Genomic DNA, 144,179 nt, shown 5'->3' on the forward strand with positions numbered 1-144,179 from the left:
CTTTTTGCATTTTGCTTTAATTTTTAGGAATTGAAACTCCTGTTTGTTCAATTTATCATGTTATTAAATGTCTATGTGGAGCAGGATATCCTGAATGTCAGAGTTAGGAGCTCAGCGAATCCTTTCTCCAAATATTGATAATAATAGTTGGACAAAATTTTCAAAATAACCAATTTTAGATTTCTAAAAATCACCAAAGATATGGAACAAAAGCTATTCAAAGAACTACCTGAACCTCAGCAAGAACAATGGGAGGGGCAACTAACATGGGGTTGTTTCCATGCTTTCCTTGACTTCTGGATACAGATATTTGGCAATCTCTTTGACCTCCAAACTCCTCCAAGAACCAAACACAATTTAAGCCCCACCCAAATCACTCATAAGCACCAGATCTCATCTTTATTAAATCTTCTTGTCAGTAGCAAGCACTTAGTTTGCAATTTTAGGAAGCTATAGCTGATATAATCCTACATGTTAACCATATTTTTTGCCTAGTAACCTATTCTTAAAATGCCTCTGTTTTTCTCTCTTGTAATTGACTCAAGGCCATGTTATGGAGTTCTGAGCAATGCAATGCAGTGTGCTGGAGATGTAGCTTCCTCTAGGCCTGACCATGTAGACAATGGCAGCTGATCATCTTGCCATGCAGTGCCATCCTGGAGGTCACCTATTAGGGAATGTTTAACAGGAGGATTCCTATGTGCTGTTTCTCATAAATCATCTGTTCCTTATCAGTGGAACAGCAAGATGCTCCCAGGACTGAGGTCATTATATGAGACAGGCTTGAATCTCCTTCAGTAAACATTCTCTTTATGACAAAACTGCTAAAAAAAAAAAAAAAACTGCTTAGTCTCGATCCTCTTTCTTGAGATATGGATTGTCTCCTGACCTTGTGACCAATATTAATCCCTTGTTCCCTTGGTAACAGTTGCTGTACATTTGGTTTTCTGATCTTTATCATTGTCGAAAGAAATCTCTTGTACAACAGCCTATATATACTCACAGAAAGATCATCAAAGCACCTTTGCTCCATCAGAGCTTGGGTCCCTGTGTCTTTCTTTCTTTTCTCTCTCTCTCTCCGGTTAATTCTCTGGAGCGTAGAAACCCATCATGCTCACTCTCCTGCCCAGCCTTCCAAAACCCCCTCGAGAGGGCACCCTGTGCCTTTGTGAGCTATGCAAGCCCTGTGTCAAGGTCTTTATTGGTTCTCTGCATAAAACAGGGAATATCAGCCTCTTTCTCTCTTTTACTTTCTTATCGTCAACTCTGGACCACCAGATTTCAGTCCATTAAAGGATCCCAAGAGTTACCTGTTACAGATGGCAGATACAGGAAAAAGGGCTGTCTGGCCTACCTGAGATTTGCTTGCATGAGAAATATACTTTGTTGTCTTTAGCCACTAAGATTCTCATATTTATTTATAACTGCAACACAACTAGCTTTACTGGTTAATATTGTTACCCAACCAAACTTGGGTCCACTTGTCCAACTTGCAGTAAAATCAATCTACTGACATTGCGTGACGGTGAAGGAAAATACAGCATTTTTTGCAAGGTGCCCAGCATGGGACCAAGCAAGGAAAATGGGCAACTCATGCTCAAAAGACCTGAACTCCCTGAAGGCTTTCAAGGAAAGATTTTTTAAAGACTGAATGAGGGAGAACGTCTCCAGGTGCATGATCAGCTTGTGCACACCCTTCTGATGGGTTGATGATGAGGTAACTGGGTGGTATTTCAGCAGTTAAAATCATCAACATCTGGTTCCAACTAGTCTGGGATTTATCTGTTGGTGGTCAGCCTGCAGTTAACTTCTTTCACCTGACAAAGGTTTTAGCATCTGCAAAATAGCACACGGATATGGTTTGGAATATTATCTATGTCCCTTGAGGAGGAATTAAAGGCTGTTGACTTTGTTTCGTAACTAAACTATAATATTATCTTGTCATGCTTGACTATTTTCCTTTGTTTCTGCATTTCCTCACTTCTCCAATTAAGTTTGCCCTTGGGAATTCAGAGAAGGTCTAGGAGGGGAAAGCTTTTCAACAGACAAAAAGCAGAGAACACTGGGTTTGTTCCCAGAAAGGCCTTGCAGGGTCCTGCTCAGTTACCATATTATAGATCCCAGTAATTAGTATTCTTTCCCTTCTCCTGAATTCAGAACGAAATGAGATACAGATATAGAGGATAAGATATGTGGATCAAATTGTCAATTTAATTTCTGATAAACTTCCTAGAGAATTTTTCTTAAGTGTGTAATCCAAGTAATCTTGCTGGCACTGAAAATTGAAGTGGCCTTACTCACTCGTATAAACTGTTTTTGTTCAAGCCCCAAAATCCATATGTTGAAGCCCTAACTTCCTGTGCGGCTATATTTTAAAATGAAGCCTCTAAGAAAGTATTGATAATTGAGGTTAAATAATGTCCTGAGTGTGGGAACTTTTAAGAAGAGACACCAGAGAACTCTCACCTTCTGTCTCTCCCTCTCTCTCTTTCCCTTTCTCTCTCTTTCTCCTATCCCCCACCCCCCACTCACCACATGCACTGAGGAAAGGTCACACGAGGACATATCAAAAAGGTGGCTGTCTATAAGCAAGCCAAAAAGAGAACCTTCACCAGACTTCTCAAGAATTGTGAAAAAATATGTCTGTGGTTTTATGTAACCCAGGTTGTGTGTTTTGCTATGCAGCCTAGACAGACTAATATACTCATCTAGTCCAGGCAATTCTGGAAAATCTCCAAGCACCCCCACCTGAGGATCTGTTTCTGATCAAGTCAGGGGATGGGGGAGAGACCAGAGCTGACACTTCTGAGAGCCGCTGGGCTCCAGAGACAAAGAGCAGGAAGAAGCTGTTGAGACATAACACAAACCCAGTTTCTCTCCTGGAGTCACCAGAGAGCTAATTCACTCTATTGTCATGGGAAAGAATAGGAATCAGAAAAAAAAAATATTTAGGGGAAATAAGATGTTATCAGCTCCACCCCCTGATATGACAATGCCCATCCACCCATTCAAACAGAAACCTAGAAACCTGCATTTTTTAAAAAATTATCTCTCCTTTACTCCTCACAGTCAACATGGCATTTGTCTCCATAATCTATAAAATATGCCTCTTCCTCTCTAACCTCACTATCATTTAGTTCTGCTTTCATCACATGTGGCCCAGGTCAAGGCCACAACCCCTTATCTAGACAATGCAATCCAAACCCTCTCTCTGTCTTTTCAACACTCTGGTCATAACTGCTACAAAAGAAAGCAAACTTCATCATGTCAAGTTCGTGCCTTTAATAGCTCATTTACTTTCATGAAAAAATAATCCAAACTCCTATATATGTCAGTTTTATACACAAATGTTCATATATTAATGTATCATTACCCAACAAAAAGCATTGAGGAGGTGAAAGGAGTGAGATGTGCAAGAAGGGAAACTGACAGACTATATCAGGGAACATTTATGAACATGTATCCAAGAGTCTGAAATCTGTATGAAGTGCAACAGGAAAAGAAGGAGGTGGTTATATAAGCTCTCTAGACACACATGATCCCCACAAAATAATCTGATATGGGTGGGACATCCTGATTAAAATCCAACCTGGGACTTCTCTGGTGGTCCAGTGGTTAAGAATCCACCTTGCAATGCAGGAGACATGGGTTCAATCCCTGGTCAGGCAACTAAGATCCCACATCCTGCAGAGCAACTAAGCCCACACACTGCAACTAGAGAGTCCATGCACAGCAACAAAATATCCCACATGATGCAATGAAGACCCACATGCCACAAGGAAGAACTGAGGTAGCCACATAAGTAAATAAATATTAAAAAGAATGCGCCCTGCCTGAGGGTCCTTGCCCATCATGGGGGATCCCAGTGCTCTTCCTCTGTCATCAGCCTTTCCCAGGCTCCCTCTTCTCGCCCCATTGGTGCCTAGCCACTGGTGTCCTTACATTCACCTTTGCCTGGGCTCTTACCTGGCCCTTCACCAAGCTCACATCAGTGGGTTGTTTAATCGCTAGAGATCACCATTCTCAGCACTCCACTGTTGTGTGCCCACCCCACAGTGTCACGCTCTACTCCATCATCCCCTCTCTGCCAGCAGAAACCTCACCCTCTGACCACTTCCCTGCTCAAGAAACCATACTGCCTCCCATAACATATGCCTTTTACTGGTCTTTCATTTCCCCATCAGCACTTCTTCAAGTGATTCTCTCCCCTTCCTGGCTCCCAGCAGCAGTCTCTGCTTCTGTTCTGGGTCCTCCTACCTCTCACATCTACAGCAGTGGGAAGGGTACCACCCTGAGATCCAGGATAAACTTCTACTAGAATACACTGATTATTGCCCAGGGTCTCAATTTCTCCCACTGTAAAATGACTTTTTTACAGTGGGAGAAAAGAATTTGACATTCTCCAATTCTGCTTAAACTCTAACATTTTTTGACTTGGTTTGTATTTACATTTATTTTTATTCACATAGTCTTTTCTTTCTCTACGCCCTGGACCTCTTTTCTATGGTTCTATAATATTCTCTATTTACCTTTAACCTGAGTCCCCTGGGTCTCTTCTCTCTTTTATCACCACTCTTCCTTATCCATTCATTCTAAGTGCTGCCCACCACCTTGGCTAAATTTTGAAACCTAAAGCATTGCCTTATCACTGGACCTTAACTTTTCTTTGTGTAAATATATTAACAACAGGCAAAATGCTTTTTTGTGTAAAATAAAAGCCAAGAAATGAACAAGAAATAACTACCACAAGACAGAGGTATATCAGGTAAGCTATAGCTTTGTAAATTACTAATACATGCATATGCTGACCTCACAAGATGGATAAAATCTTTAAGAAGGAACTCAAATAAGACATTGAAAATAAGAGTGGGAAATGGAAGCCAACACTTAGGCTTCCCAGGGCATTGTCATTAGTTGGTTCCCAAGACTTATGTCTATGGTAGCCACATGGTGAGGAAGTAATGTCTTGAGATCACCCCCCTCCCAAAATGCAAGTTATCCTGGGACTTTTTGGGGCTTCCCAGGTAGGGCTAGTAGTAAAGAACCCATCTGCCAATGTACAAAACATAAAAGATGTGTGTTTGATCCCTGGGTTGGGAAGATCCCCTGGAGGAGGGCATGGCAACCCACTCCAGTATTCTTGCCTAGAGAATCCCACGGACAGAGGAACCTCACAGGCTACCGTCTGTAAGGTCACAAAAAGTTGGACACAACTGAAGTAACTTAGCATGCATGAGTGCATGGGACTTTTTACTACACTCTCAGTGAAACTGGATTAGGAAAAAAGAAAATCCACCCATATGAACAGGGTAATAATAAGAAAACTTATGGTTGCCTTATGCTCTGCCTAGAAAATTTTTATGTTATTCTTATGAAAGTTCTTAATCACAGGTTTGCTAACATGAGTTTGGCATTGAAAATATCTACTTAATTTTTAATGCCCAATCTAAGAATTTAATATCTTCCCCACCCAGAGATCAAACCCATGTCTTTTATGTCTCCTACATTGGCAGGCAGGTTCTTTACCACTAGTGCCACCTGGGAAACCCATATGCCACTATACACTTGCCCAAATCCACAGAATGCCACAGGTGATACTAGACGTAAGGAACCTGCCTGCCAATACAGGAGATGTAGGAGATGTGGGTTCGACCTCTAGGTTGGGAAGATCCCCTGGAGGAGGGCATGGCAACCCACTCCAGTTTTCTTGCCTGGAGAATCTCATGGACAGAGGACCTGGCGGGCTACAGCTCATGGGTATGCAAAGAGTTGGTGACTTGAAGTGACTGAGCATGCACAGAATGCACAAAACCTTTTCTAAACAGCCAGTTTAAAAAGAAAATCAATTCTGATCAACTTATGCTAGACAACAGACTGAATTACCTTGCCATGCTCTCTAAGTAAGATGATAATTTTTTAATTTTCTTATTTATTTGGATGATACATTACTTCTGGTATTTTTTCAGCTTTTTTAAAAAACTGAAGTACAGTTTACATAAAACTGTATATAAATCACAGGCATATGATATAGTGATTCAGAATTTTTAGATGTTATACTCCATTTGTAGCTATTATAAGATATTGGCTATACTCTCTGTGTTGTGCAATATATCCTTGTTTGTCAGCCTTTTAAAATAAAAAGTTATTGTCATTTCTGTTGTGTCTTTTAAATATGGAGTATCTCATAGTTAATTTTTTAAAAGGTTTCAGACTGTTCACTTGGCAAAAGTGAACACAGAACTGAATTCTAGGAAACCATGACCAACATAATCTTCTTTTTTTCTAATATATGCTGTCCTTGCTTTATGCAATTTCAATATATAAAGGTTTTAGTTACCATGGTTTATTTAAATAATGCCAAATTCCCAACATGGCTCAAATTTCAGTTACCACAGTATTTTAAATACTAGTAATTGAATAAAGCACAAACTTTACTAGTAGCCCTTCATTCTATGAAAGACAGCGGAAATAATAAATGTGCAATCAGTAACCAATGACATCAGTGATCAATCACAACAATCACAAGCGCCTTTCAAAATTTGTTCAGTTCAGTTCAGTTCAGTTCAGTTGCTCAGTCATGTCCGACTCTTTGCGACCCCATGAATCGCAGCATGCCAGGCCTCCCTGTCCATCACCAACTCCCGGAGTTCACTCAGACTCAAGTCCATCGAGTCAGTGATGCCATCCAGCCATCTAATCCTCTGTCATCCCCTTCTCCTGCCCCCAATCCCTACTAGCATCAGAGTCTTTTCCAATAAGTCAACTCTTCGCATGAGGTGGCCAATGTTTCAGCCTTAGCATCATTCCTTCCAAAGAAATCCCAGGGCTGATCTCCTTCAGAATGGACTGGTTGGATCTCCTTGCAGTCCAAGGGACTCTCAAAGAGTCTTCTCCAACACCACAGTTCAAAAGCGTCAATTCTTCGGCGCTCAGCCTTCTTCACAGTCCAACTCTCACATCCATACATGACCACAGGAAAAACCATAGCCTTGACTAGATGAACCTTTGTTGGCAAAGTAATGTCTCTGCTTTTGAATATGCTATCTAGGTTGGCCATAACTTTTCTTCCAAGGAGTAAGTGTCTTTTAATTTCATGGCTGCAGTCACCATCTGCAGTGATTTTGGAGCCCCAAAAAATAAAGTCTGACACTGTTTCTACTGTTTCCCCATCTACTTGCCATGAAGCGATGGGACCAGATGCCATGATCTTAGTTTTCTGAATGTTGAGTTTTAAGCCAACTTTTTCACTCTCCTCTTTCACTTTCATCAAGAGGCTTTTGAGTTCCTCTTCACTTTCTGCCATAAGGGTGGCGTCATCTGCATATCTGAGCTTATTGATATTTCTCCCGGCAATCTTGATTCCAGCTTGTGCTTCTTCCAGCCCAGCGTTTCTCATGATGTACTCTGCATAGAAGTTAAATAAACAGGGTGTCAATATACAGCATTGATGTACTCCTTTTCCTATTTGGAACTAGTCTGTTGTTCCATGTCCAGTTCTAACTATTGCTTCCTGACCTGCATACAGGTTTCTCAAGCTTGTTAGTGACTATTAATTCCATGCACAGATAGCAAAGTGTGTACAGTTGGCCCTTGAATAATGTGATTTGAGCTACATGAGTCCACTTATAGGTGACTTTTTTTTTCAGTTAATACAGTCTACAGTATTGCATGATCAGAGGTCAGTTGAATCTGCATGTGTAGAACTGTGGTTTTGGAGGGCCAACTGTGAAGTTATACATGGATTTTCAACTACAGAAAGAGTTGGCCCCCTAACTCCAGATCGTTTCAGAGTCAACTGTACCTACATTATTTCCTTGTATTTCAATAATCAATCCATGTGACATTTACATGGACAAAAATAGAAAAAAAGGAATCAGCCAACATAGATGAAAATGAAAATGCTAGAAGTGAGATTTGAATTGAATCTAAATGAAGCCATAGGAGATATAGCAGATCTGGGGAATATTGATTCCACCACTGGTTGAGAAATTATAGGTATGAACTTAAAGGAACTTAGTGAAGGCAAACTTATGAACATAAATGAGGAAAATAATTGTGACAAAAGGATGAAGGCATCCCAGATTAAGTGACGCCTACAGAAAATTTCACATTTGAGGAACCCTCAATGTATCAAAGAGTCAGTGTTAATTGGAGACTCATCCATTCTTAGAAGGAACTATGAAATTTCACCAAGGCCTAGAAAAGATATTCCATATCTATAAGTGATATAAGGAGAATAAGGTAAGCATGGCTAAAATAGCTCTAGATAAATATTTACAAGAAAATAAAACATTTAAATTCTGGACATTTCTATTGTTTTCAGTGTTGCTGTTGTTGTTCAGTCATTCAGTCATGTCCAACTCTTTGAAACCCATGGACTGCAGCATGCCAGGCTTCCCTGTCCTTCACTATATCCCAGAGTTTGCTCAGACTCATGCTCATTGCGTTGGTGATACCATCCAACCAACTCATCCTCTGCTGCTTTCTTCCCCTTTTACCTTCAATCTTTACCAGCGTCAGGGTCTTTCTCACCTGAGTTGGCTCTTATCAGGTGGCCAAAGTACTGGAGCTTCAGCTTCAGCATCAGTACTTCCAATGAATATTCAAGGTTGATTTCCTTTAGGATTGACTTTTGATCAAATCCTTTAGGATATGACTTTTGACTTCAAATCAAAAAGGATTTCCTTTTGATCTCCTTGTTGTCCACGGGACTCTCAAGAGTCTTCTTCAGCACCATAGTCTCTTTTCAGTGTTTTCACTATTTTTCTCTGTTTCACTGTTTTCAGTGACAGTGTGCTAAAGTAATAGTAGTGTTACTATTTTTTTTTCAACTTCTCTATACAGTTGACCTTTGAACACCATGGTTTTAAACTATGTGAGTCCACTTTTACATGAATTCTTTTCCATAAATATGTACTACAGCACTACACAATCCGCAGACATTGAACCACAGGTATAGAGGGCCAGCCTCTGCACAGTTTTACAAAGATTTCATGACCTCAACCCCTACATTGTTCAAGGATCAACTGTGTATTTAAAACCAACAATAAGAAAATTTTGAATGCTTTGACAAAAAATTTTAAAGGTGATGGAATGATCCTAATTTTCCCATTGATAATTTAAGTCTTTCTGCTTGGTTTCACCTTGCCATGATCATTTTTTAGAGTCCCACACTATCATGCAAAGAAAAAACTGACTTTATATTGTAAGATTTAGACTCAATATTTAAAAATTATAATTTATTAACATTCATAATACCTTTTTTTTAACCACTTACTATATGTCAGGCACTGCACTAAGCATTCTACATTTTTTCCCTTTCCTTTTTTTTTAAATTTTATTTTATTTAACTTTACAATATTGTATTGGTTTTGCCATATATCAAAATGAATCTGCCACAGGTATACATGTGTTCCCCATCCTGAACCCTCCTCCCTCTTCCCTCCCCATACCATCCCTCTGGGTCGTCCCAGGGCACCAGCCCCAAGCATCCAGTATCGTGTATTGAACCTGGACTGGTGACTCATTTCATACATGATATAATACATATTTCAATGCCATTCTCCCAAATTATCCCAACCTCTCATTCTCCCTCAGAGGCCAAAAGACTATTCTATACATCAGTGTCTATTTTGCTGTCTCATATGCAGGGTTATTGTTATCATCTTCCTAAATTCCATATATATGCGTTAGTATTTTTCTTTTTCTTTTTTTTTTTTTTTGCAAATTCACTTCTGATCTATTTATTAAATGATAAATTCACATGGAACTGTTAGGCCGGCATGGGATTTATTTATTTTTTTTTTCTCTCTAATTTTATTTTATTTTTAAACTTTACATAATTGTATTAGTTTTGCCAAATATCAAAATGAATCCGCCACAGGTATACATGTGTTCCCCATCCCGAACCCTCCTCCCTCCTCCCTCCCCATACCATCCCTCTGGGCCGTCCCAGTGCACCAGCCCCAAGCATCCAGCATCATGCATCGAACCTGGACTGGCAACTCGTTTCCTACATGATATTTTACATGTTTCATTGCCATTCTCCCAAATCTCCCCACCCTCTCCCTCTCCCACAGAGTCCATAAGACCGATCTATACATCAGTGTCTCTTTTGCTGTCTCGTACACTGGGTTATTGTTACCATCTTTCTAAATTCCATATATATGCGTTAGTATACTGTATTGGTGTCTTTCTTTCTGGCTTACTTCACTCTGTATAATAGGCTCCAGTTTCATCCACCTCATTAGAACTGATTCAAATGTATTCTTTTTAATGGCTGAGTAATACTCCATTGTGTATATGTACCACAGCTTTCTTATCCATTCATCTGCTGATGGACATCTAGGTTGCTTCCATGTCCTGGCTATGATAAACAGTGCTGTGATGAACATTGGGGTACACGTGTCTCTTTCCCTTCTGGTTTCCTCAGTGTGTATGCCCAGCAGTGGGATTGCTGGATCATAAGGCAGTTCTCTTCCCAGTTTTTTTAAGGAATCTCCACACTGTTCTCCATAGTGGCTGTACTAGTTTGCATTCCCACCAACAGTGTAAGAGGGTTCCCTTTTCTCCACACCCTCTCCAGCATTTATTGCTTGTAGACTTTTGGATTGCAGCCACTCTGACTGGCGTGAAATGGTACCTCATAGTGGTTTTGATTTACATTTCTCTGATAATGAGTGATGTTGAGCATCTTTTCATGTGTTTGTTAGCCATCTGTATGTCTTCTTTGGAGAAATGTCTATTTAGTTCTTTGGCCCATTTTTTGATTGGGTCATTTATTTTTCTGGAATTGAGCTGTAGGAGTTGCTTGTATATTTTTGAGATTAGTTGTTTGTCTGTTGCTTCATTTGCTATTATTTTCTCCCATTCTGAAGGCTGTCTTTTCACCTTGCTTATAGTTTCCTTTGTTGTGCAGAAGCTTTTAAGTTTAATTAGGTCCCATTTGTTTATTTTTGCTTTTATTTCCAATATTCTGGAAGGTGGGTCAGCTGTGATGTATGTCAGAGAGTGTTTTGCCTATGTTCTCCTCTAGGAGTTTTATAGTTTCTGGTCTTACATTTAGATCTTTAATCCATTTTGAGTTTATTTTTGTGTATGGTGTTAGAAAGTGTTCTAGTTTCATTCTTTTACAAGTGGTTGACCCATTTTCCCAGCACCACTTGTTAAAGAGATTGCCTTTAATCCATTGTATATTCTTGCATAATATCTTCTTTTTGACATATCATTTTATTTTTTTTTAAAGAATGCCTTAATCCCCTGAAGTTTGGGAGGAATTAAGTGCATTGGATGAGGATTATAATATCATTCTGTTTATGGTATCAATTTACTGAATATAAAGCCAAACAACTACTAAGTCCATCAATTTAAAGGATATTTTTAGAAGTATACATTTGGCCTGTTTTCTAAAACCCATAATTTTATCAATATCTTCAAAATTTCCAAAAAAGTATTGAGGATTACCACAAATTGAATTCTTAATCCCATGATGACATTAGCACCTCATCTTATATTTAACAATGATTTTAATTTTATATTTATTTATATTTTCAATACATCCAAGTGCCTTTTTGGAAACTGAAAAGTGATAGTCCCATTCTTGTATGATATTTTTTTTAATATAATTTAATTTTATTTTTTAACTTTACAATATTGTATTGGTTTTGCCATATATCAACATGAATCCGCCATGAGTGTACATGTGTTCCCCATCCTGAACCCTCCTCCCTCCCTATATCATCCCTCTGAGTCATCCCAGTGCACCAGCCCCAAGCATCCAGTATTGTTCATCGAACCTGGACTGGCATTTTTACTACATCTTTGCTATCAAAATTTTAAAATTAATGTGCACAGATCAAAATATATAGAATGCCATCAAAATTTTTTTAAGTATTTTAAGATGCTTGTCAATTATATTTTCCACACAGGGTGGCACTATCATATACCTGATGTTTCAAATCATTTTTGTCTGTATTCAGCATTTGTAGCTATGCAGCAAATTTGGAAAACTCAGCAGTGGCCACAGGACTGAAAAAGGTCTGTTTTCATTCCAATCCCAAAGAAAGGCAATGCCAAAGAATGCTCAAGCTACCGCACAATTGCACTTATCTCACATGCTAGTAAAGTAACGCTCAAAATTCTCCAAGCCAGGCTTCAGCAATATGTGAACCGTGAACTTCCTGATGTTCAAGCTGGTTTGAGAAAAGGCAAAGGAACCAGAGATCAAATTGCCAACATCTGCTGGATCATGGAAAAAGCAAGAGAGTTCCAGAAAAACATCTATTTCTGCTTTATTGACAATGCCAGAGCCTTTGACTGTGTGGATCACAAGAAACTGTGGAAAATTCTGAAAGACATTGAAATACCAGACCACCTGATCTGCCTCTTGAGAAATTTGTATGCAGGTCAGGAAGCAATAGTTAGAACTGGACATGGAACAACAGACTGGTTCCAAATAGGAAAAGGAGGACGTCAAGGCTGTATATTGTCACCCTGTTTATTTAACTTCTATGCAGAGTACATCATGAGAAACGCTGGGCTGGAAGAAACACAAGCTGGAATCAAGATTGCTGGGAGAAATATCAATAAGCTCAGATATGCAGATGACACCACCCTTATGGCAGAAAGTGAAGAGGAACTCAAAAGCCTCTTGATGAAAGTGAAAGTGGAGAGTGAAAAAGTTAGCTTAAAACTCAACATTCAGAAAACGAAGATCATGGCATCCAGTCCCATCACTTCATGGGAAATAGATGGGGAAACAGTGTAAACAGTGTCAGACTTTATTTTTCTGGGCTCCAAAATCACTGCAGATAGTGACTGCAGCCATGAAATTAAAAGACGCTTACTCCTTGGAAGGAGAGTTGTGAACAACCTACAAAGCATATTCAAAAGCAGAGACATTACACTGCCAACAAAGGTTCATCTAGTCAAGGCTATGGTTTTTTCTGTGGTCATGTATGGATGTGAGAGTTGGACTGTGAAGAAGGCTGAGTACCAAAGAATTGATGCTTTTGAACTGTGGTGTTGGAGAAGACTCTTGAGAGTCCCTTGGACTGCAAGGAGATCCACCAGTCCATTCTGAAGGAGATCAGCCCTGGGATTTCTTTGGAAGGAATGATGCTAAAGCTGAAACTCGAGCACTTTGGCCACCTCATGCGAAGAGTTGACTCATTGGAAAAGACTCTGATACTGGGAGGGATTGGGGGCAAGAGGAGAAGGGGACGACAGAGGATTAGATGGCTGGATGGCATCACTGATGCGATGGACTTGAGTCTGAGTGAACTCCGGGAGTTGGTGATGGACAGGGAGGCCTGGCATGCTGCTATTCATGGGGTTGCAAAGAGTCGGACACGACTGAGCCACTGATCTGATCTGATCTGATGATTTATAAAATTCCTTTCCAATCATCTCATGTACTAAGCTAGCTATTCAACACACGCACACACACACACACAATGTTTTATGCATTTATAAATACATAAATCTAATAATTATGTTTTACCAGGGTCATATCTGAGATGATATCATCAAATGTTACTGGAAAATATTAGCATTTCTTACCTTATTTAAATGGAGAAGGGAATGGCACCCCACTCCAGTACTCTTGCCTGCAAAATCCCATGGCCGGAGGAGCCTGGTGGGCTGCAGTCCATGAGGTCACTCCAAGTCGGACACGACTGAGCGACTTCACTTTCACTCTTCAGTTTCATTCATTGGAGGAGGAAATGGCAACCCACTCCAGAATTCTTGCCTGGAGAATCCCAGTGACGGGGGAGCCTGGTGGGCTGCCGTCTATGGGGTCGCACAGAGTCGGACATGACTGAAGCAACTTAGCAGCAGCAACAGCAGCACCTTATTTAAAATTGCTTGATTTGGGCTTCCCTGGTGCTCCAGTGGTTAAGACTCTGTGCTCCCAATGCAAGGGGAGTGAGTTCAATCCCTGGTCAGAGAACTAGGTCCCACATGCCATAACTAAGACTTCAGTTCAGTTCAGTTCAGTCGCTCAGTCGTGTCCGAGTCTTTGCGACCCCATGAATCGCAGCACGCCAGGCCTCCCTGTCCATCACCAACCCCCGGAGTTCACCCAGACTCACGTCCATCGAGTCAGTGATGCCATCCAGCCATCTAATCCTCTGTTGTCCCCTTCTCCTCCTGCCCCCAATCCCTCCCAGCATCAGAGTCTTTTCCAATGAGTCAACTCTTCGCATGAGGTGGCCAAAGTACTGGAGTTTCAGCTTTAGCATCATACCTTCCAAAGAAATCCCAGGGCTGATCTCCTTCAGAATGGACTGGTTGGATCTCCTTGCAGTCCAAGGGACTCTCAAGAGTCTTCTTCAACACCACAGTGTGTTAAGCCTACTCATTTTAAAGATGGGCCTGATTACTTCATTATCTAGGATGCTTGTAAGTCTGTACTGTTGTCTGTATTGTTTTCTGTATTGTTCTAAAGAAAAGTTATTCATTTTGCCTTGTCTCTATGTTTCTCGGTATTTGGATTTTGTTTTTGTTTTAAATTTTGTTTTTTAGTGTTGATCACTTACACTTCAAAAATATACAGAAATTTGGGGCTTAGAAAAATGTGACCTTCCCCCAGAATCATTTGTGGGTATTGACAATACAAAATCAGAATTTAATTTCAGAAATTACAATAAGCTGAAACTTGGTTACAGTCTCTGCAAAGTTACACTCCTTCAGATCTCCACCGACTTCAGATGCAGCCTTTAAGATTGTAACCCAAAGTTCAGGCCATGATACGTTTAAAGATTTGCAAGTATGTTGAAAGCTTTGATGAGCTTCTCAGTGTGGTTTTTGTTTGTTTTTCTAAGAAAGAAATGGAAAATTTTATTCAAGCCAAATTTGAGGATTATAACAAGGCACAGTTACAGAAGATTTTGGAGACAAAAGAATGTGAATTAAATGATGTGTTATTGACAGTTTACATGATCCAGATCTAAGTGTCATCCTAGCTTGTGACCCCTTATAAGATCAAGAAGGAATGAACACTTGCTGAGTACTGTGGAGTAAAATGCATATTTTATGGCAAGACTAGAGACATTTAAACATAAAAATTTGTCTCTGCCTTTGGCCTCCTCTCTGCCTCCTACTGTGCATTGTATATCTGCATTATATATTGACCAAATATTGTCCATTGTCAGAAATACTTGCTCAACCATAAAAAGCAACATTCTCGTAACATTAATAAACAAGTCCTTAAAATATAGCTTTTTCAGTGTTTTCAGCACCTCTCATGGAATCAGAAGATGCTTGTAGGGGAAAAGCAGCCCAACTATAAGACTCGTTCTGTGAAGTTCTGTTTTCTCCTAGATATTAAGCCAGTAATTTATTTCTCCTTTGTTAGTTCCTCAATGTCTTGAGGCAGATTTTATTTCATATTTTCTTGTTTTTTCTACTTCTCTTTGACAAAGAGTTGGTTCAAATTGGATAGTCCACCATTTCTAGAAGCAGAAGGCCTCTGAAAAAAGTGAAAGTGTTAGTCACTTAGCCGTGTCTGACTCTTTGTGACCCTATGCACTGTAGCCTGCCAGGCTCCTCTGTTCATTAAATTCTTCAGACAAGAATACTGGATTGAGTAGCCATTCCCATCTCCAGGGGATCTTCCTGACCCAGGGGTCGAGCCCAGGTTTCCTGCACTGAAGGCAGATTCTTTACTGTCTGAGCCACCAGGGAAGCCTTTACATTGTTTATTAATAAAACCTACCATCCTTCCATGTGTAAGCCTCAATTCCTGTCTCAGAAATCCAGGCCACAACAGAGCTGGAACAAACAAGTTGAGACTCTATAATGAGAAGTGACCCCTGAGCCTGTATAAAAAATGTGTGAATTCAAGGTGAATTTCATCACAAGTCTCCTTGACTGTGAAGTCAGTTTAAAATAATATAGTAAAGGAACCAAATTTGGTATATCTTATCTAAGCTCCCCACCTAGCCCAAACTGAAAACAAGGGCAAAAACTGGTACCAATGTTTTAAAATAGCCCATATCTAAGAGTCTCTGGTTCCTTTAACAGATTCTTTGCCACTCATCCAGAGGCAACCTAATCGAAGGCCATTGCTTATAGAATCTCATGCACATTTTTTTAAGATTTGCTTTGTGGCCTGTGTTTTCAACACTGACTTTGTGAGGTCTGTGTGTTTATTCAAGGCTTAGCAAGTAAATCTCTACTTCCATAGAAATGCACCCTTGCTCTAGCAGATGCTGTGGAGCCACCAGTGTACCCCCTTCAAGATGAGCATGCATGTTTCCTCAGTCTCAGGGAGTGTTGGCTGCTGACAGCTCACAGACATGCTCCTCTCCGGGAATTGCCTTCACTGGAAGAGGTGGTTTGTCCAAGGGAACATCTCTTCCCTGCAGAAAGCATATATCAAATATATGAGTAAAAAGTACGTCACATTACCTAGCTTTAGGAAGTCTCTGAAGGGTTCTCCTAGCTCCAGAAGTCTCTGTGAGTTTTATTAAATCCTCTACTGAATCCGCAGCACAGTTCAGCCTCACCTCTCCTCGATCCTGCTGTTGCTGAGAGCACCCCCAGCAAGCCTCCTGCACGCACCTGAGTGTGTTTCCTTAGAAACTGACCTAGGACACTCATCTGTATAAAAAATAGCCACTTGACTTGGACAAAACCATCCTAAGTAGCAGCAACCTAGCACAGTAACCCTCAAGTGAACACTAGAAGCAAATTCCTTCTAAAGCCTGTCCAGGCCACAATAAAAAGGCTACACAGCATACAAAAATCTCTATGTTGGGAATGGATAAAGAAAATGTAGCCCGTATATATAGTGGAATATTGCTCAACCATTAAAAAAAAAAGAGCAAAATAATGTCATTTGTAGCAACAGGGATGGACCCAAGACTGTCATACTGAGTGAAATAGACAGAGAGACAACATATGATGTTGCTTGTATATGAAATTTAAAAAATAGTAAAAATGAACATATTTACCAGATGCAAATAGAGTCACAGATGTAGAAAACAAACTTATTGTCACCAGGGGAAAGAGGAAGGAATAATCTGGGAGACTGGGATTGACATATACATATTGCTATATATAAAATAGATAATTAATTAGAATCTACTAAATAGCACAGGAATATACTCAATACTCTATAATAACCTATATGGGAAAAGAATATGAAAAAGAGTTGACTATATGTATACACAGAACTGACTCACCTTGTGATACACCTGAAACTAACACAATATTATAATCAACTATACTACAATAATCTTTTTAATTAAAAATTTCATAAAACTCCATGTTAAACCACATGAGCCACTGCATACTAGCAAGATCAAAACCTCATGTTGTCATTCCCTAATTTCTAAAGCCAAACATTTCTCATACATTAATTTGTTCTCCATTTCCATAATGATTTTTCCCTCCATGCTTATCTTCTAACAAAGGCCCCAGTAACCTTCATTAATTCTCTTCTGAATTAAACTTTTTATCCTAAACCATGGACATCCATTGATCTTCCATTTTACTTAAAATGAGTGAAACTGTGTGTTTAAACATTATTCCAACTTTGTTTATAAGTTACAGACTTTTCTTGGTTTTAAGTTGCAGCTCTTCTCTGAGTTCAACACAGAGAAATTTCCTTTTTCTATTTTGGATTTATCTCAGTGAGATGAATTATGAAATATTTCTCCCTACCATTTTCCCAGAAGTTCATGCTGATATCTAACATGTTTCTTATCATATAAATTTTGGAATGTCTAGTTGTATTTTCTCCTTTGCCTTAGAAAACATACAGATAAAAATAAAATTAGATACAGGTAACATAGGTGTTATTGTGAAAAATTTAATTTAGCCTTAGCAAAATTTTTTTTAAAAATCAAAGTTATCAACCTTTATTTTTTTTTTAGGCAGACAAAGACTTGTTTTATTGAATGAGTGATCTACGTAATTGCCAGTGCCACTGTGTACAGACAAGAAGGGTAGAACCTATTTCTTGGTCTCTTCTTCCTTGGACAGAGCCTTGATGCTTTCCTCCTTCTTGGCCTGGAGCCCCTCTTCAAAGTCCTTTCTGCTTTTCTAGCCTTAGATCTGAAAGGCCTAAGCCTGGTGGGCCTGAAGCTTCTTACAAGCATTGTCCACCTTCAGCTTATGGATATGTTCTGTGAAAACACATTTGATTTTGAATAAATTACCCTTCACTTTCAAGTAGAGGCTGTGATAAATATGGCAGTCATTATTCTTAGATTTGTGGTATTTTCTGAGTAGTCTGTGCACAACTCTTATCCTCATCCTTTTCATCTAGGTTACCCTTTTCAGCACTGGATACCCTTTCACATATCTATGCCCATATGCCTACCCTTTCGGCAGCCCAAGGTGTTTTTTTCAGCTTCAAGCCCAGAAATGAACAGTGACAGTGACAGGCTTCTGGATAGTCAGCCCATCTAGGATCAGCTTCTGGATCTGCTGATGGGAGTTGGCATTGGATATTTCATTAGTCTCAGTGGGGTCCAGCCAGCTCTTTTTCTTGCATTGGAGGACACTGAAGCCTGAGCATGATCGTGGCTGTGCCACAGTGGCAAAAGGAAAGCCAAAGTTATCAACCTTTCATTGATATTCAGGCAATACCCTGGATTAGTTAGAATCAAGTTCGACTGTAAGTGACAGAAATTTCAGATTAACAAAATCTTTAAAAACATGCAGTTATATGTCTTGTGAAAAGACGAGAAGCAGGTACTTCGGTGTTGTTATGACATTTCATTGTGTGGGGGACTTGGTTCTAGTTTCCTCTTTTGTTTGGGGGGCGTGGGGTTTTGCTTTTTTGTTTTCTTTAGGTCTTTACCATGCTTGGTACTCATTCCAAAGGTCATCCTGTTCTCTGAAATAATTCAAGAGGATCTTTCATCAAATTCTCCTTTTAATCAGCATAAGGAAAAAGGAATTTGTGAAGCATACTCATCCCACATTGCCTCAGTTCCACTTTGCAGTAGCTGTACACTATGTTGAACAGACCACAGGCACATGACCACAGCCATGTGGTTGCCTAAGAGGTGCAGTCTTATTCTGCTGGCTATAATTGGGAGCTGATTTATTCTAGAGGAAGTACAAAGTAGATTCTTGGAGACAATCACTATTCTCTTCCATATAACCCTATTTGGCAGTATCTATCTATTTAGGTACTAAATGTATAGTTAGTAACTTAAATAGGTCATCTGGAAATATCACTGTTCAAAAACTGTGGATGTTTGTCTCAGGACAATTTATGCCCAAATTAGGGCTCATACTCATCTTAAATATTTCTCTTTCTAAAGTCTTTGGCATTCTCTTTGAAGTGTAATTGGTTGCATATTAGAGTTGGACAGAGTTGTAGGAAGGTCAAGAAAACCCTCTGTATTAGAGCAGAATCAAATTATGTTTCGAGAATATTGGTCCTCACTACAGATGGCACCCCACTCCAGTACTCTTGCCTGGAAAATCCCATGGATGGAGGAGCCTGGTGGGCTACAGTCCATGGGGTCGCTAAGAGTCGGACATGACTGAGTGACTTCACTTTCACTTTTCACTTTCATTCATTGAAGAAGGAAATGGCAACCCACTCCGGTGTTCTTGCCTGGAGAATCGCAGGGACGGTGGGCTGCCGTCCATGGGGTCGCAGAGTCAAATACGACTGAAGTGATTTAGCAGTAGCACAGATACTATCAGTCTCCAGAGAGCAAACCAGAGATTCAAACAACTGTCCTGGAGTAAGTATCCAAAAGCCACAAAAATTTCCAATTGCAAATTCCATCTGTATTATTAATAATCTGCCGATTATTAATGTTACTTCTCTGCATTTAACATAGTATAAAACTGTTGTACACAGGTGTACGTTAGAGTACATAACCTAAAAAGTCTGCACTGATAAAAAACATAATTCAAATTATTTCAACATAAACAATATTTATGGGACTTAACAGTCTACTCACTCATGTAAGTTATGCAAAACTTGCCATTGAGTTTTCCAGAACATCAGAGAGCTGCTCCCATGGACCAGATCCTGCATGTTATGTAAAAATACTTTGCCCATTTTTTTTTTCAGGCTGACATGATTACCCTACCTTAAGAAACTTAAACATGCCTGTGAACCTCATGAAATTTACTCAAATAATACTCCTTGAGAACATCTTTTACTATACCAAATAGTTTCTCCTCTATGAGAACTAGTGAGAGAAATTTCCTTGTGGCCTCAGGACCAAAGGTGAGGAGGTTTTGTGCATGTTTTTGTAAGTAATTTTCAATTGTTTTTAGATATAAAAAGTTATTATCCATTTAAGCTTGAGTTTGTAAGCTGTTTGCTGATGTGGGGGCCTTGAAAGTGAAACAAGTGTTAGTCGCTCAGTTGTGTCTGATTCATTGTGACCCTGTGGACTGTAGCCTGCCAGGCTCCTCTGTCCATGGAATTCTCCAGGCAAGAATACTGGATTGAGTTGCCATTCCCTTCTCCAAGGAATTTTCATCATGCAGGGATCAAACCCAGATCCCCTGTATTTCAGGCAGATTCTTTACTCTCTGAGCCTAAAACTTCTAATTTTTGAATAACTAAGATGCTGAAGCTGTTTTAATCTCTATTGCCACCCGGTGGTAAAATATAGAAACTTTTCTCTATCTGTAGCTTTGCTGAGTACAAAAACCTTGACATTTTCAACCAGTGTTTTGATATTGCAGATATTTTGATTCTGTTCTTAGACATACAAGTACTTTATACAATATTATATATTTTTCCCTGAGAAGAAACTACTCATGGTGTAACCCATCATCCTAACTCTTTCATTAAATATTTTCCAATGTTTATTTTTCTGTGCTGTGTTTTGCCTTTGAAATCTTAAGTACAGATTGTTGAGTTAATCATTCTCCTCCATTATGGCCTCATGGACATCATTTGGTCCAGCAGTCTTTCTCTGTGAAATATTTGATTCATCTGTTTATCCCCATAGCCTTCTCTTTCCCACATTCTAATATATAAATATGTTATCCTGTTAGGTATTCTTATAAAATGTACTATATTTGATATGTACAACTTTAATTTCCACAAATGGTATTACACTGTATATACTTCACCTATCAATATTATTTCATTCAGCACTCTTTTAAAGATCTTCCCGTACTACTCTGTGTTGAGTCTGTTGTCTCTACTTGCTACATAGAATCCCATAATAGAGATGAACATCTAATATGCTTCCAACACCTCACTACCATAAAAACTCTGAGATAAACATCTCTACATATGTTTCCTCTTGGAGCTGGGTAAATATTTTCCATTACTCATAATCAGAAGTAGGATTTCAGGGTCAATATGAATGTCATTAGACAAGTTACTACAGCAAACTCTCCAGAATTACCTCATCACCATCAGTTCATTGGAATTTACACTTTCTGGGTTGGCCAAAATGTTCTTTCAGGCTTTCCATGACATTATTATGACCAAAAAAATATTTTGGTCAACTCAATTATTTCAGATCCCTGCAAACACTGGGCTGCTGCAGCTTTTTAATTTTGCACATTAAATTGTATAAAATGAGATCTTATCTTAATTTGCATTTCTGTAGCTATTAAAGTTCAACTCTAATTTCAACAGAAGTATTGTATGTGTTCTTTATTAATGTAATTCATTCAGCACTCTTTTTAAAAGTTTCCCGTATTATTCTCTGTATATATGTACAAAATACTTTTTTTTTTCAAAATTTCAAATACTTCCCTCAAGTTTTTGCCCACTAATTTTGTTAGATATATACGTTATTGAGGAGAAAGTCTTACTTTTAGAAAGCAAAATTCAACAATTTTTACTTTTAAATTAATCCTTTTGGGCAGGGAGGGGGGGAGAAACATCAATATACCTTGTGGCACAGAAGAAACAATATGCAAACAGTGGCACACTTATGTCACCCCCACTCCTCCTGGACATGCCCATTCCTATCCCCCAAGAAGTGGCCAGCCCAGGACCACTGCCCAGCAGGACCTAGGCTAGTTATAGGCTCTGATAGGAACTAAGCCCTTAGGAGTCAAAGCTGGGAAGGTGAGACACCAGCACTTAGGCCCCCTTAAGTGTCCACTAGTTAACTAATCATGTATATGGCAAGGGAAGAACAACCCACCATAGGCCAGTTCTCCCAAGGCACTAGAGTTTCAAGTCTGGAAATCTAATTCAAGAAATAATTCTGCACTAAGTGTATGGCCCTAATATTCTGCCATATTATATACTATTAACTTTCTAGTATTATTGTTTGCATTTAAGACTTTATTCCATCGTGAATAAAACCTCACTCTTCTATTTAAAAAATGATTTAGACCTACATAGTTATTTATTCTTCCACATGATATAAAAAAAAATAAGTTTATTAAGTACCTAGAAAAATTCACCTGGAATTTTAACTAGGAATTTACTGAAGTTATAGAATAATTTAAAGAAAATTATAATTCCTTGTAATAACTTCTTCCATTCAACTTCTATTAATTGGAAATACTCTCGTGGTCTTTATAGTTTTTAGAATTTCTCTGCAGAATACTGTTATATTTTCTATCTGATTTTTAGCTATTTTATAGTTTTTTATGTTATTATAAATGGTAAAGAAAGAAAGTGAAGTCGCTCACCGATTCTTTGTGACCCCCATGGACTGTAGCCTACCAGGCTTCTCTGCCCATGGATGGTATCTTATTATATTTGTTTATTAGTTATATTTTTTAAAAGTTTGTTTATTTTTAATATTTATTTTGTGTCTGCATTCCTTGCTAAATTTTCGTGTTAGCTATAATGATTCACTTTTTATTACATTAGTTGTATAGGTAGAAATTTTATCATCTGAAAGAATACCAATTCTCTAGAAATCCTTTCAGTTTATATTTGGTCATTTTTAGATAATTCCTGAGTTCTTTTTATTCCCAATATTTTACTTATACATAATCATATCTTCAAATGATATTTTTTATTTTAATTTTATTTATATTGAATTATAGTTGATGTACAATGTCATACAAGTAATAGGTATACAATATTCATACTTTTTTTCATTTCCATTCCATTTATTTATTTATTGGCCACACCCGGGGGCATGTGGGATCCTACTTCCCTAACCAGGGGTCAAACCCATCTCCCTAGTAATGGAAACAAACACTTAACCATTGGACTGCCAGGGAAGCCCCCATTTTCATTAAAGGTTAAACTCCATTTATAAAATACACAAAATTTACACAACTGCATTTATAAAATGTATAATCTCAATTTATGAAATAGTGGCTATATTCTTTGTGTTGTACAATACATCTTTGTAGTTTTTTTTTTAATTTATTTATTTTAAATGAAGCAAAGATGAATATTTTTAATGATAAAAGGTACAATTCACAAAGAAGATAAACATCATAAACCATTAGACACCTTAACAACAGAGAAACTGATACATAAACCAAAAATCAGAAGAAACATAAAGAAAAGGAAAAAATATAATCATAGTCAGACATTAACATTTCTCTGAGAATATTTTATCAAGTGAAGAAAAGATAAGAATAAGAGCATCTTGAATGATGTTATCGAGCCAGGGGCGGCTGCTGGGAGGAGGAAACCAAGCCTCTAAACCCGAGGCCAAGGGCGGCGGCGGGAGGAGCAACCGCATGACAGAGGCCAGGGGCGGTGACCAGGAGGACCAACCCCATGTCCAAGGAGCCATGGCTGCGCGGGCGCAGGAGAGCCTAGAGGAGCTATCCCACATTGAAGGTCAGGAAGGGCGACGGTGAGGAGATACCCTTCGTCCAAGGTTAGGAGCAATGGCTGCGCTTTGCTGGAGCAGCCGTGAAGAGATACCCCATGCCCAAGGTAAGAGAAACCCAAATAAGACGGTAGGTGTTGCAAGAGGGCATCTGAGGGCAAACACACTGAAACCATACTCACAGAAAACTAGTCAATTTAATCACACTAGGACCACAGCCTTCTCTATTCAATGAAACTAAGCTATGCCTGTGGGGCAACCCAAGACGGGCGGGTCATGGTGGAGAGATTTGACAGAATGTGGTCCACTCGAGAAGGGAATGGCAAACCACTTCAGTATTCTTGCCTTGAGAACCCCATAAACAGCATGAAAAGGCAAAATGATAGGATACTGAAAGAGAAACTCCTCAGGTCAGTAGGTGCCCAATATGCTACTGGAGATCAGTGGAGAAATAACTCCAGAAAGAACGAAGGGATGAAGCCAAAGCAAAAACAATACCCAGTTGTGGATGTGACTGGAGATAGAAGCAAGGTCTGATTTTGTAAAGAGCAATATTGCATAGGAACCTGGAATGTCAGGTCCATGAATCAAGGCAAATTGGAAGTGGTCAAACAAGAGACGGCAAGAGTGAATGTCAACATTCTAGGAATCAGCGAACTAAAATGGACTGGAATGGGTGAATTTAACTCAAATGACCATTATTTCTACTACTGAGGGCAGGAATCCCTCAGAAGAAATGGAGTGGCCATCATGGTCAACAAGAGAGTCCGAAATGCAGTACTCGGATGCAATCTCAAAACGACAGAATGATCTCTGTTCATTTCCAAGGCAAACCATTCAATATCACAGTAATCCAAGTCTAGGCCTCAACCAGTAACGCTGAAGAAGCTGAAGTTGAATGGTTCTATGAAGACCTACAAGACCTTTTAGAACTAACACCCAAAAAAGATGTCCTTTTCATTATAGGGGACTGGAATGCAAAAGTAGGAAGTCAAGAAACACCTGGAGTAACAGGCATATTTGGCCTTGGAATACGGAATGAAGCGGGGCGAAGACTAATAGAGTTTTGCCAAGAAAATGCACTGGTCATAAAAAACACCCTCTTCCAACAACACAAGAGAAGACTATAGAGTATAGTCATGGTATAGTCAGAGTATAGTCCATGTATAGACATGGACATCACCAGATGGTCAACATCGAAACCAGATGGATTATATTCTTTGCAGCCAAAGATGGAGAAGCTCTATACATTCAGCAAAAATAAGACCAGGAACTGACTGTGGCTCAGACCATGAACTCCTTATTGCCAAATTGAGACTTAAATTGAAGAAAGTAGGGAAAACCACAAAACCATTCAGATATGACCTAAATCAAATCCCTTATGATTATACAGTGAAAGTGAGAAATAGATTTAAGGGCCTAGATCTGATAGATAGAATGCCTGATGAACTATGGAATGAGGTTCATGACATTGTACAAAAGACAGGAATCAAGACCATTCCCATGGAAAAGAAATGCAAGAAAGCAAAATGGCTGTCTGGGGAGGCCTTACAAATAGCTGTGAAAAGAAGAGAAGCAAAAAGCAAAGGAGAAAAGGAAAGATATAAGCATCTGAATGCAGAGTTCCAAAGAATAGCAAGGAGAGATAAGAAAGCCTTCCTCAGCGATCAGTACAAAGAAATAGAGGAAAACAACAGAATGGGAAAGACTAGGGATCTCTTCAAGAAAATCAGAGATACCAAAGGAACATTTCATGCAAAGATGAGCTCAATAAAGGACAGAAATGGTATGGACCTAACAGAAGCAGAAGATATTAAGAAGAGATGGCAAGAATACACAGAACTGTACAAAAAAGATCTTCATGACCCAGATAATCACGATGGTGTGATCACTGACCTAGAGCCAGATATCCTAGAATGTGAAGTCAAGTGGGCCTTAGAAAGCATCACTATGAACAAAGCTAGTGGAGGTGATGGAATTCCAGTTGAACTCTTTCAAATCCTAAAAGATGATGCTGTGAAAGTGCTGCACTCAATATGCCAGCAAATTTGGAAAACTCACCAGTGGCCACAGGACTGGAAAAGGTCAGTTTTCATTCCAATCCCAAAGAAAGGGAATGCCAAAGAATGCTCAAACTACCACACAATTGCATTCATCTCACACGCTAGTAAAGTAATGCTTGAAATTCTCCAAGCCAGGCTTCAGCAATATGTGAATCATGAACTTCCTAATGTTCAAGCTGGTTTTAGAAAAGGCAGAGGAAGCAGAGACCAAATTGCCAACATCCGCTGGATCATAGAAAAAGCAAGAGAGTTCCAGAAAAACATCTATTTCTGCTTTATTGACTATGCCAAAGCCTTTGACTGTGTGGATCACAATAAACTGTGGAAAATTCTGAAAGAGATGGGAATACCAGGCCACCTGATCTGCCTCTTGAGAAATTTGTATGCATGTCAGGAAGCAACAGTTAGAACTGGACATGGAACACAGACTGGTTCCAAATAGGAAAAGGAGTTCATCAAGGCTGTATATTGTCACCCTGTTTACTTAACTTATATGCAGAGTACATCATGAGAAACGCTGGGCTGGAAGAAACACAAGCTGGAATCAAGATTGGTGGGAGAAATATCAATAACCTCAGATATGCAGATGACATCATCCTATGGCAGAAAGTGAAGAGGAACTAAAAAGCCTCTTGATGAAAGTGAAAGTGGAAAGTGAAAAAATTGGCTTAAAGCTCAACATTCAGAAAACGAAGATCATGGCATCCGGTCCCACCACTTCATGGGAAATAGATGGGGAAACAGTGGAAACAGTGACAGACTTTATTTTTCTGGGCTCCAAAATCACTACAGATGGTGACTGCAGCCATGAAATTAAAAGACACTTACTCCTTGGAAGGAAAGTTATGACCAACCTAGATAGCATATTCAAAAGCAGAGACATTACTTTGCCAACAAAGGTTCATCTAGTCAAGGCTGTGGTTTTTCCTGTGGTCATGTATGGATGTGAGAATTGGGCTGTGAAGAGGGCTGAGCACCAAAGAATTGATGCTTTTGATCTGTGGTGTTGGAGAAGACTCTTGAGAGTCCCTTGGACTGCAAGGAGATCCAACCAGTCCATTCTGAAGGAGATCAGCCCTGGGATTTCTTTGGAAGTAATGATGCTGAAGCTGAAACTCCAGTACTTTGGCCGCCTTATGGAAAGAGTTGACTCACTGGAAAAGACTCTGATGCTGGGAGGGATTGGGGGCAGGAGGAGAAGGGGCCGACAGAGGATGAGATGGCTGGATGACATCACGGACTCGATGGACGTGAGTCTGAGTGAACTCCGGGAGTTGGTGATGGACAGGGAGGCCCGGCATGCTGTGATTCATGGGGTAGCAAAGAGTCAGAAACGACTGAGCGACTGATCTGATCTGATCTGATATTCAATTAATTATATTTTACTAATTAATATTTAATCATATCCTACACAAATACACTTAAAATTTTGCGTCTCATATGTTGTTATTAGATGTACATAGGATATTTAGAAAAACTGGCAAAAGATAAGCATTACTAAATTTCAAAAAAAATTCATTTGTGTGTGTGATTCAGTTATATGTATGTACATTTGCTATTATTGAAATATTTTTCCATTATAGGTTATTACAAGATATTGACTATAGTTACTTGTGCCATACAACAAATCTTTGTTGCTTGTTGCGTATCTATTTTTTTTAACTAGAAATTTAGCATTCTAATCATACTATGTCAAACAAGTGGAGTCAAAATGTCATTAATTTTTTAGTTAGGGAAAAATTCATAAGTTCTCTAAAATATATGTATTATACCTGTTATTTATATATATACATACAAAAGCTTTTCTACTATGCTTGATAAGGCTTAAGAAAGAATATCAAAGAAAAAATAAGAAAGTTGTATAAGTTGGAAAATATAAACTAAATGAAACGCGAGCACTGAATTTGAAATTTAAAAAGTGAAACAAACTAGATAAAGGTAAAAGATCCTCATACAGTCCAGTTGCTTTTAAAAATGGCTGCTTACTAGAAACATATCTGGAGCTCTGGCCAAAAAAAAAAAAAAAGCCATACCTAGGCAACTATATATTTTTTTAATTCCAAGATAATTCTGATATGCATCTGGATTTTGAAAAGTGATTACAGGTTTTTCTATTAAATGTAGTTTTGGTGATATAGAATTCTATAATTTTTCTGTTGACCATGATACAATGGTATTAAGTGAGTAGCAATTATATAATCACAATAGTAAAATATGTTTATCAGTTTTCACAATCAATAGCCAAACAAAACATAAAAGATAATAACAATTGTGAGCCATAACAGGAACATGATTAGCCTAACAATATAAAATAATTACATACAATTTGGGGGGTCAAGCAGAGTGATGTGGTAAGTGTAAATGCATACATGCACAGTTTTCATCTGCTCACCCAGTCTATGTCTTTTGGTTGGTGCATTTAATCCATTTACATTTAAGGTAATTATCAATATGTATGATTCTATTACCATTTTCTTAATTGTCTTGGGTTCATTTTCTGTAGGTAGGTCTTTTCCTTATATTGTTTTCTGCCTAGAGAAGTTCTTTTAGCATTTGTTGTAAAGCTGGTGGTGCTGAATTCTCTTAACTTTTGCTTGTCTGGTAAGCTTTTGACTTCTCCATCAAATCTGAAGGACAGTCTTACTAGGTAGAGTATTCTTGGTTGTAAGTTCTTCCCTTTCATCACTTTAAATATGTCATGTCATTCCCTTCTGGCTTGTACAGTTTCTGTTGAGAAGTCAATTGATAGCCTGATGGGAGTTCCCTTGTATATTATTTGTTATTTTTCCTTTGCTGCTTTTAATATTTTATCTGTCTTTAATTTTTGTCAGTTTGATGACTATGTATCTGGGTATGTTCCTCTTTTGATTTATCCTGCATAGGACTCTCTGTGCTTCCTGGACTTGGTCAGTTATTTCCTTTACCATGTTAGAAAAGTTTTCAGCTATTATCTCTTCAAGTATTCTCTCAGGTCCTTTCTCTCTCTCTTCTGCTTCTGTAATCCCTACAATGTGCATATTCATGCATTTAATGTTGTTCAAGAGGTCTCTAAGGTTGTCTTCATTATTTTTCATTATTTTTTCTATATTCTGTTCTGCAGCAGTGATTTTTACCATTCTGTCCTCCAGGTCATTTATCTGTGCTTCTGCCTCAGTTATTCCGCTATGGATTCCTTCTAGTGTTTTATTCATCTGTTTATTCTTTAGCTCTTGTAGGTCTTTGATAAACATTTCTTGCATTTTCTCAATCCTGGCCTGCTTTCTTTTTCTGAGATCCCAAATCAAGTCACTATCATTATTCTCCCCAGGTGAGTACGTGTCCAATATGCTACTGAAGATCAGTGGATAAATAACTCCAGAAAGAATGAAGAGATGGAGCAAAAGCAAAAACAATACACAGCTGTGGCTGTGACAAGTAATGGAAGTAAAGTCTGATGCTGTAAAGAGCAATATTGCATAGGAACCTGGAATGTTAGGTCCATGAATCAAGGCAAATTGGAAGCAGTCAACCAGGAGATGGCAAGGGTGAATATCTACATTTTAGGAATCAGTGAACTAAAATGGTCTGGAATGGGTGAATTTAACTCATATGACCATTATATTTACTACTATGGGCAAGAATCCCTTAGAAGAAATGGAGTAGCCATCACAGTCAACAAAAGATTCCTAAATGCAGTACTTGGATGCAATCCAAAAAATAAAAATAAAAAAAGAATAGGATGATCTCTGTTCATTAGCAAGGCAAACCATTCAATATCACAGTAATCCAAGTCTATGCCCCAACCAGGAATGCTGAAGAAGCTGAAATTGAACAGTTCTATGAAAACCTACAAGACCTTCTAGAACTAACACCCAAAAAAGATCTCCTCTTCATTATAGGGGACTGGAATGCAAAGGTAGGAAGTCAAGAGACCTGGAGTAACAGGCAAATTGGACCTTGGAGTACAAATGAAGCAGGTCAGAGGCTAACAGAGTTTTGCCAAGAGAACTGGTCACAGCAAACACCCTTTTCCAACAACACAAGAGAAGACTCTACACATGGACATCACCAGATGGTCAATGCCAAAATCAGATTGATTATATTCTTTGCAATCAAGGATGGAGAAGCTCTATACAGTCAGCAAAAGGAAGACCAGGAGCTGACTGTGGCTCAGATCATGAACTCCTTTTTGCCAAATTCAGACTTAAATTGAAGAAAGTAGGGAAAACCACTAGACCATTCAGGTATGACCTAAATCAAATCCCTTACAACTATACAGTGGAAGTGACAAATGGATTCAAAGGACTAGATTTGATAGACAGAGTGCCTGAAGAACTGAGGTCCATGACATTGTACAGGAGGCAGGGATCAAGACCATCCCCAAGAAAAAGAAATGCAAAAAGGCAAAATATTTGTCTGAGGAGGCCTTACAAACAGCTATGAAAAGAAGAGAAGGAAAGGAAAAAAAGAAAAGGAAAGATATACCCATTTGAATGCAGAGTTCCAAAGAATATCAAGGAGAGATAAGAAAGCCTTCCTCAGTGATCAATGAAAAGAAATAGAGGAAAACAATAGAATGGAAAAAAAATAGACATCTCTTCAAGAAAATTAGAGATGCCAAGGGAACATTTCATGCAAAGATGGGCTCGATAAAGGACAGAAATGGTATGGACCTAACAGAAGCAGAAGATATTAAGAGATGGCAAGAATACACAGAAGAACTGTACAAAAAAGATCTTCATAACCCAGATAATCACGATGGTGTGATCACTGACCTAGAGCCAGACACCCTGGAATGTGAAGTCAAGTGGGCCTTAGAAAGCATTACTACGAACAAAGCTAGTGGAGGTGATGGAATTCCAGTTGAGCTATTTCAAATCCTAAAAGATGATGCTGTGGAAGTGTTGAAGTCAATATGCCAGCAAATTTGGAAAACTCAGCATTGCCATAGGACTGTAAAAGGTCAGTTTTCATTCCAATCCCAAAGAAATGCAATGCCAAAGAATGTTCAAACTGCCGCACAATTGCGCTTATCTCACACACTAGCAAAGTAATGCTCAAAATTCTCCAATCCAAGTTTCAACAGTACATGAATTGTGGACTTCCAGATGTTCAAGCTGGTTTTAGAAAAGGCGGAGGAACCAGAGATCAAATTGCCAGCGTCTGCTGGATCATCAAAAAAGCAAGAGAGTTCCAAGAGAGTTGCTTTATTGACTATGCCAAAGCCTTTGACTGTATGGATCACAAAAAACTGTGGAAAATTCTTCAAGAGATGGGAATATCAGACCACCTGACCTTCCTCCTGAGAAATCTGTATGCAGGTCAAGAAGCAACAGTTAGAACCGGACATGGAATACATGACTGGTTCCAAATTGGGAAGGGAATCCATCAAGGCTGTATATTGTCACCCTGCTTATTTAACTTAAATGCAGAGTACATCATGAGAAATGCTGGACTGAAAGAAGCACAAGCTGAATTCAAGACTGTCGGGAGAAATATCAATACCCTCAGATAAGCAGATGACACCACCCTTAGTGGTAGAAAGTAAAGAAGAACTAAAGAGTCTTTTGATGTACGTGAAAGAGGAGAGTAAAAAAGTTGGCTTAAAACTAAGCAGTCAGAAAACTAAGATCATAGCATCTGGTCCCATCACTTCATGGCAAATAGATGGGGAAACATTGACTGACTTTATTTTTCTGGGCTCCAAAATCACTGCAGATGGTGACTGCAGCCATGAATTTAAAAGATGTTTGTTCCTTGAAAGAAAAGCTATGACCAACCTAGACAGCATACTAAAAAGCAGAGACATTACTTTACCAACAAAGGTCTGTCTAGTCAAAACTATGGTTTTTCCAGTAGTCATGTACGAATGTGAGAGTTGGACTATAAAGAAAGCTGAGTGCTGAAGAATTGATGCTTTTGAACTGTGGTGTTGGAGAAGACTCTTGAGAATCCCTTGGACTTCAAGGAGATCTAACCAGTCAAACCTAAAGAACATGAACATCATTGGAAGGACTGATGCTGAAGCTGAAACTCCAGTACCATGGCCACCAGATGAGAAGAGCCAACTCACTAAAAAAGACCCTGATGCTGGTAAAGATTGAAAAGAAAAGAAGAAGAAGGCAGCAGAGGATACGATGGTTGGATGGCATCACCGATGCAATGGACATGAGTTTGAGTCAACTCCAGGAGTTGGTGATGGACAGAGAAGCCTGATGTGCTGCACTCCATGGGGTGGCAAAGAGTCAGACATGACCGAGCAACTGGACTGAACTGATAATCATTCTGAATTCTTTTTTTCTGGAAGGTTGCCTATCTCTACTTCATTTAGTTGTTTTTCTATAGTTTTATCCTGTCCCTTCACCTGGGATGTAACTTTCTGCTTTTTCATTCTGATTAACTTTCTGTAATATGGTTTGTTTTAGTTGCTGTGGGATTGTGGTTATTCATGCTTCTTCTCACAAGAGATGGAGTAGCCATCATGGTCAACAAAAGAGTCTGAAATGCAGTACTTGGATGCAATCTCAAAAATGACAGAATGATCTCTGTTCATTTCCAAGGCAAACCATTCAATATCACAGTAATCCAAGTCTAGGCCTCAACCAGTAATGCTAAAGAAGCTGAAGTTGAATGGTTCTATGAAGACCTACAAGACCTTTTAGAACTAACACCCAGAAAAGATGTCATTTTCATTATAGGGGACTGGAATGCAAAAGTAGGAAGTCAAGAAACACCTGGAGTAACAGGCATATTTGGCCTTGGAATATGGAATGAAGCGGGGCGAAGACTAATAGAGTTTTGCCAAGAAAATGCACTGGTCATAAAAAACACCCTCTTCCAACAACACAAGAGAAGACTCTATACATGGACATCACCAGATGGTCAACACCGAAATCAGATTAATTATATTCTTTGCGGCCAAAGATGGAAAAGCTCTATACAGTCAACAAAAACAAGACCAGGACCTGACTGTGGCTCAGACCATGAACCCCTTATTGCCAAATTCAGACTTAAATTGAAGAAAGTAGGGAAAACCACCAGACCATTCAGGTATGACCTAAATCAAATCCCTTATGATTATACAGTGGAAGCGAGTAATAGATTTAAGGGCCTAGATCTGATAGATAGAGTGCCTGATGAACTATGGAATGAGGTTCATGACATTGTACAGGAGACAGGGATCAAGACCATCCCCATGGAAAAGAAATGCAAAAAAGTAAAATGGCTGTCTGGGAGGCCTTACAAACAGCTGAGCAAAGAAGAGAAGCAAAAAGCAAAGGAGAAAAGGAAAGATATAAGCATCTGAAAAGAGTTCAAATAATATCAAGAAGAGATAAGAAAGCCTTCTTCAGCGATCAATGCAAAGAAATAGAGGAAAACAACAGAATGGGAAAGACTAGAGATCTCTTCAAGAAAATCAGAGATACCAAAGGAACATTTCATGCAAAGATGGGCTTGATAAAGGACAGAAATGGTATGGACCTAACAGAAGCAGAAGATATTAAGAAGAGGTGGCAAGAATACACAGAAGAACTATAGAAAAAAGATCTTCATGACCCAGATAATCACGATGGTGTGATCACTGACCTAGAGCCAGACATCCTGGAATGTGAAGTCAAGTGGGCCTTAGAAAGCATCACTACGAACAAAGCTATTGGAGGTGATAGAATTCCAGTTGAGCTATTCCAAATCCTGAAAGATGATGCTGTGAAAGTGCTGCACTCAATATGCCAGCAAATTTGGAAAAGTCAGCAGTGGCCACAGGACTGGAAAAAGGTCAGTTTTCATTCCAGTCCCAAAGAAAGGCAATGCCAAAGAATGCTCAAACGACTGCACAATTGCACTCATCTCACACGCTAGTAAAGTAATGCTCAAATTTCTCCAAGCCAGGCTTCAGCAATACGTGAACTGTGAACTTCCTGATGTTCAAGCTGGTTTTAGAAAAGGCAGAGGAACCAGAGACCAAATTGCCAACATCCGCTGGATCATAGAAAAAGCAAGAGAGTTCCAGAAAAACATCTATTTCTGCTTTATTGACTATGCCAAAGCCTTTGACTGTGTGGATCACAATAAACTGTGGAAAATTCTGAAAGACATGAGAATACCAGACCACCTGACCTGCCTCTTGAGAAACCTGTATGCATGTCAGGAAACAACAGTTAGAACTGGACATGGAAGAACAGACTGGTTCCAAATAGGAAAAGGAGTACGTCAAGGCTGTATATTGTCACCCTGCTTATTTAACTTCTATGCAGAGTACATCATGAGAAACGCTGGGCTGGAAGAAGCACAAGCTGGAATCAAGATTGCCAGGAGAAATATCAATAACCTCAGATATGCAGATGACACCACCCTTATGGCAGAAAGTGAAGAGACACTAAAAAGCCTCTTGATGAAAGTGACAGTGGAGAGTGAAAAAGTTGGCTTAAAGCTCAACATTCAGAAAACGAAGATCATGGCATCTGGTCCCATCACTTCATGAGAAATGGGGAAATAGTGGAAACAGTGTCAGACTTCATTTTTCTGGGCTCCAAAATCACTGCAGATGGTGACTACAGCCATGAAATTAAAAGACGCTTACTCTTTGGAAGAAAGGTTATGGCCAACCTAGATTGCATATTGAAAAGCAGAGGCATTACTTTTCCAACAAAGGTCCGTCTAGTCAAGGCTATGGTTTTTCCTGTGGTCATGTATGGATGTGAGAGGTGGACTGTGAAGAAAGCTGAGCACCAAAGAATTGATGCTTTTGAACTGTGGTGTTGGAGAAGACTCTTGAGAGTCCCTTGGACTACAAGGAGATCCAACCAGTCCATTCTGAAGGAGATCAGCCCTGGGTGTTCTCTGGAAGGAATGATGCTAAAGCTGAAACTGCAGTACTTTGGCCACCTCATGCGAAGAGCTGACTCACTGGAAAAGACTCTGATGCTGGGAGGGATTGGGGGCAGGAGGAGAAGGGGGCGACAGAGGATGAGATGGCTGGATGGCATCACTGACTCGATGGTTTTGAGTCTGAGTGAACTCCAGGAGTTGGTGATGGACAGGGAGGTCTTTCATGCTGCAATTCATAGGGTCACAAAGAGTCGGACACGACTGAGTGACTGAACTGAACTGATCGGATGCTTCTGTCTGCCCTCTGATGGAGGAGGCTAAGAGGCTTATGCAATCTTCTTGACTGGAGGGACTGGTGGTGAGAAACACTGGGTCTTGCTCTTATGGGCAGGGTCTTGCTCAGTAAAGCTTTAATTCATTTATCTGCTGATGAGTGCAGTTGCACCCCTTCCCTGATTTTTTTCCCCCCCTGAGGTTACTGAGCCCTCAGTCTACAGGCTCTATGGTCAGGTTAATGGTGACCTCCAAGAGTGTTTATGCCAAAGGAGACCTTCCCAGACAGCTGCTGCCAGTTCCCCTGTATCTGTAGTGTGCCCCTGCTAATCCACAATTCTACAGGAAGCCCTCAAATACTAGCAGGTAGTTTTGCTCCAGTTTCCTGTGGAGTCACTGCTTCTTTCCCCTGAGACTTGGTGCACACAAGGTTTTGTTTGTGCCCTCCAAGCCTGAAGTCTGTTTCCCACAGTCCTATGGAAGTCTTATAATCAAATTCTGTTGTGCTTCAAGATCAGATTCCCTGGGGATTCCCAGTCCCTTTATTGAGTCCTCAGGCTGGGAAGCCTGACATGGGGATCTGAACCTTCACAACAGTGGTAGAACTTCTTTGGTATTATTGTTCTCCAGTTTGTGGGCCACCCACCCATTGGATATGGGATTTGATTTTATTGTGATTGTGCCCATTCTACCATCTTACTGTGGCTTCTTCTTTGTCTTTGGTTGTTCAACAGCTAGTTGTGATTTTGGTGCTCTTGTAGGAGGAGATGAGTACATGTTCATCTACTCCATCATCTTGAACCAGAAGAAATAATACTTTTTTGTTTAATTTCTCTTTTAATCCCTCCTTATTTTCCTTACCTTGCTGGATTAACTAGGACTCTTAGTATTCTATTGAATGGTGAAGATTAAAGCAGGCAGACAACTTGTATTTGATTTTCAATGGAATGCTTTTAAACATTCACAATTGAATTTACCTCATGTAGGCTATGTGTATTAATATCTACATTTGACAGTACAGTGGAAGTTTCCTTTTGTTCTGAGTTAGTAATGTTTTATCAGAATGGACATTTAAAGGTATCAAATGTTTTTTCTATAATTTTGGAGATGATGATATGGTTATATTTCCTTAATCTTTTAAAGAAAGGGATTCTATCAAGTGATTTTTTATTGGTAAACAATTTTTCCATTCTCTGGATAAATGCCACTTCATATGGTGCTGGTTTCTGTTTGCAAGTATTTTATTTGAGACTATATAGAGATAGTTTCTAAATAAATGTGCATAAACGAGATTTGCTATTAGCTACTAGTTTAATATTTGTTTTTTTTTTTTTTTTTCCTGGAAAAAATCTTGCTGCCTTTGATATAATGAAAATATTGCCTCCTAAAATCAGTTGCAATCGTTTTCCATCTTTTTCTCTACCTAGAACAATGTGCATGAAGTACAATTACCTGCCATCCCCTATAGTCTGGATTTCGAACCTGCACAACTAGTAAAAACTTTAACTACTTGTTTATTTTCCTTACCAGTTACTTATATGTTCATATTTTCTCCCTTTACTTGGAGTTTTTAAAAATAAAATTTTATCTATAACAAATGTTGATATAAATTATACACAGCATTTTCTTATTTTAACTTCTATATTATGCAGTAATATGTCTACTCTTCCAAAACGTATTACTCTTTTCATTAGCTCTGAGAGAGGTTTTAATATTTTTATTAATTTTCTCAAGGAATGTTCCTTAAGAACACTCCTTAAAGTGTTGTGCCACCTTTATCAATTTTTTGTTTTTCTGTTTTTTTCCACTTTTCTATGGTTACATTTTTATTGATTGTGTTGCTGTAACTTCCTCAATTAAAACCTTAGCTTATATGCTTTGGGTCTGTCTTATTTACAAATGAATAACTTTAAATCTGTTAATCCTTCTATATGTATCACTTTAAAATCATGTATGAACTTCTACATGAATTTTTTTTTCATGTAGAAAAAGATGTGTGCCCACCTATGCACAAACAATGCATGGTAATAAGACTGCAAAAACGAATCCTTAGTGACCACCATTTAAAAATCCAGAAAAGCAGAAAGTAGAAAGGTATGAGTGAAGATGGTCAATCTCTTAAGTTCCATATTAACACTGAGGCACTGAATGTATGAATCACCACAGAAAACTGAACAAAGCATAAATGAATCACTTCTGAAACTTATAGACCACAACAATTATCAGATTGACCAAAGAAGTTTTCTAGATACCAAACTAGAGTCATACAGAAAGTGGATTTCAAAGCAAGAATGGCTAATACTAATTTCCTAGAAACATGATATACATTGGCTTTTCCTTCATTTTTGCTCAAATTCCTCCTAATCTGTTACTCCTGCCTATGATGAAACATATTTTTGTGTGCAGCTTTGGCCAGGGATCTTTTAAGAAAAAATTAGCTTTCCTGTTTCCCAGAATTGTAAATCCTTGCACTCACAAATTCTATTTAATCCTTCTTTGCAGCACTAATATATTTCCTATAAACTTGCAGTTTGCTGTCAACTTGATCAGTTAACCTTCCTCACATGTGTGAATATGAAAAAGGTTTTTAATTCACCACAAACAATTAAAATAATCAATAACTAAAGAATACATAATTAAATGTTGTAAATAATAAGCATAAATATTTATAAATGTGATGATGCAATGATGTGTTACATCTTCTCTCATTTACAAAGCTGACTACAGCCATCTGGTTACATATCTGGATTTCCTTTTAAAAAAATAAAGAATCTTATACATGCCAATAAAAAATTTAGAACAAAATTAAACTCTAATTAATAAAATACTAATATACACTTTTACTATTCAACACAGTTTTACACTTTAACATCTCACCTTCCAACTTGTTCAAGTTACTTTTCTATCAAGTAATTAGGAGATAGAACTTAGGTGGGTGGGCCACAATAATTCAGAATTTTACATGTTTTCACAGTGGAGCCCATTTGTCATCCTTCACTTACTCACTTCTGTGGTCTGCCTACTAAGTTGGACAATACAGCCAACTCTTCCCAACTGTGAAATCCCAGGTTTTTCAACTTCTATTTTCTTCCCAGTGTAATTACAAACCTGCCTCACACTTTTTAAATTAATTTATTTATTTTATTGGAAGATAGGCACTTTACAATATTGTAATGGTTTTTGCCATACACCAACATAAATCAGCCACAGGAGCACATGGGTCCCCCCATCCTGGACCACCTTACCACCTCCCCCCCACCACCCCATCCCTCCGAGTTGTCCCAGAGCACTGGCTTTTGAGTGCCCTGCTTCGTGCACCGAACTTGCACCACTCATCTATTTTACATATGTCAATATACATGTTTCAGTGCTATTCTCTCAAATTGTCCCACCTTTACCTTCTCCCACAGATTCCAAAAGTCTGTTCTTTACATTGGTGACTCTTTTGGTGCCTTACATAAAGGATTATCATTATCGTCTTTCTAAATTCCATATATATGCATTAATATACAGTATTTTTATTTCTCTTTCTGACTCACTTCATTCTGTATAATAGGCTCTTCATCCACCTCATTAGAACTGACTCAAATGCATTCCTTTTTATAACTGAGTAATATTCCATTGTGTATATGTACCACAATTTCCTTATCACTCATCTGCTGATAGACATCTAGGTTGCTTCCATATCCTAGCTATTGTAAACAGTTCTGCAGTGAACACTGGGGTACATGTGTCTCTTTCATTTCTGGTTTCCTCAGTATGCATGCTCAGCAGTAGGATTTCTAGGTCACATGGCAGTCATATTTCCAGTTTTTTAAGGAATCTCCACACTGTTCTCCATAGTGACTATACCAGTTTACATTCCCACCAACAGTGTAAAAGGGTTCCCTTTTCTCCACACCCTCCCCAGCATTTGTTTGTAAACTTTTTGATGGCAGCCATTCTGACTGTCATGAGATGATACTGGAATGGGTTGCCATTTCCTCCTCCAGGGTGAGACATTTTGATCATGGCCATTCTGACTGGCGTGAGATGATACTATATTGTGGTTTTGATTTGCCCTTCCCTAGTAAATCACTGCAGATGGTGATTGCAGCCATGAAATTAAAAGATGCTATCTCCTTGGAAGGAAAGTTATGACCAACCTAGACAGCATATTAAAAAGCAGAGGCATTACTTTGCCAACAAAGGTCTGTCTAGTCAAGGCTATTGTTTTTCCAGCAGCCATGTATGGATGTGAGAGTTGGACTGTAAAGAAAGCTGAACACCAAAGAATTTGAACACCACAGTTCAAAAGCACCACAGCTTTTGAACTGTGGTGTTGGAGAAGACTCTTGAGAGTCCCTTGGACTACAAGGAGATCCAACCAATCCATCCTAAAGATCAGTTTCCTGGTTGTTCATTGGAAGGACTGATGCTGAAGCTGAAACTCCAATACTTTGGCCACCTGATACAGAGAGCTGACTCATTTGAAAAGACCCTGATGCTGGGAAAGGGGCAGGAGGAGAAGGGAACAACAGAGGATGAGATGGTTGGATGGCATCACTGACACAATGGACATGGGTTTGGATGGACTCTGGGAGTTGGTGATGGACAGGGAGGCTTCGTGTGCTGCAGTTCATGGGGTCGCAGAGTCAGACACGACTGAGCAACTGAACTGAACTGAATAAAGAGTGATCTTTTAATGTGCTTATTAGCTATCCCTATGTCTTCTTTAGAGAAATGTCTATTTAATTCTTTTGCCCACTTTTTGATTGGGCTGTTCATTTTTCTGGTATTGAGCTACATGAATTGCTTGTATATTTTGGAGATTAATTCTTTGTCAGTTGTTTTGTTTGCTATTATCTTCTTCCACTCTGAAGGCTGCATTTCAGCTTGCTTATAGTTTCCTTCATTGTACAAAAACTTTTAAGTTTAATTAGGTCCCATATGTTTTGTTTTGTTTTGTTTTCCATTATTCTGGGAGGTGGGTCATAGAGGATCTTGATGTGATTTATGTCAGGGAGTGTTCTCCCTATGTTTTCCTCAAAGAGTTTTATAGCTTCTGGTCTTACATTTCTTTCTTTCTTTTTTTTAAATTTTATTTTTAAACTTTACAATATTGAGTTTTGCCAAATATCGAAATGAATCCGCCACAGGTATACCTGTGTTCCCCATCCTGAACCCTCCTCCCTCCTCCCTCCCCATATCCTCCCTCTGGGTCGTCCCAGTGCACCAGCCCCAAGCATCCAGTATCGTGCATCGAACCTGAACTGGAGACACGTTTCATACATGATATTATACATGTTTCAATGCTATTCTCCCAAATCTCCCCACCCTCTCCCTCTCCCACAGAGTCCATAAGACCGATCTATACATCAGTGTCTCTTTTGCTGTCTCTTACACAGGGTTATTGTTACCATCTTTCTAAATTCCATATATATGCGTTAGTATACTGTATTGGTGTTTTTCTTTCTGGCTTACTTCACTCTGTATAATAGGCTCCAGTTTCATCTACCTCATTAGAACTGATTCAAATGTATTCTTTTTAATGGCTGAGTAATACTCCATTGTGTATATGTACCACAGCTTTCTTATCCATTCATCTGCTGATGGGCATCTAGGTTGCTTCCATGTCCTGGCTATTATAAACAGTGCTGCGATGAACATTAGGGTACATGTGTCTCTTTCCCTTCTGGTTTCCTCAGTGTGTATGCCCAGCAGTGGGATTGCTGGATCATAAGGCAGTTCTATTTCCAGTTTCTTAAGGAATCTCCACACTGTTCTCCATAGTGGCTGTACTAGTTTGCATTCCCACCAACAGTGTAAGAGGGTTCCCTTTTCTCCACACCCTCTCCAGCATTTATTGCTTGTAGACTTATGGATTGCAGCCATTCTGACTGGCATGAAATGGTACCTCATAGTGGTTTTGATTTGCATTTCTCTGATAATGAGTGATGTTGAGCATGTTTTCATGTGTTTGTTAGCCATCTGTATGTCTTCTTTGGAGAAATGTCTATTTAGTTCTTTGGCCCATTTTTTGATTGGGTCATTTATTTTTCTGGAGTTGAGCTGTAGGAGTTGCTTGTATATTTTTGAGATTAGTTGTTTGTCTGTTGCTTCATTTGCTATTATTTTCTCCCATTCTGAAGCCTGCCTTTTCACCTTGCTAATAGTTTCCTTTGTTGTGCAGAATAAAATACTTAGGAATATATCTAACTAAAGAAACTAAAGACCTATATATAGAAAACTATAAAACACTGGTGAAAGAAATCAAAGAGGACACTAATAGATGGAAAAATATACCATGTTCATGGATTGGAAGAATCAATATAGTGAAAATGAGTATACTACCCAAAGCAATCAATAGATTCAATGCAATCCCTATCAAGCTACCAACGGTATTCTTCACAGAGCTAAAACAAATAATTTCACAATTTGTATGGAAATACAAAAAAACTCAAATAGCCAAAGCTATCTTGAGAAAGAAGAATGGAACTGGAGGAATCAACCTACCTGACTTCAGGCTCTATTACAAAGCCACAGTTATCAAGACAGTATGGTACTGGCACAAAGACAGAAATATTGATCAATGGAACAAAATAGAAAGCCCAGAGATAAATCCACGCACATATGGACACCTTATCTTTGACAAAGGAGGCAAGAATATACAATGGATTAAAGACAATCTCTTTAGAAAGTGGTGCTGGGAAAACTGGTCAACCACTTGTAAAAGAATGAAACTAGAACACTTTCTAACACCATACACAAAAATAAACTCAAAATGGATTAAAGATCTCAACGTAAGACCAGAAACTATAAAACTAGAGGAGAACATAGGCAAAACACTCTCCAACATACATCACAGCAGGATCCTCTATGACCCACCTCCCAGAATATTGGAAATAAAAGCAAAAATAAACAAATGGGACCTAATTAAACTTACATTTCTTTAATCCATTTTGAGTTTATTTTTGTGTGTGGTGTTAAATAGTTTTTTAGTTTCATTCTTTTACATGTGGTTGACCAGTTTTCCCAGCATCATTTGTTAAAGAGACTGTCTTTTCTCCTTTGCATATTTTTGCCTCCTTTGTCAAAGATAAAGTGTCCATAGGTTCATGGACTTATCTCTAGGTTTTCTATTTTGTTCCATTGATCTATGTTTCTGTCTTTGTGCCAGTACCATACTGTCTTGATGACTGAGCTTTGTAGTATAATCTGAAGCTAGGAAGGTTGATTCCTCCAGTCCCATTCTTCTTTCTCAAGATTGCTTTGGTTATTTGAGGTTTCTTGTGTTTCCATACAAATTGTGAAATTATTTGTTCTATTTCTGTGAAAAATACCATTGGCAGCTTGATAAGGATTGCATTGAATCTATAGATTGCTTTGGGTAGTATACTCATTTTCACTATATTGATTCTTCCAATCCATGAACAGGGTATATTTCTCCATCTATTTGTGTCATCTTTGATTTCTTTCATCAGTGTCTTATAGTTTTCTACATATAGGTTCTTTGTTTCTTTAGGTAAATTTATTCCTAAGTATTTTACTCTTTTCATTGCAATGGTGAATGGGGCTTTTTCCTTACTTTCTCCTTCTGTTTTTTTATTATTACTGTATAGGAATGCAAGGGATTTCTGTGTATTAATTTTATATTCTGCAATTTTACTATATTCATTGATTAGCTCCAGTAATTTTCTGGTGGTATCATTAGGGTTTTCTATGTATAGGATCATGTCATCTGCAAACAGTGAGAGTTTTACTTTTTTCCAATCTGGATTCCTTTTATTTCTTTTTCTTCTCTGACTGCTGTGGCTAGGACTTCCAAAACTATGTTGAGTAATAGTGGTGAGACTGGGCACCCTTGTCTTATTCCTAATTTTAGAGCAAATACTTTCAATTTTCAGCATTGAGGATAATGTTTGCTGTAGGTTTGTTGTATATGTCTTTTATTATGTTGAGGTATGTTCCTTTCTGGAGAGGTTTTATCATAAATGAGTGTTTAATTTTGTCAAAGGCTTTCTCTGCAATCATATGGTTTTTGTCTTTCATTTTGTTAATATGGTGTATCACATTGATTGATTTGCAAATATTGAAGAATCCTTGCATTCCTGGAATAAAGCCCACTTGGTCATGATGTATGAGCTTTTTAATATGTTATTCTGCCTCCCATTTTATGTTAGGATCTTGACCCTTCCTTGGGGAGATTCTCTGTAGCAGAAACTTCTATTCCCTCAGCAGGAGCCCACCATGGCTGAGACAGAGTATTCGTTTAGGAAATTGACAAGAATGTATAACAAGAAAGAGGAAGGTTCTATATTCATCCTATGCCAAGGATAATAAAGCCCACTAATAGTGCAAAGGAGAAATAATTTTCAGAGATTTTATAGATAGTAAGTTGGTTAACAGAAAAATTGGAAAACAAAGTCTACAGAGATTTCTGAGGGACATCCCTGGTGGTCCAGTCGCTAAGCCTCCATGCTCCCAATGCAGGGGGCCCAGGTTTGATCCCTGGTCAGGGAACTAGATTCCACATGCTGCAATTAATAAAAGATCTGGCATACTGTAGTTGTTACAAGCTTTATACCCCACACCATAATATGTTGCAGGACCCAGCATAACCAAATAAATTAATTTTTTTAAAGCATTCTGAAGTTTGACTCTGGGTAATTAAATATAGACATCAAAACAGATATAAGTTTGGAGGAAGAAATTACTCATTGTGTTTTAAATACCTAGAGACCCAGTTGATTCTCATATTTTAAAAACACTTTGAATATGTTTAACGTAAAAATATTAACAGCTGAATATGTGATCAATGAATGAACAAATGAACAAACATTTTTTAGGAGTAAATCCAAGGAAAGTATCTTGTATTTTGATTATTTAACTGTTATAATAATGGCATTTCACATTTATTCAACGCTGGTGTTAGATTGTCTTTTCATCCTGATGAAAACCCTGAGAGTATGAATTTTTGTCTCCATTTAATTAAAGAACACAACGAGGAACAAGGAGCCTTTCCAAGTCACTCACACAGCAGCAGGACGAGCACTTTGATCCCTGATTGGTGGTTTGTTAGACATACATGAGAAGAGTCCAGGAGGAGGATTGACCCAGATGTCATAGTTAACAAGACAGTTTAAGAATTTAACAAGGTGAAAACACATATTAAAAAAAAAAGACAAGAGGTTAAGAAATCAATGTTAAAGAATCAGATCAGATCAGATCAGTAACTCAGTCGTGTCCGACTCTTTGCGACCCCATGAATCGCAGCACGCCAGGCTTCCCTGTCCATCACCAACTCCCGGATTTCACTCAGACTCACGTCCATCGAGTCAGTGATGTCATCCAGCCATCTCATCCTCTGTCGTCCCCTTCTCCTCTTGCCCCCAATCCCTCCCAGCATCAGAGACTTCCAAGGAGTCAACACTTTGCATGAGGTGGCCAAAGTACTGCAGTTTCAGCTTTAGCATCATTCCTTCCAAAGAAATCCCAGGACTACTCTCCTTCAGAATGGACTGGTTGGATCTCCTTGCAGTCCAAGGGACTCTTAAGAGTCTTCTCCAACACCACGGTTCAAAATCATCAATTCTTTGGCGCTAAGCCTTCTTCACAGTCCAACTCTCACATCCATACATGACCACAGGAAAAAGCATAGCCTTGACTAGATGAACCTTTGTTGGCAAAGTAATGTCTCTGCTTTTGAATATGCTATCTAGGTTGGTCATAACTTTCCTTCCGAGAAGTAAGTGTCTTTTAATTTGATGGCTGCAGTCACCATCTGCAGTGATTTTGGAGCCCAGAAAAAAATAAAGTCTGACACTGTTTCCACTATTTCCCCATCTATTTCCCATGAAGTGATGGGACTGGATGCCATGATCTTCGTTTTCTGAATGTTGAGCTTTAAGCTAATTTTTTCACTCTCCTCTTTCACTTTCATCAAGAGGTTTTTTAGTTCCTCTTCACTTTCTGCCATAAGGGTGGTGTCATCTCCATATCTGAGGTTATTGAGATTTCTCCCAGCAAGCTTGATTCCAGCTTATGTTTCTTCCAGTCCAGCGTTTCTCATGATGTACTCTGCATAGAAGTTAAATAAACAGGGTGACAATATAGAGCCTTGATGTACTCCTTTTCCTATTTGGAACCAGTCTGTTGTTCCATGTCCAGTTCTAACTGTTGCTTCCTGACCTGCATACAAATTTCTCAAGAGGCAGATCAGATGGTCTGGTATTCCCATGTCTTTCAGAATTTTCCACAGTTTCTTGTGATCCACACAGCCAAAGGCTCTGGCATAGTCAATAAAGCAGAAATAGATGTTTTTCTGGAACTCTCTTGCTTTTTCCATGATCCAGCGGATGTTGACAATTTGATCTCTGGTTCCTCTGCCTTTTCTCAAACCAGCTTGAACATCAGGAAGTTCACGGTTCACATATTGCTGAAGCCTGGCTTGGAGAATTTTGAGCATTACTTTACGAGCGTGTGAGATGAGTGCAATTGTGTGGTAGTCTGAGCATTCTTTGGCATTGCCTTTCTTTGGGATTGGAATGAAAACTGACTTTTCCAGTGCTGTGGCCACTGGTGAGTTTTCCAAATTTGCTGGCATATTGAGTGCAGAACTTTCACAGCATCATCTTTCAGGATTTGGAATAGCTCAACTGGAATTCTATCACCTCCACTAGCTTTGTTCGTAGTGATGCTTTCTAAGGCCCACTTGACTTCACATTCCAGGATGTCTGGCTCTAGGTGAGTGATCACACCATCATGATTATCTGGGTCATGAAGAGCTTTTTTTGTACAGTTCTTCTGTATTCTTGCCACCTCTTCTTAATATCTTCTGCTTCTGTTAGGTCCATTCCATTTCTGTCCTTTATCGAGCCCATCTTTGCATGAAATGTTCCCTTGGTATCTCTGATTTTCTTGAAGAGATCTCTAGTCGTTCCCATTCTGTTGTTTTCCTCTATTTCTTTGCATTGACCGCTGAAGAAGGCTTTCTTATCTCTTCTTGCTATTCTTTGGAACTCTGCATTCAGATGTTTATATCTTTCCTTTTCTTCTTTGCTTTTCACTTCTCTTCTTTTCACAGCTATTTGTAAGGCCTCCCCAGACAGCCATTTTGCTTTTTTGCATTTCTTTTCCACGGGGATGGTCTTGGTCCCTGTCTCCTGTACAATGTCATGAACCTCATTCCGTAGTTCATCAGGCACTCTATCTATCAGATCTAGGCCCTTAAATCTATTTCTCACTTCCACTGTACTCATCCATTAAATAGAATACATTTGAATCAGTCCTAATGAGGTGAATGAAACTGGAGCCTATTATAGAGAGTGAAGTAAGCCAGAAAGAAAAACACGAATACAGTATGCTGCTGCTGCTGCTGCTGCTAAGTTGCTTCAGTCGTGTCTGACTTTGTGGGACCCCATAGATGGCAGCCCACCAGGCTCCCCCATCCCTGGGATTCTCCAGGCAAGAACACTGGAGTGGGTTGCCATTACCTCCTCCGATGCATGAAAGTGAAAGTGTAGTTGCTCAGTCGTGTCTGACTCTTAGCGACCCCATTGACTGCAGCCTACCAGGCTCCTCTGTCCATGGGATTTTCCAGGCAAGAGTACTGGAGTGGGGTGCCATTGCCTTCTCTGCCAATACAGTATACTAACGCATATATATGGAATTTAGAAAGATGATAACAATAACCCTGTATATGAGACAGCAAAAGAGACACTGATGTATAGAACAGTCTTTTGGACTCTGTGGGAGAGGGAGAGAGAGGGATTGTTTGGGAGAATGGTATTGAAACATGCATAATATCATGTATGAAGCGAGTCGCCAGTCCAGGTTCAATGCATGATAGTGGATGCTTGGGGCTGGTGCACTTGGACGACCCAGAGGGATGGTATGGGGAGGGAGGAGGGAGGAGGAGTCAGGATGGGGAACACGTGTATACCTGTGGTGGATTCATGTTGATGTATGGCAAAACCAATACAATATTGTAAAGTTAAAAAATAAAAACACACACACACAAACGAAATATATATTAATATATAATATTTAATATATTAATATATTATAAATAAATAAAATATATGTAATATGAAATATATTCCTTATCATATTCTTTTATATATTCATATATATATATATATATATATATATAAAAGAACTGATTCACACTGCTTTAGAGCAGAAATTCACACAAAATTGGAAATCAACTATACTTCAGTAAAACAAAAAGTTTTTTAAAAAGAGTGGTCAATGGAAAATTGCATCTGTTTCAACTCAAAGAAATCACTAAATAACTAGGAAAGTGCAAAATTTCTTGCCAAAGTGAGACTTCTAACCAGACAAGCATCAGATGCCTCAATACAACAAAGATGGCCTAAAGGAAAAGAGTTTTAGAAGACTATAAATTTGGTGCAAATTCAACACAGACTTTTACTGAGAGCAATAGTGCATGCAGGTAAGACAATGTGACAGGGATACAAATAGTAAAAAGACGTGGATGTTGCTCTCAAAAAGCTTAAAAATTAAAAGGGAAAAGGAACTGAAATAGCCACAACAAAAGGTCTAAAATGAGGAGAAGATTTAGCAAAATCCAGTTAAATTGTGATAGCACTTTAGATGAGGCAGAGACAGCTCCCGCTGTGGATCAGGGAAGGTCTTCTTCAGGAAGTGACATCTGAAATAAGCCTGATGGTCTATTCACATCTAAATACATGAAGGGCCCTTGGGCTTAATTCCATTCAGAATTTAAATTATGAATTTTAAAGCCTTTTAACACAGGATAGAAAAATAATTCTGCAAAATTACATTTAGCTTATATCGATCATTAGGTAGAAATAAATAACCAAAACAGGTATACAAGGAGAGTGGAAAGGTCATCATCACTGTCCTATGTCTACATGTGTCCTGAGCTCTTGAGCTGCTGGGATCTCTTTCCAAAGGGAGAAGTGTGCTTGGGGGTTCACAGTGTGTCCTGATGAGCATAGAGATGGAAGTCATTCTACATGGGATGGAGGTGAGAAGGAAGGGGCTGATAGATAAGAAGAAAGGGGCTGGGAGGAGGAAAACTGAGAAAAGAGAGAAAAAAAAAGATGAGCAAGCAAGTGGAGACTGAGGGAAAGGGTAGGAAAAATGGACAAAAAACTCACCAGTGCTTCCTAAGCCAAAATGCAAGACCTGTTAGGAGTACCAGGGCACAATCACTGCCAAAATGATCCAACCCACATAGCAGTGACGGTCTGCAGATGGATGTGCACACAAGGGTGTCCTCTCAAACCGACCCACTGTTTTACTGCATAGTATCTGCCTCAACAACCTCCTTCTTCCCTATTTCCTCTCCTATCCCTCATCAGTGATGACTCCATCTAACCTCCTTCCTATATCTATGGGGCTCTCATTTTCAACTCCCGTATTTCTTATTTTTATTCCTTTTGGGTCTGGAGTCCCTGTGAAAGGGAAAGTGAAGTCACTCAGTCATGTCAGACTCTTTGTGACCCCGTGGACTGTAGCCTACCAAGCTCCTCCGTCCATGGGATTCTTCAGGCAAGAATACTGAAGTAGGTTGCCATTTCCTGCTCCAGGGGGTCTTCCCAACCCAGGGATCAAACCCAGGTTTCCCGGCATTGGAGGCAGACGCTTTAACCTCTGAGCCACCAGGGAAGCCCAGAATCCCCCAATTTTTCATCTAGCTCTCCTGCTCTGCTTGAGGACCACCTATTCCCATCCCAGCAGGTCTCCAGTAGAGGATGATGTCCTGGACTCCTAGACTGCTATGCCTCACCTGACAACAGAGGCCAGATTCCTCACTGGCTTCCACATCCAAGGAAACCCGAAGATACCACGTCCCATCAGTTTTAGCCAAGACATCACTTTTCTGAGTGCCCTATTGCTCCTGCTCACCCCAAATCCACATCACCCAAAGGGGCTTTGGGTAGAAGCCAGAGGCATGACAAACCAGCAACAGATGGCCAGGGCCAGGATGGGGCCAAGGGAGAGCCAGGCCTCTTGTCTTACTGCATAAGACAGAGGAAATAGTCAGATGAGAACTCTAGTCCAGACTCAGAGGTTCAGAGCTTCATGTCACTTTAGATGAACATACTTTTTTCCGACCGTTAGCAGTCGTCACCCATTATCTCCTCCCCCACTTGACTCCTTGTTAGGAAGATGAGAAGGTGTGATTTTAGCACAAAAAAATTGTGGAGAGAGGGTGCAGGACTGACTTCATCTCTGGAGATATGCCTTTCCTACCTCAAGACAACCCAAGAGGGAACATGGGCAGACGTGACTCAGCAGCTTATGTATTTCCCGGGTGTGTCCGTAAAAGCTGAATAGTCTGCTGACCAACGTAACTTGTCTGGAAGCTCAGCAGTTCTGATCCTTGATAAGCAAACTACACAAAGTCTATTGAGGCTTTACCAGCATGCAACTCACAGCCTTCTGTTATCTGTATTTCAAAGGGATCTAGGGAAGAGGAGTTACCAATCAGAGAAAAGAAGACATTAAAAGGAAAGAGTGAATCAAAAGATGATGGAAGCAAAAAGAAGAAGTTTAAAAGATTTGAGGAAATGAAGCAAGATTGGCTTGATAAAAGTTCAAAGAAAAGGAAATTGGTGGTAGTTAGAGATTGAGAAAGAGATGAATGGCATGAGGAGAAGTGTTTGAAGAAGACAATATAAAGGATGTGGATAATAAATAATAATATAATAAGGAAGGACTTAGTGTGAGACAATGGGGAGTATAATAATCAAGAGTGAGTGGAATGCAATAGGTTATATTGAGTGTGTAAACAGAGATGGCTGAAGAGATTGAATGGGGAGGAAAGTCACATTTTAAGGAGTCCATCATAGAGTGAGGAAACTGAAGATACCTAGTCAGAGTCGAATGAAAGGGGCTTTCCCACTGTTGGAATATAATAAACCACAAGCCTGCAGTCAATGAGAGGGAAATGTATAAGTAAGGAGCAGAAGTCTTGAACATTATGGGAAGACAGGATCTGGATTACACCCCTTGACCAACTGCTGTTCCATGGTAGGGAGAGGTAAGGTTCAGAATTGAGTGGAAATTGATTGGAGGATGTATATTAGAGAAATAAGAAACTCAGAGATACACACACACACACACCTGGCACTGTATCCCCAATCCCCATTGAGGGAATGGAACTTACATTCAAGTTGCCATTTATTGACATTGTTGTGAAATACCTGCAAAACTATAGTGAATCTCCTGTGAGATACACTTTGCAGTTCCATTAACTCCTCATTATTAAAGTGGCCCTTGGACCAAGGCCAAAGGTAAATGACTGTGTGAGAGCTGCTTTTCCAGCCATGAGTCTGCAAGTCACCCAACTAAGCTAAGCCCAGATTTTGTACCCAGGGATGGTTGTAAAGTCATAAAATCCAAATGTATTAGAAGGAGATTGGCTCCGGGAAGCCTGTGGGGAAAGAACAAAGAGAATGAGAAGGGACATTGGGAAGGAGAGAGAATGGAGAAAGAAAGGTACCAAAGAGGGGAAACTTGGTATATAATAGAAAAGGCAAGCCATCGATATCTCAGTGGACATTTGGCTGCCCCAGGGTCCCAAGAGTTAGTTATATGCAGCCTTCAAGAGAGCACAGAGACCTGGAGTCAGGGATACTTAGAATGGAACTGGGCTGATAACTCTCAGTCTCCAGCTTGGGGAAACCATTACACAGGCACACATGCATGCACGCGAGCATACACACACACACACACACACACACACACACACACACACACACCTTCCTGGAAAAGAGCTCTTACCCTCTTCATTGTCACCACCTGGGAGGAGAGTAAGGAACAATGAAAGTTGCAGAAACAGCATCTCATTTGCAGATGTCCTTTCTCACAGAAAAGTAGGTCTTTGATTTCTGTTCTAAACAAACCTACCCCAAAACACCTCTATTCTGACTTCCTCTTCCTGCCAACAGACAAACCTTTCCTTTAGTCACTGACTGAAAAAAGAAAGCTTGCTCCTTCCCTAAGCCCTGGACCACATACTCAGATATTCATTTCCCTTCCAGTTCTGATACTCCTCTCTGGATTCCAGTTTCTCTCCTTGTCACCAACATCCATTCTGCTCACCTTTCTATAATTTAACTGCTATGGACCAAATCTTGTTGGAAAGTCAATGTATGTGTAAGGCTTCTTTTCTCATTCATACAATAAAAGAATGAAGCTAAACATCTTCTTAGCATCATATCTAATATTCTCACGCGCCTGCTTTTTCCGTCAGTCTTTCTCTTGCTTTTCTGAATATTTCCTCAAATATTCTCTTCCTCTTTCTCACCTTCACCCCACCACCTCATTCATATCTCTGACTTGTCTTGGTTCCTTTATTAGCTTTCTCAGAATCCCCTATGAGTTCTCTGAGAAACAGTATAAACTGATACATATTCTTCATTATTCGTAGGGAATAGCCAGTAGCCATCACAAAGACCACAGGAATATTGAAACATATTTGACCTATATTGACATATATTCACTCACCAAAGAATCCCTTAGCATCTGCCTAAACCAAACGTCTATTACACCTGTAAATTGTGTTATGTAGTGGCTGAAAATACAATCACTTTATTCAAGGATGTATTAAATTCCTTGGAAGAAAAAACATCTAAAACAAGAATTGTAAATCTTGGTGTGCTGAGACTTATTATAAAGTATAAACTCTAAACAAACAACAACAAAGAAAAAAAAAAAAAAAAGCCTCCTTGAAATATTTGCCAAAATGGTGGCCCTTAACAGTTTTGTTTACCCAACAAGATCTTGTCTTCAGAGGTTGCCTTGAGGTATTTGATCTATAGCCTGTTTAAAAAATTGTTTTCACTGAGTAAATTTGAAGATCTAATGGACTTTATTAGATGATTCATGAATTGGGCAGCATTCTTTCTAGCAGCTGGAAGGGTACACAGAGGAACAGTATAAAATGGAGGGTTTTTATAGGAAGAAAGGTTTTGCAGAGGAGCAATTTTCAAAAGAAAAGAAAGGTATACATGTGTTCCCCATCCCGAACCCTCCTCCCTCCTCCCTCCCCATACCATCCCTCTGGGCCGTCCCAGTGCACCAGCCCCAAGCATCCAGCATCATGCATCGAACCTGGACTGTGGCGGATTCATTTTGATATTTGGCAAAACTAATACAATTATGTAAAGTTTAAAAATAAAATAAAATTGGAAGAATAAAAAAAAAAAAAAAATAAAAAAATAAAAAATAAAAACTCCCCCAAGGCAAAAAAAAAAAAAAAAAAAAAAAAGAAAAGAAAGGGTTATTTTAAGGCAGGACATATTTTTGAGGGGAAGGGAATGGCAAGAATTTTATCATGTAGATTGCCTCTTCTGCCTCTGGAAGGTGGAGAGGGCCTACCTGGAAGATTATCTCATCGGTGCCCATTCAAAATTACAAAATGGTTGATTATGATTACATTTCCGATGAAGGCCGAAACTGCAATTAAGTTAGATATTGAATCAAGGTTTGAACATTCTTTCAACTGCCCTTCTTTGAGACTGTAATGAAAACATCCTTTCCAGACTTATGGCCACTGCTGACTTTTCAAATTTACTGACATATTGAGTGCAGCACTTTAACAGCATCTTCTTTTAGTTAATAACTCAGCTGGAATTCCATCACCTCCACTAGCTTTATAGTAATCCTTCTTAAGGTCCACTTATATGTGGGCCAACAGTGAGAACCTTACATGGAACAGCTGACTGGTTCAAAATTAGGAAAGGAGTACCATAGACTATATATTGTTCCCCAGTTTATTTAACTTATATGAAGAGTACCTCATGCAAAATGTCAGGCTAGATGAATCACAAGCTGGAATCAAGATTTCTGGGAGAAATATCAACAACCTCAGATATGCAAATGTCACCACCTTAATATCAGAAAATGAAGAGGAACTAAAGAGCCTTTTGAGGAAGGTGAAAGAGGAGAGTGAAAAAGCTGGCTTACAACTCAACATTCAAGAACTAAAATCATGGCATCTGGCCCAATCAGATCAGATCAGATCAGTTGCTCAGTCGTGTCCGACTCTTTGCGACCCCATGAATCGCAGAACACCAGGCCTCCCTGTCCATCACCAACTTCCAGAGTTCACTGAGACTCATGTCCATCGAGTCAGTGATGCCATCCAGACATCTCATCCTCTGTCGTCCCCTTCTCCTCCTGCCCCCAATCCCTCCCAGCATCAGAGTCTTTTCCAAGGAGTCAACTCTTCGCATGAGGTGGCCAAAGTACTGGAGTTTCAGCTTGAGCATCATTCCTTCCAAAGAAATCCCAGGGTTGATCTCCTTCAGAATGGACCGGAAGGATCTCCCTGCAGTCCAAGGGACTCTCAAGAGTCTTCTCCAACACCACAATTCAAAAGCATCAATTCTTCGACACTCAGCCCTCTTCACAGTCCAACTCTCACATCCATACATGACCACAGGAAAAACCATAGCCTTGACTAGACGAACCTTTGTTGGCAAAGTAATGTCTCTGCTTTTGGATATGCTATCTAGGTTGGTCATAACTTTCCTTCCACTTCATGGCAAATAGAAGAGAAAAAAGTAGAAGTGGTGACAGATTTTACCTTCTTGGGCTCCAAAATCACTGTGGATGGTGAATGCAGTCATGAAATTAAAAGATGCTTGCTCCTTGAAAGGAAAGTTAAAACAAAACTAGACAGCATATTAGAAAACAAAGACATCACTTTGCTGACCAAGGTCCATAGAGTCAAAGCTATGGATTTTCCAGTAATCATGTACAGGTGTGAGAGTTGGACCATACAGAAGGTTGAGCACCAAAGAACTGGTGCTTTCAAATTGTGGTGCTAGAAAAGACTTCTGAGAGTCCTTTGGACAGCAAGGAGATCAAAACCAGTCAATCCTAAAGGAAATCAACCCTGAATATTCATTTGATGGACTGATGCTGAAGTTGAAGCTCTAAGACTTTGGCCACCTGATGCAAAGGGCTGATTCACTGGGAAAGACCCTGATGCTGGGAAAGATTGAAGGCAAAAGGAGAAAGGGTGACAGAGGATGAGATGGTTAAGTAGCATCACCAACTCAATAGTCATGAGTTTGAGTAAACTCTGGGAAATAATGAAGGACAGGAAGCCTGGTGTGCTGTAGCCCATTGGTCCCAAAGTCAGACCTGACTTAGCAACTGAACAACAGCAAAAAACCTTACTTGATGAAATGAGAAACTTTAGGGTTTTTTGTTTTTTGTTTTTTTTTTTTGGACTAAAGTACATGCTAATAAGTATGATGTTTACACAAAGGATCCTGCTGTAAATCTCTTATTAATGAAGTAAAAATTAATAAACAAAAACCTCAATTAAATAAAGTCAGGAAACCCAAAGTGGGGGTTCTCAGAATTTCACATGGCTGACCATGATTGCAGATGCCAAACTGCAATTCTTTGTTCTTCCTGAATAAACCCATCTTGTCTGGGGATATACCTGGTCATCTATTTGTTTTAGGTCAACAAATAAAAAGAAACTAGTAATAATATGTGGGAAGTCAAGTGAATAGAATATTCTGGAGTTATTTATACAAGATTCTCTTCTTATTGGTCTTCCCTGAATGTTCCATGCTTGCTTTATCATATGCTGCTCTCTGCTTGAAATGCTGATCTCCCTCATTCATGCTGTTTATAACTATTTAAAGTCTCTTAAATATTTGTTTTGGAGAAGGCAATGGCATCCCACTCCAGTATTCTTGCCTGGAAAATCCCATGGATGGAGGAACCTGGTAGGCTGCAGTCCATGGGGTCGCTAAGAGTCGGACACGACTGAGCGACTTCACTTTCACTTTTCACTTTCATGCATTGGAGAAGGAAATGGCAACCCACTCCAGTGTTCTTGCCTGGGGAATCCCAGGGACGGGGGAGCCTAGTGGGCTGCCGTCTATGGGGTCACACAGAGTCGGACAAGACTGAAGCGACTTAGCAGCAGCAAAGTCTCTTAAATATTTGTTTATGCTACTTATCACCTGGATAGATGCATTTAGGCTATTTATTTTCTTATTTCTTGGTATATAACTAATCAGAAATTATCTTGAGCTAATTCAAAGAAGAAAACTTTTTGGAAAATTAAGATTAGAAAATAGAAAGCCGGAAAGAGCTTCACTTGAATACTTGTAATTTTTAAAAGCTGGATAAGCAAAATCACAATTTAGCTTGAAACCATCACAATACTGAAGTATCAAGACCACCAATTAACCCAAAACCTAAGGAAATACTTATTCCTCCAAGGAAATAAGAAAAGCAAATCCTTGTTTATTTGGGACAGATGCCAGATGCTGCACAAGACAGTAAGAATAATTCAGCTAAAACTGTTAATAAATTCCTAAAGGCTAAAAAAAAAAATCCTAAAGGCTAGTGTGAATATATAAAACCCTTAGGATCCACAGACAAGGGAAATTCACTTTTTTCCATGTATCTCACCAATGGCTCCTGAAAGACTGGAATCAAGTATATAGACCAGAGAAATCCTTCCTCGCGGTACAAGCCTGAGACCTGAGAAAGGCAGGAAGTCCCTACCAGATCTTGCCCCACTATCTCCCATATGGAAAAGGAGGCTGGGAGCATGGGAGGGGGAAGGGAAGAAAGTTCTATTGTCTTCAGAACACGGGTGAAGACACACAGCAGCTGGAGGAAGGAGAAAAGTGGAGAAGGGATGCTAAAAGAGCCTGTCCTCACCTATTAGAGATTCCATCCGGCTGAGAGCAATGTGGGAACACTTAGAAGGCCCAAGTCCCTTAAGAATAAGACAGAGCCAGATTAAGATAATGCCCCTACTTCCTCTTCCAAGCAGGTGAGCAAACAAGGAGTAGTAGGAACTTTCCACTGATGCAAGAGAGGCAACAGTGTGACCATAAATCTTCTTTAAGAACCTCACAAAGGAACTTTTCACTGATACAAGAGAACAAAGGAAATATCAAAAGCCTGCAAGCCTGCAAGAGAACCAAGAAAGGCATTTTTCCCCTGCTTTTTAAATATGAGGTCCCACATTTATATTTGGTGCTGGACTCCAAAATTGTGTAGCCACCAGTGCTTATACCATTCACTGTAGACTGGGGAAAAGCAAGGAGGAGGCAGTTTGAGTTTGGGTGGGAAGAAGAGGAAGAGGAGTTAACTACCTGAGGAATGGAGGCTGGAAACAACAGGTTGGGAGCAAGGCAGAGAGACCAAGGACATAACAGATGGAGGAGGAGAGGAGGAAGCCCAGAAGATGAAGAAGAGGGGAGGAGGGAGGAACAAGAAGAAAGAGGAGGAGAGTGGCAGAGGCTGGAATGGAAGGAGGAAGGAGAGGAAGCTGAGAGGGAGGAGCAGGAGGAGGATTGGAGAGAGAAGTGGGGCAGAGCTGCTGATTCTTCCACTCAGCTTCTGTGGGCAACGTTGGTCCTAATCAGGGAGCAGGAAGCAGCTGGTACTTGAGTTCTGGCCCCACTGTGGACCTGCAGCTTCCCAAGGAGCTCCACTCCTGAGCATACACTCAGCAATGGTGGATGAAGGACACTCTGAAGGAGCAGAAAGGATAGGGGTTTCTCAGGAGCTGACTGAGAAATACTGAGAAACGGGGGAGCTGAGAAAAACCAGAATTGGAAGCCAAACTCAAGGGATAAGGTGGGGACAGGTGTGAGATGACTGTGACCAGAGCGGGGTGGGGGGGTGGGGGGAGAAAGCAAAGAACTAAGAGATATGCTCCCTGGACCAGCAAAACCTAGAAGAGAAATCTGGGCATGTTGGGATATACCTTGATTATAAATCAAGTTGGTTGGATATCCTAGGGGAGTCCGGTATTCTTCCCTGGGTCACCAGACCTCCCTGAGGATCCTTCTTGATGCATTGGTCAAGACTTAAATCATTGGTGCTTAGGCCACCAGCAATCTCATATTCTTTCTAACAATTGTCTCTTGGTGCTCCTCCATACACAATCTAGCTCTTTAATTCCATCCCCTCAGGATCCATGTGTGAGCTCACCTCCCTACACTATCTCACAGGCTTAACCTACATCTCCTCCCCACCAAAAGAAACCTCAGCTTCCCTGCTAGAGAAATCCACTGCCTCTTACAATGATGTGCCTTTTACTGGCCTCATTTTCCCTCCCACTCTGCTTCAAGATTCCCCTTCACTTTTCTGGCTTCATTCATCTGGTCTGTTTGCTTATCACCCCTCACAGCAAATACTTTGCACTCCTGGTGGCTCAGATGGTAAAGAATCTGTTTTCAATGAGGGAGACTCCAGTTTGATCCCTGAGTCAGGAAGATCCCCTGGAGAAGGGAATGGCTGCCACTCCAGTATTCTTGCCTGGAGAATTCCATAGACAGAGGAACCTAGCCAGCTACAGTCCACAGTATGGCAAAGAGTCAGACACAACTGAGTGACTGTCACTTCACATTTCAAAAGGAGCTTTGGACTGAGAGCAAGATAAACTCCTGGATAGACACTTGCTGGATATAGCAGTATATTGGAGCGATCATAGCATTCTGGTCTTAGTTTTCTTAATCTGTAACATGATTAAGTGAAAAGAACTGAGTATGTCCAGCTACACGTTTGGCTCCAACAATTTTGTGCCTTACTATGCTCCTACACATTCTGACCAGTGTCTTCTCCTCTTTCACTACTCTGCCTCACCCTCCTCTCTCATTTTTCTGTGTCTTCCCTTCATTTTCCATTAAGCCCTTATCTCAACTCTTGGTCTTCCTCTCCATCTTTTCATAGTCCCTACCCTACAACCTAATCTCACCTTTCTTTCTGAGTCATTTTCAAATCTAAAGCACTGTTTTATCATGTGATTCTGGGATTCCAGTGTTCAGTTCAGTTCAGTCGCTCAGTCGTGTCTGACTCTTTGTGATCCCAGGCACTGCAGCACGCCAGGCTTCCCTGTCCATCACCAACTCCCACAGTGTACTCAAACTCATGTCCATTGAGTTGGTGATGCCATCCAACCATTTCATCCTTTGTCATCCCCTTTTCCTCCCACCTTCAAACTTTCCCAGCATTAGGGTCTTCTCTAATGAGTCTGTTTTTCACATCAGGTGGCCAAAGTATTGGAGCTTCAGCTTCAGCATCAATCCTTCCAGTGAATATTCAGGACTGATTTCATTTAGGATGGACTAGTTGGATCTCTTTGATGCCCAAGGGATTCTCAAGAGTCTTCTCCAGCACCACAGTTCAAAAGCACCAATTCTTCAGTGCTCAGCCTTCTTTATGGTCCAATTCTCATATCCTTACATGATTACTGGAAAAACCATATCTTTGACTATATGGACCTTTGTTGGCAAAGTGATATCTTTGCTTTTTAATGCACTGTCTAGGTTGATCATAACTTTCCTTCCAAGGACTAAGCGTCTTTTAATTCCATGGCTGCAATCACCATCTGCAGTGATTTTGGAGCCCAGAAAAATAAAGTCTGACACTGTTTCCACTGTTTCCCCATCTATTTCCCATGAAGTGATGGGACCAGATGCCATGATCTTTGTTTTCTGAATGTTGAGCTTTAAGCCAACTTTTTCACTCTCCTCTTCCACTTTCATCAAGAGGCTTTTTAGTTCCTCTTCACTTTCTGCCATAAGGGTGGCGTCATCTGCATATCTGAGGTTATTGATATTTCTCCCAGCAATCTTGATTCCAGCTTGTGCTTCTTCCAGCCTAGCGTTTCTCATGATGTACTCTGCATAGAATTTAAATAAGCAGGGTGACAATATGCAGCCTTGACGTACTCCTTTTCCTATTTGGAACCAGTCTGTTGTTCCATGTCCAGTTCTAACTGTTGCTTCCTGACCTGCATATAGGTTTCTCAAGAGGCAGGTCAGGTGGTCTGGTATTCCCATCTCTTTCAGAATTTTCCACAGTTTCTTGTGATCCACACAGTTAAAGGCTTTGGCATAGTCAATAAAGCAGAAATAGATGGTTTTTTGGAACTCTCTTGCTTTTTCAATGATCCAGCGGATGTTGGCAATTTGATCTCTGTTTCCTCTGCCTTTTCTATAACCAGCTTGAACATCTGGAAGTCACGGTTCATGTATTACTGAAGCCTGGCTTGGAGAATTTTGAGCATTACTTTACTAGCGTGTAAGATAAGTGCAATTATGTGGTAGCTTGAGCATTCTTTGGCATTGCCTTTCTTTGGGATTGGAGTGAAAACTGACCTTGGGGTAAGGGTAAGTAATTTATAAGAGTAGAATAAAATAGCCATAAGAAAAAATATCAGTGAACTGCATCCCATTAGCAAGAAATTATTTTAATCAAAATTCAGCTTTAAGAGAATGAAAAGTGAACCAAGACATAGAAAATATTTCCACTGCATATCCAACAAAGGAGTACTATGCAAGAGAGTATAAATTAGAAAAGATTGAATCCCCTCCCTATCACTACACACTCTCCCATACACACACACACACACACACACACTCTCTCTCCCATACACACACACACACACACACACACAGCTAAAACCTTAAACTGGTACTTCACAAAACAGTGTATATAAATGGCTCAAAGGCATGTGAAAATATGTCAAGTACCATTAGCCATCATGGAAACATTAGCCAAAAAATTTGGATACACTATACCCCCATTAGAAAGGTTAAAATTTAAAGGGTAAATACATCAAATATGAGTGACAATGTTGAGAAGATGAAAGGTAGATTGGTATAACCACTGAAAACTTGTTGGCCACTTATCTATTAAATGTGAAAAAATACATATAAACCAGGCTCAGCAATTTCATTTGTATGTCTATTTCCAAGAGAAAGGGCTCTTTATGTTTGCAAAAAGACATGTATACAAGTGTTCAAAGCAACGTTATTCAACATAACTAAAATCTGGAAACAATGAAAATGTCCATCCACAGTAGAATGGCTAAATGGTGGTACAGTCACACAATGGAATACTACACAGCAATGGAAAACAACGAATTACTGCTATATGTTACAACACGAATAGAACTCACAAAAATAATGTTGACTGAAAGAAGGCAGACACAAAATAGGCCTTACAATATGACCCTAGTAACATGAAATTCAAAAACAAATCTAAACTCTGGTCATAAAAATTAGAATCTTTGTTGTCTTAAAAAAAAAAGATATTGAATAAAAAATGGATGTTGACTGGGAATTAGAAGCATGAGGGAGAAAAATTCTAGGGGCTGAAAATATTCTATACCAGGGTAGTGAATTATGCTTAGATTCCCTCCAGAAAGCAGACCTAAATCTGGAGAGGAGAGAACATCAAAGTAAACTATATTGAAATAAGAAATGTTATATATAACATACTATCTATAATGCTAAGATGAAGAAATGGAAAATGTGAGAAAGGAACTAGACTTGTAGATTCATGAGATGATGACCAGTTTTGGTTTCTTTGTTTTTATTTGGCTGGGTCAAGTCCTAGTTGTGGCATGCAGAATCTTTTCATTCCAGCACCCAGGCTCTCTAGTTGTGGTGCATGGACTTAGTTGCTCCACGGCATGTGGGATCTTAGTTCCCTGACCAGGGATGGGACGCATGAAACCCATGTTCTCTGAATTGCAAGGCATATTCTCAAAAATCCGTAAGAATTTGTTCTATGTAATCTCTTTGCCTTGACCTCACTTCAACCTCAGGATCAACATTCTTGCTCTCTTTTCTTGATCATCTTCTTTTCTCTTAAGGGACATACTAATACTACTACCTTTCAGATGTCACCAATATCAGTGCTTCTAAAATTTTAATGCTTTTATAAACCCTGCTGATTTTGCTGAAATACAAATTGTGTTTCAGGAAGTCTCAGCTGAGGTCCAAGATTCTATATGTCTAACAAGGTGATAACTCTGTTCCTTATCACTGAAACATTTTAAATAATATGAGTCTACACTCTGCCTTCTGCTTTTTTATTTAGGTACTTATAAATCAATTTGTTCAATCACTCTCAGTTCAATTCTTTGCGGCCCCACGGACTGCAGCACGCCCAGGCTTCCCTGTCGTTCACTATCTCACTATTGTTCAAACTCATGTTCATTGAGTCAGTGATGCCATCCATCCATTTCATCCTCTGTCATCACCTTCTCTTCCTACACTCAATCTTTCTCAGGATCAAGGTATTTTCCAATGAGTACACTATTCACCTCAGGTGGCCAAAGTATTGTTGCTTCAGCTTCAGCATCAGTTCTTCCAATGAACATTCAGGATAGATTTCCTTTAGGATTGACTGGTTTGATATACTTGCAGTACAATGGACTCTCAATATAAAGAAATATTTTCATTCAAATTAATCTCTAGAGTTAAAAAATAAGAATGGTCAAATATAAAACTATGTTTCTCCTCAAGGGCTCGGAGAAATGACTAAAAACTAAGATCACTAAGTGCAGTCCCTTGGCCAAGTGAAAAGACTTTTAACCAGAAGAGCATCAAATGTCTCAACTACTACAAAGATGACAGGAAGGAAGAAAATTTTTTTAAAGATCATAAATTCAGAATAAATTCAACCCAGATTTTTACTTACAATATACTACATACAGGTAAGACATTTTGCCATAGATACAAATAGTAAAAAGACATGGACTTTGTTCTCAAGAAGCTTATAAAATAGAAGGGAAAGGGGAAATAAACAGCTACAACAAAGTGTGTACAGTGAGGAGGATTTTTAAAAGTTCAGTTAAATTACAATGGCAGTTCAGACGAGGCAGAGACAGCTTCCACTTGTGAATGAGGGAAGACCCTCTGGAGGAAGTAACATCTGAAATAAGCCTGATGATGCACTCACATTTGAATACGTGAAGGATCCTAGGACCTTATTCCATTCAGAATTTAAAATCCCCAACACAGGTTAGAATGACAAATTCTGCAAAAATACATTTAGCTTAATTGACAACTGATCATTAAGCAAAAAAACACAACAATTAAAAACTCTCTGTAAGGAGAGTGGAAAGGCCATCATCACCTAAGTCTGTTTAAATGTGTCCTGAGTTCCTGGGCAGCTGGGATCTCATTCCAAAGGGAGAACAGAGCTTGGGGATTCACGGTGTGTCCTAATGAGAACAAAGATGGAAGTTACTCTACATGGAGTGGAGGTAAGAAATGACTGCTAAGAAGGAAGAGGGCTGCAAAGAGGAAAACTAATGAGATAGAGAAGAAAAAGGATAGACAGACAAGTGGGAACTTGAAAAAGGGCAGGAAGGATGCACACAAAGAACTCACCAGTGCTTCCAAAGCCAAAATGCAAGACCTGCCATGAGCACCAGGGTCACAATCACTGCCAAGGCGATCCAGCCCATGGAGCTGTGATGATCTGCAGACAGGACACACACAGGTGTCCTCACAAAGCCGCCCACTGTTTTACTGCATTTCTGTGCTCTTCCTTTGTTACTGGAGTGTCACCTCAGCCTCTCTTTCTTCCCTATTTCTTCTCTCATCCCTCCTTCATCTAACCTCAAGTTTCCCTATGTCTCTAGGGTTCTCATTTTCAACTCCTATATTTTTTATTTTATTTTTATTCCTTTTGGGTCTGGAGTTCCTAGAATCCCCAATTTTTCACCTGGCTCTCTTAGTCTGCCTGAGGACCACCTATTCCCATCCCAGCGGGGCTCCAGTTCTTCCTCACCCCAGTAGAGGATGATGTCCTGGCCTCCTAGACTGCTGTGCCTCACCCGGCAACTCAGGCCAGATGCCTCACTGGCTTCCACATCCAAGGAAACCCGAAGATACCATGTCCCATCAGCGTTAGGCAAGACGTCACTTCTCTGAGTGCCCTGTTGCTCCTGTTCACCCCGCATCCACATCACCCAAATAGGCTTTGGGTAGAAGCCAGAGATGTGACAAACCAGCGTCAGTTGGCCAGGGCCAGGACTGGGGCCAAGGGAGAGCCAGGCCTCTGGTCGTACTGCAGAGGACAGGGAAGATAGTCAGATGAGGACTCTAATGCAGACCCAGAAGTTCAGATTTTCACATCAATTTAAATAGACACACTTTCCCACATTGACCCTGGCCTGATTCCTGGATCAGGAAGGTCCTCTGGAGAAGGGATAGGTTACCCACTCCAGAATTGTTGGGCTTCCCTTGTGGCTCAGCTGGTAAAGAATCCACGTGCAATGCAGGAGACCTGGGTTCGATCCCTGGGTTGGGAAAATCCCCTGGAGAAGGGGAAAGGCTACCCACTCCAGTATTCTGACATGGAGAATTCCATGGACTGTAATAGACCATGGGGTTGCAAAGAATCAAATACAAGTGAGCAACTTTCACTTTCCCATATCTAGGATGGTCACCCATTGTCCCCTCCCCCTCTTAGTTCCTTGTTAGGAAATGAAAAGGTGTGATTTTAGAACAAAATATTAATGAAAAGGGGTGTGGGACTAACCTTGTCTCTGGAGATATGCCTTCCCGGCATCAAGAAGACCCAAGAGGAAACGTGGGCAGGTATCACTGAGCAGCTTGTGTATTATTTCCTGGGCTCCTCGGAACAAATTGAGTAGTCTTCTGAGGACTTGAGCCCTCTTTCCACCCTCTGGAGAGGACACCCATGACTTGTTCTGAAAGCTCAAGAAGTCTGATCCTTGATAAGCAATCCGCATAAAGCCTACTGGGACTTCCCCAGCATGCAGCTCACAGCCTTTTGCTATCTGTACCTCAAAGGGATCTGGCAAAGAAAATTAGAGAAAAGAGGGCATAAAAAAGATAAAATTGATCAAAGGATGATGGAAACAGAAGGGAGAATTTCAGATGATTTGAGGAAATGAAGCAAGATTGTTTTCATCACATATTCAGAGAAAGGGGAATTATTGGCAATTGGGAATATAGGAAGAGATGAATGATATAAGGAGGAGGGTAAAATATTTAAAGAAGGCAGTGTAAATTATGTGAGCAAGAAAATAAGGAAGGACTTAATGTGAGAAAGTGGGGGTTAAAATAACCCAGGATGAATGAAATGCAATAGATAACACTGAATATATAGACATAGATGCCTAGTTGGAAAACTGGGGAAAGAGGCTGTTGCAAGTGACCAATGGTGCAAGATAATAAGGCACAAGCCTGCAGTCAATGAGAGAGGAGTCTGTAAATAGCAGAAGTCTTAATCCTTCTGAGAAATCAGTGTCTGGATTATACCCTCTTGCCAAAAGGATACAATTGCAATGCTCTGGTGTGGAGAGTTAAGTTTCAGAATTGATCAGAGGCTGTTTCTTAGAGAAATCAACTCAGTAAAACCCACACACCCCCTACCATATCCCCAGTCCCTGTTAAGAAAAATGAACTTACATTCAAATTGCCATTTTCTGGCATGGCTGTAAAATGCCTGAACAAATCTAACGAAGTTCGTGTGCAAATAATTTTGCAGTTCCATCAACTCTTCATTGCTGAAGTTGCCCTTGGACCAAGGCCACAGGTAAATAAAAGTGCCAGAGTTGCTCTTCCAGCCATGAGTCTGCAACTCACCCAACCAGCCTGAGCCCAGACTTTGCACCCAAGAACTGTTGTGAAAGGATAGGACACAGATGACTTCGAAGGAAATGGGCTCCTGAAAGCCTGTGGGAAAAGGACAAAGACTATGAGGAGGGGCATTGGGAAGGAGAGACTGGAGAATGAAAGGTGCCAAAGAAAGGAAACTCAGAATCTAGATGAAAGGCAAGATATATCAGCAGACACATGTCTGCTCCAGGGCCCTATGTGCTATGAGAACCCAGGGGTCTGGGTCAGGGATGCTCAGAATGAAACTAGGCTGATACTCTCAATCTTCTGGTTTGGGAAACCACCCCATACACACAGGTATGCACGTGCACACACACACACACACACACACACACACATACCTACCTTCTGGAATAGAATTCTTATTCTGTTCATTGTCTCCACCCACGAGGAGAGCCAGGAGCAATGGAAGTTGCAGAAATAGCATCTTATTTGCAGATTTTTTTTCTCTCAGAAAAGTTGGTCTTTGATTTCTGTTCTAAGCAAACCTACCACACAACATCACTACTCTGACTTCCTGCTCTTACCAACGAACCTTCCCTTTATTCACTGTCTGAAGAAAAAAACAAAAACAATCTGCTCCTTCCCTAATCCCCACACCGCCTACCCAAATGCTAGTTTCTCTTCCACTTCTGACTCTCTTCTCTGGCTTCCAAGTTCTCTTCTTGTCACCAGCTTCCATCCTGTTCATCTTCCCCAATCTAACTGTTATGGACCAAGTCTTATGTGGTATTGAAAAGTCAATGTACCAGTAAGGACTTTGTCAACCATGAAATAAAAGCATGAAACTAAATGTCTTCCCAGCAACCTGCTTCAAGTTCTCATGCCACTGCTCTTTTCTGTTCCTCTGTCTTTCTCTTGCCTTTTTTTTTTTTAATATTTCCTCAAATATTCTCTCCCCCTTTCTCACTCCCACCTACCTCATTCACGCTTCTGAGTTCTCACCCATTGCTTTATTAGCTTTTTCAGGATCCCCTATGATTTCCCTGAGAAACAGTATAAACTGACACATATTCTTCATTATTCTTAGGGAGCAGCCAGTAGCCATCACAGAGATCACAGGAGCATTGCAGCATAAAGAAAACCCTCCTCTGTTTGACTTGCATTGACATATAGTCACTCATCACACAATCACATAGCACCTGCCTGAGAACAAATATCTGTTACATTTGTGAATCATGTTACACACAATGCAATAAACTTTTTCAAAGACTTTTTAGATTCCTTGGGGGATAAAACACTGAAGCAAGAATTGTAAATCTTTCTGTGCTGAGACTTATTATAATGTATAAATTCTAGACCAAACACACACACACACACACACACACACACACAGCCTTCTTGAAACAACATTTTCCAAAATGGTGACTCTTAACTGTTTTGTTTACCCAACAGGATCTTGACTTCAGAGATTGCCCTGAGGTGTTACATATATAGCCTGTGTGGAAAAAAAAAAAAGTTTTAACTGAGTAAATTTGAAAATCTTCTGGCTTTATTCAATGATTCATGAATTGGACAACATCCCATCTAGCAACTACAAAGATACTCAGAGAAACAGCATAAAATGGAAGGTTTTTATAAAAAGAGCAGGTCAGATGAGCTATTTATCAACAGAAAAGATTATTTTAGACCAGGACATCTTCTTTTTGAAGGGAAGGGAATAACGAGAATTTTATCACATAGATTGCCTCTTCTTCCTCTGGAGGATGGAGAGGGCCTCACAGGGAGATTATCCCATTGGTGCTGATCAGAAAATCCCAAAATAGTTGATTAAGATTACATTTCTGGTGAAGGTTGGATATGCAGTTAAGTCAGATATTGAATCTAGATTTGGCATCATGCACTTTACCCAAGTGACTCCACTATGGGCCTGTGGTTTTCTCTTCAACAACCCCTACTCTACTGGATCCCCAACATCTAATTGAGTGCCTGGCAAGTGGTAGGTGCTCAGTGAATATTTTTTAGTGTTGGCATAATTTGATACAGGCATCAAATGATATGGCACCTTATAGTGATCTTCAACATAAAATTATTCAAGACATCAGAAAACATTACTTACCCTTACTTGATGAAGTGAAAAACTTTAGAGTTTTACTTCAGATTAAAGTATATGCTAATAAACATGAAGTTTACAGAAAGGGTCCTGCTGTAAACCTCTTATTTATGATGTAAAAAATAATAAACAGAAACCTCAATTAAATAGAGTTGGGAGACCCAAAGTGGGGGCTCTCAAGCTTTCAGATGGGTCACCATGATTGCAGATACCAAATTGCAATTCTCTGCTCATCCGGAATAAACCAATCTTGTTTGGGGATACATGTGGTCATCTACTTGTTTTAGGGCAACACATAATAAGAAGCCACTGGAATATATAGGAAGTAAAGTTAATAGGATATAATGAAGTCATTTATCCAAGATTATTTTCCTACTGGTCTTACCTGAATGCTTCATGCTTGCTTTATCATATGCTGCTCTCTGCTGGAAATGCTGATCTTCCTCATTCATGGTGTTTGTAACTGTCTAAAGTCACTAAAATATTTGTTTATGCTACTTATAACCTGGATAGATGTATTTAGGCTATTTATTTTGTTAATTCTTAGTATATAAGCAAACAAAAATTGTTTCAGGCTAATTCAAGGAAGGATTTTTTTTTTTAATTAAGATTAGAAAATAAAAAGCTAGCAAGAGCTTCACTTGAATATTTGTAATTTTTAAAAGCTGGACAAGCAAAATCACAACTTTTCTTGAAACCATCACATCACTGAAGTATCAGGGCCAACAATTAACCCAAAACTTAAGGAAAGACAGATTCCTCCAAGGGAATATGAGATGCAAATCCTTGCTTACTTGGAACAGATGTCAGATGCTGCACAAGCCAGTGAGAATAATTCACATAAAATTGTTTGTAAACTCCTAAAGGCATGAGTATCTACACACTGAGAGTTACAGATAAGAGAAAGTCACTCAGTCGTGTCTGACTCTTGGTGACCCAATGGACTACCAGGCTCCTCCATCCATGGGATTTTCCAGGAAAGAACACTGGAGTGGGTTGCCATTTCCTTCTCCATACAGATAAGGGAAATTCACTTTTTTTCCATGGACCTCACCAGGGTCTCCTGAAAGATTGGAATCAAGGATATAGGCCACAGACATCTTTCCTCATGGTACAAGACTGAGATCTGAGATAGGCAAGAAGTCCTAACCAGATCTTCTCCACTATCTCCCACACAGAAAAGGAGGGAGGGTGGGAGTGTGGGAAGGGGAAGGGAAGAAAGCTCCGTTGTCTTCAGGACATAGGTGAAGACACACAGCAGCTGGAGGAAGGAGAAAAGTGAAGAAGCGACACTAAAACAGCCTGTCCTTAATTTTTAGAGGTTCCATTCTGCCGAGAACAAAGTCGAACACTTAGAAGGCCTAAACCCCAAAACTGAAAGACTAGGCACCTGCCTAAGAATGAGACTGAGTCAGAATAAAAATAATGCTCCTACTCAGTCTCCCAACCAGATGAGCCAGCATGGAGTAGTAGGAACTTTCCACTGCTGCACAAGAGGCAACAGTGTGGTCATAAATCTTAAAGCACCTCACAAAGGAAATACCAAAGCCTGTGAGTGAAGCAGACATTAAGAAAAAGTCTCTATTCACACTCAACAAAGTAATGCTAGAGGAATTGGAAGACTGTTAAACAACAACAAAACATGAATTCAGTTAACACCTAACTGACACACTCAGTGTTTCACAAAAGTCTATTTCAAGACCAAAAACTTGAAAGAAAAAAAAAAACACTGTTTACTTCAGTGTCTCTTGTACACAACATAATTGCATTTTAACCAGGAGTTATTAAACACACACAAAAGAGTCATGAAAGTAAAGCATCCAGGAAACTAAGATAGTCTGCACTTGCCATAAGATTTCCTTTGCCCTAGAGACAGTGACTCTAACCAATTAAAACAGACAAACAAACCAAACACACACACACACTAAACAAACATAGCTTGAAAGACAGAGAGACAGAACAAAGTCGATTTCCAAAGAAAGGGAAAAGATTTATGTCTTAGAACCATTAAAAACCCTTTTTCCCTGCTTTTTACATATGAGGTCCCATATTTACATTTTGTTCATTTCAGTTCAGTTCAGTCGCTCAATTGTGTCTGACTATTTGCGACCCCATGGACTGCAGCACGCCAGGCCTCCCTGTCTATCATCAACTCCTGGAGTTTACCCAATTGAGTCGGTGATGTCATCCAACCATCTCATCTTCTGTCGTCCCCTTCTCCTCCTGCCTTCAATCTTTCCCAGCACCAGGGTCTTTTCAAATGAGTCAACTCTTCACATCAGGTGGCCAAAGTATTGGAGTTTCCACTCCAACATCAGTCCTTCCAATGAACACTCAGGACTGATTTCCTTTAGGATGGACTGGTTGGATCTCCTTGCAGTCCAAAGGACTCTCAAGAATACTGGACCCCAAAATTGTGTAGCCACCAGTGCTTACACCCTTCACTGTGGACTGGGGAAAACCATGGAGGGGGCAGTTTGAGTTTGGATAGGTAGAAGAGAAACAAGAGTTAATTAACTGAGGAACGGAGTCTGGGACCAACAGGTGAGGAGCTGGGCAAGGTCACCAGGGGACATAACAGGTGGAGGAGGAGGGGAGGAAGCTCAAAAGAGGAAGAGGAGGGAGACAGAGGCTAAAAGTGGAGGAGGAGGGAGAGGGAGCTGAACAGGAAGAGTGGGAAGAGGACTGGAAAGAGAAGTGGAGCAGAGCTCCTGATTCTTCAGCTCAACTTCTATAGCAAAGTTGATCCTAGTCAGGGGGCAGGAAGCAGCTGGTAATTGAGTCGTGGCCCCACCATGGATCTGTGGTTTCCCCGGCCACTCCACTCCTGAGTATAAACTCAGCTATGATGGATGAAAGACAGATCTGAAGGAGGAGAAAGGACAGGGGCTTCTCAGGAGCTGCCTAAGGAATTCTGAGAACTAGAGAAGCTGAAGAAAAGCAGAACCAGAGGTCAACTTCAAGGGCTAAAGTGGGGCCAGAGGGAAGGTGACCATGACCTGGGGGGGGGCGGGGAGGGGGGAAATTGGGAGAAAATAGGTGGTCATATAAGTCACTGATAACTATGTGCTCCCTGGACCAAGAAACTCCAGAAGAGAAAACCAGAATAGGTGAGATAAACCCTAATTAGAATTCAAGTTGACAGGATACAAGGGAGTCAAGTATTCTTCCCTGGGTGACCAGACCTCCCCGGGTTCCTCCCTCTTGATTCACTAGTGCTTAGGCCATCAGAATTCTTCTGTTCTTTCTAACATCTCTTATTTAGTGCTTCTCCAAACAACAAATACCATCACAACTCTTGAATTCCTTCACCTCAGGACCCAGATGTGAACTTCTCTCCCCACACTGTCTCACAGGCTCATCTTACATCCTTCTCCCTGCCCAAAGAAACCCCAACTTCCCTTCTAGAGAAATCCACTGCCTCTTATACCAATTTATCTTTTACTGACCTCATTTTCCCTCCCACTCTGCATCAAGTTTTCCCTTGCCTTTTCTTGCTTCAATCATTTGATCTGTGTGCTTCTCACCCACCCCACCTCTCACCACAGAAAATATTTTCCCAAAAGGAGCTTTGGACTGAGAGTCAAGATGAACTCCTGAGCAGATACCTGCTGGACACGATGTATTGGAGAAATTATATCAGCATTCTGAGTTCAGTTTTCTTATCTGTAAAAATGACTGAGTGGGAAAAACTGAGCGTTTTCTAATATGAAATTTGGCTCCAGGATTTTTGGTCCTTACTGGACTCCTGCTCTTTCCCACCTGTGTGTTCTCCTCTTTGCCACTCTACTCTCTCCTTCTTTCTCACTCTTCTGTGTTTTCCTAGTCATTCCTCTAAACCTTTATCTCAGCCCCCAGTCCTCTTCTCCATCTTCTTATTGTCCCTACCCATTCAACCCAATTACAGTATTCCTTTCTAACTCACTTTCAAATCTAAAGCATTGTTTTATCACGATTGTTAGATTTCTATGTATAAGAACATGAAACAGAGTTATGAATTCTTTTTTCTTTTTGTTAGAAATATTGTTCAACAAATGCCGGTACTATGTTCTTAATTTTTATTTATTTATTTTTTCGACTGCACTAAATCAAAGTTGCTTTGCATGGGCTTTCGCTAGTTGCAGCGGGTGGGGGCTACTCATTGTGGTGGGTTTTCTTCTCGTGGAGTATGCACTCTAGGTGTGACGGCTTCAGAAGTTGCAATGCACAGACTCAGTAGCTGGGGCACATGGTCTTAGTTGCTCCATGGCATGTGAAATCTTCCAGGACCAGAGATTGAATGCATGTCCCCTACACTGGAAAGCAAATTCTTATACATTGTGTCACCAGGGAAGTCTATAGTTATGGATTCTATTTCTGGCAAGATGGCACATTGTGTAACTTGGATAGACTAAGAAATTCAAGATTAAAAAAAAGTCTTTTCATTCTTTTTTTTGAATACATAGCTGCCCTCTTGATGAAATAAGGGAATCAAACATAGAAAAAGACAGACACCCAGAAATACAAACAGGAAATGATGCTCGGGCATACAAGACATCCTGGGTATTCCCTAGGGGGTTGGCTATTGCAGTTACTTGGATCAGGAAGCAAGGCCTTGGGACTTCCCTGGCAGTCCAGTGGTTAAGACTCTGTGATCCCATGCATGGGGAATGAGTTTGATCCCTGTTTGGGGAACTAAGATCTCACATGCTGCTGCTGCTAAGTCACTTCAGTCATGTCCAACTCTGTGCAACCCCATTGACGGCAGCCCACCAGGCTCCCCCGTCCCTGGGATTCCTCAGGCAAGAACACTGGAGTGGGTTGCCATTTCTGCACAGATAGCCAAAAAATAAAAAAGGAGACAAGGCCTTGAGACTTTGTCTCAAATAAACTGAAATTTGAAACTAAGTTTCCTGCTATACACTGGTCTCAGCGACAAAATGGACTAACAAATATCTACCTAATTGTCAGGGAAGGAAGTGTGCTTAGCTAGGTATTCACTAAACATTGGCTGGTTTGCTTGCCTCTCATTCTGAGAATTACTAATCACAAATCTGAGACTGGAGCTCAAAAATATTCTCCTTGTGTGATCTTAGAATACACAAACCAAAAAATTAAAAGGTGATTCCAAGTTTGTGATATCTCTGTGACACTTGGTGAATGAAAATTCTAGAGGGCCCACCTGCTTGTGGGATCTTAGGTCCCAGGTCCAGGACTGAACCTGGGCCGTGGGCAATGAGAGCACATGTTCTAACCACCACACTACCAGGGAATTCCCAACACTAGGTAAAATTTAAAGCAAAGTTTATTTTGAGGACGCTCAACACAGTCTGTAAAAAATTCCTACTCATAAAGCCTTTCCAAATATGAGTGCATAATCCAAAATTACAGGATATGGAGAGAAATAATTCAGCATAAAAGAAAGTAGACAGACAAACAAATAAAGACTAGATCCCTCAAGAAATCACACACTGATGAAATTGTATTTTTAAAGCTTAAAGATGTGAAAAGAAACAACACCAGAAGAGAAAGTGACATCAAAAAACACCAGGAAGATTAAGCTTCTAGACATGAATACTCTAAATACTGTAATTTAAAACTTGATTCATGCATTAAGCAAAAAGCAGAGAAAGCAATTTTTGAATATTTCTAAATTAAGAGAGCTGAAGGATTTTTTATAGCACAAGACAGAGCTGAATAGCTGTTGAGTACAAACAAAAAACTTAAGAGATATGAACACTAACATGAAATCCAATATAAGTCTAATAGGAAATTCATTAAGAGAGAATACAAATAATGAGCAGAGCAAATATTTGATGAAACTGTGGCTGATAATTTTAAAGAATCAATTAAAAGCATAAATCTTTAGATTCAGGAAAGACAAAAGCTCCAAAGCAAATTAATAAGTTTGAAAAACAATGTTTATTTTTCATAGTGAAGAGCAACACAGAATTGTAGGCAGGTTAGAATATAAATCAATTTAAACCAAAGCTCTTTCCTTTAGATTTCCATATGTCTTAATTCAATCAGTATTTAATAAATACCAAGGGACATGCTGAACACTAAGATGAGAAATGGGAGAATACAGAAGCTCTAGAGAAAGAAACAGGTAAACCAACCATAAATGTAGAGAGTATTTCCCTTGTGAGAGAAAGTACAGGGATACAGTGAGCCTCATTAGGTCCTCATTAAGTCATTTTATCTATAGTTGTGCTGCTTACATGGTCTTGTTCATTCAGAGCCCCAAATACTGGCTACCATAACCAAGCAGGAGCAGTGAGATTGTACATCCATGAGAATGTTTCAAGTGGTTTTCAATTTGGAAACTGATGGAGATATCAAGATATTTGAGATTGAACCTACATAATGAGCACCATGTATAACACCTGGCATGTTAGATATCAACTTCTAACTTCTCTGCAGGAAACTGATGAGAATCTTGGACAGTCAGAGAACATTTTCTTGGCCATAGTGCTTTCTGGATTTTATTTGTTTCAGCAATCACTAGGTAATATGGATGATAATTAACACATTTATTAGCTGCCTATTCTTATACCAATTGCATTTGATACCCCTTTTTTCCCATTGTATTTTTGAGGACATTTATAATTAGATAGGGGACCTACCTGGTGGCTCAGATAGTAAAGAATTTGCCTGCAATGGAAGACAGCCATGTTCACTCTCTCGGTTGGGAAGACCCCTTGGAGAATGGAATGGCACCCAACTCTAGTATTCTTACCTGGGGAATTCCATAGACTGAAGAGCATGGTGGGCTACTGTCCATGGGGTCCCAAAGAGTCAGACACGACTGAGTGACTAACTCTTTCATGATCAGATGGATAGTAGGCAAAGATGATTTTTGCTCTGTGCCTACTCAGAATTGGCCTTAAGAGCATCCTCTATAAAAACTGTTTTAAGACAATGTTGATTTTAATATGTTATGAAAATTCTATATTTTTAACTATTATTCTACAAAGCTTATGTGCTTGTTTACTTGTCTACTTTGCCTCATGACTAATCATCTAGAAGAAAAGTTTGCCAACACTGCATGTATTAGTTTGCTAGTGTTGCCATAACAGTTACCACAGACTGAGTGACTCAAACAACAAAAATTTCTTTCTCACTGATCTAGAGTCCAGAAGTCCAAGGTCAAGTTGTCAGAAGGTTTGGTTTCTCTTGAGGTCTCTCTCTTCAGCTTATAGATGGCCATCTTCTCACATCAGTGTCTTCACACCATCTTTTTTTCTGTGCATGCACATCCCTTTTGATTGTGTATGTGCAAATGTCCTCTTCTTGTAAGGATACCATTCAGATTAGATTAGGGACCTCCGTAATAGCCTCATCTTCATTTAGTTACCTTCTTAAAAGGCCCTCTCTCCAAGTACAGCTGCATTATGAGACACTAGGCATTAGGGCTTCAATATATGAATTTTAGGAAGACACAATTCAGCCCATAACACCGGATACATTCACTTTCAAAATCTTCTTCACTTTACTTCTTACTGACTTTCAAATGTGTTTTTTTAACAGAAGTGTCTTATAGATATCCAGACTTCAGAGACTGTTGGTATGGCTTAAGAAAGAAACCTGTAACTTCCAAGATGTCTGTAACTCTGTATTATTTCTTATTAATAATTGTTACTCCAGTATTTACATTGAAATAGACATCTCTGCTTTCTAAAATGTAGAAATAAGTCTGAATTTTCTTTATTTCTTTTTCTGACTTTTCTTCATGAAATAAAGGAAAACAATACATTTTCTTTTTGAAATGTAGAAAGTAGAAAGAGTCACTCTATTGGTTATCAAGATTTATAATAAACCTCGAGTAATTAAAATTACTACATTGCAGGGACATAAGGATAGATTTATAGAAGAAAGGATCAGAATAAGGGGCCCAAAGACAGACCTATGTATATACAGACAGGTTCCAAGGGGTTGCAAAGAGTCAGACATGACTTCAAACAGAACAATATATACATAGGGACACATATTACACCATAATTAATACTTCATATCAATGTTATTAATCAATAACTAACACTGAAAATGCAGTTCTACCTCCATTTCACACCACACACAAAAATCAAGTCTAAGTATATTGTATTGTGTGCTCAGTCTTGCCCAACTCTCTGTGGCCCTATGGAATGTAGCCCACCAAGCTCCTCTGCCCATGCAATTTTCCAGGCAAGAATATTGGAGTGGGTGCCATTTCCTACTCCAGGGGATCTTCTCTATCCAAAGATCAAACCCACATCTCTTGGGTCTCCTGCATTGGCAGGTGGATTCTTCACCTCTAGCACTACCACTAGCTTTGACTAGTCTGTCTAGTCAAAGCTATGGTTTTTCCAGTAGTCATGGATGACTGTGAGAGTTGGACCATAAAGAAAGCTGACCACTGAAGAATTGATGCTTTTGACCTGTGGTGTTGGAGAAGACCCTTAAGAGTCTCTTGAACTGCAAGGAGATCAAACCAGTCAATTGTAAAGGACATAAGCACTGAATATTCATTGGAAGGACTAATGCTGAAGCTGAATTCCAATACTTTGGCCATCTGATGTGCAGAACTGACTCATTGGAAAAGACCCAGATGCTGGAAAAGATTGAAGGCAGGAAGAGAAGGGGATGACAGAGGATGGGATGGTTGGATGGCATCACCAATTTGATGGACCTGAGTTTGAGCAAGCTACAGGATTTCGTGATGGACAGAAAAACATGGTCTGCTGCAGTCCATGGGGTAACAAAGAATCAGACATGACTGAGCAACTGAACTGAACTGAGCACCACCTGAGAAGTCCCAGGTATAGTGTAGATATAAATACTAAAGGTAAAGTAATTAAGTTTCTTAAAGATAAAATAGTAAAGTGCTTTGCAAGGTGGGATTCCCAGATGAGCAGAATCAGCATCACCTGGAAGTCATGAGAAATTAAGTTATTAAACCTTTTCCCTGACCTAAAGAATTAAAAACTCTGGAGGTTTGTCTCAACAATATGTACTTTAAAAAGGCTTCCTGATGATTCTGATGTCCACACAAGTTTGAGAACCAGAGACTGAGACTATTTCATCATGACCACCAGGTTTGGGTAAATAATTTACAAGAGTAGAATAAAATAATCATAAATAAAGATATCAATGTATTGCAATCCATTAATAAGGAATACTTTTCATCAAAATGCAACTTGAAGACAGTGAAGAGTATCCAGAGACTGGTAGATATACTCACAATGCATATCAAACAAAAGACTAGTATAAAAACTTATAAAGAACTTCAATTCAGTAAGTTAAATACTGAATTGTTTTTCAATATGGTGGGAAAAAATGGTGGTGTGGTCTCCTCCTCACCACACACACACACACAAACACACACACACACACACACAAATAGCTAAAGCCTTAAACTGGTACTCCACAAAAGACTGTATCCAAATGGTTAAGGGGAATGTAGAAAGATGTTAAATACCATTAGTCAACAGGGAGAAATGAAACAAAATAACAATTGGAGGCACTACACATCCATCAGAAGGTCAAAATTAAAAATGTTAATATATCAGTATGATTGAGGATGCTAATAGGATAGAAGATAGATTGGTATAAACACTATGAAAATCTGTTTGTCAGTATTTATTAAATATGAAAAGTGTATATAACCTGTGAACCAGCAATTTCATTTATATGTATATAAATATAAGAGAAATGAGTGTTTATGTTCACAAAAGATGTGCAAAAAAGTGTTCAAAGCAGCATTATTCAATATAGCTAAAATCTAGACATAATTCAAATGTTTATCTATAGTACAACAGGTAGATTGTGGTATATTCACACAATGAAATACTACATAGCAATGAAAAACCATAAATTACTGCTACATGTAACAACATGAATAAATCTCATAAAAATAATGTTGGGGAGGCGATCCTAAGATGGCAGAGGAATAGGTCAGGGAGACCACTTTCTCCCCCTCAAATTCATCAAAAGAACATTTGAACTCTGAGTAAATTCCACAAAACAATTTCTGAATGCCAGCAGAGGACATCAGGCACCCAGAAAAGCAGCCATTGTCTTCAAACGGAGGTAGAAAAAAATATAAAAGACAAAAAGAGAGACAAAAGAGGTAGGGAGTCTGCAAAAGGAGAGAAGTTTCCAAACACCAGGAAACACTCTCACGGCCTGGTCTGTCTGTGGTGAGCCTTGGAACCACAGAGGGCAGCATAACTGGGAGGAAAAATAAATAAATAATTAAAACCCACAGATTACATGCCCAACAGTAACTCCCCCAGTGGAGAAGCAGAGCAGACGCCTACATCCGCCACTAGCAAGCCAGGGCTGCGCAGGGAGGTGCAGGCTGCATTACTTAGAGTAAGGATCGGGCCTAAATGCCCTGAGGGCAATCTGAGGGAACTAACTTGGGATAGCAAACCAGACTGTGCGATAGCTACCACGTGGAAAGCCCTAACCCGAGACACCACCAGGCCCGCTCACAGAACAAAGGACTGAGCAGAGCTAGCCAGCTGCAGACCATCCGCCTCCAGTGACAGGCAGCCATAGCCAGAAGGGAGTAATCGCAGCCCCAGAGAGGCATTATCTACCAAACTGCAAGCAGGCTTTGTTGCTAACTAAGACTTCTTGAGATTCTAGATGGTCAACATCCGCCTGAGAAGGTGTGCCAGTTGTACACCCAGAAAACCGAGCTGCAGGGACAGGGGAGGTGATAAGTCACAGCGACCATGCTCACCAAACACCTGGTCACCTGAGCTGCTCGGACCTGGGAAGGGCACAAACCACAGGCCCAACTGAGTCTGCCCCTCTGAGGACTACCCGAGTACCTGAACCTGAGCAGCTTAGACCTGGGAAGTGCATACAACACAGGGCTGGCTTCAGAGAGTTCCCAGCAAAGCAACCTAGAGCCTAAGCAGTGTAGACAGGGAACGCACACACGCCGTGAGCGGGGGCAAACCCAGTGTGGCCGAGACACTGTGAGCACACACCAGTGTTATTTGTTTGCAGCGTCCCTCCCTCCCCACAGCACGACTGAACAAGTGAGCCTAAAAAAGTGTCCACCACCACCCACTTGTGTCAGGGCAGAAATTAGACACTGAAGAGACCAGCAAACAGAAGAAGCTAAACCAGAGGGAACCTCATTGGAAGTGACAGGTGCAATAGATTAAAACCCTGTAGTTAGTACCAACTACATAGGAAGGGGCCTATGGATCTTGAGAAATATAAGCCGGATCAAGGAAGTATCCAAAAATGAACTGACCCCAAAATACTCACAACAACACCAGAGAAAGTCTTAGATATATTTCTACTATCATTCTTTATTTGTTTTAATTTTTTTTTAATTTTTTAAGTCCTCTATTACTACTTTAATTTTCATTTTTATAACCTACTATTACTTCGCAAAAAGAGAGAGAGACCTTATTTTTTAAAGCAAACTTCATATATATATATATATATATATATATATATATATAATCATTTTTGTGACTTTTTTTTTTTTCTTTCTTTTTTTGAAAGAAAAAAAAATCCAACCTCTACTCTAGATTTTTAATCTTTGCTCTTTGGTATTTGTTATCAATTTTGTGCCTTTAAGAACGCAATCTTCAGTACCCATTTTTACTTGGGAGCAAGATTACTGGCTTGACTGTTCTCTTCCCGCTTTGAACTCTCCTTTTTCTCCACCAGCTCGCCTCTATCTCCTCCCTCCCCCTTCTCTTCTCTACCCAACTCTGTGAATCTCTTTGTGTGTTCCAAACGGTGAAGAACACTTAGGGAACTGATTATTGGCTAAATCTCTCTCTCCTTTTGATTCTCCCCTTTATCCTCCTGGCCACCTCTGTCTCCTTCCTCACTCTTTTTTTCTCTGTGTAACTCCGTAAACATCTCTGAGCGGTCCAGACTGTGGAATGCACATAAGGAAGTGATTACTGGCTAGCTTTCTCTATCTCCTTTTGATTCCACCTCATCTCATCCTGGTCACCTCTATCTCCCTCCTCCCTCTTCTCTTCTCCATGTAATTCTGTGAACCTCTCTGGGTGTCCCTCACTGTGGAGAGACTTTTCACCTTTACCCAGATGTTTTATCAACAGTGCTGTATAGATGGAGAAGTCTTGAGGCTACTGTAAAAGTAAGACTGAAAACCAGAGGCAGGAGGCTTAAGTCCAAATCCTGAGAACACCAGAGAACTCCTGACTCCAGAGAACATTAATCGGCAGGAGCTCATCAAACGCCTCCATACCTACACTGAAACCAAGCACCACCCAAGGGCCAACAAGTTCCAAAGCAAGACATACCACGCAAATTCTCCAGCAACACAGGAACACAGCCCTGAGCGTCAATATACAGGCTGCTCAAAGTCACTCCAAACCCACTGACATCTCAAAATTCATTACTGGACACTACATTGCACTCCAGAGAAAAGAAATCCAGCTCCACCCACCAGAACACCGACACAAGCTTCCCTAACCAGAAAACTTTGACAAGCCACTACACCATCTACAGTGATTTTGGAGCCAAAAAAAATAAAGTCTGACACTGTTTCCCCATCTATTTCCCATGAAGTGATGGGACCAAATGCCATGATCTTCGTTTTCTGAATGTTGAGCTTTAAGCCAACTTTTTCACTCTCCTCTTTCACTTTCATCAAGAAGATTTTAGTTCCTCTTCACTTTCTGCCATAAGGGTGGTGTCATCTGCATATCTGAGGTTATTGATATTTCTCCTGGCAATCTTGATTCCAGCTTGTGCTTCTTCCAGCCCAGCGTTTCTCATGATGTACTCTGCATAGAAGTTAAATAAGCAGGGTGACAATATACAGCCTTGATGTACTCCTTTTCCTATTTGGAACCAATCTGTTGTTCCATGTCCAGGTCTAACTGTTGCTTCCTGACCTGCATATAGGTTTCTCAAGAGGCAGGTCAGGTGGTCTGAGATTCCCATCTCTTTCAGAATTTTCCACAGTTTATTGTGATCCACACAGTCAAAGGCTTTGGCATAGTCAATAAAGCAGAAATAGATGTTTTTCTGGAACTCTCTTGCTTTTTCCATGATCCAGTAGATGTTGGCAATTTTATCTCTGTTTCCTCTGCCTTTTCTAAAACCAGCTTGAACATCTAGAAGTTCACGGTTCACGTACTGCTGAAGCCTGGCTTGGAGAACTTTGAGCATTACTTTACTAGCATGTGAGATGAGTCCAACTGTGTTGTAGTTTGAGGATTCTTTGGCATTGCCTTTCTTTGGGATTGGAATGAAAACTGACCTTTTCCAGTCGTGTGGCCACTGCTGAGTTTTCCAAATTTGCTGGCATATTGAGTGCAGCACTTTCACAGCATCATATACCAGGATTTGAAATAGCTCGACTAGAATTCCATCACTTCCACTAGCTTTCTTCTTTGTGATGCTTTCTATGGCCCACTTGACTTCACATTCCAGGATGTCTGGCTCTAGGTCAGTGATCACACCGTCGTGATTATCTTGGTCTTGAAGATCTTTTTTGTACAATTCTGTGTATTCCTGCTACCTCTTCTTAATATCTTCTGCTTCTGTTAGGTCCATACCATTTCTGTCCTTTATTGAGCCCATCTTTGCAGGAAATGTTCCCTTGGTATCTCTAATTTTCTTGAAGAAATCTCTAGTCTTTCCCATTCTGTTGTTTTCCTCTATTTCTTTGCATTGATCGCTGAGGAAGGCTTTCTTATCTCTCCTTGTTATTTTTTGGAACTCTGCATTCAGCCCAAGACACATATTAATCAAATTAACAAAGATCAAATATAAAGAACAAATATTAAAAACACCAAGGGAAAAACAACAAATAACACACAAAGGGATTCCCCTAAGGATAACAGCTGATCTTTCAATAGAAACTCTTCAGGCCAGGAGGGAATGGCAGGACATACTTAAAGTGATGAAAGATAATAACCTACAGCCCAGATTACTGTACCCAGCAACGATCTCATTCACATATGAAGGAGAAATCAAAAGCTTTACAGACAAGCAAAAGCTGACAGAATTCAGCACCACCAAACCAGCTCTCCAACAAGTGCTAAAGGATCTTCTCTAGAAAGGAAACACAAAAAGGGTGTATAAACTCAAACCCAAAACAATAAATGGCAATGCCATCATACTTATCAATAATCACCTTAAAAGTAAATGGGTTGAATGCCCCAACCAAAAGACAAAGACCGACTGAATGGATACAGAAACAAGACCCCTATATATGTTGGCTACAAGACACCCACCTCAAAACAAGGGACACATACAGACTGAAAGTGAAGGGCTGGAAAAAGATATTCCACACAAATAGAGACCAAAAGAAAGCAGGAGTAGCAATACTCATATCAGATAAAATAGAGTTTAAAACAGTATAATATATAGCAATGAAAAATAATCTTACTGCTGAATGTCACATCATGAATAAACCTCACAAAAAAGTTGTTGAATGATAGAAGACAGGCACAAATAGGTCTTACTGTATGATTCTAGTAGCATGAAGTTCAAAAGAAGAATCAAAATTAAACTCTGGACATAGAGGTTAGAATATTTGTTGTTTTGAAAAGATGTTGACTGCAAGTGGAGCCCTAAGGGGCTGAAAATATTCTTTGAGTGCAAGTGGAGCTATGAGGGGCTAAAAATATTCTTTATCAGGGCTAGGGGTTGTGTTTAAGTTCCTTCCAGAAAGCAGATCTAAAATAGGAAAGGTGAGAAAGTCAAAGGACACTGCAATGACAAAGGAAGCTTTATAGGTAAGACTTTACTTAGGGACATGATACCAGGTATTAGGAGTGGGAGACTTGGCAAGTACAACAGGAGAGAAAGTCCAAACAGTGGTGTATTATCAGAGTGGTCACCAGTCCAGAAAACTAGAATCTGATCCCACTGGAAGCCTCTGAGGAATTCCAGACTGTGGCTCAGTGCTGTAAGCCTGAGGGCTAGGAGGGTAGCACATATCCATGACCTGACTCATGTCCCCGAAGAGCCATGTTCCCTTGTGCACCAAGGAGTGTTCATTCCCCCACACTTGCAGTTTTGAGCATCCAAACATGATAAGCAGCTGCTCACAGATGTCCCAACCACATCATAAGAAAAGCCTTAGTGTGAAAATGCAGAAGATAGACAGTGCAGATGACGTTAGGTTCTCTAACCAATTTTCATCTTAGCAATGGCTGGGGAAAAAATACTGGGCTGAGAAGATGTGAAGCATAAGAAGGGTCTGACACGATCTGATTTTTCTGAGCAAACAAAAAATATATTCACAAGGTCAATCAATTTTTTTCATAGGAAAACTTACAATACACCAGTCTGGTCAGTAACTGTTTATCTCCCAGTGACATCTAGTGGTGAAATATGAACATTCACAAGATTCAGTTTACAGCTTTTAATGGTGTCTAAAAGGAAATTCCTCAGTAAATTCTATGTAGCCTAGTTTCACTCCATTCTGAATCAAAAGCTCAGTACCTGATGTAGACAGACACATTCAGTGACAGCTATTCATCTGTTGGGACACCACTTCAAGAAGAGCAGGCAAACTCACTTTGGTACCGTGTAATTAACTATCAGTTCATTAATGTGGGGAGCTTTGTAGTAAGACTTTTCTGTAAGTGGAGACTTTTATCTGACTTTGGGCTAATTCCCCTGTATTTTTCCCATGGTTACAATCAGCCTTAAATGTGATCTCTACATTGCATTTGTGATCTAAAAAATCCTAATTTCTCCAGCTTTGGGGAGTCACTCTAGTTAAATCTTCAAATTAAAATATCTATGAGAAAGTATACCAAGTAAATTCCTTTAAGCCCATTTAATTCCATTATTCGCCAGACCAGGCTCGATGCATGATACTGGGTGCTTGGGGCTGGTGCACTGGGACGACCCAGAGGGATGGTATGGGGAGGGAGGAGGGAGGAGGGTTCAGGATGGGGAACACATGTATACCTGTGGTGGATTCATTTTGATATATGGCAAAACCAATAAAATATTGTAAAGTTAAAAATAAAATAAATAAAAAGCAGAGATATTGCTTTGCCAACAACAAAAAAAATTAAAGCACAGTCCACAAATAAAATAAAATAAAATCGCAGTTAAATAAATTAGTTTCCCAATTTTATTTATATATTTATTTGAATCATATTCATTGGGATCAATTTTTCATATAAAAAATATTATACATGGTAAAAACTAATTGTAAAGTCAAATGTTAAATATTGCCTGTAAAAGTATTGCTTTTATCAGGTTTTCTCTTCTTGTAGCCATTATTTCTACCAAAATGCTTTAATGACCTAAGAGAAGGGATTGTTACTAGAGCCTGGGAAGAGAAAAAGTCATACAAAGTTGGCCAATTTGAGATGAACAATGATCTTTATTTGAGGGACAGAACCAAGCTAGGGCCACAAGTCAAATATATTTATAATACTAGTTTTAAGCTGCTCTGATAATTCGAATATCTGCATTTCTATGAATATGTTTCCTTGGTTTGTTTTTATGTGTTCCATTTTTATCACATATCTCACAATGCTTCGTGATATACTAGACATTGTTTATAGATAGCAGTGGAGATATAATTACACAGCTCTTTGCTTTATATTTATTTCCAAGAATGTGAACTCTCTTTCCAACATGCGACTATTAAAGAGGCAATTATTCATATAATCACTATGTGAATCATATTCATATATCACTATGTAGCAAGTTAATTTTAGCCTAAAGAAGCAATTTTTAATATTGACTTCATCTCTGGTTAGCCTTCCTCCCAGTGCCAGAGCTGTTTCTGTCCAAGTCTAATCTCTTTGATCTTATCAATACACCAATACTGAGCTCACATGCCACAACTACTGAAGCCCTCATGCTCTGGAGTCCTGGGGCCTGCTGGAAGTCAGATTCCAGTTTCATCATTTTGAATCCATGGTAGAGAGCCCTTTTCTCTAGGCACCTACTATATCCTCTAGTCTCGGGCATTCTCTAGACTAGGTCCACAATCACTGTCCTTTACCAAGCAAGACAGGAAGGGTAAGCCAGAGAGAACTGTTAGTCCAAGTAAAGTATCACAACACTTGAGAATCTTCAAGACTGCAGTCTCTCCAACATGTTCCCACTATTGTTAATCTTTCGTCTGTCTCTTGGCAGGCTTTCTTCTCCAATGCTGCCTGCAGAAACTGCCATTTCTTGATAGTTATGTATAAAGAGCTCTTCTCTCTAAAAATCAGTCCATCTGGGGTTTCGTACAGCCACCTCTCTTCAATAGTTTCATAAATAAGTACAAGTTTTATCATATCTAATTTTTTGGTGTTACCATGTGAACAAAGATTTTCTACATCCTCTCATATCCTAGTCAGAAAATTGTTTATTGTATTTAAATTGTAGCCAAATAGTGAAGGAAATTATGGTTTCTTTATCTATAACTTATCTGGTTCTTTCTATACTTATCTCCTCCTAGGTAAAAAGAAAAGAAAGAAGAAAAGAATGTAGTTCTGTTAAAACTTAGTGTGGGATGAAAAATTCCATTTTTCTGTCATGAGCCTAAGAGAGCCTATGATAAAAATATAAACCAGATGGGATATATCCTCTGGGTCTATGACTCACAAAAGTTAAAATATGTCTAACTTCTCTCCTTCAAATGGAAACAAACAAAATGTGTAGAAAATGAAAAAATAAGCAAAAGACCACCAAAATTTTTAAAACAAATATTAACAGGGCTGAATGGAAAATAGCAATACAATAGCAGTATGGAAAACTAGATACTGCTACTGCTGCTGCTGCTAAGTCACTTCAGTTGTGTCCAACTCTGTGTGACCCCATAGATGGCACCTCACCAGGCTCCTCTGTCCATGGGATTTTTCAGGCAAGAGTACTGGAGTGGGTTGCCATTGCCTTCTCCAAGATACTAGGAAGAAGCAAATACATTTCTAGAAACATCCAACCTACCAAGACTGAATCATAAAAAATAGAAAATCTGAACAGACCAATAACAACTGAATCAGTAATCAAGAACCTCCACCAATAAAAAAAAAAAAAAAAAAAAAAAACCTCTGATAAATTCTACCAAAAATGTATAAAAGAATTAACGCTAATTTTCTCCAACTCTTCTCAAGAATTGAAGAGGGAACACTTCCAAGCTCATTTTATGAAGCCAACATTACTCTGACACCAAAGGCAGACAAGGACACTACAAGAAAAGAAAACCACAGGCCAATATCTCTTATGAACATGGATACAAAATTCCTCAACAAAATAAGAACAAACAAAATTCAATAGTGTGTTAATACTACACAGGGCTTCTCTGGTGACTCAATGGTAAAGAATCTGCCTGCCAGTGCAGGAGACATGGGCTTGATCCCTGGTCCCGGAAGATCCCACATGTAGGCCCATGTACCACAACTACTGAGCCTGTGTTCTAAGACCAGCGAGCTGCAACCACTGAGCTCACGTGCTGCAACTACTGAAGCCCTCACCCTTGTGGAGCCCATGCCCCACAAGAAGAGAAGTCATTGCAATAAAAGCCTGGGGCACCAAAACGAAGAGTGACCCCCACTAGCCACTACTAGAGAAAAGCCCAAGCAGCAACAAAGACCCAACACAGCCAAAAATAAATAAATAAAATTATTTTTTAAAAAAGAATATTACACCATGATCAAGTGGGATTTACTTCTGGAACGCAAAGATGGTTCAACATACACAAATCAATAAATGTGATACACAACATTAACAAAATAAAAATTGAAAATTGTATGATGATCTTTATAGATTCAGAAAAGGCCTTTGACAAAATTCAACAACCTTTCACGACAAGGAAAAAATTCTCAATAAATTAGATACAGATGGAATATACCTCAACATAGTAAAGGCAGTGTATTACAAATCAACAGCTAAAGTCATGCTCAATGTTGAAACCCTGAAAGTTTTTCCTCTGTGATTAGGTACAAGACAAAGATACCCACTATTGCCAATTTAAGTCAACATAGTACCTGAAGTTTTCTGGCCAGAGCACTTAGATAAGGAAAAACTTAAAGGCATCTAAGTTAGAAAAGAAATAAAACTGTATCTATTTGCAGATGACAATCTTATATATAGAAAACCCTAAAAACTCAACCAAAAAACTGGAACTAATAAACAAATTTAGTAAAATTGAAAGGTACAAAAATCAATATACAAAATATCAGTTGCATTTCCAAATATTAACAATGAACTCTTAGGAAAATAAATTAAGAAAACAATCCCATTTACAATAAAATTAAAAAGAATAAAACACTTGGGAATAAATTAACCAAGCAGGTAAAAAATCAGTATATTCAGATCCATGAGACACTTGAGCCATGAACTGACACTGTGGCTAAGTGGCCAGAACCCACAACTCCTCTCCTGGGGCAGAGCACACATTCAGCGCAGGGCATCCCTGACTCATCAGGGACATGAGGATCCAGAATTGGGGGCTCTCTAGTGGACAAAGTATTTTGAAACCCTGGAGAAGAAGAAAAATTCTCAAAAGCAGATGAAGGAATCTTTTGTCAGTGACCACAATGGAACAAGCATGCTGGAAATCATTGAGGGCTTGGGCTTGCCTACACTCCTTATCCTGTGCAGAGGGCTCGGGATCATTTTCTCACAGCACTTATCTTTTTCCTCACACACTTGGAGAACTTGATTCTTCATTGACTTTGCTTTCTTGATAGTTCCCCTGGTAGCAACTTTGACCATTTTCTCTACATTTGTTCTCCTTGAGCATCTTGTAATTATCTTTGGGGTTAAAAATAGTGTTCAAACAGGGTCATATGAACTTAAAAAAAAGAAATCACTTATCAAAGACTGGATAAAAGTAACATATAATCTGCTGACATCTATTGGCCTCTTCATATCACTTTACATAGTTCAGGTAAATGTAGAAGTAGCATCCTAAAGAAGGAACAGCTTAGCCTTTTATATTTGGGTAATTGCTTCTTACCTGATCCTCCTTAGTAGTTTAACACCGGGTGATAAAACTTTGAGTTTTGCCAAATTTCTAATTAAGGGTACAGTATTACCATGTTCTTGAAAATTTATTCCATCACATGCTGCAAATAAAAAGCATTCAGAATATTTACTCTCTGAAGCTGAAAGAAAACCCACTCTTTGTTTAATTACACCAATGAACAGAAACAAATTAATTTTTTCTTGCTGTCAAATGTAACAATGACAAAATCAACCTGTTAGTACATACGTTACACAGAAGTACATTGTGGGCTTTATTTGTGCTCAACCTCTGTATGTGTATCAACTGCTTAATTATATATGTACTGCGCTTGCAAGACAAGACTATAAAATCTTGGTGATCAACAGGGGTCAGATATGTTTTGAGCAATATTATTTTAATGAGGAAGAGAAAACATAAAATGTGAAGAAAATAGGACTTTCGGCAACCCAACATTAACTATAAATTATTATAAAATTGTTTCATTACTACTCTATCAGTACTGATTCTTAATATTTTAAAATGTATTTCAACACTATGTAAAACAAACCAACACAGAACAAAGCCTTGTGACTTGTTAGAATATATAAATTCCAATATATTAAAGAAACTGTTGTCGGGGAGGGAGGAGGGAGGAGGGTTCAGGATGGGGAACATGTGTATACCTGTGGCGGATTCATGTTGATATATGCCAAAACCAATCAATATTGTAAAGTTAAAAAATAAAATAAAAAAAAATTTTTTAAATAAAGAAACTGTTGTATTTATAGTTGTGATGCTAGAAGATTAAAGGAGTGGGAAGGAGGATTTTTACTTTCCATCTTATGTTACCTATTATGAGTATGTATTTTTATTGTATGAATCACTTTTATAATATTTACATTAAAAAATCTCAATTGTGGAATTGTGAAAAAAAATTATAAGACATTGGTAAAAGGAATTTAAGACAAAAATAAATAGGATGATAATCCATATTCATAGATTGGAAGAATTAATAATGTTACAATATCCATGCTACCCAAAATAATCAATAGATCCTGTGAAATCCCTATCAAAATTTCATTGGAATTTTCATAGGAATACAACAAACAATCCTAAAATTTATATAAAGCCATAAAACACTTTGAGTAGTCAAAGCAAACTTGAGAAAGAACAAAGCTGGAGTCATCACACTTCCTGACTTCAAACTACATTACAAAGTTTTAGTAATCAAAACAGTGTGGCATTGGCCTAAAAATAGACACATAGATCAGTGGAATAGAATAGAAATCCCAGTAGTAATCTCATGCATATATGGTTAATTAATTTTTGATGAAGGCACCAAGAAGATACAATAGGGAAAGGATAGTCTCTTCAATAAATGGTGCTGGGATATCTACATGCAAAAGAATGAAACTAGGCTTCTATATTACACTGAACATAAAAATCAACTCAAAATCAATTAAAGATTTGGATGTAAGACCTAAAACTATTAAAAACATAGAATAAAACAGGGATAAGCACCTTAATATTGGTATTGGCAATAATTTCTTTTAGTATATTGCTGGTAAAAATATCAATAACTTCAGATATGTGGATAATATCACTCTAATGGCAGAAAGTGAGGAGGAAATAAAGAGCCTCTTGATGAGGGTGAAAGAAGAAAGTGAAAAAACAGGCTAAAAACTCAACATTCAAAAAACTAAGATCACGGCATCTGGTGCCATCACTTCATGTCAGATAGATTGGGGGAAAAGTGGAAGCAGTGACAGATTTTATTTTCTTGGGCTCCAAATCAATGAGGACAGTATACTATAGCCATGAAACTAAAAGACTCTTGCTCCTTGAAAGGAATGCTATGGCAAATCTAGACAGTGTATTAAAAAGCAGAGACATCCCTTTGCCAACAAAGGCCCATATTGTCAAAGCTATGGTTTTTCCAGTAGTCATGTATACATGTGAGAGTTGGACCATTAAAGAAGGCTGAGCACTGAAGAATTGATGTCTTTGAACTGTGGTGCTTGAGAAGACTCTTGAGAGTCCCTTGGACAGCAGGGAGATCAAACCAGTCAATTCTAAAGGAAATTCATCTGGTATATTCATTGGAAGGACTGATGCTGAAGCTAAAGCTCCAATACTTTGGCCACCTAATGTGAAGAGCTAACTCACTGAAAAAAGATTCTGATGCTGGGAAAGATTGAAAACAAAAGGAGAAGAGGGCAGCAGAGGATGAGATAGCATCACCAACTCAATGGCCATGATTTGAGAAAACTCTGAGAGACAGTGAAGGACAGGGAAACCTGGTATGCTGCAGCTCACGGGGTTGCAAAGAGTTGGACACAACTTAGTCACTGAACAATACCAATGGTGCCAAAAGCAAAGGCAACAAAAGCAAAAATAAACAACTGGGACTACATCAACTAAAAAGCTGCTAAGTAGCAAATGAAACCATCAACTAAATGAACATACAGCCTATGGAATGGGAGAAAATGTTTGCAAAGGATATATTTAATAAGAAGTTATTATCCAAAATATACAAAGAACTCATACAACTCATAAGCAAAAATAACAATCAATTAAAAATAGGCAAAGGACCTGAATATACATTTTTCCAAAGAAAACAGGTATTTTAAAAGTTCCTCAACCTGACTTATCATCAAGAAAATGAAAATCTAAATTTTGTTTGACCACAGGGCCTGCAGTAACCTTAAACCCATGAAAGCACATGTCCTGATTTGCAGCCCATAGAGTCACATGTAAATTCCTGATATGACTTCTCCAGCAATGCCTGGGATCAGCAGTTCTGTTTGCTTGCTTCCCAGTGCCTTCCTCTTTGTTGTTGTTCAGTCACTCAGTCATGTCCGACTCTTGCCACCCAGTGGACTACAGCACGCCAGGCTTCCCTGTCCTTCACTATCTCCTGGAGTTTGCTCAAACTCATGTCCATTGAGTCGGTGATGCCATTCAACCATCTCATCCTCTGTCACCCGCTTCTCCTAGTGCCTTCAATCTTTCCCAGCATCAGGGTCTTTTCCAGTGAGTCAGCTTTTGCATCAGGTGACCAAAATATTTGAGATTCAACTTCAGCATCAGTCCTTCCAATGAATATTCAAGGTTGATTTCCTTTAAGATTGACTGGTTTGATCTCCTTGCAATCCAAGGGACTCTCAAGAGTCTTCTCCAACATCACAGTTAGAAAGTATCAATTCTTCGGTATTCAGCCTTTTTTATCATCCAGCTTTCACATCCGTACATGACTACTGGAAAAACCTTCCTCTAGTTTTCCCCTTAATATGACCCTAGAGGGGCTTTTCAGACTCCCACTCTCTTGGTTCTAATTGACCAGTCAGCCTTAACCTGGGAACCCCAAAGCATGCCACCCAAAGACCCTAATAAAGGCATGTACCCCACATCTGTCTCTCTGTCTGCACTCTGCCTTGACCTCCTGATGTGGTCCCTCTGCTGCTGATGCTGCTGCTAAGTCACTTCAGTCCTGTCCAACTCTGTGCGACCCCATAGATGGCAACCCACCAGGCTCCCCGGTCCCTGGGATTCTACAGGCAAGAACACTCGAGTGGGTTGCCATTTCCTTCTCCAATGGATGAAAGTGAAAAGTGAAAGGGAAGTCACTCAGTCGTGTCCGACTCTTCGCGACCACATGGACTGCAGCCTACCAGGCTCCTCCACCCATGGGATTTTCCAGGCAAGAGTACTGGAGTGCGTTGCCATTGCCTTCTTCGTGGTCCCTCTAGACTTGCCAGATACCTCCAGGACCTATGAGTAGTAAACCTCTATTTCAATTTCTCTCCTGGTATGTTGTTGAACATCAGCTCACCTTATGCTCCACTTAACAAGGGCAAACTTAATATATATATATATATATATATATATATATATATATATATATAACAAAATACATATAATGGAACATATTCAGCCTTTAAAAAGAAGGAAATCCTTCCATTTGTGACAGCATAGGTAAGCACATGGAGAAGGCAATGGCACCCCACTCCAGTACTCTTGCCTAGAAAATCCCATGGATGGAGGAGCCTGGTAGGCTGCAGACCATGGGGTCGCGAAGAGTCGGACGCGACTGAGAGACTTCACTTTCACTTTTCCCTTTCATGCATTGGAGAAGGAAATGGCAACCCACTCCAATGTTCTTGGCTGGAGAATCCCAGGGAGGAGGAAACCTGGTGGGCCGCCATCTATGGGGTTGCAGAGTCGGACACGACTGAAGCGACTTAGCAGGTAAGCACAGAGAGCATTATGCTAAATCAGCCAGACAAAAACAAGACAAATACTGAATGGTGTCACTCATACATGGAATATTTTTTTTTTAAGTCAAGTTCATAGCAAAAGTTATTAGCAACAGAGTATAAAATGGTGGTTACCAGTAACTACGGGATGGAGGAATGAGAAGTTGGTAAAAGGATACAACCTTTGAATTATAAGATAAATAAACTCTAAGGATCTAAGGCAGTGTATGGTGACTTGAGTTGAAAATACTGTATTGCGTAATTGAAATTTGCTAAGATAGTAGAACTTAGCTCTCTTACATAAAAAGATCAAAATGTGAGGTGATGTATGTGTTAATCAACTCAGTTGTGGGAAGACTTTCACAATATGTATGTACATCAAATCATCATGTTTTACACTTTAAATATATTATAATTTTGTCAAGCAAAGCTCAATGAACCTGAGAAAAGTTATTTGGATCTGTATAAAATTCTACATCTAAAAATTAGGAAGTACATGAGCTCCTCAAGCATATAAGAATCAAATATATAAATGGCTATGTTCTAAGACATAAAGTCCCAATAGTTTTCAATGAACAGGTAGCTTATAAACTCTGTTCACATTCTCTGACCATAGCATCACTAACCTAAAGTTAATAACAAAAAAGTAAGTGCTTAAATTTCCATATACTTGGTTTACAAACCTACTTCTGGGGAATTTATTAGTCAAAAGAGAAAATATGCTGAAAAATAAAAAAAAACTTAAGTCCAAAGAACAATAAAAATATTAAACATCAAAACCTGTGAGATGTACAGTTTTACTGTCTGGGTTCTGAAGGTAGATTCTATGTAAATTAGATTAATATTTTTCTTTTGTTGCTCAAATCTTTTATCCCTATGCTGATTTTTTCGGCTTCTGTACTTACTAATAATTGTGAGAGCTGTATTGAAACCTCCCTTGAAAGTCCATCAATTTTTGAGTAAAGTGGAATTTTAAGAGAAATCTGTAGACTTTAAAATGTTTGTATTGGAACAAGGAAATACTGAAATTTTGTGAGCTAGATGACCTGTTTAAGACATTGCCAATTGCCTGGGCATGCTTTGGTTGTGGTAACAGGAACCTGCAGGTTTGTAGGTCCTGGACAGGAGGATGAGTGGGGGTCAGCCATGAGAACCCAGCTTGAATGAAATTTCCTGAAAAAAATCAGTGACTATATGTAACGGTCTGAATTTTGGATGGCAATGGCCTTCTTATTGTCAGCACGGAAAAGCAAAGATCCGAATTCCCAAGTCAGAGCCTGAATCCCAAAGGCAGAAAACAAGACAGTATGGATTAGATGCAATAGCAATGACCTGCTACCTTGGAGAGTAATCTGGGTACCAAATATCTTTACATGTGCCATTATGAGCTGAATGTCATTACAAACAAAAATTTGGCTGATATGAAAGTGTGTGTGTTACCTTGTTCCCATGTAATGAATGCATAGGCTTGTCATCCAGGCCAATATAAAAGAAGCTATTTCCATGTCTGATAAATACCATGATAGTGATAAGACAACAGCCGTCAGGCTCATATTTAATATGGCTAGGTTCACATTCAGGAAATTCAAACTGAAGAACAACAAGAGTGTTACTGACTTTTCAATTAACAACAGAAGGAGCCAGAAATTTCTGTAAGCCACATCTCATAAAATCTCCAGGAAACTGGGATTACTCTCTGCTAAGAAACTCCTAATGCCTTTCTTCTTGAATTTACACATAACTTTTTAACAGTCAGTACAATTACCCCATGCCCAAGGTAAGAGAAAACCAAGTAAGACGGTAGGTGTTGCAAGAGGGCATCCTAGGGCAAACACACTGAAACCATACTCACAGAAAACTAGTCAATCTAATCACACTAGGACCACAGCCTTGTCTAACTCAATGAAACTAAGCCATGCCCGTGGGGCAACCCAAGATGGGCGGGTCATGGTGGAGAGATCTAACAGAATGTGGTCCACTGGAGAAGGGAATGGCAAACCACTTCAGTATTCTTGCCTTGAGAACCCCATGAACAGTATGAAAAGGCAAAATGATAGGATACTGAAAGAGTAACTCCCCAGGTAATGAGGTGCCCAATATGCTATTGGAGATCAGTGGAGAAATAACTCCAGAAACAATGAAGTGATGGACTGAAAGCAAAAAGAATACCCAGCTGTGGATGTGACTGGTGATAGAAGCAAGGTCCAATGCTGTAAAGAGCAATATTGCATAGGAACCTGGAATGTCAGATCCATGAATCAAGGCAAATTGCAAGTGGTCAAACAAGAGATGGCAAGAGTGAATGTCGACATTCTAGGAATCAGCGAACTGAAATGGACTGGAATGGGTGAATTTAACTCAGATGACCATTATATCTACTACCACAGACAGGAATCCCTCAGAAAAAATGGAGTAGCCATCATAGTCAACAAAAGAGTCCAAAATGCAGTACTTGGATGCCATCTCAAAAACGACAGAATGATCTCTGTTCGTTTCCAAGGCAAACCATTCAGTATCACAGTAATCCAAATCTAGGCCCCAACCAGTAATGCTGAAGAAGCTGAAGTTGAAGGGTTCTATGAAGACCTACAAGACCTTTTAGAACTAACACCCAAAAAAGATGTCCTTTTCATTATAGGGGACTGGAATGAAAAAGTAGGAAGTCAAGAAACACGTGGAGTAACAGGCAAATTTGGCCTTGGAATACGGAATGAAGCAGGGCAAAAACTAATAGAGTTTTGCCCAAAAAAAAAAAAAAAAAATGCACTGGTCATAAAAAATACCCTCTTACAACAACACAAGAGAAGACACTATACATGGACATCATCAGATGGTCAACACCGAAATCAGATGGATTATATTCTTTGCAGCCAAAGATGGAGAAGCTCTATACAGTCAGCAAAAACAAGACCAGGAACTGACTGTGGCTCAGACCATGAACTCCTTATTGCCAAATTCAGACTTAAATTGAAGAAAGTAGGGAAAACCACTAGACCATTCAGATATGACCTAAATCAAATCCATTATGATTATATAGTGGAAGTGAGAAATAGATTTAAGGGCCTAGATCTGATAGATACAGTGACTGATGAACTATGAAATGAGGTTCGTGACATTGTACAGAAGACAGGAATCAAGACCATCCCCATGGAAAAGAAATGCAAAAAAGCAAAATGGCTGTCTGGGGAGGCCTTACAAATAGCTGTGAAAAGAAGAGAAGCGAAAAGCAAAGGAGAAAAGGAAAGATATAAGCATCTGAATGCAGAGTTCCAAAGAATAACAAGAAGAGATAAGAAAGCCTTCCTCAGCGATCAATGCAAAGAAATAGAGGAAAACAACAGAATGGGAAAGACTCGAGATCTCTTCAAGAAAATTAGAGATACCAAGGGAGCATTTCATCCAAAGATAGGCTCAATAAAGGACAGAAATGGTATGGACCTAACAGAAGCAGAAGATATTAAGAACAGATGGCAAGAATACACAGAAGAACTGTACAAAAAAGGTATTCATGACCCAGATAATCACGATGGTGTGATCACTGACCTAGAGCCAGACATCCTGGAATGTGAAGTCAAGTGGGCCTTAGAAAGCATCACTACGAACAAAGCTAGTGGAGGTGATGGAATTCCAGTTGAGCTATTTCAAATCCTGAAAGATGATGCTGTGAAGCTGCTGCACTCAATATGCCAGCAAGTTTGGAAAATTCAGCAATGGCCACAGGACTGGAAAAGGTCAGTTTTCATTCCAATCCCAAAGAAAGGCAATGCCAGAGAGTGCTCAAACTACCACACAATTGCACTCATCTCACACGCTAGTAAAGTAATGCCCAAAATTGTCCAAGCCAGGCTCCAGCAATATGTGAACCGTGAACTTTCTGATGTTCAAGCTGGTTTGAGAAAAGGCAGAGGAACCAGAGATCAAATTGCCAATATCCGCTGGATCATGCAAAAAGCAAGAGAGTTCCAGAAAAACATCTATTTCTGCTTTATTGACTATGCCGAAGCCTTTGACTGTGTGGATCACAAGAAACTGTGGAAAATTCTGAAAGAAATGGGAATGCCAGACCACCTGATCTGCCTCTTGAGAAATTTGTATGCAGGTCAGGAAGCAACAGTTAGAACTGGACATGGAACAACAGACTGGTTCCAAATAGGAAAAGGAGTTCGTCAAGGCTGTATATGGTCACCCTGCTTATTTAACTTCTATGCAGTGTACATCATGAGAAACGCTGGGCTGGAAGAAGCACAAGCTGGAATCAAGATTGCCGGGAGAAATATCAATAACCTCAGATATGCAGATAACACCACCCTTATGGAAGAAAGTGAAAAGGCACTAAAAAGCCTCTTGATGAAAGTGAAAGTGGAGAGTGAAAAAGTTGGCTCAAAGCTCAACATTCAGAAAACGAAGATCATGGCATCAGGTCCCATCACTTCATGGGAAATACATGGGGAAACAGTGGAAACAGTGTCAGACTTTACTTTTTGGGCTCCAATATCACTGCAGTTGGTGACTGCAGCCATCAAATTAAAAGACGCTTACTCCTTGGAAGGAAAGTTATGACCAACCTAGATAGCATATTCAAAAGCAGAGACATTACTTTGCCAACAAAGGTTCGTCTAGTCAAGGCTATGGTTTTTCCTGTGGTCATGTATGGATGTGAGAGTTGGACTGTGAAGAAGGCTGAGCTCCGAAGAATTGATGCTTTTGAACTGTGGTGTTGGAGAAGACTCTTGAGAATCCCTTGGACTGCAGGGAGATCCTTCCGGTCCATTCTGAAGGAGATCAGCCTTGGGATTTCTTTGGAAGGAATGATGCTCAAGCTGAAACTCCAGTACTTTGGCCACCTCATGCGAAGAGTTGACTCATTGGAAAAGACTCTGATGCTGGGAGGGATTGAGGGCAGGAGGAGAAGGGGAGGACAGAGGATGAGATGGCTAGATGGCATCACTGACTCGATGGATGTGAGTCTGCGTGAACTCTGGGAGTTTGTGATGGACAGGGAGGCCTGGCGTGCTGCGATTCATGGGGTTGCAAAGAGTTGGACACGACTGAGCGACTGAACTGAACTGAACAGCAAAAGTGCACATCTGAAAAACGTAAAGCCTCTAGTCTCCCTCTCTCTCCTGTCACATCAAATCCACATCCATAAACTATTGATTTAGGCTTTAAAATAAAGGTCTGTCATCTATGTATTGAATGAGGGTAATCCCCCTCTTTTGTATCCTGGTTTCCTGGGATGCTAGTGGTTCTACAGAAGGGCATCAGCTATCTGGCATTTGCTGCACATCAGCAATTGCTCTTTTCTGCTATGTGTGCTGGAAGGACAATTAAATGATTGTTGTGTTCTTAGTGGGATGAGCAGACATACCTATATGAACATATGGTCCAAATGAAGATAATATGTAGTGTCCTTGGGGAAAAAAATAGGGCCCAAATGACAGCGGCATTGAAGAATTTGCTTTAGAGGGTTTAGGAAAAAACACCTGCCCACCCAAAAACCTAGATAAAAAACACATCTGTTTTTTAGCACATCTGTTTTTTCAGGACATAGTCCTGATAAGTGCTATGTCGTGGGCGTACGTCTTACTATGCAGCAATTAGAAACAATAAATTAGATGTGCATGTAGCAGTAGAGACAAGTCTTAAAACAATATTTAGGAGAAAAAAGGTAAGAAAGGTAAGAGATAGGTAAAATAGAGATGACAGATATATCAAACACCATTTGTGAAATTTTTTATTTTTATTTATTTATTTATTTTAATTGGAGGCTAATTACTTTACAATACTGTAGTGGTTTTTGTGCCGTACATTGACATGAATCAGCCATAGGTGTACATGTGTCCCCCATCCTGAGCCCCCCTCCCAGCTCCCTCCTCATCACATCCCTCAGGGTTGTCTCAGTGCACCGGCTTTGAGTGCCCTGTTTCATGCACTGAACTTGGACTAGTGATCTATTTCACATATGGTAATATACGTGTTTCAATGCTATTCTCTCAAATCATCCCACCCTCGCCTTCTCTAAAACACATGCACACAGAACAATTCTTAAGGACATAAATAAACAAAAAGTTACCCATGAAGCATATGAAATAGTTACCTATGAATGAAATTGGAAATGGAGTTGGCTAATGAGATTAAAGGCAGTAAATCAGTTAAACAAAAAAAAAAATTCTTTCCCAGACCAAGCATGCTAATATGCCATCGACTAAGGAATATAACTAACTCAACCATCTGTAACTGAAGTCCAACAGACAAATACAAATCCATAATAAAATATTTTCAAGGTGTCACAGAAACCACGAATGAGAATTGCCATGTATACAGGATCTAGAATTTCTATGCTATCTGTGGTATGCAATAAATATGTGGAACCGTGAAGGAAGTGCAGGCTGAGTGCAGATTCATAGTTTCATACTTCAAAGAAGTATGAACAGAGAAACATTAAAATTAGATTTAAGGACTTTCAATTCAACTAGCTTAATTAAATTTTTAAAAATAGACTTCATTGTAATAACACTAGCAGCTGTGTCCTAAATAAATGGTTTTATTTTTTCAATTATATTCTTCTATAAAGTGTGATTTATCTTTTCAATACTATTCTGAAATTTTTCTAAATCTGCTAATTTGGTTGAGTTTTCTTTCTTGGTAAAAATAAGACAAATATGAATTCTGATCATATCATAAATTTACCATCAGAATAGGTAAGAAAAGTTCACAAGTCCATCTATATCACCACCTAAGACTACCATTCAATCGCTTATAGCCCAAATTAATTGTAAACCATGAAGAATTTTTACCTAAAACAGGTATAATGAGGAATGTTCTTTATTCTCTTCATACTTTGGATCATCTGTGCACTGGAGAGCTACAATTAACAAATAGATAGTTACCCTGTTCCAGGAGTCAGCAAATTATAGCCCGTAGTCTTATTCCAGCCTGTCACCTCTTTTTGAATGGCCCATAGACTAAGAATGGTTTTATGGCCTCTTGGCCAGCAGTGTCGGCCAGATATTCTATTTGATGCTCCTTGGCCAGCCCAAGATGCAAGACAATGGTATCCAGGCCAGGGTAGGAGGACCATGACTTGCCTGCATGGCACTCCAGGGTCTTGAGTCCACAGCTTTCCAGCCTTTCTTGGGTTAAATGATACTCCTGGCAGATGACAGCTTGAAAAAGTTGAAGTTACTTGGCAGAATATTGCTGCTCCACCATTTTTTAAGCATTCTTATGGAGAGTTGAACATATACAAAAAAGACAGAATGGCATGATGAACCTAATTGGACCCACCCCCCTCCTCCCTTGGGCTTGGCCTGCCTCTCTACACCCTCACTCATGTTCTGAACCAAATCCAGCCATCTTATTCTTTTATCTATAGGCATTTTGAAGCATGTCACAATACCACAACCACACCTAAAACAATAATTATCTGCTTCCATTACAAGTCCAGTGTGTTAAAGAAAATAATTTTTACACTTTTAGATGATTGGGGGAAAAAGAATAATATTTCATAATTCATAAAAGTATACAAAATGCATACTTTAATATTATAAATAAAGTTTTATTAGGACACAGGTGAACTCATTCATTTCTTTCCTATGGCTGATTTTGTGCCACAGAAGCACGATTGGGCTATTGCAACAGAGACAATACAGCCCACAAAGCCTGAAATATTTACTATCTGGCCCCCTACAGCAAAACAAAAAAAAAATTGACAGTCTCTGGCCTATTCTATAATCTCAATCACTCCTAGCCTTGCTAGGAACTCTGCTTATGCTGCAGCCCTGCCTAGAATTATATGACCTTATTTAGAGTAGGAGCAAACTAATATTTGTGGTCACAAGCCACCTCCAAGATGGAAGCCCTTGCTAATAAGGACCTTCATAGTGATGTCAGCTAAGAGGCTGTGCACCCACCAGAGGGAACAGCTGTCTAGGACACACTGTACTCATGATTGGAAATGCTTTTTTTTTTTTTTTGACTCAAGATAGTCAAGACTCTAGTCCACCCTTCTCACACACGTCCTGAGTCCAAAGATGGGCCAGGGCCACTTTGGCTACTAATGGTATTATGTTAACAATCTCTTCAACCTTCACATAATATTACAGCAGTACCTATATTTCCAGAATTTTTGAATACCATATACAAGTGACGAATCTGTCTGAATATCCATATGATAGATTCTGTAATATCAAAACCTTTTGAGATTCAACAATTTCACACACTTAACTGGCCCAATCCCCTGTCTTGCTAAACACTAGGAAGCTCTGTTACTCCAGAAAGCACTTTAAAAGACTACAGAGAGAATTAGTGGTCTCTTGGCTAATCCTGGAAAAATGAAGCATGATCTTAGCTGAAGCCCTTGGACGTGAGCTCACATCATGTCAGCATTGTTCTTAATATTCTGTGACTACGTAAGCTTTGTTGACTGAAAAAAATGCAGAGTGTGAGGGTGCATTGTGAGTTAAATCTTATTTGTGGCAAAATGAGGCCTATGGCCCAAGAGGCAGCATTTCAGATAGCTTTGACTGCTCCAAAGAGGCAAGGAGTAAGGAAGAATTATTATACATGTGATTTTGGTGAAGGGTGAATGCATGCAATCAAGCACATGTTTTTGCAGAAAGTTGCTGCTAGTCACAAGTAGCAGTATCACCATGAAAGATTTTAGTACTTTTCTAGATATGAGGAGATGTAAGAATTGGGCTCATAAAATCTTCTCCTGAAAATATCTAACTATCTGAAGGCCTACTATGCCAGTTTTTCCCAGGACACAGAGTGCTTCTTTCCTGATCCCTGAACTCCTTTCAGAGTGTGTTGAAGGTCAGCAGCTTGGGATATACTTGTAGAGGGAGAGGGAAAGGGCCAATTTGTAGTTCACACTTTCTACCAATGAACTCTTTTATGCCCTTTTATGCTCTCCATTCTACCCTTCCCTTTACTCATTTAGTCTTTTTTTTTTTTAATATTTATTTATTTGGCTTCCTGAAGGTGAGCGGGCTTCTCTAGTTGTGGCGCACAGGCTCCAGATTGCAGGCTCAGTAATTGCAGCCTAGTTGCCCATTAGCGTGTGAGATCTCAGTTCGCCAACCAGGAACTGAACCCTCATTCTCTGCATCATTGCAAGGCAGATTATTAACCACTGGACCACCAGGGAGGTCACCACTCATTTAGTCTTAAGCATGTGACTTTTAATATTACCATGGGATATAGCTTTTAATAGCAAGAATATTTTACTTATAGCATCTCCTTCATGTGGCTGCATGATGAAGTCAGTGATGAATGAGATGAATAAGTGTTTTAGGCGATAAGAGATTTCATTACAAGCAATGGAGTGTTACAAAACTGTTGGAAGGTGGAGAGAACAGTCTAGGCTGAGAATTGCAGAAATGACTCCCAGGATGTTTTAACTTGGACCAGGATTTCATTTAATCAAGTATGATAATGTGACAGACACAGAGACAATTGACTCTGCTGGAAGAAATTATTACTTACAGTTCTCAAGAGAAGGGGGCATACCACATCATGCAAGTCCACATCGGATAAAATCAAGAGCAGTCAGGAGAGAGAAGGAATAAGGGGACAGCATGGGCATAAGACTCTATTGTGATTTCCACAGGAAAGGCAAGGCAGGGCAAAGTAAATAGTTTAGAATTGGGTTATTTGAATAATTTCAGCAAGCTATGAGTTATAAATGGGCTTCCCTCGTGGCTCAGTGGTAACAAACTCTCTTGCCAATGCAAGAGACACAGGTTCGATCACTGGGTTGTGAAGATCCCCTGCAGAAGGAAAAGACAACCTTCTCCAGTATTCTTGCCTGGGAAGTCCCATGGACAGAGGATCTTGGCAGGCTATAGTCTGTGGGGGTCACAAAAAAATCAGATATGACTTAGCTACTAACAACAATAAAAACAAAATGAGTTATAAGGGTGGTCTCCAGTTGTCTGGTGATAGTTGGACCATAAAGAAGGCTGAGAGCCAAAGAATTGATGCTTTCAAATTATGGTGCTAGAGAAGACTCTTGAGAGCCCCTTGGAGAGCAAGAACATCAAACCAGTCAATCCTAAAGGAAATCAACCCTGAATATTCATTGGAAGGACTGAAGCTGAAGCTCCAATATTTTGGTCACCTGTTGCAAAGAGCTGACTGGTTGGAAAAGACCCTGATACTGAGAAAGATGGAAGGCAAAAGGAGAAGGGGGTAGCAGAGGATGAGATGGTCAGATAGCATCACTGACTCAATGGACACGAATTTGAGCAAAGTCTGGGAGATAGTGAAGGACAGGGAAGTCTGGCATGCTGCAGTCCATGGGGTTCCAAAGAGCTGGACATGACTTAGTGACCGAACAACAACAACCAGTTGTTTGGTACCTGGTCTTGGGGTGATTAAGGGTAGGGGAAATATTGATCTGGTATGTGCGGGTCAGTAATGGAGGTGGTTAGAATATGCAATTTGGATTTGTTAACCTGCACATGAAAGGTTTGCTTAAAGGAGAGTTTACTGTCTCAAGGAATTAGTTTTCCCTGGGAGGGGCAGTCTTTCCTTGGCAGGTAAGGACTTCAAGATGCCAAAGCCTTACAAAATACAGAAAATTTTAAAAACATGATTAGCACACAGGACACTTTACAACTGAGTCATGCTGGTGATTAAGGGAAGGAGGGATCTTTAATCTACTGAATTCAAATCCCAGTGGTTGTAGTCCAGGGAAGCTTGAGTTAGAGAGATTCTTCTATCACTGCTAACCACAGCTACTGTCTATGAACACAAAGGTTTGGAGAATGGAAACTGGAATACAGAAAAACCTTCAGTTCAGTTCAGTTGCTCAGTCGTGTTTGACTCTTTGCGACCCCGTGAATCGCAGCACGCCAGGCCTCCCTGTCTGTCACCAACTCCTAGAGTTCATTCAGACTCACGTCCATCGAGTCAGTGATGCCATCCAGACATCTCATCCTCTGTCGTCCCCTTCTTCTCCTGCTCCCAATCCCTCCCAGCATCAGAGACTTTTCCAATGAGTCAGCTCTTCGCATGAGGTGGGTGGCCAAAGTACTGGAGTTTCAGCTTGAGCATCATTCCTTCCAAAGAAATCCCAGGGCTGATCTCCTTCAGAATGGCCTGGTTGGATCTCCTTGCAGTCCAAGGGACTCTCAAGAGTCTTCTCCAACACCACAGTTCAAAAGCATCAATTCTTTGGCACTCAACTTTCTTCACAGTCCAACTCTCACATCCATACATGACCACTGGAAAACCGTAGCCATCTCCACAACTCTATTTGCCAGTGAACAGAAATGAAGTAGGAAAAGCTCTTTATTTATTCCTGACCTCCAAAGGTCACTTAAGTGGAACTCCTCTTCCAGACAAGATGGAAAAACAAGAACCATATTTATTCTGGCCTGACACAACTAAAATAGGGGACAGGGGAGGGAGGTGGGAGGAGGGTATAAGAGGAAGAGGATATATGTATACCTATGGTTGTTTGATGTTGATATATGGCAAAAAAACATCATAATGTTGTAAAGTGATAATCTTACAATTAAAAATGAAATACAAAAAAGTGGGAAATCTATGTGAAACAACAATGTTTGGACATTGACCATCAGGCATCACAGGGCAGTGAACTCTAAGAGAGAGGCATAAGCAAGGTGAGTCAATTACCCCCAGTTCACTTCTTGAAGAGAGCTTTTAAGCTGCATCCAGGGAAAGGGTTATATGTAGAGCCTGGCAATCTCCCTGAGTTGAGGATGCAGAGTTAGGAATTCAGAAAGGCCAAGGGCTTCCCTTGTGTTTCAGCTGGTGACAAATCTGCCCACAATGCAGGAGACCTGGGTTTGACCCCTGGGTTGGAAAGATCCCCTGAAGAAGGAATAGGTACCCACTCCAGTATTCTAGCCTAAAGAACTCCATGGACTCTATAGTCCATGTGGTTGCAACAAGGTGGTCATATTTCACAGAACAGAGTTGCAGACAGGAAAAAGCTGCACAGAGAAGTCCACAGATTTGGAACCCCTCTAGTACTTCAGTACTTCTGCAGAAGGAAATGGCAACCCACTCCAGTATTCTTGCCTGGAAAATTCCAAGGATAGAGGAACCTTGGCGAGTTATCATCCATGGGGTTGCAAAGAGTCGGACACAACTTAGCAAATGAACAACAGTACTTCAGTAAAGTGTTGAGATGGTATTTGAAGCAGTGAGTCAAAATTAACCCCAAAGTTTGCACTGAACCTACCTAACAACACTTAAAATCAAACCTCTAAAGGATCAGAAAAATTTCCAAGTAACTTAGTTTTAACCCAAAACAGAGTTCAAATGAAGTAAACAGAAAAAGGACATTAAGGAACAGATCAATAAAATTGATAAAACTCTAGCCTGATTAGTCAGTAAATAAAAAAAAAAGAGGAAAGAAACAAATTAATAATAACACAAAGGAAAGGAAAAAGATGACATAACTACAGACCTTATAGATGCTAAAAGATCAATAACAGAATATTACAAATTACTTTATATCATAAAATTTAACAACTCTGAAGAAATGAATAGACTCCTTGAAAAACATAGACCACCAAAGTTCACTTAAAGTGAAAGAGATCAGCTGAATAAGTTTATTTCTATCAAAGAAAGTTTAGCTACAAATGTAGATTAAAAAAAAACCTTCCCACAAGTGTCACAGGAGTACATATAATTGGTGAAACCTAATTTGCAAACTCACCTAGAGCCAGACATCTTGGAATATGAAGTCAAATGGGCCTTAGAAAGCATCACTATGAACAAAGCTAGAGGAAGTGATGGAATTCCAGTTGAGCTGTTTCAAATCCTAAAAGATGATGCTGTGAAAGTGCTGCACTCAATATGCCAGCAAATTTGGAAAACTAAGCAGTGGCCACAATACTGGAAAATGTCAGTTTTCATTCTAATCCCAAAGAAAGGCAATGCCAAAGAATGCCCAAACTACCGCACAATTGCGCTCATCTCACATGTTGGTAAAGTAATGCTCAAAATTATCCAAGCCAGGCTTCAGCAATACATGAACCATGAACTTCCAGATGTTCAAGCTCGTTTTAGAAAAGGCAGAAGGACCGGAGATCAAATTGCCAACATCCACTGGATCAAAGAAAAAGCAAGAGAGTTCCAGAAAAACATCTATTTCTGCTTTATTGACTATGCCAAAGCCCTTGACTGTGTGGATCACAATAACCTGTGGAAAATTCTGAAAGAGATGGGAATACCAGAAAACCTGATCTACTTCTTGAGAAATGTGTATGCAGGTCAGGAAGCAACAGTTAGAACTGGACATGGAACAACAGACTGGTTCCAAATAGAAAAAGGAGTACATCAAGGCTGTATATTGTCACCCTGCTTATTTAACTTCTATGCAGAGTACATTATGAGAAACGCTGGGCTGGAAGAAGCACAAGCTGGAATCAAGATTGCCAGGAGAAACACCAATAACCTCAGATATGCAGATGACACCACCCTTATGGCAGAAAGTGATCAGATCAGATCAGTCGCTCAGTCATGTCCGACTCTTTGCGACCCCAGGAATCGCAGCACGCCATGCATCCCTTTCCATCACCAACTCCCAGAGTTCACGCAGACTCACATTCATCGAGTCAGTGATGCCATCCAGACATCTCATCCTCTGTCGTCACCTTCTTTTCTTGCCCCCAATCCCTCTCAGCATCAGAGTCTTTTCCCATGAGTCAACGCATGAGGTGTCCAAAGTACTGGAGTTTCAGCCTTAGCACCATTCCTTCCACAGAAATCTCAGGGCTGATCTCCTTCAGAATGGACCGGAAGGATCTCCTTGCAGTCCAAGGGACTCTCAAGAGTCTTCTCCAACACCACAGTTCAAAAGCATCAATTCTTCGGAGCTCAGCCTTCTTCACAGTCCAATTCTCACATCCATACATGACCACAGGAAAAACCATAGCCTTGACTAGACGAACCTTTGTTGGCAAAGTAATGTCTCTCCTTTTGAATATGCTATCTAGGTTGTTCATAACTTTCCTTCCAAGGAGTAAACGTCTTTTAATTTCATGGCTGCAGTCACCATCCGCAGTGATTTTGGAGCCCATAAAAATAAAGTCTGACACTGTTTCCACTGTTTTCCCATGTATTTCCCATAAAGTGATGGGACAGATGCCATGATCTTCGTTTTCTGAATGTTGAGCTTTAAGCCAACTTTTTCACTCTCCACTTTCACTTTCATCAAGAGGCTTTTTAGTTCCTCTCCATTTTCTGCCATAAGGGTGGTGTCATCAGCATATCTGAGGTTGTTGATATTTCTCCTGGCAATCTTGATTCCAGCTTGTGTTTCTTCCAGTCCAGCATTTCTCATGATGTACTCTGCATAGAAGTTAAATAAACAGGGTGACAATATACAGTCTTGACATACTCCTTTTTCTATTTGGAACCAGTCTGTTGTTCCATGTGCAGTTCTAACTGTTGCTTCCTGACCTGGATACAAATTTCTCAAGAGGCAGATCAGGTGGTCTGGTATTCCCAATTCTTTCAGAATTTTCCACAGTTTCTTGTGATCCAACCAGTCAAAGGCTTTGGCATAGTCAATAAAGCAGAAATAAATGTTTCTCTGGAACTCTATTTCTTTTTCCATGATCCAGCAGATGTTGGCAATTTGATCTCTAAAGCCTCTTGATGAAAGTGAAAGTGGAGAGTGAAAAGCCTGGCTTAAAGCTCAATATTCAGAAAACGAATATCATGGCATCCGGTCCCATCACTTCATGGGAAATACATGGGGAAACAGTGGAAACAGTGTCAGACTTTATTTTTCTGGGCTCCAAAATCACTTCAGATGGTTACTGCAGCCATCAAATTAAAAGACACTTACTCCTTGGAAGGAAAGTTATGACCAACCTAGATACCATATTAAAAAGCAGAGACATTACTTTATCAACAAAGGTCTGTCTAGTTAAGGCTATGGTTTTTCCAGTAGTCATGTATGGATGTGAGAGTTGGACTGTGAAGAAAGCTGAGCACCGAAGAATTGATGCTTTTGAACTGTGGTGTTGGAGAAGACTCTTGAGAGTCCCTTGGACTGCAAGGAGATCCAACCAGTCCATTCTAAAGGACACCAGTCCTGGGTGTTCATTGGAAGGAATGATGCTAAAGCTGAAACTCCAATACTTTGGCCACCTGATGGGAAGCCCTGACTCATTGGAAAAGACTCTGATGCTGGGAGGGATTGGGGGCAGGAGGAGAAGGGACGACAGAGGATGAGATGGCTGGAAGGCATCACCGACTCGATGGACATCAGTTTGAGTGAACTCTGGAAGTTGGTGATGGACAGGGAGGCCTGGTGTGCTGTGGTTCATGGGGTCACAAAGAGTCGGACACGACTGAGTGACTGAACTGAACTGAACTGAATTTACAAAGTCTAGCTGAAAAAAAGTTTAAGAAATGTAGTTTTTGCCTTTCTAGACTTTGCCATAGAAAAAGGTATCAAATAAAAATTTAGCAAAGCACTCTGCATTTTGAATAACGTGGAGTTTTTTTCGCTAGATTCCAATGATAGGGAAAACAAAAGAAAAAATAACATTTGTACCCCTCCCCCAAATATTTATGTATTTTTCTAACACTTCCCTTCTGGCTCAAGTGGAAAAGCATCTGACTGCAATGCAGGGGACCTGGGTTCAATCCCTGGGTCTGGAAGGTATCCTGGAGAAGGGAATGGCTACTCACTCCAGTATTCCTGCCTAGAGAATTCCATGAACAGGCTATAGTCCAAGGAGTCACAAAGAGTCAGTCAGACATGAATGAGCAACTTTCACATTCACACCTTGAAAAACTAGAGTGAACTGAAACTGATCATTAGATTTTGGAGCAAGGGAGCCAACACACACACACACACACCAGGAAAGCTAACAATGGGTCAATGGGTTCCAGGAGGCTAAGGAATGGAGCTGCCCAAATAGTCCAAAGAGTTAGATACCAGGAGAAAGAAAGATGTGCTATGATAGCAAAGGACAGCCATGTATTAAGATTTGAGTTGTTTAGGACAATGACCAAGAGGAAAATTATGCAAAATTTTGGGTACAGTTATTATCAGATTTCAGAAAAGGCAATGGCACCCCACTCCAGTACTCTTGCCTGAAAAATCCCATGGACGGTGGAGCCTGGTAGGCTGCAGTCCATGGGGTCGCTAAGAGTTGGACACGACTGAGCGACTTCACTTTCACTTTTCACTTGCATGCACTGGAGAAGGAAATGGCGACCCACTCCAGTGTTCTTACCTGGAGAATACCAGGAACGGGGGAGCCTTGTGGGCTGCCGTCTATGGGATCGCACAGAGGCGGACACGACTGAAGCAACTTAGTAGCAGCAGCAGCATTATCAGATTTATATTCTGTTGCCTTATTTTATATAACACTACTTCATATTAACTAGTTATTGTTATAACTATGCCCGTCGCAGCTGCCTGTGCTTTAGCGCGCATGCCTGAAGGGCGGCAGCCAAGAGGAGTTATCCCAGGTCTGAGGTCAGGGGCAGCAGCCAAGAATGCCAGACTGTGACGGCGCAGGAATGGCCAAGAGGAGCTACTCAAGGTCCGACGTCAGGGGGGCGGCCGAAAGGAGATACCTCATGCCCTTAAGCCCGAGGCCAGGGGCAGCGGGCAGGAGGAGCTACCCCACACTCGAGGCCAGGGGCCGTGGCCGGGAAGACCAATCCCACACCGTGGTAGGCACAGGAGGGCCTAGAGGAGCTATACCACGTTGAAGGTCAGGAAGGGCGGTGGTGAGGAGATACCCTTAGTACAAGGTAAGAGAAACCCAAGTAAGATGGTAGGTGTTGCAAGAGGGCATCAGAGGACAGACACACTGAAACCATACTCACAGAAAACTAGTCAATCTAATCACACTAGGACCACAGCCTTGTCTAACTCAATGAAACTAAGCCATGCCCACGGAGCAACGCAAGACAGGCGGGTCATGGTGGAGAGATCTAACAGAATGTGGTCCACTGGAGAAGGGAATGGCAAACCACTTCAGTATTTTTGCCTTGAGAATGCTATGAACAGTATGAAAGGCAAAATGATAGTATACTGAAAGAAAAACTCCCCCAGGTCAGTAGGTGCTCAATATGCTACTGGAGATCAGTGGAGAAATAACTCCAGAAAGAATGAAGGGATGGAGCCAAAGCAAAAACAATACCCAGCTGTGGGTGTGACTGGTGATAGAAGCAAGGTCTGATGCTGTAAAGAGCAATATTGCATAAGAACCTGGAATGTCAGATCCATGAATCAAGGCAAACTGGAAGTGGTCAAACAAGAAACAGCAAGAGTGAATGTCGACATTCTAGGAATCAGCGAACTGAAATGGACTGGAATGGATGAATTGAACTCAGATGACCATTATATCTACTACTGCGGGCAGGAATCCCTCAGAAGAAATGCAGTAGCCATTATGGTCAACAAAAGAGTCTGAAATGCAGTACTTGGATGCCATCTCAAAAACGACAGAATGATCTCTGTTCGTTTCCAAGGCAAACCATTCAGTATCACAGTAATCCAAGTCTAGGCCCCAAACCAGTAATGCTGAAGAAGCTGAAGTTGAATGGTTCTATGAAGACCTACAAGACCTTTTAGAACTAACACCCAAAAAAGATGTCCTTTCAATTATAGGGGACTGGAAGGCAAAAGTAGGAAGTCAAGAAACACCTGAAGTAACAGGCAAATTTGGCCTTGGAATATGGAATGAAGCAGGACAAAGACTAACAGAGTTTTGTCAAGAAAATGCACTGGTCATAACAAACACCCTCTTCCAACAACACAAGAGAAGACTCTATACATGGACATCACCAGATGGTCAACACTGAAATCAGATTGATTATATTCTTTGCAGCCAAAGATGGAGAAGCTCTATACTGTCAGCAAAAACAAGACCAGGAGCTGACTGTGGCTCAAACCATGAACTCTTATTGCCAAATTCAGACTTAAATTGAAGAAAGTAGGGAAAACCACTAGACCATTCAGGTATGACCTAAATCAAATCCCTTATGATTATACAGTGGAAGTGAGAAATAGATTTAAGGGCCTAGATCTGATAAGTAGAGTGTCTGATGAGTTATGGAATGAGGTTCATGACATTGTATAGGAGACAGGGATCAAGACCATCCCCATGGAAAAGAAAAGCAAAAAAGCAAAATGGCTGTCTGGGGAGGCCTTACACATAGGTGTGAAAAGAAGAGAAGTGAAAAGCAAAGGAGAAAAGGAGAGATATAAACATCTGAATTCAGAGTTCCAAAGAATAGCAAGAAGAGATAAGAAAGCCTTCCTCAGCTATCAATGCAAAGAAATAGAGGAAAACAACAGAATGGGAAAGACTGGAGATCTCTTCAAGAAAATCAGAGATACCAAAGGAACATTTCATGCAAAGATGGGATTGACAAAGGACAGGAATGGCATGGACCTAATAGAAGCAGAAGATATTAAAAACAGATGGCAAGAATACACAGAAGAACTGTACAAAAGAAATCTTCACGACCCAGATAATGACGATGATGTGATCACTGACCTAGAGCCAGACTTCCTGGAATGTGAAGTCAAGTGGGTCTTAGAAAGCATCACTATGAACAAAGCTAGTGGAGGTGATAGAATTACAATTGAGCTATTCCAAATCCTGAAAGATGATGCTGTGAAAGTGCTGCACTCAATATGCCAGCAAATTTGGAAAACTCAGCAGTGGCCACAGGACTGGAAAAGGTCAGTTTTCATTCCAATCCCAAAGAAAGGCAATGCCAAAGAATGCTCAAACGACTGCACAATTGCACTCATCTCACACGCTAGTAAAGTACTGCTTAAAATTCTCCAAGCCAGGCTTCAGCAATATGTGAACCGTGAACTTCCTGATGTTCAAGCTGGTTTTAGAAAAGGCAAAGGAACCAGAGATCAAATTTCCAATATCTGCTGGATCATGCAAAAATCAAGAGAGTTCCAGAAAAACATCTATTTCTGCTTTATTGACTATGCCAAAGCCTTTGACTGTGTGGGTCACAATAAACTGTGGAAGATTCTGAAAGAGATGGGAGTACTAGACCCCCTGATCTGCCTCTTGATAAATTTGTATGCAGATCAGGAATCAACAGTTAGAACTGGACATGAAACAACAGACTGGTTCCAAATAGGAAAAGGAGTTCGTCAAGGCTGTATATTGTCACCCTGTTTATTTAACTTCTATTCACAGTACGTCATGAGAAACGCTGGGCTGGAAGAAGCACAAGCTGGAATCAAGCTTGCCGGGAGAAATATCAATAACCTCAGATATGCAGATGACACCACCCTTATGGCAGAAAGTGAAGACGAACTAAAAAGCCTCTTGATGAAGGTGAAAGTGGAGACTGAAAAAGTTGGCTTAAAGCTCAACATTCAGAAAACAAAGATCATGGCATCCGGTTCCATCACTTCATGGGAAATAGATGGGGAAACAGTGTCAGACTCTATATTTCAGGGCTCCAAAATCACTGCAGATGGTGACTGCAGCCATGAAATTAAAAGATGCTTACTCCTTGGAAGGAAAGTTATGACCAACCTAGATAGCATATTCAAAAGCAGAGACATTATTTTGCCAACAAACGGTCATCTAGTCAAGACTATGGTTTTTCCTGTGGTCATGTATGGATGTGAGAGTTGGACTGTGAAGAAAGTTGAGTGCCAAAGAATTGATGCTTTTGAACTGTGGTTTTGGGGAAGACTCTTGAGAGTCCCTTGGACTGCAGGGAGATCCAACAAGTCCATTCTGAAGGAGATCAGCCCTGGGATTTCTTTGGAAGGAATGATGCTAAAGCTGAAACTCTAGTACTTGGTCACCTCATTCGAAGAGTTGACTCATTGGAAAAGACTCTGATGCTGAGAGGGACTGGGGACAAGAGGAGAAGGGGACGACAGAGGATGAGATGGCTGGATGGCATCACTGACTCGATGGACATGAGTTGTTTTTTTTTTTTTTTTTTTTTTTTGTATTTGTTTTTTTTTGGACATGAGTTTGAGTGAACTCTGGGAGTTGGTGATGGACAGGGAGGCCTGGCGTGCTGGGATTCATGGGGTTGCAAAGAGTCGGACACGAGTGAGCGACTGATCTGATCTGATCTGATGATAACATTCATCATACTATGTTACAAAAGATGTCATCAATTTGCTACTGCTACTGCTAAATTACTTCAGTCGTGTCCGACCCTGTGCAACCCCATAGACAGCAGCCCACCAGGCTCCCCTGTCTCTGGGATTCTCCAGGCAAGAACGCTGGAGTGGGTTGCCATTTTCTTCTCCAATGCATGAAAGTGAAAAGTGAAAGTAAAGTCATTCAGTCGTATCCGACTCCTAGCGACCAAAGGGACTGCAGCCCACCAGACTCCTCCATCCATGGGATTCTCCAGGCAAGAGTACTGGAGTGGGGTGCCATTGCCTTCTCTGTCATCAATTTAAGTACACCGTTATTTTAGGTACCACTAGGAAAGGAAAAACACTGCCAAATGAACACAGTATATTTATCATTTCATATTCTAACTTGTATTTTTTATTTCTTTTAAATCTCTCTACAAAAGACGCTTAGTCCTTGGAAGGAAAGTTATGACCAACCTAGATAGCATATTCAAAAGCAGAGACATTACTTTGCCAACAAAGGTCTGTCTAGTCAAGGCTATGGTTTTTCCAGTAGTCATGTATGGATGTGAGAGTTGGACTGTGAAGAAAGCTGAGTGCTGAAGAATTGATGCTTTTGAACTGTGGTGTTGGAGAAGACTCTTGAGAGTCCCTTGGACTGCAAGGAGATCCAACCAGTCCATTCTAAAGGAGATTGGTCCTGGGTGTTCTTTGGAAGGGATGATGCTAAAGCTGAAACTGCAGTACTTTGGCCACCTCATGCGAAGAGTTGACTCATTGGAAAGACTCTGATGCTGGGGGGGATTGTGGGAAGGAGGAGAAGGGGATGACAGAGGATGAGATGGCTGGATGGCATCACTGACTCGATGGACGTGAGTTTGAGTGAACTCCAGGAGTTGATGGTGGACAGGGAGGCCTGGCCTGCTGTGATTCATGTGGTCGCAGAGTCAGACATGACTCAGCGACTGAACTGAACTGAACTGAACACATAGATATTATTTATTCTTGTCAATAAACAAAAAATTTTAAGATAAAGGATTCTGAAAGCTTCATAAAGTTGTTTTAGCTCTTCCTAGTCACCTTTAATATATCTGATTTATTTTATTCATTGACTCCTTGTTCTGTGAATGTAAAAGTCGCTCAGTCCTGTCCGACTCTTTTCGACCCTATGGAGTATACAGTAGCCTATATAGCTACATGAACTTAACAGAGACTCAGGTTTCTTCCACCTCTTTGCTCTGTTACTTACTGTCAGGCTTCAACACGAAATGCTATACTGGAGTGGGTAGCCTATCCCTTCTACAGCAGATCTTCCTGACCAGGGAATTGAAATGAGGTCTCTTGCATTACAGGCAGATTCTTTACCAAATGAGCTATCAGGGAAGTCGTAAGTTGTTCTATGGTTTGCCCTCAACAAAGGCTTCTAGGTGCCTCCCCAAATTCATTGATAACAAAACCGGATATTTAGCTAGGCACATTATCACCAAACTAAATACATGCCCCAGCTTCACTTGTACCTTTGGTTGGTGTGCTTCTGTGACTACTTACCAAGAAGCAGCAAGAGGGTCGTGGATGTGTCTTACTTCTGAGAATTCACCTTAAAGTGAGGAGAAGGGAAGAGGTCTTTCCCTTCCTCCAGGAGGCTACCCAGAAATGTATCCTGATAAAACAGTAGCATTTCATGTTGAAGCCTGACAGTAAGTAGAGCAATGAGGTGGAAGAAGCCTGAGTTTGTTAACTTCATGTTAACCTTTGAGTGCCTACTTCTGGACTTGTATTATGTGAAAGAGAAATAAACTTTTCCTTTGTTTCAATCCTCATTATTCGAGCTGTTTATGCTTTAAGCAACTGTACCAAATCCTAATTCATTCGAGCTTCAGGTTTTTACTGCAACAAAATACATATAAATAGAAATAAACTTTTATTTTTTTTCGGCTCCCTTTATTTGAGTTGTTTATGCTTTAACCAAGTACACCTAATCCTAATTAACGTTTGCTTCTGTTTTTTGCCAAAACAAAATGCCTACATGCCTATGAAAGAGCTGCAACAATCATTCTTGAACATACAGCCTCACATTCTGATGCTCTTATTTTAATAAAATACAGTCTCAAGAGTAGCATTTCTGAATTTAGAAGTCTGCAAATTTTTTATGTGAAAAGATTTTATCAAATAGCTTCCCAAAAGGCTGCTTTTAAAAATCGTATATGTGGTACTCTCCTTCATTGTTGTCAGTCTGCTATGATAGAATGGATATTTCATTTTTGCTTTAATTTCCTTTTCTGTGACTATTAATAAGGATGATTATCTTTTCTTATGTTTACTAGCCATTTTAGATTTGCTCTTTATGATTTATCTATTCAGTCTTTGCCAATTTATTGCTTGAGTGTTACACGTTTTCTCATAAATTTATACTTTTCTCAGTATTTATGTTAGCTAACATTACTTGTATTTTGCAGTTTAGACATTCCCCCAACCTAAAATTGATTTATGTCATCTACTGCCATACAAACTTTTATTTTGTAACATGTGTATATTTTATAGTTTCTGAATTCATATTTTGGTTTTAAAAAATCTTCAAAACCTCAGTCTTTACTACATCTGGAATTTACTTATATTTATTTTATGAGGGAGAATTCCAATATTATTTTTTATAGATGAGAAGCCAGCCCGCTCATTATTTTTTCCAGTGATATAAAATAAAACTCATATATTCCAATATAAACTGAGATCTATTTCTTACCTTTCTATTCTATTCCTCTATTCAACTGTTTGCTGATTTTATTACCTTAATATAATGCTGACAAAGAAGGTGCAGTTTAGCCTCTTCGGTAACAAAAGAGTTCACAGGTTTGTTCAGGACATGGCTGGTCTGCAGTCACCAGACAAGCTGAAAGCCTTTCTCCAGACCACAGGTGAGGTCAGGAAGAGAGAGTGAAACTCAGCAGAAAGCTCTGGGCAGAAGATGAACCTAATAGCATAGGCCATGTGAGCATCCGAAGAGAGGTTGGGGCACTGGGAGGGGCAGGAAGCCTTCAGAGTGCTGGTTTCCATGGGAAGGTAATTGCCAGGCTGAAGCTGCAAGATTACCGGGTGTCCATAAGCTCTGGGCACATGGCTGGGGCAGCACCCCACAGGGTGCCTTCTCACCCACTCCGCTGACCTGACCTGCAAAAGTTGGAACCTACAGGAGAGCACCTCCCTCCAACACTACCTCTCCAGGGTGCTCTACTGAAAAAGTGTTTAACATTGTGCTAACTCTCAAGAAGAAATAATTAGAAGAATTTCACCGATTATCAGAGTATGAAATGAAGCATGACTTAAAGGTCAATAAATTGACTTTCAGCACAATACTCAATAAGGAACACAATATCCATAAAGAGAATAAACATTCTGAAATGAATTTGAAGGATTTTCTGAGATATTTTAAGCTGAGTATTTAAAAGAAGGAGACAACGTTTCCTGGAGAATAAACATTTACTGCCAAAACAAACCACAGTTGCTTAAAAATGAATCAGAGCTATGGTAAATTCATGCTGAGCATTCCAAAAAAGATTTCAGAAAGGACATTAACACACATGCCTGAAAACTGTAGAAGACCAATGGGATTGTTCAAAAGCTAGACACTGCTCAAGGAAGCTAAGCTGAAGAGCATCCCCTGAGGTCAGCATGGTACCAAAAACTGTAAACAGGTGCTATATTTTTAAAAGCATTGTGGACTGCCACACATTTGTACACATTGCTTCCCATGGCATTTATAAGCTTATCTATCTTTGTCCACTTGGCTACATAACAAGATACCATAAACTGGGTGGTTTAAAAACAATGGAAATGTTTTTCTCACAATTCTGGAGGCTGAGAACTACCAGATCAACTGAGTCCACTTCCTGGTTCGTAGACCACATATTCTAGCTGTGTCTTGCTTCACAAGTGGCAGAGGAGAAAAAGACCTTTTTAATTATTTATACTTGAGTATAGATGATTTGGGATTTCCTGGTGGCTTAGAGGGTAAAGTGTCCGCCTACAATGCGGGAGACCCAGGTTCAATCCCCGAGTCAGGAAGATCGCCTGGAGAAGGAAATGGCACCCCACTCCAGTACTCTTGCCTAGAAAATCCCATGGACGGAGGAGTCTGGGAGGCTGCAGTCCATGGGGTCTCAAAGAGTGGACACCACTGAGCCACTTCACTTTTAGAGCTGATTTACAATGTTGCAGTAGTTTCAGGTGTACAGCAAAGTGATTTAGTTATACATATACATATTATTCTTTTTGAGATCTTTTCCCATATATATTATAACAGTGTATTGAGTAGAGTTCCCTATATGTATAAGGAACTAACATTTCATTTAGCATTCTGAGGAATCTGTTGCATAGCAATGTATAGTACTTAAAAACAGTGATTCTCTAACTTTAACTGAACATCAGAATTAACTCTGTGTGTGTGTGCATGTGTGTGTGTGTGTGTGCCAAGTCTTTCAGTCATGTATGACTGTTTGTGACCCCAGGGACTGTAGCCCACCAGGATCTTCTGTCCAGTGAATTTTCTAGGCAAGCATACTGGAGTGGGTTGCCATTTTCTACTCCATGGGATCTTCCCAACTCAGGGATCGAACCCACGTCTCTTGCACTGCCTGCATTGGCAGGCCGATTCTTTACCACTGACCACCTATGAAGCCCCCAGAATCACCTGAGGGCTTGATGAAACAGATGACTGGGCCCCACTCATAAGATTTCTCATTTAGTAGGGCTCATTGGCAGGGGGTAGCTTAACATAATTTGCAACTTTCCAGGTGATGAGGCTACAGGTTAGGAAACCAGTTTGGAAACCATGGATTTAGAAACTAGCTGCATTTCCACACATATCCTAGGTTTTATCTGCAAGTCCAACACAGAAGATGCCAAATCTTAATTTTCTCAAGCAAAGACTTCACAAGCTTAGTCTTTTTTTCTGGATGTTCAAGGGCCTTGAGTGCCAAGCGACTACTTCCCTGGTAGCTACAGAGGATTTTATCTTGACCTTCAGATTTCTTCGCATTGGGAAGGGCTGCTGTTTCTCTATTTTATCTAGGCTAAGAATAGAGCAGGCAGCTGGGCCTGCACTAGTGCTCATGCCTGTCCAAATGGGTTCAGCCCAGCTCATGTATAGTGAAGTCACTCGGTCGTGTCCGAATCTTTGCGACCCCGTGGACTGTAGCCCACAAGGCTCCTCTGTCCATGGGATTTTCCAGGCCATAGTCCTCGAGTGGACTGCCTTTCCTTCTCCAGGGGATCTTTCCAAACCAGGGATCAAACCCGGGTCTCCCGCATTGTAGACAGACACTTTACCATCTGAGCCACCAGGGAAGTCCAACTCATGTATAGTCTCATTTGATAACTATAAGTGGGAGAATCTGTCTCCATCCACTCTGAAAAAACAACTGGCCACATGAGAGAAATATCACTACCAAAAGTAGCTTTTTCTACATTATACACCCACACTGATTTCTCCTCTTTTAATCAAGTTAATGAAGTAAAAACTTGAGACACCTCTGTTTCCTACAACGTAACTTTCTTTTAAAATGTCTCTCTTTGTAAATTCAGGTTCAAAATAGAAGCTAGGTTCTGAAAGTGAAAGCATTAGTCACTCAGTCATGACCAACTCTATGTGATTCCATGGATTGTCTCCTCTGTCCATGGGATTCTCCAGGCAAGAATACTGGAGTGGGTTGCCATCCCTTTCTCCAGGGGATCTTCCTGACCCAGGGATCAAACCCAGATCTCCTGCATTGTAGGAAGACTCTTTACCAGAAGTCTCTGATAGTCTGAACTACCAGAGAAGGTTCTGAAAATCTCAATGTATCATTCAGGACAAACTTTTTATACCACACACAGAAACTGGGAGGCCTAGGGTCATCCAGCAGAGGTGTATTTGGAGTATCCCACAACCCCAGAAAAGCTGATTTAAAACTCAACATTCAAAAAACGAAGAGCATGGCATCCGGTCCCATTATTTCATGGCAAATAGATGAGGAAACAGTGGAAATGGCAACAGATTTTATTTTCTTGGGTTCCAAAATTGTGGTGGTTTCACACTGAATAATACAAACACATAGTATTATGACAGACAGCACAGGGAGAGCGTTCAGAGAAGCACTCCCCAAGAACTTGCTGAGCACATATTTTATTGGTAACTTATCTTGTAATCTTTAAGTGCAGGAAAGCAACACAGAGACTAGAATTCAGGGATCAAGGAGACTTCCTCCTGGAGGTCTAGAGGTAATGATATAAGAGTCATAAGGAAAGGTCTTTGAAGATAAGGGGGTTTGTTCTGTGCACAGAACAGCATCTAGCTAATGCTGACGTGTCAGTCAGAACGTCTAAATTAAGGGTGATGGAGAGCAAGCAAGGAAGAGGGAATGAGTATTAAATTCCAGGAGATATTTCTGAGAAATCAGTAAAATATGGTTCCCACACAGAATCACTGCAGATGGTGACTGCAGCCATGAAATCAAAAGATGCTTGCTCTTTGGAAGAAACGCTCTGACAAACCTAGAGAGCATGTTAAAAAGTAAACACGTTACTTCACCAACAGAGGTCCGTCTAGTCGAAGCTATGGTTTTTCCAGTAGTCATGTATGGATGTGAGAGTTGGACCATAAAGAAGGGTAAGTGCCGAAGAATTGATGTTTTGAACTGTGGTGTTGGAGAAGACTCTTGAGAGTCCCTTGGACTGCAAAGAGATCAAACCAGTCAATCCTAAAGGAAATCAACCCGAAATATTCATTGGAAGGACTGATGCTGAAGGTACAGCTCCAATATTTTGGCTGACTTGTTAGAAAAAAAACCCTGATGTGAGGAAAGATTGAAGGCAGGAGGAGAAGGGGATGACAGAGGATGAGATGGTTGGATGGCTTCACTGACTCAATGGACATGAGTTTGAGTAAGCTTCAGAAGATGGCGAAGGACAGGGAAGCGTGGTATGCTGAGCAACTGAACTGAACTGATAGGGTCGCAGAGTCAGACACGACTGAGCCCCATATATTGTAAAGTTTTCTATCAACACATTAATATAGGCTTGTTCACCTATAATGCTAGACCTGTTTTTTCTTGAAAAAAAGGTGGGTTACAGCCAAGCCAAAGTCTTACTTTATACTTCACAAGGAACAGTTGCACTTGCTTCCTTGGAACAGGAAAAGGATCTTCCAATTGACTGCATATTCCATCATTCAAATAATGACCACACAGTTACATTGCAGCCTTTATCTGCTTGTCCCTGAGAGGTATCTGAGTTTGCACTTCTGTTTTTTACAGAACTACTTGGGACATATACACTTGCAGTATACTAAAAGAAAAAACAAAATCCTCTTAGATAAAATGTTCAAAATGTGTGACAAGAGCTGCCTGTTCTCTGCTTCTTCAAGGTAACCCTCAAATTCTGAGGGCTAAAGCCCTGAGATCCTGAAGTCCAGACAGATAGGTGTGGTCAGGAGAGTCATGGGATATCTTGATAGCGGCTGTGAGAGAAAACAGAGACCATTAAGGAAAAGGGAAGAGGAGAAAACCTGGGCAGAGGGGTTGAGGTAGGGAGGAGATGGAAAGGAGAGACTTACCGGTGCTTCCTAAACCAGAAGACTAAGCCTCCAACAAACAGAAGGACGAACACCAGTAGTACCAGGATGACAATCAAGCCCCTGGAGACATGATTCCCATCTGTGTGGGGGACACAGGATGTGTCTCAGTCCGGGAATCTGCATATATCTCCTACTATAAGCACATGTGAGCATGCCAGATGCTTATTTTCTTGTCCTGTTTAATGTGCCCACTTGTATTCCTCTGAAGTTTTTAGATGCCCCATCTTTTCTTGGGGTCTGGGCATCTATAATTCGGTTCACTTCAGCATATGCTAGTACTCATATGGAGCAAGGCACTAGTTTCACAGCTAGTCCAAACCTGAGTCTAAATCCAGCTCTTCCACTTTCTAATGATGAGACTCAGACAGGCTGACCTGGCTTAGCCTCAATTTCTCATCTGTAACATGAAAACAATAGTACCTGCTCAAAGGACAGCTGGGATGATTGTTCATATATCCTCTGCTGTATGCAGAGTGTTCAGCTCACACCGAGAAAGCACTCAACAAACCACAGCTATCTTTGTTACCCTGCCTTTCAAAGTCCCCAGTTCTGTCCTCTGGGGAACAAATCTTCCTGGTGTTCTGTACTTGCCACCTATTTCTGGATCAGTGGGGATTTTAGTCTGTTCTTTCTTAAATAGGGAACACCTTGTCTCCATCCTGTTTGAGTTCAGATCTTTGTTCCTCCCCTTTGAGAATCCCCTCCTTCTATCACTCCTGGCTGAGGCTTCATTTCCTCCATCCAAGGTGTGTCATTTCCCTCCCCTTCCCTAGGCCCTCCCTCTGTGCTTGAGGACCACCTCCTCCCATCCCCAGCTGGGCCCCAGTTTCTTCTCACTCCAGTACAGGATGATGTCCTGGTCTCCTAGACTGCTGTGCTTCACTTGGCAACTCAGGCCAGCCACCTCCCCAGCCGCCACATCCAGGGTTACTCGCAGATACCAAGTCGAGTCGGCATTGGGCATGACGTCTCCTTGCCGAGTGCCAGGCTCCTCCTGCTCGCCCCTCATCCACATCACCCGCACAGGTTTTGGGTAGAATCCTGAGACGTGGCACACCAGCAGCAGACGGCCAGGCCCAGGACTGGGGCCACTGGACAGCCAAGCCTCCGGCTTCACTGTATTCAATAGCAGAATGAGACATCTTAGAGTGAAGACTCCACATCAGAGGCTCTGGACTTCACAGCAGGCTCATCAGTCCTACATTTCTACCTCTGGAGATGAACTCCCGCCGTTTCAATCCGTTTGTATTAGCTTCTTCGGGAAAGCCTTCCCCGATCCCCATTCCCTTCCCTGGTCCAGTCTCCAGTAAATGCCCCTACTCTGTACTCCCAGAGCACCATGTGTTCAGCTGTAACATAGGTAGCAAGTTTCTAAGTGTTAGTCACTCAGTCATGCCTGACTCTTTGCAACCCCATGGATTGTAGCCCACCAGGCTCCTCTGTCCACGGAATTTTTCAGGCAAGAATACTGGAGGGGGTTGCCATTTCCTTCTCCAGGGCATCTTCACAACTCACGGGTCAAACCCAGGTCTCCTGTATTGTGGGCAGACTCTATACCATCTGAGCCAACAGGACACTGCTTTAACTGTTCATCTGCCTTCTCTCCCTTCTCAAACACAGATCCTGACTGACCCCCAGGGTTTATTTAATTCAATTCATGGAACCCAAAAGGTACCTAGTTAATATCTGTGAAGTGTTTAAATACCCTCACACCTTATCCATCCCCTCTTCTTCCCGTGATGCTTAAAGGGATGTGAACCCTGGAATGAAAACACTAGATGGAGCCCCAGAGTGGAGTGGAGAGCAGGAGGTGACAAAGACAGGCTGACCTTGCTTCTCCAGCTCAGACTTCCCGGTCTGCAAGACGCCTCTGACCAACTCGGGCCAGATGTCATGGAGGAGCCAGTGCACTGTTTCCTTGGTCCCTTGGTTCTGATTGAGCACCTTGATGACCTCCTGGATAAAAGGCGGGGCATCTGGGGCTGACACCCAAGACATTCCTTGGAAACTCAGGACATCCCTTCCTTGAAATGCTGCACGTAAGAAGCTTTCTGAGATGTTCCTCGGGAGCAGCTCACATCCTGTAGCTATCTGGATCTCAAGTGGATCTAAGGAGAGGAATGGAAAGATATCTATGAAGAGCTTAGAAGACTGAAAGGAGTTGAAGAAATTGGTGTGAGGGTTATACTGGGGACCCCAAAGTTCATGTAAATGAGAATGGGTGACCTGCAGCGGGATGAACAAGCGGTATTTTGAGGACTCAAGCTGGGACCTCTCAGGCAGAAGTGGGACTCAACACGGAGAGAGGAGACAATCACGTGAGCCCAGAACCTCCCGGTTGGGCTTCAGCATCCACTGTCTCCCCCTGGGAAGCTGTCCACGATCCCATCCCTCAGCTCACATTCGACGTGCAGCTTTTCCACGAATTCCCAGATGTCCCTGGTGAAGCTGCTGCGATAAACCAGAAGTGTATGCTGCAGCTGCTCCCACTGCTGGTCGCTGAATGTGCCCCGAGACCAAGGCTTCAGGAAGCGGATGGTGTCCGATTCATTGCGCCAAGTATAGGGCTGCAGCTCCCCCAGCCACGCGAGGCCGTCTGTGCGTGTCCAGCTGCGGTTGGCGAACGAGGAGATCTGGAGGCCCTGGAAGGAGAAAGGCGTTTGCGGGGCTGGAGAGAATACAGATCGGAGGAGCCGGGGAAACGGGAGGGAGAGCACAGAAGGGAGAAGGAAGGGAAAAAAAAAGAAAGAAACAGTTAGGTTTGGGAAGAAAGGGTGATGTCTGCTCGCTCTGAATTGAGCTCCGTCTCCAGGGATCAAGCAGCTGAAGGCAGGGAGTAGCCGGTTCTCGGGCTGGTGGATCAACTTCCGGGCTTTTCGAGGTGCATCAGTCTCCACCCGCCCGCCGCGAACGTCGGCCCCTTTCCTTGCTTGGCTCCCTCTCTCCGCCCTCAGCCCGGTTCCACTCATTCTCAAAACTCCGCCAAATCTGCGGAAGCCCCCAGAAGAACAGAAACAGCAAGCACCCCACTTCCTAGCTCTGCTCTCGGACCTCGAATCTCCGCCCCACCCCCCACCTCCTCCGTCCTTCCCCAACGACCGCCCACACACCCCGGTTTCCGGGGCTGCCAAAAGCCTGAACTTGACCTTGTTGCTGGCCAAGTCTTAAACCTGGAGGCAGGCAGGACTCCCATTCTGACTCTCCCGGGACTTATTCCAACCCCCTCAGTCCAGGGATCCCTTTTTCATCTGCCAGATGGTCCCTCTCATTAGGTATCTGAGCTGCAAAGAGCCGCGGTCACAGCCACTCACTTAAGTATCATGTTTTTCACAACCGGCTTGTCTAAATCTCTTTTTCCAACGTAGAGTTACAGACAGTATGTGGAAAAAACTTTACAACTACTACTTAAGTTTTAAAACAGGACATAAAGTTGTATCTATGGTATAATGTCTACCATGTTTTTATTTATTTATTTATTTATTTTTTGGATTTATTTATTTATTTTGGAGGGACTGGTTATTTCAAAAAGACATTTATCAATTTTCAGTATCAAAACAGTTACACTATTGGTTTTTTTTTCTCCCAATTGGTCCCCAAAGAGACCACACCAAAGGAGAGAACATTTTAAGCCAATTAAGCTGCAGGATGCACCCCTAACAGACCTCACTGAAACCTCATTAAAAAAGGGGGATTGGGTAGGGAAAGAAACTTTAAAAGATCAGCACACTGCTAGCCCACAGGCTGTAGAGAGCTCTCACAGGCAGAGGGGTGACCAGTTTGCCTCAACCCCAAAGAAGCAAAGTTCCAAAATATAAAAATTTACAAGTTTTGTACATACGCTTTTCAAGATTTCTCCAGCACTAACCGATACAAAGCACAGTGAGATGGCACTTTTAGAGACAGCAGCTTCAGACCCAGAAAAGGGTGATGAGATGAGTTTCATATGGCTAAATCAGTGGCAAAACATAATTTTCTGTCCTTTCCTTCAAGGAGGCAGGAGAGCAAATAAGTGGTCACTTCAATATAAGGGGCACATGATCCATTCTGTGAGCAGTTGGAAACAGGGTAGAGCTGGGACAAGGATTTGGTCTCACAGGTTTTACCATCTTAATTGTTTGGTCACTTCTGATGAAAAATGAAAAAAAAAAGTTGTCCAAAGATACCGTAAAGCTGAAAACCTGAACAGCAGTTTTTTTTTTTTTTTTTTTTTTTTGGCTAACTCCTTCTGGAATCATCTTTCTGCTTTGGCAGGTACTTTTTACAGAGCAATGAGGTTTCCCCAAATGGAGCCTTTCTCTGGGCTGCTAGGCTCTCAGTAAGGCAGGCCCAAACCTTTTCCCTTTCTCTCTGGAGAAGGCAATATGCATTAAGCTGAAATGTTACCTTCCAAAAATGAGAAAGGGATTAGACTGCTGCTTCAGTTCTACGGAATTATCTGGAATGTTTTTTTACAAATGGTTGTAACATCAAGAACAAAAAAGGTAATTACAAAATGTGTACATCACAACATGCTTTTAAAGACACTTTGCATTGTGCTCACATTCCCTTAAACGTTGTTCCCAAAGGTGCTCAGCCTCTAGCCCAACTGGAATCTCTGGGGAGAGGCAGAGACTGTTTGGCGAAAAGGACACAGGAGTAGGGGGGTGGGAGAGGTGGCGAAAGGAGAAAGCAGCCTTCCAGTTAAAGATCAGCCCTCCGTTTAAAGGTCAGCTTCGGGCAGGCTGGCCCCAGTGGAGTCAGAGTTGGGGTGAGAGGGAGGAGCAGCGGCAGGGCGGGGCTGGGGTGCTCTACATTTTTTTTAAATTCTACCATGTTTTTAAAAACAAAGTTTTTGAGTGGGAGGCAAGCAATGGATGTCTCTAGAAAGGGATTATGGAAGATTTAATTTGTTTTACATTTTTTTGTTTCCCAAAATGTCTAGGAGTGCAAACATCATGTTAATGATAAAATAATGAGGGATGTCTCTGGTGATCTGATCTGGTGGTCCAGTGGTTAGGAATCCACCTTGCAATGCAAAGGGTGTTGGTTGGATCCCCAGTCAGGGTGATCTCAGCCTGCAACAGCTCCCAAAGGGCTTGGATTCCCAACCAGAGATTGAGGTTGGGTTGCAGCGGTGAGAACACCAGATCCTAGCTAGTAGACCAGTGGTCACTGACAAGGGCCCTGGCCTTCAGCTTTGCAGAAAAGAATTCCCACAAAGAAACAATGTAGTGAAGCAAGTATGGTATTTATTGAGAGGAAAAAAGGACAGTACAACAGGGAGAATACAACTCAAGGAGAGAGTCACTGAGTCTCACCCTCCTGGCAGTTTGAATTACTTTTATAATAAAGGGCATTTCTTCCACTTTTCCTTTGGCCAATCATTTTAATTAGCCTGTTTCACAGTCCATATTTGGTATATTTCAAGAACCTCCCATGTGTGAGCATGCATCTCTTAGCCAAGATGGATTTTACTGAAAAGGAATCTGGGTAGAACAACCCTTGACATAACTCTCCTTTGGCCTCCAAGGAGCCTTTTCTGCACATGTATGGTCTGGGAGGTCTCCTAACTTAGAAATATATGCTCTGGACAGGGTCCAGCATCCTCTCTTAATTGTCCTGCTGTTGCTGCTGCTGCTGCTGCTGCTGCTAAGTCGTTTCAGTCATGTCCGACTCTGTGGGACCCCATAGACGGTAGCCCACCAGGCTCCCCCATCCCTGGGATTCTCCACGCACACTGGAGGGGTTGCCATTTCCTTCTCCAATGCATGAAAGTGTGAAGTGAAAGTGAAGTCGCTCAGTTGTGTCTAACTCTTAGCGACCCCGTGGACTGCAGCCCACCAGGCTCCTCTGTCCATGGGATTTCCCAGGCAAGAGTACTGGAGTGGGATGCCATTGCCTTCTCCGGTCCTGCTGTTAGGGAACTTAAATAAATTGTCTTAGTTAGGCTGTATAAGTTAAATATAAGTTTATTTAACTTAAATGCAGAGTACATCATGAGAAATGCTGGACTGGATGAAGCACAAGCTGGAATCAAGATTGCCGAGAGAAATATCAATAACGTCAGATATGCAGATGACACCACACTTATGACAGAAAGTGAAGAAGAACTGAAGAGCCTTTTGATGAAAGTGAAAGAGGAGAGTGAAAAGTTGGTTTCAACATTCAGAAAACTAAGATCACGGTATCTGGTCCCATCACTTCATGGCAAATAGGTAGGGAAACAATGGAAACAGTGACAGATTTTATTTTGGGAGGCTCCAAAATCATTGTGGATGGTGACTGCAGCCATGAAATTAAAAGACACTTGCTGCTAGGAAGAAAATCTATGACCAACCTAGACAGCATATTAAAAAGCAGAGACATTACTTTGCCAACAAAGGTCCATCTAATCAAAGCTATCGTTTTTCCAGTGGTCATGTATGGACGTGAGAGTTGGACTATAAAGAAAACTGAGCACAGAAGAATTGATGCTTTAGAACTGTGGTGTTGGAGAAGACTCTTGAGAGTCCCTTGGACTGCAGGGAGATCCAACCTGTCCATCCTAAAGGAAATCAGTCCTAAATATTCATTAGAAGGACTGATGCTGAAGCTGAAACTCCAATACTTTGGCCACCTGATGCAAAGAACTGACTCATTGCAAAAGACTCTGATGCTGGGAGGGATTGGGGGCAGGAGGAGAAGGGGACGACAGAGGATGAGATGGCTGGATGACATCACCGACTTAATGGACATAAGTTTGAGTAAACTCCAAGAGCTGGTGATGGACAGGGAGGCCTGGCGTGCTGCAGTCCTTGGGGTTGCAAAGAGTCAGACACATCTGAGTGACTAAACGGAACTGAACTGAACTGAGTTAGGCTTCAGAGACAAAGCAGAGCAGGCCTGTGGCCTTGCCTCTAACCTGCCTGGACACTGCCCTAACTAGGTATGTCTGAAAGTGACTGGAAGTGACTGCCTGCTGTGAGTGCAAGTCTTGCAGCACCATAGATAAAATGGGGGAGTAATCTTGAGATTATGAGCCCCTGGAGGGGACCTGGCCAATCAAGCCCCAGGCTTAACAACAATTCCAAGTTTTACATGACGAAACAAACAGCATTAACGTGAAATCAGAGCTGCAATTTGCTTACAGATTGATGATGATATCAGTTTGCATCCTGGGATTATAAACAGGAACCCTGAGCTGCAGTCTTTGAAGTCTCACCCATGGAGGGGACTCTTTGCCTGGGACCTTTTCCCAACTGGGACTCCAGATGTGCTGTGTCATGGGACTTCCCAGCATTGTTTGAGTCTGGATGTTGGTCAAAACCCAATTTGGTGATGTATCCTCTACTGTTTCTATTTCTGTTTTCTCTTAATTTAGTATATTGAAAGTGAGCTAGATAATTCTCTGATAAATATTTGTATTACTTATTTGTATATAAAGAGTGGCTGATTTTGTTAACAAATTCTTTAAACCTTAGACGAAAGTGAAAACTTTTGGCAAAACACCTGCTATTCTTGTCTTGGAGTTTCAATTCACAAGGAATGAAGCTCCAATCACTTTACCCTGGCAGGCAGGGGGAGGTCATCTACCCCTTACCTCAGGGGGACAAGCCCTCATGCCACAACTGCTGAATGAATCACACGAGCTCTGGAGCCCACAAGACACAACTAGAGAATCCTTGCACTGCAATGAAAGATCCCACATCACAAGACCCAATGTGCTGCAAGTAGGATCCAATGCACGCAGCCAAATAAACAAATAAAATATTCACATAAGCCCTAATTGTCTCAGCTCTACATTGACAGGACTGGACTGGGTTGGCTAAAAATTTTCAAGCTTTAATATCCCAAGAGCCTTCCATCTCACTGTCCCCATCCCCAACCTCTCTTTCCTCCTTTCATGGTCCCTGAATCCACTCCTCCAATCTCCCTGTCTTCCCTGCCTCCTTCTGGGAGACTCTCTTCCTCCCATTCCACCTCCCACCTGGTCTCTGCCTGCTCATTTTCTCCTCCGCCTCTTCACTCTCCAAATATGAGCTTCTGTTTTAAAGAACAGAGACAAAATTATGATGTGTTCCTGAGCAGCCAGCTCTCCAGTTATCACGCTGAAAATAAAAGCAATGAGGCCTAAAAGTTCAGAACTTCAGATCACCGTGAGAAAGAAAGTCCTGTCTTTGGTGAGTCAGAACCAGGACAGCACCTGGCACCTCCTGCCCCCTTCTTTTATCCAGTCCATCACAACTCTCCTCTACTATACCTCTTTTGAAATATCTCTTGCATGTGCCCACTTGTCTACATTTCCACTTCCACCACCATCCATTCTTTTGCCTCATCTTCTGAAATAGCTTTCTCAGGATACAAGATTGTGTGCAGTCTGACCTTGGTCTGCCTTTCAGCATCATCTCTCACTCTAGTCTCACTAATTTTGACCTTAACCCAGCGGACATGCTTTCACTTCCTCTAATATGCAAAGCCTCTTCCTGCCCAAGGTCTTTGCACAAATAGTTCTCTCTGCTTGGAAATCTCTTGGCCCCTCCTCCCCACACCCCCTTACAACGCCTAGTTTTTTCCTTCCTGCTCAGATCTCAGCTGGAAAGTTCTCTTCTCAGAGGAGTTCTCCAGGCCTCCCAGGCTGTGTGAACAAAGGCAGAAGAACTAGGTCAGCCCCACCTCCACTCCTTGTATACCAGCTAGCCTTGTAAACCTTTCCTCCCAGTACATACCAGAGCTTGTAATTATAGAAGTGTTCACACATCTGTCTCTCTGTCTTTTCCTTAATCCACTAGAGAGTGGCCAGAATTCAAAGATCATGTTTTCTCCCCATTCTGCCAACAGTAACGTTTCCATCTTCCCTCACTCTGCCATAGTAAGAGCCCTAGAGAAAATAGATTTCTGTTCCCGTTTCTGCTGGTGTCGTGGAGCTAGCCTTTCCCAGCCTATCTTACGATGCTTAATGTTGCCCTAAAACCGTTTACAATAAAGTGGAAAAATTATTTCTGTTATTTGAAGTAAGAGGCCAAGTGATTAAATCGGGATACAAACTTGTCCAAATAATGGATAGAAGCCTGGAGCGGAGGGAAGCTATGAAGCTGGAAGTAAAAGGAAAAATGGTTATATGTGAATCATATAACTTTGCATTCTTGAAATTTCCAACCTCCCTTTTAGAATTTGCACAGTTCTATTTAGTTTATCTGTATCTTAAAATTTGCAAGTGCTATCATCCTTTCAGAAATAAATACAAGAACTGTTTTTTATCAACAACAACAATTAAAAAAGCAGACAGCATGGCATTCAGTAGTTAGGATTGGAAATAAATATATTTTTCCAAAAGTCAGTTGAGTCAGATAGTTTTTATCTATTCCAGGTTTCACTGCTTTCCTCTGGGAGGAGACTCATGGAATCACGGAAGAACCTTTTGGGGGCAAGACTTATGCTCACATACTAGAGGTCAGAAAACCAGAGCATAGCGAGGTGGTGATTTACTCAGGTCCTCAAAATCAGCCCATGGTAGGGAGAAATCAGCCATAGTACGTTTCATGTTGCCCAGAAACTGGCTGCAATCCATGCACCTAGATTAGTCATGTCTCTGATTTCTAGAGTGTTTCTGGCTCCCAAAGAGCTTTCACGTATACCATTTTGTTTAATCCCAGTAACAACTGTGAGAAATAGGGATCGTTACTCTTATTTTGTAAATGAAGAAACAAGGTCAAAGGGAGAACGATGCGATGCACAATAATGATTCAGATTCTGCCCTAGAACTCAATCTTCTAACTCCTGGTTCTTTGTCCCTCATGGTTGCTTTCTGAGGTTGCATGTCCTACGCTCAGTTCAGTTCAGTCGCTCAGTCTTGTCCGACTCTTTGCGACCCCATGAACTGCAGCACGCCAGGCCTCCCTGTCCATCAGCAACTCCCGGAGTTCACTCAAACTCAGGCCCATCGAGTCGGTGATGCCATCCAGCATCCTCTGTCATCCCCTTCTCCTCTTGCTCCTAATCCCTCCCAACATCAGTCTTTTCCAATGAGTCAACTCTTCACATAAGGTAGCCAAAGTATTGGAGTTTCAGCTTCAGCATCAGACCTTCCAAAGAACACCCCAGGACTAATCTCCTTTAGAATGGACTGGTTGGATCTCCTTGCAGTACAAGGGTCTCTCAAGCGTCTTCTCCAACACCACAGTTCAAAAGCATCAATTCTTCAGTGCTCTGCTTTCTTCACAGTCCAACTCTCACATCCATACACGACCACTGGAAAACCCATAACCTTGACTAGATGGACCTTCGTTGGCAAAGCAATGTCTCTGCTTTTCAATATGCTATCTAGGTTGGTCATAGGTTTCCTCCAAGGAGTGTCTTTTAATTTCATGGCTGCAATCACCATCTGCAGTGATTCTGGAGCCCCCAAATTAAAGTCTGACACTGTTTCCACTGTTTCCCCATCTTTTTCCCATGAAGTGATGGGACCAGATGCCATGATCTTAGTTTCCTGAATGTTGAGCTTTAGCCAACTTTTTCACTCTCCTCTTTCACTTTCATCAAGAGGCTTTTTAGTTCCTCTTCACTTTCTGCCATAAGGGTGGTGTCATCTGCATATCTGAGGTTATTGAGATTTCTCCCGGCAATCTTGATTTCAGGTTATGCTTCTTCCAGTCCAGCGTTTCTCATGATGTACTCCACATAGAAGTTAAATCAGCAGGGTGACAATATACAGCCTTGACGTACTCCTTTTCCTATTTGGAACCAGTCTGTTGTTCCATGTCCAGTTCTAACTGTTGCTTCCTGACCTGCATATAGGTTTCTCAAGAGGCAGGTCAGGTGGTCTGATATTCCTATCTCTTTCAGAATTTTCCACAGTTTATTGTGATCCACACAGTCAAAGGCTTTGGCATAGTCAATAAAGCAGAAATAGATGTTTTTCTGGAACTCTTGCTTTTTCCATGATCCAGCGGATGTTGGCAATTTGATCTCTGGTTCCTCTGCCTTTTCTAAAACCAGCTTGAGCATCTGGAAGTTCACAGTTCACATATTGCTGAAGCCTGGCTTGGAGAATTTCGAATATTACTTTACTAGCGTGTGAGATGAGTGCAATTGTGCAGTAGTTTGAGCATTCTTTGGCATTGCGTTTCTTTGGGATTGGAAAGAAAACTGACCTTTTCCAGTCCTGTGGCCACTGCTGAATTTTCCAAATTTGCTGGCATATTGAGTGCAGCACTTTCACAGCATCATCTTTCAGGATTTGAAATAGCTCAACTGGAATTCCATCACCTCCACTAGCTTTGTTCGCAGTGATGCTTTCTAAGGCCCACTTGACTTCACATTCCAGGATGTCTGGCTCTAGGTCAGTGATCACACCATCGTGATTATCTGGGTCATGAAAATCTTTTTTTTCCCTACAGTTCTTCTGTGTATTCTTGCCATCTCTTCTTAATATCTTCTGCCTCTATTAGGTCCATACCATTTCTGTCCTTTATCGAGTTCATCTTTGCATGAAATGTTCCCTTGGTATCTCTAATTTTCCTGAAGAGATCTCTAGTCTTTCCCATTCTGTTGTTTTCCTCTATTTCTTTGCATTGATCCCTGAAGAAGGCTTTCTTATCTCTCCTTGCTATTCTTTGGAACTCTGCATTCAGATGCTTATATCTTTCCTTTTCTCCTTTGCTTTTCACTTCTCTTCTTTTCACAGCTATTTTTAAGGCCTCCCCAGACAGCCATTTTGCTTTTCTGCATTTCTTTTCCATGGAAATGGTCTTGATCCCTGTCTCCTGTACAATGTCGTGAACCTCCATCCATAGTTCATCAGGCACTCTATCAGATCTAGTCCCTTAAATCTATTTTTCACTTCTACTGTATAATCATAAGGAATTTGAATTAGGTCATACCTGAATGATCTAGTGGTTTTCCCTACTTTCTTCAATTTAAGTCTGTATTTGGCAATAAGAAGTCCTACTCTAAGGATGTGGTTAAGTGATATGATGGATGTGCTTTCTGCTAACCTTGAGAGTCTGTGATCCAAGGTCATCACAGCCAAAGAATGGAATAGGGATTTCTTGGATGGAAGTGAGTTTGGAAGACTCAAAGATGATTTGACTGAAAATAGTCACAAATAAAATTGGTTATGGATTAAGTAATCAGAAGCCCAAGTATCATGAAGGCTTTGTGATATCCCTCTTTCACATCCCCATCTCAACCCTCTTCCCATATATATGAGATTTATGGGAAGTGAGATATATAATGGGAACTTCCTGCTTACTGTTGATTTTACCACACTGTTTGCTTCAAGGTCAGCTCTCTCTCTCTGATGTATCCTGATTGGTTCTGATCACCACATGTTGATTTCCTTAGTTCTCTTTTTATGCCTGGAAGTACTTTTTGATTCTCTTTTTACTCTTAGCATTACTGTTCAGTAGGCTGGCTTGGTTCAAGTTTCTGAATAAAATTTCACTTCTGATCTCAATAGTACTTTCATTTACTCTTACTGATTTATGTGAATCATATGCACATATCACGAACTGAAACTGACTCATTTATTTTGCTTATTTATTTTCAGGATCTATTTCCTCTGTCTTTCTCAGTACTGTATCCCCACTCGGTACACCACAGACTAGAATACTGTAGATATTCAATAAATATCTGTTAAGTTTAAAAAAAATTTTTGCCAAGCACATTTTCTAGGTCTGCAGCTATTCTAAGCATCTTACAATCATTGTCTTACTTAATCCTGGTATCTGCAAGATATCTTACTGGTTTCATTCACCTAGAATAGTCCCTGGGATAGTTTTTAAGCACTCAAGTATTTTTCCAAAAAAAAAAAAAAATGAAGGTAAGTAGTATTAATCCACATTTTATTTCTGGGGGGAAATTGAGATTTTAAATAACTTCTCATCAGCTTGTAAATATTGACTGTAGGAGTCTAACTTAAGTGTCTTCCCAAATGTCATGTTCCTTGCACTCATATTACGTCCAGAGTTATGTCATGTCCCTCATATTACCCCCAGGGATCATCTGAGTATGCTGGGGATGGGAGAGTGGTTAAGGTGGAAAAAGTAATTTGAGTGAGACAGAGCCAGGAGCTTCAGGACTAAAGATACTTGGAAAACCTGCTCTCAAGAGAGCATCAACCTAAAGTGTATGTAAATAGAGTATTGCTGACTGAAGAAAAATGCACAACCTAACAGTTACATGTTTTATGGACTTTACTGAGAAATATAGCCCAGGAGACAGTCTCCCAAATAGCTCTGAGGAAGTGTTCGGAAGAGGTAAGAAGTCAGGATAATATACGAGTTTTTGCTCAAAAATAATTAATCAAACATCAAAGATAACTGCTAATCACAAAAAAACCAGATATCTAGTTAGTGATTTTCATGCTTTCTCATGTGTGGGAAGATACAAGGATCTAGACACACTGAAATTATTCATTAGATATGCACCTTAACTATGTAAGGCCAGTATTCTGTTTTCTTTCACCCTGAATTCCCCTGAAGGTGCACCACTGGGGGATGGGGGGGAGGGGTGGTCTGCAATAATCCATGGCTTAATGGCACCAATATTGTTGTTTATTGGAAAAGCAGACAACATTTTTTTGTTGTAGTTGAGGGTGACTGTGCACTATATGTAGGTGAATGACAGAAAGAAAGACAGAGACACAGGGGTAGAGAATATTGTGAGGGAGAGTGGAATGGAATATAAGAATGAAACTGCATCGTCCATTACATAATATTCGGGCTAACATAGCAGCAGTGTATCCAGCAAGCCTCATTAGAGAAGGTAGAAGGCTTGGGAGTTGCAGACACTGTGGATATACTGTGTTCAGCAGAGAAGAATTGTGCACTATATCTTATGGCCATGTAGCAGAGTCAAAGAATCTTAAAAAAAAAAAAAAAAGAGAGAGAGAGATTTCCATACCAGGTCTGTAAATCAACAGTGCGTAGATACTGTACACAGTACCCTATTTGCACAGTAAATTGAAATAAGCATTATGTATATCAGACAGCAATCCAGATCTAGGTCTGACCTAGCAGTTCCTCTCCTGAGTGCTTATATAAATGCATGCCTGTGAGCTCAGAAAGGCAGCAGTGAGCACTGACTTGAAACAAGATGTTAGTCCTCCGCCCAGGAACTAGACCAGAGCAGCCTGGGTGAAAACCAGAAATCCTAATTGCTAGTCTACCAGGGACTGGAGGCTAGAAGCAGAGTTCCCCTGACTCTTACCCATTCAATTCATTGAAAAACGAATTTCTCAAGGAGACAAAAACTGTAAAAATAGGTTCATAGCTATCCCATGTTGAAGGTCAGGAAGGGCGGCGGTGAAGAGATACCTCTCGTCCAAGGTAAGGAGCATTGGCTTCGCTTTGCTGGACCAGCCATGAAGAGATATCCCACGCCCAAGGTAAGAGAAACCCAAGTAAGACTGTAGGTGTTGCAAGAGGGCATCAGAGGACAAACACACTGAAACCATACTCACAGAAAACTAGTCAACCTAATCACACTAGGACCACAGCCTTGTCTAACTCAATGAAACTAAGCCATGCTAGTGGGACAACCCAAGACAGGCAAGTCATGGTGGAGAGATCTAACAGAATGTGGTCCACTGGAGAAGGGAATGGCAAACCACTTCAGTATTCTTGCCTTGAGAACCTCCTGAACAGTATGAAAAGGCAAAATGATAGGATACTAAAAGAGTAACTCCCCAGGTCAGAAGGTACCCAATATGCTACTGAGATCAGTGGAGAAATAACTCCAGAAAGAATGAAGGGATGGAGCCAAAGCAAAAACAACACCCAGCTGTGGATGTGACTGGTGATAGAAGCAAGGTCTGATGCTGTAAAGAGCAATATTGCATAAGAACCTGGAATGTCAGATCCATGAATCAAGGCAAATTGGAAGTGGTCAAACAAGAGACGGCAAGAGTGAATGTCGACATTCTAGGAATCAGCGAACTGAAATGGACTGGAATAGATGAATTTAAATCAGATGACCATTATATCTACTACTGCGGGCAGGAATCCCTCAGAAGAAATGCAGTAGCCATTATGGTCAACAAGAGTCCGAAATGCAGCACTTGGATGCAATCTCAAAAACGACAGAATGATCTCTGTCCGTTTCCAAGGCAAACCATTCAATATCACAGTAATCCAAGTCTAGGCCCCAACCAGTAACGCTGAAGAAGCTGAAGTTGAATGGTTCTATGAAGACCTACAAGACCTTTTAGAACTAACACCCAAAAAAAGATGTCCTTTCAATTATAGGGGACTGGAATGCAAAAGTAGGAAGTCAAGAAACACCTGAAGTAACAGGCAAATTTGGCCTTGGAATACGGAATGAAGCAGGGCAAAGACTAGTAGAGTTTTGCCAAGAAAATGCACTGGTCATAACAAACACCCTCTTCCAACAACACAAGAGAAGACTCTATACATGGACATCACCAGATGGTTAACACCGAAATCAGATGGATTATATTCTTTGCAGCCAAAGATGGAGAAGCTCTATACAGTAGCAAAAACAAGACCAGGAGCTGACTGTGGCTCAAACCATGAACTCCTTATTGCCAAATTCAGATGTAAATTGAAGAAAGTAGGGAAACTATTCAGGTATGACCTAAATCAAATCCCTTATGATTATACAGTGGAAGCGAGAAATAGATTTAAGGGGCTAGATCTGATAGATAGAGTGCCTGATGAACTATGAAATGAGGTTCATGACATTGTACAGGAGACAGGAATCAAGACCATTCCCATAGAAAAGAAATGCAAAAAAGCAAAATGGCTGTCTGGGGAGGCCTTACAAATACCTGTGAAAAGAAGAAAAGTGAAAAGCAAGGGAGAAAAGGAAAGATATAAACATCTGAATGCAGAGTTCCAAAGAATAGCAAGGAGAGATAAGAAAGCCTTCTTCAGGGATCAATGGAAAGAAATAGAGGAAAACAACAGAATGGGAAAGATTAGGGATCTCTTCAAGAAAATCAGAGATACCAAGGGAACATTTCATGCAAAGATGAACTCGATAAAGGACAGAAATGGTATGGACCTAACAGAAGCAGGCATTAAGAAGAAATGGCAAGAATACACAGAAGAACTCTACGAAAAAGATCTTCATGACCCAGATAATCACGATGGTGTGATCACAGACCTAGAGCCAGACATCCTGGAATGTGAAGTCAAGTGGGCCTTAGAAAGCATCACTACGAACAAAGCTATTGGAGGTGATAGAATTCGAGTTGAGCTATTTCAAATCCTGAAAGATGATGCTGTGAAAGTGCTGCACTCAATATGCAAGCAAATTTGGAAAACTCAGCAGTGGCCACAGGACTGGAAAAGGTCAGTTTTCATTCCAATCCCAAAGAAAGGCAATGCCAGAGAGTGCTCAAACTACCGCACAATTGCACTCATCTCACACGCTAGTAAAGTAATGCTCAAAATTCTCCAAGCCAGGCTTCAGCAATACGTGAACCGTGAACTTCCTGATGTTCAAGCTGGTTTTAGAAAAGGCAGAGGAACCAGAGATCAAATTGCCAACATCTGCTGGATCATGGAAAAAGCAAGAGAGTTCCAGAAAAACATCTATTTCTGCTTTATTGACTATGCCAAAGCCCTTGACTGTGTGGATCACAATAACCTGTGGAAAATTCTGAAAGAGATGGGAATACCAGAAAACCTGATCTACTTCTTGAGAAATGTGTATGCAGGTCAGGAAGCAACAGTTAGAACTGGACATGGAACAACAGACTGGTTCCAAATAGAAAAAGGAGTACATCAAGGCTGTATATTGTCACCCTGTTTATTAACTCCTATGCACAGTACATCATGAGAAACGCTAGACTGGAAGAAACACAAGCTGGAATCAAGATTGCCGGGAGAAATATCAATAACCTCAGATATGCAGATGACACCACCCTTAGGGCAGAAAGTGAAGAGGAACTAAAAAGCCTCTTGATGAAAGTGAAAATGGAGAGTGAAAAAGTTGACTTAAAGCTCAACATTCAGAAAACGAAGATCATAGCATCCAGTCCCACCACTTCATGGGAAATAGATGGGGAAACAGTGGAAAGTGTCAGACTTTATTTTTCTGTGCTCCAAAATCACTGCAGATGGTGACTGCAGCCATCAAATTAAAAGACGCTTACTCCTTGGAAGGAAAGTTATGACCAACCTAGATAGCATATTCAAAAGCGGAGACATTACTTTGCTAACAAAGGTCCATCTAGTCAAGGCTATGGTTTTTCCTGTGGCCATGTATGGATGTGAGAGTTGGACTGTGAAGAAGGCTGAGCACCGAAGAATTGATGCTTTTGAACTGTGGTGTTGGAGAAGATTCTTGAGAGACCCCTGGACTGCAAGGAGATCCAACAAGTCCATTCTGAAGGAGATCAGTCCCAGGATTTCTTTCGAAGGAATGATGCTAAAGCTGAAACTCCAGTACTTTGGCCACCTCATGTGAAGAGTTGACTCATTGGAAAAGACCCTGATGCTGGGAGGGATTGGGGCAGGAGGAGAAGGGGACGACAGAGGATGAGATGGCTGCATGGCATCACTGACTCGATGGACGTGAGCCTGAGTGAACTCCAAGAGTTGATGATGGATAGGGAGGCCTGGCGTGCTGCAATTCATGGGGTCGCAAAGAGTCAGACACGACTGAGGGACTGATCTGATCTGATCTGATCTGATAGAGACATGAATACATCATTATATTATTGTACAGAGTATTTTCTAAAACTCTTCTGTGCTTCTGCCTATTCCTCCCTCCCCCCACTTCCAACCTCTAGTAATTACTGATTTTTTACTGTCTGCTTAATTTTACCTTTTCTAGAATGTCACATCGTTGGAATCACACAGCATGTAACCTTTTCAAATTGGCTTCCTTCACTTAGTAATGTGCACTTAAGCCAAGTCTTCTCATGGCTTGATAACCCATTTCTTTTTAGCGCTATATAATATTCCGCCATCTGAATGTACCACAGTTTACATATCCATTCACCTACTGAAGGACATCTTTATTGTTTTCAAGCTGTAACAATTACAAATAAAGCTGCTATAATGATCTGTGTGCAGGGTTTTGTGTGGGCATATGTTTTTAACTCCTTTGGGTAAATTCCAAGGAGCACAGCTGCTGGATCATAAGGTAAGAGTATGTCTAATTTTGAAAGGAACTGCCAAACTGTCCTCCTAAGTGGCTATGCCATTTTGCATTCCCACCGACAATGAACAAGGATATCTACTGTTCCCTACACTTGCCAGCACCTGGTATTATCAGTGTTCCAGATTTTGGCCATTCTACTATTTTGTTTTCAGTGGTAATATGAAAGGAGTTGCTCGGATAAGTCAGTTGCTATTACATGCTTCTTATCCAGCCTCCAAGAATTCAGAAGGCAAATATTTGTTTGCTCTTCTCAGATTTCCTCTAAAACAGTGTTTTGCAAGCCAGAATGAAAAGTTCATTAAAACTTGTGAAATTAATTGAGTCACTACAAGTATTTATGTTTTAATGAAATAGACTAGACTGGGGGGTATATATATATATATATATATATATATATATATATATATATATATATATATATAAAGCAGAAACTATCAGAGTGAATCAAAAATAGCAAAAGTAAATCTTGTCTTATGAAATAATTGTATGTACTAGGACAAGATGGAAAACCTTTTTTCTTAGTGAGAATCCCAGGCAAAAGTTTGAAAGTCATCTGCAGAAAAGCCTAGGTGTCAAGAAAAGGGAGCATAATGGAATAATGGAGCTTTCCTGGTGGGTCAGTGGTAAAGAATGTGCTTGCCAATGCAGGTGGTGTGGGTTTGATCCCTGGGTTGGGAAGATCCCCTAGAGAAGGAAATGGCAACCCACACTAGTATTCTTGCCTGGGAAATCCCATGGATAGATCTTATTATATATAAACTACAATTGTTAGTATTTGGGGGGCACTTTCTACATGCCAGGATTATATTAAGTTCCTTATATGCACTTTTCATATGGATACTTACAACAGTCCTATAAATTAGGCTTTGTCACTGTTCCTTAATTGTCCCATTGCTACCAGTTTGCCACATACCTATACTTTGTTATAAAAGAATAAAATTAAAAAGCATAGAAGTAATGACTGTAAGATCTTTGTAAGATCCTGGATTCTTTGTAACTTTCCCATAGGTCCTTGTAGTGAATAAGAATAAACTCATGAAATTAAAAAAACTAGAAGGCTCACTGTCCTTATCTTTTGGAGGAGAAAGAAAAGGAGAAATTGCCTTAATCTTACCCAAATGGGTAGCCCGACTTCCTGGGAAAAAATGGCCATGGGACATACTAGAATATATGGTAGTTATATAACTACCATATATACTAGTATCATAGAAAACACCTTCTCCCAACAACACAAGAGAAGATTCTACACATGGACATAACCAGATGGTCAAAACCGAAATCAGATTGATTATATTTTTTGCAGCCAAAGATGGAGAAGCCCTATACTCTCAGCAAAAACAAGACTTGGAGCTGACTGTGGCTCAGATCATGAACTCCTTATTGCCAAATTCAAACTGAAATTGAATAAAGTAGGGAAAACCACTAGACCATTCAGGTATGACCTAAATCAAATCCCTTATGATTATACAGTGGAAGTGAGAAATAGATTTAAGGGACTAGACCTGATAGACAGAGTGCCTGATGAACTATGGACGGAGGTTCGTAACATTGTACAGGAGACAGGGATCAAGACCATCCCCATGGAAAAGAAATGCAAAAAAGCAAAATGGCTGTCTGGGGAGGCCTTAAAAATAGCTGTGAAAAGAAGAGAAGCAAAAAGCGAAGGAAAAAAGGAAAGATATAAGCATCGGAATGCTTATATTTTTCCAAAGAATAGCAAGAAGAGATAAGAAAGCCTTCCTCAGCGATCAATGCAAAGAAATAGAGGAAAACAACAGAATGGGAAAGACTAGGGATCTCTTCAAGAAAATTAGATACTAAGGGAACATTTCATGCAAAGATGGGCTCGATAAAGGACAGAAATGATATGGACCTAACAGAAGCAGAAGATATTAAGAAGAGGTGGCAAGAATACACAGCAGAACTGTACAAAAAAGATCTTCATGACCCAGATAATCACGATGGTATGGTCACTCACCTAGAGCCAGAGATCCTGGAATGTGAAGTCAAGTGGGCCTTAGAAAGCATCACTGTGAACAAAGCTAGTGGAGGTGATGGAATTCGAGTTGAGCTATTTCAAATCCTGAAAGATGATGCTGTGAAAGTGCTGTGCTCAATATGCCAGCAAATTTGGAAAACTCAGCAGTGGCCACAGGACTGGAAAAAGGTCAGTTTTCATTCCAATCCCAAAGAAACGCAACACCAAAGAATGCTCAAACTACCACACAATTGCACTCATCTCACACGCTAGTAAAGTAATGCTCAAAATTCTCCAAGCCAGGCTTCAGCGATACGTGAACTGTGAACTTCCAGATGTTCAAGCTGGTTTTAGAAAAGGCAGAGGAATCAGGGATCAAATTGCCAACATCCGCTGGATCATGGAAAAAGCAAGAGAGTTCCAGAAAAACACCTATTTCTGCTTTATTGACTATGCCAAAGCCTTTGACTGTGTGGATCACAAGAAACTGTGGAAAATTATGACAGAGATAGGAATACCAGACCACCTGACCTGCCTCTTGAGAAATGTGTATGCAGGTCAGGAAGCAACAGTTAGAACTGGACATGGAACAACAGACTGGTTCCAAATAGGAAAAGGAGTTCGTCAAGGCTGTATATTGTCACCCTTTTTATTTAACTTCTTTGCAGAGTATATCATGAGAAACGCTGGACTGGAAGAAACACAAACTGGAATCAAGATTGCCAGGAGAAATATCAATAACTTCAAATATGCAGATGATACCACCCTTAGGGCAGAAAGTGAAGAGGAACTAAAAAGCCTCTTGATGAAAGTGAAAGTGGAGAGTGAAAAAGTTGGCTTAAAGCTCAACATTCAGAAAACCAAGATCATAGCATCCAGTCCCACCACTTCATGGGAAATAGATGGGGAAACAGTGGAAAGTGTCAGACTTTAGTTTTTTTGGCTCCAAAATCACTACAGATGGTGACTGCAGCCATCAAATTAGAAGACGCTTGCTCCTTGGAAGGAAAGTTATGACCAACCTAGATAGCATATTCTAAAGCAGAGACATTACTTTGCAAGCAAAGATCCGGCTAGTCATGGCTATGATTTTTCCTGTGGTCATGTATGGATGTGAGAGTTGGACTGTGAAGAAGGCTGAGCACTGAAGAATTGATGCTTTTGAACTGTGATTTTTGGGAAGACTCTTGAGAGTCCCTTGGACTGCAAGGAGATCCAACCAGGCCATTCTGAAGGAGATCAGCCCTGGGATTTCTTTGGAAGGAATGATGCTAAAGCTGAAACTCCAGTACTTTGGCCACCTCATGCGAAGAGTTGACTCATTGGTAAAGACTCTGATGCTAGGAGGGATTGAGGGCAGGAGGAGAAGGGGAGGACAGAGGATGAGATGGCTGGATGGCATCACTGACTCGATGGACGTGAGTCTGAGTGAACTCTGGGAGTTTGTGATGGACAGGGAGGCCTGGAGTGCTGCGATTCATGGGGTTGCAGAGTCAGACACGACTGAGCGACTAAACTTAACTGAACTGATGCGTTAATATACTGTATAGGTGTTTTTCTCTCTGACTTACTTCACTCTGTATGCTGCTCTGCTGCTGCTGCTTCTAAGTCATTTCAGTCGTGTCCGACTCTATGCGACCCCATAGACGGCAGCCCACAAGGCTCCCCCGTCCTGGACATTGCCAGACAAGAGCACTGGAGTGGGTTGCCATTTCCTTCTCCAATGCATGACAGTGAAAAGTGAAAGTGAAGTCGCTCAATCGTGCCCGACTCTTAGCGACCCCATGGACTGAAGCCCACCAGGCTCCTCTGTCCATGGGATTCTCCAGGTAAGAGTACTGGAGTGGGGTGTCATTACCTTCTCTTTCACTCTGTGTAATAATAGGCTCCAATTCCATTCATCTCATTAAAACTGATTAAAATGCATTCTTTTTATTGGCTGAGTAATATTCTTTGTGTGTATGTACCACAGCTTTGTTATCCATTCATCTGCCGATGGACATCTAGGTTGCTTCCATGTCCTGGCTATTGTAAACAGTGCTGCGATGAACACTGGGGTACACGTGTCTCTTTCTCTTCTGGTTTCCTCAGTGTGTATGCCCAGCAGTGGGATTGCTGGGTCGTATGGCAGTTCTATTTCCAGTTTTTAAGGAATCTCCACACTGTTCTCCATATGGCTGCACTAGTTTGCATTCCCACCAGCAATGTAAAAGTGTTCCTTTTTCTCCACACCCTTTCCAGCATTTATTGTTTGTAGACTTTTTGATAGCACCCATTCTGACTGGCATGAGATGGTACCTCATTGTGGTTTTGATTTGCATTTCTCTGATAATGAGTGATGCTGAGCATCTTTTCATGTGTTTGTTAGCCATCTGTATGTCTTCTTTGGAGAAATGTCTCTTTAGTTCTTTGGCCCATTTTTTTTATTGGGTCATATTTTTCTGGAATTGAGCTGCAGGAGTTGCTTGTATATTTTGGAGATTAGTTCTTTGTCAGTTGATTTGCTTGCTGTTATTTTCTCCCATTCTGAAGGCTTTCTTTTCACCTTGCCTATAGTTACCTTTGTTGTGCAAAAGCTTTTAAGTTTAATTAGGTCCTATTTGTTTATTTTTTCTTTTATTTCCAATATTCTGGGAGGTGGGTCATAGAGGATCCTGCTGTGATTTACATCGAAGAGTGTTTTGCCTATGTTTTCCTCTAGCAGTTTTATAGTTTCTGGTCTTACATTTAGGTATTTAATCCATTTTGAGTTTATTTTGGTGTATGGTGTTAGAAAGTGTTCTAGTTTCATTCTTTTACAAGTGGTTGACCAGTTTTCCCAGCACCACTTATTAAAGAGATTGTCTTTTCTCCATTGTAAATTCTTGCCTCCTTTGTCAAAGATAAGGTGTCCGTAGGTTCGTGGATTTATCTCTGGGCTTTATATTTTGTTCCATTGATCTATATTTCTGTCTTTGTGTCAGAAATATACTGTCTTGATGACTGTGGCTTTGCAGTATAGTCTGAAGTCAGGCAGGTTGATTCCTTGAGTTCCATTCTTCTTTCTCAAGATTGCATTGGCTATTCAAGGTTTTTTGTATTTCCATACAAAGTGTGAAATTATTTGTTCTAGTTCTCTGAAAAATACCATTGGTTATCTTGATAGGGATTGCATTGAATCTATAGATTATTTGGGTAGTATACTCATTTTCACTATATTGATTCTTCCAATCCATGAACATGGTATATTTCTCGATCTATTAGTGTCCTCTTTGATTTCTTTCACCAATGTTTTATAGTTTTCTATATATAGGTCTTTAGTTTCTTTAGGTAGATTCATTTCTAAGAATTTTATTCTTTTCGTTGCAATGGTGAATGGAATTGTTTCCTTAATTTCTCTTTCTGTTTTCTCATTGTTACTGTATAGGAATGCAAGGGATTTCTGTATGTTAATTTTATATCCTGCAACTTTACTGAATTCATTGATTAGCTCTAGTAATTTTCTGGTGGAGTCTAAAAGGTTTTCTATGTATAGGATCATGTCATCTGCAAACAGTGAGAGTTTTACTTTTCTTTTCCAATCTGGATTCCTTTTATTTATTTTTCTCCTCTGATTCCTGTGGCTTAAACTTCTAAAACTATGTTGAATAGTAGTGGTGAGAGTAGGCACCCTTGTCTTGTTCCTGACTTTAGGGGAAATGCTTTCAATTTTTCACCATTGAGGATAATGTTTGCTATGGGTTTCTCATATATGGTTTTCATTATGTTGAAGTATGTTCCTTCTATTCCTACATTCTGGAGGATTTTTATCACAAATGGATGTTGAATTTTGTCAAACGCTTTCTCTGCATCTATTGAGATAATCATATGGTTTTTATTTTTCAATTTGTTAATGTGGTGTATCACATTGATTGATCTGCATATATTGAAGAATCCTTGCATCCCTGAGATAAAGCCCACTTGGTCATGATGTATGATCTTTTTTTTTTTTTTGTAATTTTTTTTCTAATTTTATTTTATTTTTAAACTTTACATAATTGTATTAGTTTTGCCAAATATCAAAATGAATCCGCCACAGGTATACATGTGTTCCCCATCCCGAACCCTCCTCCCTCCTCCCTCCCCATACCATCCCTCTGGGCCGTCCCAGTGCACCAGCCCCAAGCATCCAGCATCGTGCATCGAACCTGGACTGGCAACTCGTTTCCTACATGATATTTTACATGTTTCATTGCCATCCTCCCAAATCTTCCCACCCTCTCCCTCTCCCACAGAGTCCATAAGACTGTTCTATACATCAGTGTCTCTTTTGCTGTCTCGTACACCGGGTTATTGTTACCATCTTTCTAAATTCCATATATATGCCGTAGTATACGGTATTTATGTTTTTCCTTCTGGCTTACTTCACTCTGTATAATAGGCTCCAGTTTCATCCACCTCATTAGAACTGATTCAAATGTATTCTTTTTAATGGCTGAGTAATACTCCATTGTGTATATGTACCACAGCTTTCTTATGCATTCATCTGCTGATGGACATCTAGGTTGCTTCCATGTCTTGGCTATTATAAACAGTGCTGCGATGAACATTGGGGTACACGTGTCTCTTTCCCTTCTGGTTTCCTCAGTGTGTATGCCCAGCAGTGGGATTGCTGGATCATAAGGCAGTTATGTTGTTGGATTCTGTTTGCTAGAATTTTGTTAAGACTTTTTGCATCTATATTCATCAGTGATATTGGCCTGTAGTTTTCTTTTTTGTGGGATTTTTGTCAGGTTTTGGTATTAGAGTGATGGTGGCCACATAGAATGAGTTTGGAAGTGTACCTTCCCCTGCAATTTTCTGGAAGAGTTTGAGTAGGATAGGTGTTAGCTCTTCTCTAAATTTTTGGTAGAATTCAGCTGTGAAGCCATCTGGTCCTGGGCTTTTGTTTGTTGGAAGATTTTAGATTACAGTTTTGATTTCTGTGCTTCAGATGGGTCTGTTAAGATTTTCTATTTCTTCCTGGTTCAGTTTTGGAAAGTTATACTTTTCTAAGAATTTGTCCATTTCTTCCAAGTTGTCCATTATATTGGCATATAGTTGCTGATAGTAGTTTCTTATGATCCTCTGTATTTCTGTGTTGTCTGTTGTGACTTATCCATTTTCATTTCTAATTTTGTTGATTTGATTCTTCTCCCTTTGTTTCTTGATGAGTCTGGCTAATGGTTTGTCTACTTTAGTTATCTCTCAAAGAACCAGCTTTTAGCTTTATAGATTTTGTCTACGGTCTCCTTTATTTCTTTTTCATTTATTTCTGCCCTAATTTTCATGATCTTGGGTTCTTCATGTCTTCCTTATCTATTTGCTTTAGGTGTAGAGTTAGATTATTTATTTGCCTTTTCTCTTGTTTCTTGAGGTAGGCTTGGATTGCTATGATCCTTCCCCTTAGCACTGCTTTTACTGAGTGCCATAAGTTTTGGATTGTTGTGTTTTCATTTTCATTCTTTTCTATGCATATTTTGATTTCTTTTTTTATTTCTTCTGTGATTTGTTGGTTGTCTGTTGTTTAGCCTCCATATGTCTGTACTTTCAATAGCTTTTTTCCTGTAGTTGACATCTAATCTTCCTGCATTGTGATCAGAAAATATATTTGGAATGATTTCAATTTTTCTGAATTTACCAAGGCTAGATTTATGGCCCAGGATGTCATCTATCCTGGAGAAGATTCCGTGTGTACTTGACAAAAAGGTGAAATTCACTGTTTTGGTGTGAAATGTCTTATAGATATCAATTAAGTCTAACTGGCCCATTTGGAGAAGGCAATGGCAACCCACTCCAGCATTCTTGTCTGGAAAACCCCATAGACGGAGGAGCCTGGTAGGCTTCAGTCCATGCGGTGACAAAGAGTCAGACACGACTGAGCGACTTCACTTTCACTTTTCACTTTCATGCACTGGAGAAGGAAATGGCAACC

General features: G+C 40.4%; 2 protein-coding genes and 3 pseudogenes across 2 annotated transcripts; 1 reads left to right on the forward strand and 4 right to left on the reverse strand.

Moving 5' to 3' along the window:
• Positions 1-17,961: 17,961 nt before the first annotated feature.
• Positions 17,962-20,087, reverse strand: LOC113882805 (annotated as a pseudogene).
• Positions 20,088-47,602: 27,515 nt separating this feature from the next.
• Positions 47,603-50,672, reverse strand: LOC113882816 (annotated as a pseudogene).
• Positions 50,673-60,970: 10,298 nt separating this feature from the next.
• On the reverse strand, positions 60,971-64,792 carry LOC113884547 (T-cell surface glycoprotein CD1a-like). The gene is made up of 6 exons (XM_027529179.1): positions 64,621-64,792; positions 64,066-64,332; positions 63,170-63,448; positions 62,417-62,695; positions 62,014-62,104; positions 60,971-61,844 (listed from the first exon to the last, which is right to left on the reverse strand). The coding sequence occupies exons 1-6, from the start codon at positions 64,700-64,702 to the stop codon at positions 61,802-61,804; spliced, it is 1,041 nt and encodes a 346-aa protein (XP_027384980.1). The 5' UTR covers positions 64,703-64,792; the 3' UTR covers positions 60,971-61,801.
• Positions 64,793-69,392: 4,600 nt separating this feature from the next.
• LOC113882827 lies at positions 69,393-86,595 on the forward strand (annotated as a pseudogene).
• Positions 86,596-117,565: 30,970 nt separating this feature from the next.
• On the reverse strand, positions 117,566-121,256 carry LOC113884553 (antigen-presenting glycoprotein CD1d-like). The gene is made up of 5 exons (XM_027529193.1): positions 120,581-121,256; positions 120,009-120,287; positions 119,017-119,295; positions 118,159-118,258; positions 117,566-118,062 (listed from the first exon to the last, which is right to left on the reverse strand). The coding sequence occupies exons 1-5, from the start codon at positions 121,146-121,148 to the stop codon at positions 118,041-118,043; spliced, it is 1,248 nt and encodes a 415-aa protein (XP_027384994.1). The 5' UTR covers positions 121,149-121,256; the 3' UTR covers positions 117,566-118,040.
• Positions 121,257-144,179: the final 22,923 nt, after the last annotated feature.

Source organism: Bos indicus x Bos taurus, chromosome 3 (genome assembly GCF_003369695.1).
Source record: "Bos indicus x Bos taurus breed Angus x Brahman F1 hybrid chromosome 3, Bos_hybrid_MaternalHap_v2.0, whole genome shotgun sequence".
Lineage (NCBI taxonomy): Eukaryota > Metazoa > Chordata > Mammalia > Artiodactyla > Bovidae > Bos > Bos indicus x Bos taurus.

Bases quoted from the DNA above. Each gene is read 5' to 3' on its own strand.
- LOC113884547 (XM_027529179.1), bottom strand. From the start codon at position 64,702: ATGCTATTTCTGCAACTTCCATTGCTCCTGGCTCTCCTCGTGGGTGGA. The intron at 62,696-63,169 runs GTTAGTCCCACA...TGTCCTCTGCAG, and splicing joins GGCATATCTCCAGAGACAAG to TACGACCAGAGGCCTGGCTC. The intron at 61,845-62,013 runs GTGAGTTCTTTG...TGTTCTCATTAG, and splicing joins TTTTGGCTTTGGAAGCACTG to GACACACCGTGAATCCCCAA.
- LOC113884553 (XM_027529193.1), bottom strand. From the start codon at position 121,148: ATGAGTGGAACCGGGCTGAGGGCGGAGAGAGGGAGCCAAGCAAGGAAA. The intron at 118,259-119,016 runs GTGAGAAGAAAC...TCCCCCACACAG, and splicing joins GGACATCATCCTGTACTGGA to ATGGGAATCATGTCTCCAGG. The intron at 118,063-118,158 runs GTAAGTCTCTCC...TTTCTCTCACAG, and splicing joins TTCTGGTTTAGGAAGCACCG to CCGCTATCAAGATATCCCAT.